Source organism: Anopheles ziemanni, chromosome 2 (assembly GCF_943734765.1).
Source record: "Anopheles ziemanni chromosome 2, idAnoZiCoDA_A2_x.2, whole genome shotgun sequence".
Classification (NCBI taxonomy): domain Eukaryota; kingdom Metazoa; phylum Arthropoda; class Insecta; order Diptera; family Culicidae; genus Anopheles; species Anopheles ziemanni.
The window spans coordinates 81,100,439-81,239,961 of NC_080705.1; the positions used below are offsets into that span (position 1 = coordinate 81,100,439).

General features: G+C 44.6%; 17 protein-coding genes across 22 annotated transcripts; 8 read left to right on the forward strand and 9 right to left on the reverse strand.

Moving 5' to 3' along the window:
- Positions 1–1,138: 1,138 nt before the first annotated feature.
- Positions 1,139–16,161, reverse strand: LOC131294519 (uncharacterized). Its single transcript, XM_058322566.1, has 8 exons — positions 15,285–16,161; positions 12,945–14,753; positions 12,575–12,715; positions 11,669–11,729; positions 4,886–5,696; positions 2,509–4,349; positions 2,187–2,415; positions 1,139–2,057 (listed from the first exon to the last, which is right to left on the reverse strand). Exons 1-8 carry the CDS (start codon positions 15,852–15,854, stop codon positions 1,289–1,291), a joined length of 6,231 nt encoding a protein of 2,076 aa, XP_058178549.1. The 5' UTR covers positions 15,855–16,161; the 3' UTR covers positions 1,139–1,288.
- An 11,838-nt stretch (positions 16,162–27,999) lies between these two features.
- Positions 28,000–28,489, forward strand: LOC131282160 (uncharacterized). Its single transcript, XM_058311565.1, has 2 exons — positions 28,000–28,211; positions 28,363–28,489. The coding sequence occupies exons 1-2, from the start codon at positions 28,000–28,002 to the stop codon at positions 28,487–28,489; spliced, it is 339 nt and encodes a 112-aa protein (XP_058167548.1).
- A 1,301-nt stretch (positions 28,490–29,790) lies between these two features.
- Positions 29,791–33,078, reverse strand: LOC131288783 (type 1 phosphatidylinositol 4,5-bisphosphate 4-phosphatase). The gene is made up of 5 exons (XM_058317996.1): positions 32,420–33,078; positions 31,544–31,710; positions 30,727–30,936; positions 30,495–30,659; positions 29,791–30,407 (listed from the first exon to the last, which is right to left on the reverse strand). The coding sequence occupies exons 1-5, from the start codon at positions 32,499–32,501 to the stop codon at positions 30,276–30,278; spliced, it is 756 nt and encodes a 251-aa protein (XP_058173979.1). The 5' UTR covers positions 32,502–33,078; the 3' UTR covers positions 29,791–30,275.
- Positions 33,079–34,283: 1,205 nt separating this feature from the next.
- Positions 34,284–38,314, forward strand: LOC131282563 (choline transporter-like 1). Of its 2 annotated transcripts, none has more exons than XM_058312064.1 (6): positions 34,284–34,467; positions 35,247–36,324; positions 36,406–36,673; positions 36,753–36,915; positions 36,995–37,216; positions 37,287–38,314. In XM_058312064.1, exons 1-6 carry the CDS (start codon positions 34,360–34,362, stop codon positions 37,503–37,505), a joined length of 2,058 nt encoding a protein of 685 aa, XP_058168047.1. In that variant the 5' UTR covers positions 34,284–34,359; the 3' UTR covers positions 37,506–38,314. The 2 variants fall into 2 exon arrangements, with proteins under 2 accessions (XP_058168047.1, XP_058168048.1); XM_058312065.1 differs by having other exon boundaries at positions 35,247–36,296; positions 36,402–36,673.
- Positions 38,315–38,368: 54 nt separating this feature from the next.
- LOC131282565 (zinc finger matrin-type protein 2) lies at positions 38,369–39,564 on the reverse strand. The gene is made up of 2 exons (XM_058312066.1): positions 39,334–39,564; positions 38,369–39,268 (listed from the first exon to the last, which is right to left on the reverse strand). Exons 1-2 carry the CDS (start codon positions 39,437–39,439, stop codon positions 38,790–38,792), a joined length of 585 nt encoding a protein of 194 aa, XP_058168049.1. The 5' UTR covers positions 39,440–39,564; the 3' UTR covers positions 38,369–38,789.
- A 529-nt stretch (positions 39,565–40,093) lies between these two features.
- Positions 40,094–42,062, reverse strand: LOC131282769 (peflin). The gene is made up of 3 exons (XM_058312313.1): positions 41,864–42,062; positions 41,381–41,648; positions 40,094–41,295 (listed from the first exon to the last, which is right to left on the reverse strand). The coding sequence occupies exons 1-3, from the start codon at positions 41,873–41,875 to the stop codon at positions 40,925–40,927; spliced, it is 651 nt and encodes a 216-aa protein (XP_058168296.1). The 5' UTR covers positions 41,876–42,062; the 3' UTR covers positions 40,094–40,924.
- Positions 42,063–42,498: 436 nt separating this feature from the next.
- LOC131294964 (survival of motor neuron-related-splicing factor 30) lies at positions 42,499–44,061 on the forward strand. The gene is made up of 4 exons (XM_058323020.1): positions 42,499–42,629; positions 42,710–43,113; positions 43,179–43,560; positions 43,935–44,061. Exons 1-3 carry the CDS (start codon positions 42,588–42,590, stop codon positions 43,447–43,449), a joined length of 717 nt encoding a protein of 238 aa, XP_058179003.1. The 5' UTR covers positions 42,499–42,587; the 3' UTR covers positions 43,450–43,560; positions 43,935–44,061.
- A 351-nt stretch (positions 44,062–44,412) lies between these two features.
- On the forward strand, positions 44,413–45,070 carry LOC131281293 (mediator of RNA polymerase II transcription subunit 10). The gene has a single exon (XM_058310569.1). It carries the CDS (start codon positions 44,474–44,476, stop codon positions 44,864–44,866), a length of 393 nt encoding a protein of 130 aa, XP_058166552.1. The 5' UTR covers positions 44,413–44,473; the 3' UTR covers positions 44,867–45,070.
- Positions 45,071–45,186: 116 nt separating this feature from the next.
- LOC131281874 (solute carrier family 12 member 8) lies at positions 45,187–49,017 on the reverse strand. Of its 3 annotated transcripts, XM_058311245.1 has the most exons (6): positions 48,533–49,017; positions 46,984–48,466; positions 46,611–46,916; positions 46,371–46,549; positions 46,081–46,273; positions 45,187–45,996 (listed from the first exon to the last, which is right to left on the reverse strand). In XM_058311245.1, exons 1-5 carry the CDS (start codon positions 48,562–48,564, stop codon positions 46,114–46,116), a joined length of 2,160 nt encoding a protein of 719 aa, XP_058167228.1. In that variant the 5' UTR covers positions 48,565–49,017; the 3' UTR covers positions 45,187–45,996; positions 46,081–46,113. The 3 variants fall into 3 exon arrangements, with proteins under 3 accessions (XP_058167228.1, XP_058167220.1, XP_058167236.1); XM_058311237.1 differs by having other exon boundaries at positions 45,187–46,273; XM_058311253.1 differs by lacking the exons at positions 45,187–45,996; positions 46,081–46,273 and having other exon boundaries at positions 46,385–46,549; positions 46,613–46,916.
- A 380-nt stretch (positions 49,018–49,397) lies between these two features.
- On the forward strand, positions 49,398–51,081 carry LOC131287977 (selenocysteine-specific elongation factor). Its single transcript, XM_058317075.1, has one exon. The coding sequence runs from the start codon at positions 49,398–49,400 to the stop codon at positions 50,976–50,978; it is 1,581 nt and encodes a 526-aa protein (XP_058173058.1). The 3' UTR covers positions 50,979–51,081.
- An 839-nt stretch (positions 51,082–51,920) lies between these two features.
- LOC131288266 (syntaxin-6) lies at positions 51,921–56,739 on the reverse strand. Of its 3 annotated transcripts, none has more exons than XM_058317423.1 (5): positions 56,656–56,739; positions 53,443–53,612; positions 52,702–53,335; positions 52,538–52,632; positions 51,921–52,469 (listed from the first exon to the last, which is right to left on the reverse strand). In XM_058317423.1, exons 1-5 carry the CDS (start codon positions 56,736–56,738, stop codon positions 52,393–52,395), a joined length of 1,059 nt encoding a protein of 352 aa, XP_058173406.1. In that variant the 5' UTR covers position 56,739; the 3' UTR covers positions 51,921–52,392. The 3 variants fall into 3 exon arrangements, with proteins under 3 accessions (XP_058173406.1, XP_058173558.1, XP_058173483.1); XM_058317575.1 differs by lacking the exon at positions 56,656–56,739 and adding an exon at positions 56,425–56,546; XM_058317500.1 differs by lacking the exon at positions 56,656–56,739 and adding an exon at positions 56,076–56,412.
- Positions 56,740–58,226: 1,487 nt separating this feature from the next.
- Positions 58,227–74,875, reverse strand: LOC131281263 (UDP-N-acetylglucosamine--peptide N-acetylglucosaminyltransferase 110 kDa subunit). Its single transcript, XM_058310536.1, has 8 exons — positions 74,402–74,875; positions 73,506–73,692; positions 72,683–72,893; positions 72,365–72,548; positions 72,211–72,279; positions 67,256–67,452; positions 58,586–60,688; positions 58,227–58,515 (listed from the first exon to the last, which is right to left on the reverse strand). Exons 1-8 carry the CDS (start codon positions 74,525–74,527, stop codon positions 58,251–58,253), a joined length of 3,342 nt encoding a protein of 1,113 aa, XP_058166519.1. The 5' UTR covers positions 74,528–74,875; the 3' UTR covers positions 58,227–58,250.
- Positions 74,876–75,223: 348 nt separating this feature from the next.
- LOC131283020 (nucleoside diphosphate kinase) lies at positions 75,224–75,993 on the forward strand. Its single transcript, XM_058312577.1, has 2 exons — positions 75,224–75,439; positions 75,564–75,993. Exons 1-2 carry the CDS (start codon positions 75,266–75,268, stop codon positions 75,894–75,896), a joined length of 507 nt encoding a protein of 168 aa, XP_058168560.1. The 5' UTR covers positions 75,224–75,265; the 3' UTR covers positions 75,897–75,993.
- Positions 75,994–78,093: 2,100 nt separating this feature from the next.
- On the forward strand, positions 78,094–79,527 carry LOC131294837 (uncharacterized). Its single transcript, XM_058322885.1, has one exon. The coding sequence runs from the start codon at positions 78,112–78,114 to the stop codon at positions 79,219–79,221; it is 1,110 nt and encodes a 369-aa protein (XP_058178868.1). The 5' UTR covers positions 78,094–78,111; the 3' UTR covers positions 79,222–79,527.
- Positions 79,528–82,118: 2,591 nt separating this feature from the next.
- LOC131281423 (cadherin EGF LAG seven-pass G-type receptor 3) lies at positions 82,119–97,683 on the reverse strand. Its single transcript, XM_058310754.1, is given in 8 exon segments — positions 82,119–82,230; positions 82,343–83,772; positions 84,097–84,338; positions 84,418–85,787; positions 86,894–87,477; positions 87,479–88,884; positions 89,815–89,958; positions 97,482–97,683. Coding segments are annotated over 8 exon segments (5,490 nt in total).
- A 4,984-nt stretch (positions 97,684–102,667) lies between these two features.
- LOC131294520 (mucin-2-like) lies at positions 102,668–108,089 on the reverse strand. The gene is made up of 2 exons (XM_058322567.1): positions 108,081–108,089; positions 102,668–103,756 (listed from the first exon to the last, which is right to left on the reverse strand). The coding sequence occupies exons 1-2, from the start codon at positions 108,087–108,089 to the stop codon at positions 102,668–102,670; spliced, it is 1,098 nt and encodes a 365-aa protein (XP_058178550.1).
- Positions 108,090–114,470: 6,381 nt separating this feature from the next.
- Positions 114,471–115,313, forward strand: LOC131294521 (uncharacterized). Its single transcript, XM_058322568.1, has 2 exons — positions 114,471–114,476; positions 114,546–115,313. The coding sequence occupies exons 1-2, from the start codon at positions 114,471–114,473 to the stop codon at positions 115,311–115,313; spliced, it is 774 nt and encodes a 257-aa protein (XP_058178551.1).
- Positions 115,314–139,523: the final 24,210 nt, after the last annotated feature.

Consider the following 139,523-nt stretch of genomic DNA (forward strand, 5'->3'; position numbering starts at 1 on the left):
GGTAAATAAACATTTCAGATCACATTTTGCTCATTCCCACAAACAGCTCCGGCTGTGGTGCTCTGTTTGTGTATATAATGGGGTGCCGCCTTTTCCCGGAGAAAGCGCTGTCCATCGTTTTATTTTAAATCCTATTTTTCATATTTTTTACTGGGCATTATCCACTTATCGAGTACGGTGTGTGACAGAACGCACTTTACCGTAACAGTTTCATTATGTTGGACTGGATGAACATTTCGACTGGACAGGGGGGAACATAGTTTCACTCCTTTCATCCTTACGCCTATGCGCCCTCATGTATTCCATATGTATCGAGTTACATTTATATCTTTACACGAGAGTGGGACAAACAAGGAAACATTGTCAAACGATTCGCTAAACGCCTAATCATAACAGTACATTAAAAAATAAAACGTAACAAGATAAATACTTTCTTCTTTTACCGAATACCCGCCGTGACTGTTTCGATCGTTCTCTTTTTGTGTGTTCCGATCTTCGTTACGTACATTTTAGTACACTGTACACACTCCACAGGATGTCCTCCCGTCCGGCTGACCGGTCGGTCGGTCCTTGGCACTGAACCAGGTTATAGTTTCCGTTATATGTATCGTCAAGATAGAATGGTGGTTTGCTTCCCGGCTGTGCTAACACAAAAGCTTAACACAAATAACACGTTCAACATCAAAACTGTGTATGTGTGTTTGTTGTTCCTATTCTAGGAGTAAAATGGTTCTCTTTGTAGCATCTAGTTGTTTCCTCCGCAACCTTCCGGCACCATCAACCTGCGCAGGAGGTGATGGCGGAAGCCATTGCGAAGAAGAACTTTGTGAGAAAGTAGTTTAGCGAAAAATTGCTCTACGGTGTTGTTTTTTTCTTGTCCTCTACATATAAATAGTAGTAATCGTAATAGTAATAGTTGTAGTAGTAGTGCGCGCGGTCGAGCGTTTGAAAAGTTAATTCTGAACAGTTACTACACAAAAACAACAATTCTCTTCACGATCGTGTGTGTCGTCTCGCTCGGAGAAATACACACACCCGTCGAAAAAAGTACACATATGGTCCACCGTCCTCGCGCGACCATCGTAACACAGGGGGTAGACAATTCTATACCCCCACCCTCTCTTCTCCCACGTCGCTTTATCGGGGCCGCAGTAGCGGCGCGTCGTTCCATTGTTCGTACTTAAAATCTACATCCTTCCTTAACATACCATATACGCCTGCCTGCTGCCTGTCTATATCACGCATTCGGATACCCTTTTCCAGGGGTGTGTGTGTGTCTCTCTCTCAATTAGTTAATCGCTTGCTCCGTCATTTGCCGGCAGAGAAACTCGAGCCGGGAGTTTATATCGACAATGCTGCTGTTATGGCTATTGCCGCTGTTGTTGTTGTTGCTGCTGCTAGTGCTGCTGTTGCTGGTGCTGCTGCTATTGCTTTGGCCTGGCCGCAGAACGATCTCGTTGGCTACGCCTACACCGCAATCTCCACCGACGCCACCACTACCGCCGTTACCTTTTTCCGCATTCATCCCGGCTGGACCGCAGCTATCGGTTGGCAGCGGGCCAAGGTTCGTCATAAAAATGGGAGGCGGTGGTACCAGGGGGCCAGAGGTGGCCGGATTGTGGTGCGTAATGCTGCTCAGCGAGTGCCGATGGAACATGAAGTTGGGATGCTGCATGGCCGCCGGTGGTGGTGGCTGCTGCAGCGAGGGAGGTGGAACTTGGGTGGAGTGGGATTGCGGATGGCTCTGATGGGATTGCTGTTGTTGAATGGACGGGTTGTTCGTGTTCGTGCTCGGTTTCATTCCGCTCCCATTGTGCAGCGTGGATGCAAAACTGGGATAAGAGGAGCTCTTGTTGTAGTTGGCGGTCCCATTGCCGTTGTTATTGCCATGGTGGAAGTACTGATGAGCCATTGCTTGCATTAAGGTCTGCGATTGTGGCTGACAAATGGAGTTCCCGTGCCCGGGCGGAACAAAGTACGGCACCGAGCTCTTACGGTGCGGTTTCGATTGGGATTCGTTCAGGTTAGCTGGCTTGTGTTTGTTGTTCACCGACCATCTGTTGAAAGAAAAATATCAAATTAACAGCAATTCAATGAAGGTAAATATTGAATTTGAGAATTTTCTTAAGTAGCAAGTGTTTGTACATATGCCAAGAAAAAAACAAAACTATAGAATGTGCTTTTACCTGGGTTTATTGATGCCGGGACCGGCGACGTTCGTGTTTTTGGCAAAGTGTCCCTTCGGCGTCAGCTGCATCTTGATCTTCGACACCTTAAACTTGTGTTCCTTCATCGGACCCGAGTGCGCTAGGAACGCGTCGTTATGCAAGGCGCGCTCCACAATCCACATGAAAATGTTCAGGTACTCTTCGTCCTGCTGACTACAAACCGGTCGCATAAGGATGATCGAACCAACTAAATGAGGGGAATATATAAACATAATATGGATTGTTTAAAAACTATCGAGCAGAAGCTGACCAAATGGTCATTGAACAGTATTTAACCTACCCAGATCTAGCACCTTCACGAACTGGCCAGCAATGTCCTCCTGTTGGTCCATCCCGATAGGTTTCATTGGCGTAAGCACGATGTTCGTCAGCTCCTCCAGCACCGTCCCGAGATGCGCCTTCTGCCCGGCAATCAGGTCCTTCTCCAGCTGCAGCAGCGTACCGTAGCGTTCGTTCAGCTTCTGGATGCAGATGGCCAGCTTGTGGCGGGCACCCTTCGTGACGCCCAGACTTTGCAGATACTCCTCCGTGATGGAGAGCATCTTGTCGTACGTGAGATTGGAGAACAGCCATACGTACTTGTGCAACCGCAGGCTCTTTAGCCAGTGCGCGATGCTCGACATGCCCACGTTCGGTGGCCCACCGCCGTAAAGCTTCATCAGGCTGCTACTACCCTGCTTGTAGTCATCCAGCTGCGTGTCGGAACCGCTCGAAGCGAGCGACGAGCGGGGGCTTTCCATCGTGAGCGAAAAGCTGCGCGGTTTGTTCTGCAGCAGCTGCAAGTTGGTAAGGTTCTCCGCCGATAGACATTCGTTGTTTTGTTTCTGCTGCGGATGCAGCAGGTCGCCGACACCGCCCAGCGCGGACAGAGTCGTTGGCGTCGTGAGGCTGTTCGAGCGACGCGTCTTCATGAGTGTGCCGTCTATGTCTAGATCGAGCAACCCTCCACCATCGCCAGCACCGTGAGAAAGATGTTGCTGGTGTTGGTGGTGATGATGATGGCCGTAGCTGGGCAGAGGCGGTACGCGCAAGAAATCACTCACGTTGCTGTCGAACGAAACTAGCTTCTTGCCACCGCCGCTTACTCCGGAACCAGCCGAAGCAGCGTGCGGCACGGCGGTGGACGATGCTGCCCGGATGGCTGCCGCGTTACGTGTCAAGAAGTTAAACTCGTCCTCGTTCTCAAAATCACAATCATAGTCGAATATTTCCGTCCCATTCTTGCTGAACGAAATGTGATGGTCGTCGGTGGAGTCGTAGAGCAGCGATTCCGTCGCGGCCATGAGATCATGATGCGCCTCACTTTCGGTGTTGGACGCAGCAACAGTTGCTGCCGATGAGGATGAGGTCGTCGTCGAAGTAGGCCTTTGCTGCTGATTGTTGTGTAACAACAATCTGGGAAGCGAAACTCCATTGCTTGCGTTGCCATTGACAACGTTACCTCCTCCTCCCGGCAACGCTTGACTAGATGCGATCAAATTTTGCCCGATCGTCTTGCTGAACTCGTTCGACGACTTTATGTCTTCCCGTGCTCCGGCGATGGTCCAATCCGAGTGCTGTCGTGGCGAAGACGCACACTTGAGCAACTGCGAGGCGCCACTATCCAGACAGGAGCTGGAACTGGTAGTCGAGCTAGAGCTCGAACTGGAGCTACTACTACTGTTGATGTTACTACTGCTAGTATTGCTATTCCCGCCTGCTTGTGCGACGGTCGTCTGGTTTAGGCTCTGTTGCGATTTGGACAGTGCCGATTGGCCATTCTGTTGTACGGGAGGAAGCGCAGGTGGTGCATGGTGATGATGCTGGTGATGCGGCGGACCGGTCAACAACGGAGGTTGATTCAACGGCACCGACGTAACGCCCGGGTGAAGGTTTGCGTTCCAGGAGCTCAACCCCAGTCCGCCACCAGATGCGGTAGATGTGGTTAGGAATTGTTGTGCGGGTGTGTTTCCGACCGCAGGGAAAGCACTACCGTTGTTACTACCATTGCTGCCAGCATTTGCATTGGTCTGTTGTAGGTTGAAGAAATTGCGATTCTTGGTAATCGTTGCTGCGGACGATGGGGGAAGGTAGGACGTCGAGATGAAATCCTCCAAGTACCGCAGCCAGTGGCTGAGTACACTGCAATGGTAGCGATAGGTAAACAAAAGTTTGTTAGATTAATTAAAATAAACAGAAACAGAACGACGCAATACACAATTCTGTATTTTATAGTACCAGTGGAACCACCAATGGCAACTTTCTTCGAACACTATCACGCTGGATGAACCTCAACTCAGCACTCGTAAACACAAAATACCATGGCAACGTGAAATGTATCATCAGTGTGATTTTGTGTCAACGTTATTCACATAAAAGCTAATTGTTTTTATCGTATATCGTATTCATAATAAGATGGTTTTGCCATCTCATTATAATTGATTATATTGATAGACTTTTGGAGTTGAATTAAAATGAATGGTTAAAAAACTATGATGCCTTTGTGTTAAGTGTTAAGAAACGGTACGGTCAAGCAACCAAGAACATGATTGATAGTTATCATTCGTTGAAAGTTATTACCATTGATTGCTTTACGGGTTCTATCATCCGTTCAGCAAAACACTGCAAAAGTATTACTATGTACGTTATTTGTTAATAAATGTATTTCTTCGCCTTACCGTCGATCGTCGTTCGTTATCGCTGGATGAATAAGCAGATAGGACAGTGTCTGCTGCACGATCTCCGTCGGTACGAGCTGGCGACAGGCGTCATCAACCGCAGCCGGAATCAGCGACATGTACATGCTCTTCGCCTCGTCATTGCCCGGAGCCAACAACGGCAGGTACATGAGAATATCTTTCAGGATGTCTTCCATCGTTTCCGGTTCCCGCTGCTGCTGCTGCTGCTGCTGTGGTTCGTGACCGACGCTTCCGGTGGTACCATTCTTAACCGGCACGCTGCTGGCTGTTACCGTAATCGTAGCCGTGGTCCCAACGGAGGCCGACACCGAGCGCGACGACGACGAAGCGGACGACGGAGATTCATCGGTGCTGGCTGGCAGCGGGACACCCTCGGATTTCTTTAGCAGATCGTACAGCGAAGAAGATTCGTTTGTTGCTTTGAGATTGTTGTTCACACTGTGCGTGTTGTTGTTGTTGTTATTCAGATGAGGCCCACCGATGAGCAGCGACGCGGAGGCATTGGTGTGGCCGCTCAATCGATAGTACTTCTGTACCAGCTTGCTCAGCAGCGCCGTGCTGTTGGCTTTCGTTTCCAGCTGCAGCAGCTTCGACTGCGTGCTGTAGTTCTGTGCGAGATTATAATCGATCGATACCTGCAGAAACTTAAGGTTGGCGAACGGGACGCGCTTCAGGAGCGCGTACAGGACGACGGTGCGCTCGCAGTCGTTCCACTGCTCGAACAGGGACGTCACGGTGCCCACCTGCTCGCAGAACATTGTGGATGGATTGCCGCCAGGATATTTCATCGCTAGTTACCGTTCGCACCGTTTACACCGGCTCCACGTGTGTTATGGTGCTTCTGAAGCTTTATAAAGGTTGTCGATTCTTTTATTTCTCTGCCGATGTGGTGTACGGGAGGTAACGATGAATTTAACTTATTAACTATTTTAAACTGCCTTTAATGCAGACAGTTACGTCAGTTTTTGTATGATCACGTCATTCAGCAACATTTAATATCTGCAAAGGAAAACAAAATAATTAATGAACAGATCATCAATCACATGATTCTCATTTATGCACCAAATTAAATTCCCAAGGCAAACAATGGACCCTTTACTTGTAAAAACACCCACAAAACAGTTTGTTCCGTTGCAGGGAGGCCTGTCCGGACCACATTGGGAGGTATGGGACAATCGATGCTAGGCATATTCTTAACCTCTCTGACTGACGCGTTTTCCAACGCCTACTTACAAATCTACCGGTAAAAAGTTTCATTTTCCCTCTCTCAATCGGTGAGAGAGGAAACCGTGAAAAGTTGTTGTTATTTTGTGATTGTGCGTTTTGCGTAAAATTCCCAAATTAGACATAAATCAGGTCACAGTGGTGGACGGCATTCGCGTCAGCACACACCCACCGCGCTGCCGGTCAGGTTTCATAATCTTCTCAAAAAGCCCCCTTCCTTCCTCTCTTCCTTGCGGGTGGGGTTGTGTGGCAGGGGACAGGGGAAAGGTAATAAAACAAAACAAAAAAGAATCCCAGGGTGTAGACAATCTTTCGGTCATCGTGCGGCCGCTAAACAAAGACCACGCCGTTTACACACTTTTGGGTTACTCGCAACGTGTCCTGCGCGGCGCCGCGTCCTCTAAAGTGCCTGATCAACAATATCTCGACATGTTTGACGGTCACCATCATCTCTCGGGCATCGAGTCACACATCGTGTTGTCGAAGGAATTGGGGAGGCGTTGATGTGGGGCCCGAACGCGATTTACGTCGTCTTGTTCGCAGCAGGAAAATGTGACGCCGGCAAAGAAGTCGATCTACCTTGTAGGTTTTGCTAAATCTGCGTCCTCCAATTTTAAAGCGCTCAGCCCTACCTGGTTTACATCCGTTGCTGAACCGCTTTTTGTGCGACTTTCGCCCTGGCTCGGCGAGTCCTTATCACTTCACAATCTATTCTTATCGCTACAGAAGACAGCACACGTCTTGTGCTATGTTTTGCTGTTTCTTGGACCGGGAGGAAGATCCTCTCCCCGCATTCCTTCCTGGACAGTTTACCTCTTGCTTCGAAAACAAACAAACAAATCCTACCCCCTTCGAGCGGACGGGCGGCCTTAGGAGGTTAACGAGGATTTCGAATCGACGTGTCGTGTGAGTGTGTGTTTAGTGATGTTGCGATCCGACCGTTTCGCAAAAGGTCGAAACTAGCTCGCCCACCCCGCTCTCTCGCTTTCTCCACCTGTTCCGCTACCACGACGGGTCGTACGATTGGGAAAAAATTTTCCTTTCACGTCAGCACGAACGTGACCGACGTAGTACACGCGTCGTCGAAACGATCGAAACTGTTGCGGCTGCTGATGGTAGAACTTACTTTCGCGGAATGCTTTATTTAGGAAGCGGATTTATTATGACGCCGGATGCGTCATGTCGATTCGCAACGTTCGTGTTGTCGATCGCAGGAGGTTCTGAAAAAAAACCCGCCGACTTCGACACATCGATTTACACTTTGCCCACTTTAGCTTTCATCGATCACGATATGTCCCAGACCCCTAGGTGAAGTAGTGATGCAATTCGGCGTTTCGCTTACGATGCTTCCGAAAATCGATAGTGCAGCAGACATTTAATGTGTGCGCCATTTTCCTTCAGTCCTTTAAAAAAAAGCAAAAACAAAATGGATTTCGTTACAACGCTGCCACCATCGCCAGCCATCCAACTAAAAGGTCATTGCCCATCGATATTCCATTTTGGCGGTTTCCTCCTTCGTCCTCATCACTACTAAGAAAGCCGCCATCATCCCCACGCACCATCCGGTGTACCGGTTGTTCCTATCGTCGCATGGCTTTCTCGTATCACCTGTGCGTCTGGCGGCATCTTTCCCTCAGAGTCTACGGTGGGAGATTTTTCACGGAGCATCCAGCTAGCAAACCACGCTATATCGAAAAGGAAAGAGGCACATCATGCGTGTGAAGCGAGTCCGCCACCTGGGACGAGTGCAAAAAGTGTGGTTAACCTGCAACGCCGTGTTGGCACACAAGGGAATGTTTAGGAGCTGGATGTTTGGCGATTTGTTTGCGCGCGCGGGAAAGAAGATGGCCAAAAACACTTCGGTAATGAAAATCTCCCGCGGCGCGGGGTTATGGCGCCATGGTACGCGATGGCGGATGCCGACGATGCTTGTAGTCGTGTAGTGGCGGGCGATAATATATCGTTCTACATAACATTTGGCAGCGCGTTGTTTCGGCTTTTCCGGCTTGTGGGACACACACAAGACACACACATTCACTTCAGGCGAAAATCGTGGAAAAACCCGTTCATTTAACCACGAAAATCTTTTAATTTAGTGTCATACAAGGGCATACCAAACACGTTCCCCCACATACACACAACCCTCCCCTGGTCTTACCTTTTCCCTAGCGTACGTTGCGCAGCGGTTCGAACGCCGCCTTTAGCCGCAATACTTCCGCCGTTCGAAGGAAAACGCGCTCTTCTTCCACGCGCGCACTGGCGGCAGCTGTCCCACCTCCCGCGAGGTTAACCCTGAAGCGCGCGGGCCTACGCCACTGCGTTGTGCGTTCCGATTTGCCGATTTGACGTTCTCGGGCAATGTGGTGTTGGCGTTGTTCGGCGAGGCGGGGTTGAAGAATTTCACCAACGCGCTCGGACCAGCTTCCGACCAACCACCGTCCGTGCGGTGGTATGCGAATCGATCCCAGACCGCGAGTCACTCGATAAGGAGCGTGACGTGCGCCAGGAAACGAAAGGACACGACAAAGGTTTTCATATACACAAACGCGCGCGCACAAACACACAGTCATACACACGACACTACGGAAAAGAAAATGAAGCGACTCTGGAGGTGAAACGCCCGTGCAGTTCACATTTGCGGCAGCGAGCGCCACTTTTCTCCACCGTTTTACTGTTTCACGGAAAGGGGAGGTGAAGACAGAAACGGACGAAAAAGAAAACACTCCTTTTTTAACACACGATGCCAGCAGCGCTTTTCGCATGGACAGACGGATGGATCGGAGGGACCACACGGTGTTGCTGACGCTGCTGCTGCTGCAATAACGGCTGCACCGCTGCACACCCTACCGGACTTGCCGACGGAAAGTTTCCGTTTTCTTCTCCTCCCGGAAAACGGGAAGGCTTTTCAGGGTGTTTCTTCTCCGTCGTCGTTCGTCGTTCTTGCTGTTAATGCTGCTACTGAAATGCTACTCGAACGAGTAGTGTTGGCAGAATCGGATTTTGGCAGATTTGAAGATTCGATCCCTAGACGAATTCTAATGATTCGAATCCCGTATGACGGATTCCAAAGATTCGAATTCCATTTGACGGATTCTAAAGATTTGATTTGATTGGGATTCCTAAAAATCCGATAAACATTCATGAACCTATTTTTCACTAAGAAATACATCATCGATTATCTGAGGGGTTCTACCATAACATTTAGCCCATGGAGTGACAATGATTCAGAACAGGACCTGATATACATTTTTACCGAATCACTGTGCACGATTTTCAATGCCTGCGAAGAACATCGTTTCCATACGTTAGTTGATTTTCAAGATCAACAGAATTACTTGCCGCGGTGAACCTCACATCAAAAATGTGTGGCATGTTTTTATTACGGAAAAAGCGAGTTATCAGTTGTGATTTGATGAGGATTCAGATTAGGATAAACGATTTTTAGACCCACATTGATTGGTTTACATCATCTCGCGAATTTTGCGCATCTCAGAATGGATTTGAATCGAAAGATTTGAATCCCTGTAGAGATTCAGTTTCCTCATCACTAGTTAGTGGAAAGAAGTAACACCTGTTTCCAGCTACCTTGGTGCATCTATGATAGCTGAAGTTGACAGCAGTGAAAAACCAAAACATTGATACTACGATCAAGGTAGGTTGATTAATACTTCGATAACAATTTGAAAGAATTGCTGAAATAACAAATTTATTAATAACTTTTAGATGTTCAGATTGATTTCAACATTAAACCCCCCAAAAATGAATACAGCTTTAAATAACAAAGTTTTTGCGGTACTACATAATTTTTGAAGATTAAAAATGCATGGAGAAAGAGGTACAAGAACCTTGGTGCGAAGAAGCGTGTAAATTGAATAATAAGCAAATAATAGAATATGAATCCGTTATGAATGTACGCTTTATATTTTTATTAGGCAATTCTTGTTCACCATATGCTTTTGAATGCTAAATTTCATCATTAAAGAGCTTTTTGAATTTCTGCCGTAGTTTGTGAGCGTGGGTCATGCTTTACCAGTATCGTGGTGCATTTCGGTTGCATATTCAATGAACCAATTTCTTCCGGAGGGCTTCGTGAGCATTCATCTACCAATTGATTTTCGCGAGTTGCTCTTATTTTGTTTTCCAATGCCAGCAAGCCTCGGTCTATCAAACTGTCCAGGTGATAGTACTGACGGTGGGCAATGAAATCTTTAACCGAATAAACCACATTACCAAGTAGATGGAAAACGTGCGTTAGTCTCTCCTTCAGCCGCAAATCAATCGCAATGTCCGCAGCACGTTGTTGAGCAAAATTTACATTCATCCACACCTTCGTTGTTGCTCGTCCGAGGGTTGAGTTGGCCAGATTAAACTGCGGAGCTATTCCAGACTGGACACTATCGAGTACCTGCTTGCAGAGCCATTTCTTTTCTGGTGGAGCCGTCGGGCGCCAACAGTATGCCTTGGAGTGGCTTTTGACCGGTCCGACAGTGCGTTGCCACTGGACCGATGTTTGGGCGGCCGCGACTGCAGAGTTTCCTAATAATTTGGACATCCTGAACCGATGAAATTTAATGATTTGGCAAACAATGTAGAACTTTGCGAAACTGTAACGTTTATGGTTACTTTGATCGGAACGGAAAAATTTCTTTATGACGCTGAAAAGTTTACAAAAAAAAATTCATTGTTGTATGTTTTACAAAATAGTTAAGTGAACTCTTTATTGTTCAGTATATTTTGCTTTTTAGTTGTTTTTTTGTTTTCATTCTCCAATTATTGCCTGCTACATAGTTCCCAAAAGCATAAAAGTAAAAAACTCATCAAAACGGAAACAAAATCAAAATTATTTGAACTCTTCAATCTAGCAAAATTTGTTATCCTACTTAAAACCTAATATAGAAAGATGGTGTTCGCTTAAGCCGTTGCGCTTGTTTGATAGAAAACCATCACCCTTCGGCATGGCGAAAGCTAGAGGCGCACTTTAGAAAATTCTAAAATTAATTCGACGGATTCCAGCATAAGTTGTATGGAGAGCATATGCGATCTTCTAAATGCATTGCTGGCCGCGATCAACATACTAATCCGGTGGACCGGAATGTGGAAGATGAATGTGGGCACGTTTTTGGCAAAGTTTTATTCGATCGCATAAGTTGAGCGTGTTATGTACAGATGTGAAAATGCGTTAAGTGGGTGCTGTGTGTTTTGAAAAGCTATCTCCTTGTGTGTGGGAGCGGTTTAACAACTAAAGATCCATTAGGGCATTGGTGATTTATGTACTTTCTAAGTACTGATTTTCCAGACTTACATTTGCTTTGAACATTGTTTATAGAAACTAAGGGGCAATATCTACAAATAATTAAAAACAAGTCTCACACCTGATGTTAGGACTACATAATAAAAGAAAATTGTGGCTATTGTTGCAGGAGAAAAAAACAAAACGGTTAAAACGACAAAAATTCCCAGAGTGTGGGCTGCTGATCGATGTGGGTGTGCTGGACCGTTTTGTTCTCTTTCACTTAGAACTATGACATTCGGTAATACTTTTCGCGTTATTAATCTTCTGAGCACTGCGAAGGAGGATTACGTATTGGAATACTACTGTCTACGGGGATTTTGGAAAAAAGAAAAGACTGTTTCGACCTAGCTTATAATTGAAAGTAAAATATGCAGATGGAAAATAGTTGTAAACTGTTTGATGCGCATTCAAATTGTTCCCAATAATTCATTACTGCATCTAGATAGGTCCTGTTGATCATTCAACAAACGTATGTAGCGTGTGAAGCGTAGGAGAAGATTTGCTTTTTTACTTTTTTCTCTCGTTTCTCGAAAGCACTGTACAGTGTCTCAGCTCCGGCTTTTTTGGTTAGAAGATTTTTAATTTTGGTTTTGCCTAATTCATCGCAACGACGATCACATCATTCAATGCGCAAGAAGCAACGCACTTCTCTTCAGCTCTTGGGTTGTGTTTATCTATGTTGTTCCGGTTTTCTGCTACCTTTTACTGACATTATTATCCTTCTCAAATGTGCTCTTTTAGACCAGATATGAGTACATAAGATAGCGAAATTTCGATTGCGCCGCGTGTGCCATTATCAAACTGTACATCGAAGATATCGGGTATGAAGAGTGTATTTTGGATGTAGGAGGAGAAAAAACTGACTGATCTTAACATTTAATTCTGCTTAACGTAGTAATTCAAAATCACCACCAGTTGACACACTATATAGCCCATGGTGCGTGGGGAGAAGGGCCGACGCCTAGCGTCGACCCGAGTGCAGCGAGGAACTGAGATGATGACGGGAAGGAGGGGATTTCCCTGCTTATGCCTACGGACCAACGAACGGAACCAAAACAAGTGAAGCACAATTCCGACGAATTGTGTGCTCTCAATTCCGTCGCCGGCGACTTCCGGGGCCCCGCATGATCGAATCGAATTGCTCAATCGACAAACATTTCCATCAAATCGTGTTCGTACATGGCGATGACCATCATGATGCTGAAGCCAAGCGTTAGGCCAAGAAACTGCAACAAAAACTCGGATGTCTTACAGCGCTCTTCCGCCCCGTGGGATGACGTTAACTCGGGGATCTGTTGCGGGAAGAAAATAAGAAAAAAAATTTAAACTCAATTCGTTTGGTCAAATAAGGCAAACTACTATTGTTGATTGTTAATATGACTGATTTTAATTTTCCTTGCTAACATTCACATTACTGATATCTTTCGCTTAAGGAATAAATTGAAATCTTTAAATTTTATTACAAGGATGAATCACCAACAATAGTTTTGAATAATTTAAGAAAAGCATAACTTCACTCACCATGTCTACCATCGCAATGTACAGGAACATTCCAGCAGCCAGGGCAAAGATCCAGGATGATGCTTCCGGTTGATGGCCAACGATGATGCCAACAACCATACCGAGCAGGCTGAGCAGCGAAGACAACAGATTATAGTACACCGCCTCCTTCGCCGACATGCCCGCCTTCAGCAGTACCGCAAAGTCCCCCAGTTCGTGCGGTAGCTCGTGGCAAAACACTGCAATGGCAGTCGAGAACCCGCCGGCAATGTTGTTTGCAAATGCCGCCCCAATCGTCATGCCGTCGGTGAAATTGTGCAATCCATCCCCCATGATCACCATCCAGGCAACGGCCGACAGCGATCCCGGTGGCGAATGGACGTGACCGTGCGTGTGCGAGTGTCCGTGGTGCTTCGTTTCATGCTCACGCAGAATAATCGTGTAGTTTTCTTGGCGCACTTTTCCACCGCCGCCGGCAGCGTCCACTTTGCCATGTGAGCTGGCGTTATGATTCTGTGCCTGCTCACTCTCGATTGATCCATCGTCCAGATTTGTGGACACCGTATTGTTATCCGCGTTGGTAACTTCCTCCCCCGAGTGATGATGATGATGATGATGGTTGTGGTTCAGTACTGTATACTCGGTGACGTTTTGATCGGTCGCCGTTGAGGCATGCGCACCCCCGCCGGTGTGGTGATTGTTGGCGCACTTTGCCAGTGCATTGTTGTGGTTTTCGTTCGTCCGGTTGTGCTCGTGATGGTCGTCCTTCGTGTCCATGGCAATCTCATCGTAACAGTATGGGTAGGAGCTGTACTTGTGCTTGCACTGCTTCTCACCAGCGCTCGACGCGTGCAGCGAGGCCGATTCCGGGTCACGCATAACACGAACCCTCGACGATGGTTTGCCCTTCTTTTCCCGATTCTTGTACCACTCCGCGATCACCGTCAGGAAACGTTCCATGAAGTAGAAAAACACTATCCCCAGGACCGCCGCCAAACCCTTGTACATCATGGCATCGTGCGCACTGGCGCTTGAGGACGAGCTCATCATGGCGTGTGGTAGCAGATGCAGCAGTGCATCACCACACAGCGTACCGACGGCCAGGGCAACCAGAAACTGCAGTGCATGATGGTAGAAGTGTTTGTCCATGCAGGGAATCACCACGACTCCGAGCAGTCCACATAAACTCACGCCAAGGATGGCAATGGACGAGTAGATCCACACGGCAGCATCGGTCGACTCCCCATTGTGATGGTGATGATGGTGATGATCGTGGTGTAAGCTGGTCACTTGTACTGCTGGTATACTATCCGCATCAATACATCCTGCCCGCTCGAGCGGCACAGGCGACAGCAGTTGGGCAAGCAACAACGGGCATACGTTGTAAAGATCGCGTTCACCAAACATAATAGTCGATTGTACCACCGGCACATGTTCCGGAATCGAACTGCTGCTACTATTGCTTACCCTACTACTACTACTACTACTCCTGTTAGTATTACTAGTACTGCTACTACTCACAAGCGCCTCCTGTTGTGGTACTCGCATCTCAAAACTGAACCCTTCCGTTGAACTACTCACATTGTTGGAGCTACTACCATCACTGGTTGTGTTTTCTATCCTCCTATCGCTGCTGGCAATCGGAGTAGAACTACTATCCTTGCTACTGCCACTACTAGTGCTGGAATCAGTAGTGGTGTTGCTATTGCTGCCTTCTTCCGTCGCACGGTAATTAAGCTTATCACTTGAAGCTGCCGTCTCCTCTTCCCACTCCTGCGATCGTATCCTTGGTGGTGTGATGCGCCGGAGAAAATCACTACTGTTTATACACTAGAGGTACGAAGGAAAGAAACAATAAAAGAAACATAGACGTAAATATTTAGGATATATCATCGTGTTCTTTTTGTTTCTGAGTAATCGAGACATACAAAATAGATAATAGAAGGTTTCGGGATGTGAAATATTTCATTCTTTTCAGAAGCAAAAAGCAGATTCAGCCATTTTTATCATACTAACAGAAATCAAATTTGATGTGGTGAACACAGCAGGCTTAGTTAGTAAAACACATTGTTGTAAATGGTTTGTTACGAGGGTAAATTTTGTTGGCAAGTGGATCGCGGCACCAAATTATAAAAAGAATTATTGTTGAAATTTATTGAAACGGATGGTAAACTGTTTAGCAGTCATGATTAATGGAGAGCCAGGCAAGTATCTTAGCACCTTCTGCGCATGTGCACTCACTTAAGATGAGGGATACTTTCGATTGACCAAAGTAAGCGCGTACCAATCATGCGCCGGTAACCAGGAGTAAATAACAGGAGAAGTACTTTATATTCATTACAAATTCTTCTTTGTTCTTACCTTAAAAGAATCTGCCTGTTGCGCTTGCCCATTCTGGCCACTGATTAGGTTTAAGCTCGTACTTGAGCCAACTCGACTTTTTTCAGACCCTTCCTCAGCTCCACCGTCCGAAACCAATCGATACATATCCAACTTCTGCATCATACTCTCGAATCCTTTCACGGTCATGGTCATACTTTCCGGGTTGCCAAACTCGGTGAAAATTTTCTTCACGAACTGATCCACCTTCGCCTTCAGTAGCCGATTGAATTCAGTCTCCTGTTTGTCGTGTTCACCGTGCTCATGCTCCTCGTCGTCGTGCCCATGGTGATGTTGGTGACGTTTTACTATCCGATGTTCATCCTGCTGTTGACGATACCCCGGAACACTGTCGAAGGCGGACGCTAGCTGACGCTGATGATCGGTTAGCAGCTGATCGTGTCCAGCCTTCTCAAGGACTGTGTACGTCCCGCTGGGCGATCCTCTGCCTGCTTCCCTTCCGGAGGGTTCATCGCCAAAGTGTTGCTTGCATGGGACATGGTCTGCACACAGCAAACACACGACACAAACCGCCATTATATGGCGTGCCATTGTGAGCCTGGCCGTCGATCTAGCTGCCACCCCGGCGCTCGTTAAGGCTGTCTCCAACGTGTCAATGGGGTAAAATAGTTCAAGAACGGCTTCGACTCGTAGAAAACTACTGCTTTTCGTTCTCTCCCCCCCGCAAGCGGCTTATCAATCGCCTTCTTCTGTGCCGTGTTTGGTCCTTCCTTTAGCTTATTTTTTGCAACTTAAGCCCCCTTGCAAATCTCACTTCCGTTCTCCCAACAAGCATCCACTCCGTAGCCTCCGAATATGATTGTTCGATCCTCTCAATTCCATTTATGCTTACCTGCGTTGGCAAAGGATGCTTTGGATGCTACAATCTGTACAGAAAATAGGAAGAAAGGTATAAATACTGGCTGTAATAAAAGTCTAAGGAAATAGTTCATTTCAATCGATAAGGAAGATCTAGAATTTGAATCACGGCAGTTCGTACAATGTTTCTAGAGAATATTGCTGCGGCGACATCAGTAAGTGACCATAATTATTGATGAGACAACTATAATAAATGATCATCACGATAGAAGAACACGCAGCTGGCACGAGAAGGATTGGGCCGGTGCCTCACACAGTCGGCAAAGGATTGCACCATCATAAGCATAAAAAACATACTAATAATGTAAACCTGAATGACCCGTTTCACAACCGAGCGTGGACGATAAATTCCTTATCAACTGCTTCATTAGCACTGCTCCATTTACAACCGTTTCACGTGACAAATTCTGCCATCAACGTGGTTTTCTGTTGTGTAAAAACCGTTTTTCCTTGCTTCAAATGGGTTGCAATTGTAGGTAGTTTTTGTTGCTATGCTTAATTTGATTTCCTAATCACAACTTCACATTCGCACCACCAATTGCCAAATGGTAAACACACCTCGTGCATAACGTACCGACTGGATTTACCATCAACCACAGACACACACACCCTGCGAGGGACTTGCACTGCCACGACGGCAGACCAAGTGCCGCCGCCTCACACCGCAAACCACGTTGGACCACCAAAATTCATTATTTGGACCCCATGCCTCCCCCCTTCTCTCGTACGGAACAGTTCCATAATAACCTTGGCACTGGCACCGGGACCATGTAGCGGGACTGGTGAGTGGAAAGCATGGATGACTGGGCTCGCATTCGCGAAAGCTAATGAGAATCCGGCCAGAATTCCTTTGTCCCCTTTGCCCTTTCTACCTTCTTCTAGAGAAAATCCTTTGCCCTTTCTACCTCCGTGACAAACTGCGAAGGCAAAGGGGGGAGGTTGTATAGATTGCGAATGTGGGAAGGAAATTTGCCAAGGGTGGAGGAGACCGTGAGATGGATGGAGAAATTTGTTTGATCAAACTTCCCCTAACTACTGTTTATCGTGCATCAACCCATTGGTGAGCTTACGCCGTAAGCACGATTGCCGGATTATTGGCCAAAGGTTCGTTCTATGTGACCCTGAAGCAAACAGCTTTCTTTATGAAAAAGGATTCGTTGCTTCTCACGGGAAGAAATCGATTGAATAAAGCGTATTTCTTATGCTAAGCCGGTGTGCTGTTGCACGTGTGTAGGACGATTCTTTCAGAACATGACGGTTAACATTTTGAAAGCGTGTAAGAGAAATGGATAAGATTACCCTTTGCTGGTATCTAAAGCACTTTTACTTAACATAACACTGATATTATTGATAGTGTTTTTGAACATAATTTTTTTTTACCCAACAAGCTCTAGTGCAGCTTGGAATATTCTTTTTGTTAAAACATATTTTTCAAATTGCTTAAATTAAAATTAAAAAAAATTACCTAACTTTAACACTTATATTTGCCAACACGTTCTATGGTAGAAATACACAACTAGTAATACTTTAGAGCTCGGTCACATTTTAGAACAGAATCCGTTTCCGTTGGTTCTATATACACAGCCAGCACTGTACTGATGAAATAACGCCAGCCGTTGCTACCTTTTATAACCACGCCATGGGGCACCCGCCCGGCAACACTGGATGGATTCCGTAGCTCCAACACTGACGCCGCTAAAATTCGCCGCTTAACGACATTGCGCACCAAAACGGAACGAAACGGCGAGCCAGCAGCTTTGCGCAGGCCAGACTAAAAAGAAAATAAAGAAAAGAAACAACCCACAACCGAGCCCCAACGTGGGCTCAATTAACGGTGGGACAAATTTCGTTGAATCTGACGTCTGGATTCTTGGCACAAAACGAACCGCAGACAAAAGTTGCGCCCGCTGCGATTCACCCTGCCACTCGTACCTTCTTTTCTACGTTTTTGCCAACTGAAAACATACGATAAAATGTTGTCCAATCAGCACAACGTATGCGCACACCGTGCCGCAGGAGCAAACGGGACATGGAAATGAAATACCCTCCAACACCCAACACACATGGGATGACGCTCGGTGCGAAAGCATGAAAAAAACGTTTCCCAAACGGAGCAATCCGTTTCTCGTTCGCCATCATCTTTACAGCCCAAAAAAATACAGCACTAGAACTACAAAGGGTACAGGGTTGTGATAGAAGGTTTGCACAATAGTCCAAATACGCGTTTTAGGGTCCAAAAGTAGACATGCTTCATTGGCAGTATTGTTCTTGGAGAACATAGTTAAGATTTGTACATTTCTGGAAATACCATTTGGTAATCCTTTTGTTTGGACCATAGCTGGATCCAGTTATCCATGAGTAGAACCTAACTAGATTTGTAGCAGGCAGTGTAGAATAGGTAGTCCACCATGTCATAAATTGTACATTGAAAAGAATCTAGTAGTGATTCTACTTTCATAAAACCAAAAACGACCATTCGTTAAATAAAACTACCCTCGGATACGAGCGCATAGAATGATTAACCTCGAGAAGATGAAAAAGCCAACCGGACAAAATACGGATTACCAGAACAGCGCCGGGATTTATTGCCTCCCTTACTTGGACGCAGTTGGGAAGAAGATACTAATAAGAAATCGCCCAAAAATCATCTTTGCGCCAAAAAAACCTGTTAGGCCGGCCCTTTGATCCAAAGTCCATTGCAAACCGAGACGCAAAATGAACGATACTCAAGAACGGTAGGGTTATGAACGATTATTGAATCCGTTGGCAGCTTCTTGGTGCGCGTGCACCATTGTTATCGTTTCCATGGGGTTATGAGTGAAACAGGAATTGTAATGCCGCAGCCAATGATATGATCGATGCCGAAATTCCTTTCGCATAACATGCTGCAGCAAGGCATCCCTGGGGGGTCCAGTATCCTGCTGAGTTGCGCCAAACTGCACGCTGCGTTCCGCGCAGGCGAATGCATGTAAGCATAGAACATTCTACGGAGTGGTGTATCGTGTGAAGCTGATGAAACGTAAAACCTGTGGAGATTTCGCATCTAAAACAAAATTAAAATCTAATCTGGAGACATACATATGCACATAAAACGTAAGTAAACCCTTCATAACATGGATAGAGATTTCGGTCGTCCTTAACGACGTTTTCCCGCATAAAATGCATAGGAAACGTTTCTCAAGCTCGACAGCGAAATATTTCACCGGAGCTTTTGTTAAGCAAACCCTTCCCTCGTCGTTCTCATCCACACCCTTCAAAAAACCGTTCGTCATCAGAAAATAACAGCTGCTCACTGCTTCCGAAGCAAAAATAATCAAATCGATTATCGATTTCAAATACTGATTGCGCTGCTTTGAGTCACGAAAAAAAATGGTAGGGAATGTTGACAGTAAACGACTGTAATCCCACCCTTCTTAAGATTTATTGTTTACTATGTGCGCCTGCCTGCTGCGTTGCAAGATAAGCCCAGACCACGTCGTAAAACAATATCGGATAGCTTAACTGCTGAGATGTGTGTAAATCGTATGTGCGCCAATTGGTGGTGGGGGTTCGCTTGCAGGTTCCCCATGGGTTTTTTTAAATGTGTGACTATCGGGCAACATAAAAATCCAGTAGCAAAAAAATGAAGCAACGCGTTTACTCACTGTGTTGCTCAAGCGGTTGTGTAATAACCATATGTGTTGAATTATTATAAACCGATTACGATTACCGACTAGGCATAACCTTGCCGGGGCGCACACGATGCAAATCTTTCACCACAGCCAAACTACGCTAAACGTGAAGTACTCAATATGCAGGAGGTCTCGTCCTATCAGACGCCGATACTCCAAGTAATAGAGGTCAGGTTTCTTCGTGGAGTCCGCTGGTTCGGGAGAGCTTCCATCCTCGGGTTCCTCCTTTTGTATACTGTGAGTGTGTATTGAAGTTGTTTTTCATCGTGCTACTAAATAAGCTCACTGGTTCAGTAGTGCGCGTTGTCGAGCCAGCATCGTCGTCGTCATCATTAAACATCACATCCTCGCCATCACTGCTCGGTTGTGCATGGCAAACTCGGATGCTTGAAAATGGGAACTCCAAACGCAAACAGTAAGATAGTGCCTTTCCTGCGCGCTCTCTCGAACAGAACCCTAATTTCCTGCCAGCAGCTGATAACCGTGTACCACTCTACCGTAAGTGGGGATGTGGATGCTGGCCTTATCGATGAAATGACCTTTTTGTTTCTAGCTATATTGCATGTGTCACCTCTACACACCACAACAACCTGCTGCTACTTCTGATCATTCAAGATGAACTGGTTGAAACTGGCTGCTTGGATGCATTGTTCCTGGCGCCACCGAATACTACGTATTGGCGCATTATGCCACGAAATGGAAAACGTGGAAGCATAAAGTGATACAATGCATACACACACACGCACAAACTGGCGATGGTGGTGTGGAATTGTGGTGTCGATGTAAAGTGCCACACAGGTTGATTGTATAGCCATCGTATAACCACAACCATTATGAAGATAACCTCCTGCACACCTCCATCAGCAACCTATTGTGTGGCTGGCACGTGTCATGTAACGTGCCACCGGAAGGTGGTTGAGGAACAATTTCTAGTTTTGATTTTTCGCTGACAAATGGGATACAACAAATTCTGCTCCGGTGGAAACACCCATTTTTAACGCTACCGTAAAGAATAATCAATTGAAAATGAAAATTAAATCCCGCTCGCCATTAGAATATGGTTGATGGGAAGGTAGTTCTGTCCGGTGCCAGTCAATCATCAACCCACGTTCGTAAGGGGGAGGGGCGTGGAAGATGTATACCGGAGGGGAGCAGATGTCGTTTGGGGCAATGAAGTACCCCGAGGGCCAGCTAAATAAGGATCGATCAGAGCTGAACGAATGAACGTACGAAATTACACCGCACCGTTAATGACGCACATGCATTGAAATTAGACTGTTGCCCGGTTTAAAATGGTCAGCTTATCAAACATCAGAGATTTTTTGCGCGTAGTAAATCCAACTCCCAATCGGTGAAGGTGTCAGAGCACACGGGCCTAAAATGGCCACGCCGCGGTCAAAAAGCCCAGAACTGCGGAGGACTTAAACTAGATCCGGTGGTTCGCTGTAAATGGACACCCCATCCCCCCTCCTCTCCGGACACTCGTCAGACCTCTAGGGCCGGGTATGTACGACTTGGCACGCTTTTGCATGCCACTCTCCAAAGAGTCATGCAAATTTGTCACACGATCATCGTACACACGGTTGGGATGGAAATTGAGCACAATTTAAGCCAATGATAGACAACTAATAACTGCTAACTATCGGTGCCCTTGGGCACATTCCAGTCTACTCAATCTGCAGAGTTCAAGGGATCACGTGACGAAACTGGCGGGAAAAATGCCACGATCAGAGACGTTCGAATCAGGAATTGAATGCTCCTACGATCTTAATGCTACGTGTCCCGATGGACGAATAAGAACAAGTATGTTAATTTTTTAACAATTAGAACCATCAAACCGGGGCCAGTAGTGTTTTATTGATCCATCATATCTTTGAACATCACCAGGGTCTAGCTTGACTTAGAGCGTACTGTGGGTCGTTGACTGTCTACGGTATTCTTTTTTTCTTTTGTCTTGTATTTCTCTTAATGAAGTCAAGGACTTTGGCGCCCATGGTAAGAAGGATTGCTGGGGACATTTTACCCGCTCAATTAATATCAACAAGTCTTAATTCGATCGCGTACGGAGCCAGAACACTTCGCAGAACCTCTTTTATCAATTCATGGACAACCGCTGGTCGTCACGACCCGAAAACTATCAGACACGGTCATGGGAACTAGCGGCAGGTTCCGCGGGGTGGTGGCGTGCGTTTTGTTCTAACAGGTTATTTCCGAACACGTCAGCAGTATATCGATTACATTGTAACAACGCGAAGCCGGGTAAAACTTCCACCGGTTCTATGCGGATCCCTTACCTTACCCAAAGTTGGACAAGCGAACAAGTGCGTGCTATCTTTGTTACTTTCTCTGTTAAATCAATCAACGATAGAAAATGTTTGAACACAATTGCATATGTTTGAATTCTAAGATTATGTTACACAAAATTCCTTTAACTTTTAACCATACCAAATATTTGTCGTTCAAGGTTGTTGACTACATCTAGTATAATTTTCTACATTTAATTCTGTTTCACACAAACACAAATTATTTTAAAGAATTCTAGACGAAAGAATTTTAAAAATTTAAGGGTTTCGATCCATATAATGGAATGTTTCAATAGGAAGAGAGAACATTTCAAAAGCATAGGGGATATTTTCAATCGGTTGAGAGAACTTTGCAATCATATAGGGGAATGTTTCAGACTGTTAGAGGAATCGTGCAAATTCACCGGGGACCTTTGCAACCTAAAATCCGGTGGTAAAATAATATGCTTACTTTGCATCCACCATAACTACATTGAGAGAATACAATTTTCGATACCATTAACCTAAGATGAGTTATTTTAATAGCTAATAGCACGCCAGTCGGACCTTGTTAAATTTGAAATATTTCAGATTATTTTTTTGTTATTTTTGAGATACTAAATACAGTGCCGCGATTTTGGCCTCTTTTTCATCATCTAGCTCTTTTCAGGAAATGTGTGCCAACCCCTGTTCTATATCAAAGAACTCCAAACAACATCGGAATCCAGCGTGTTTAAGTATTCCCCGGTACAACTTCCTCATCGCCCCTTTCCCAATGCGGTTATTTTTACCAACGCGCTTCGAAAATCGTAATCTTCCCAATAATATCGCGATAAAACACGCAATGTCAAGAACATTAGGTCAGAACCGGCATGTTGGAAAGGGAAAACGATTGCCCCTAAACCATCCTAGATCGTTGGTCTGAAAGCAACAGCGTAGAAAAGACGACATCGATTGAATGTAATTGCTGCCCTGCCGGGGCAGGACACGCGCGTGTTCTACAACCCTTACGGGGGTTCGTTCTCGAGGGGCAAGGTCATCCCGCCAACGCACTTCCGAAAAAAAAAACAAATTGTTGTTTGGGTAGGCAACAGAATGACCCGGTGCCTGCGCCGTTGCCTCGTGAGTTGTTCGTTCTGTGTAGTGTGGGTTTGTTGATACACATTGTTTGATCGAATCTCCAAAGCTAAAATCGTGGATGCAAATGTTATACGTTGTAGGTCGTTGGTTCATAACGCAAACCTTCGCCAAATCCGCGTTGGAAACGGCAACAACAAACTGCTAGAAAAAAAAAACAAAAATAAAATATCATAAAACGTTATCAACAAATGTGTTTTCTCGAACGGATGTCAAACGGGACTACAACAACACAGCCACAACAGCCCACCGACGTTCGAGGATCGCCTCGAAGAGAAAAATGCACACAAAAAAAGAGATTGGAGGGCACGTGCTTTGGCCAGTTTGTTTGCGCATGAACTTGACAAAATCAACTGAATGGCAATGTGACCGAATTTGCAGCGTCACTCCGATCGAGTAAATCGATAAATGTGCAATGCAGCCGCGGCAATGTTTGTAGTACAGCGGGAGAGCGGAAGGTCTCCCTTTAGTGCATCGTTTATCGGTCATGGCTTTTGAAGTCGACTCGGTAGCGAAAAAAAAAAGAACAGTTCACCATAAAAACGCCAAGATCATCCACCCACGAACCATCAAACAAGCCCGTCATTGATCACGACAGTATGATCAGGTCGGGCCCTCGCCAGTTAGCTGACAGGACGAACAGTCGGGCGATTGGTTTTGGCCAAAACGAGGTATCTTTACGACCCACGCCAACAGCGACATCATCATGCTCACCCAAGCTTTCAGCGGACTGGTAAGGGAGGAAGGAGAAAGAGCTCAAGGCAAACACCATCGCCAAAAACCAAACCAATAATCCATCAGGTGGCATCGACGGCGCAAACGTGCCATGACCATCAACAAAGTGAAGTATAAACCATCCGACAATGCCAATGATGCTTTACACCGACTGCAAATGTACTCGTTGGACAAAGGATAATGTGAGGGAAACGAGCCTCCAGTGTCCCTTTCCACCAACCTCTGGAAGTGCATGCCAAGCGACATGGAAGACGCAAGACGGTTTGATGCTAGGAATAAGAAATTGAGGCATTGACCCACAAATAGTGCAACAAGCTGAAGATTATTAAACATCAGTCCACAGTGGATATTTTCGTTAGGGTTTTCAATTAAATTTAACCAATACCCCTTTGGTAGTAGAGGAGAAAGTAACTAACAACCCTGTCTTCTGGGTTAGCTTGTGAGCAGAATACACAAACATGAAAAAAAAACTCCAGATAGCGAAAGTAGTGTAAAACGCCGCACGCACCCGTACCGTAGCGGTCAACTTCGCGTGTCCAGTGAATTTTGAAAAAGAAAAAACAGGTGGTTCCGGTTGTACGTAACGATCGATCAGCTACCACCGAAGCCGGGAAGTGCGCATATTATTTGTCTAACTTTTCCAACCGTGACAGAGTAGGCGCGTTTGTGAAGCGGAAAACTATTCCTCTATTTACTCCTTCTTTTGCTTCTAGCTGTGAAGTAATTGATAATGTGGAAATGGTGCATTTAACACTTATTAAGTAACTGCTTATGGCAACAATTTGCTTGTTTTAACCGATGAAATAAACAAAACCGTGTGCAAGGAACATCAGGTCGAATGTCCGACCAACAAAATCGATCGTTTGAAATAGATATATTTTGAAGAATGATAAAGGTATCAGCAAAGTTTTACCAAGGTGGTTTATTCTGCTCAAGTAAGGGTGCACACGAACCGTATACAAACGGGAAAAACCATTAAAATTTTGTACAAGGTTGTTTTATATGTTCTACACTGTTAGTGGACCGTGATGGTATATTTGGTCTTATTTAGATTCTCACCCCAATTAACACTAGAAACCATTTAGTTCATTTGAACCATTCCCGAATGCTCCTGAGCGGACAGTTTGAAGATTCATGTGTGTAATTTTGTCTTATTTAAATCCCAGATCTTTGTACGACTTGGCGTTAAAGGATCTGATGTGCTGTTAGGTGCAAAACAAAATTATCATAGCAAAAACCCTGATTTACTAAGCACAGGCGAAATATGATTTAAAAACACGCTAGCTTGTTTACGATGTTCGCGACTTAAAAGCAATGTGTTTCGGACACAAAAACTATGTTCCAACATTAGAAGTGTGGTAGGCACCAATTGGATCGTTCTTCTGCACCAAATCCATCCCGCCGAGTACCATCCCCATCACAAGGGGATGCATTTTCCAGCTGGAGGTATACGAAAATAGGTTCCAACTATGCACGGGAAACCCACACGAACGTTTGAGCGAGCACGGCCCACAACAGGGTAGACACCAATGAGGTGGTAGTTGCACCAGCCGAGAACGACCCGAGATCGCCAGCTGCCAGAGATCGAAAATAGAGTGACACGGATTTGCCAGCATCGGCTTCCGTTCCTGCAAATAGAAGCAAACCACCATCCCACGGACCGTGGAAACGCACACCACAAGCAGGACCGTGTTCCACTAGGAAAACGGGCCAAACCATCACGGGACGGCAACTCATGTTTAACATTCTTCCTTCATTTGCCTAATTTTCACAAGCTATCTAATTGATGGACAACATTCGTGACGTAGCTTTATCTTCTTGGGATGGGGGGGGCAGCTGACTGCTTCCGGAGGTGGCGATGTTGTGTGCAGGGCGCAAGCAATAACATTTATCCTTTTATGGTGTCCCGCAATATGGTATCCCGTCCATCAGAGCAAGCAAGGCACGGCACGGTGGTGTGGCTGGAAGCTTTCACTTTCCGCTTCGATCACAACAAACCCAACCGCGCAAAAACCTGCTTCTCTGCCATCGCATCGTAGACGGCTTTGAGCCTTGCGAGACAAGCCGGCGTAGTTATGCACTTTTGCACTGTTTTCTTCGTAGGTCTTTCCATAATGTTGCCCATCTCTTTTGCGCACATTGTCACTTTCAATCTTCCCGACCACCGGGCAACCAAAAAGGAAAAACGAAGCACACTATTTGACAGCAGTCGGTGGATTGTTCTTGCGTGGGTCGGAAAATGAAAATTGAGCCGAAAAACGAACGCACGAATGAAAAAGATACAGTTCAACTAGACACCATACTTCTTAGTTGATCGAGTAGTATAAGCTAAAACACCTGTATCGGAAAATTGATTGCATTTTTTCACACTGGCACCACAATGGTGGTCCTGTACTCCATCTTTTTTTTTCTTTGGGAACACATTCGACGCTGGAAGACGCTTAATGCATCTGAAACCGAAATGGCGCGATCGTACGCAACATAGAGCGATGACGATTATTTCGACCTCGCCGGGTCCCAGCAGCATGAACACGTCAGATGCTTATGCTGTTCTAAACACCATAACGTGGTTTTTCTTCGGCAGAACGACACACCAAGCGTAACGTCGCTCCTCGAGCGTAACTTAACTTTTCTACACCATCTTCACTAGTAATTGCACGAAATCGTGCTCAAATTGAAAGCCGGAATTTCGACGGTACCTTTTGCGATTATGGGGCGATTTACATTTGATGAAAATTCTTTCACGGTAGCACCTGGTCTGGCGGTGGGGTGGTGCGGTTGCGGTATCACACGGAAAGCACGTTGCGGGAAAACTACTACAACATGTACTTTGTTCTCATTCCCGTTGCACTCGTTGAATATAGGTACACGGCGCATGCATTTCTAGCATGGAAAACACTTTTGTAGAAGACTGCCGGATCCACGAGCCACCACGATTATCACGACCGATGGTCGGAAGAAAATTGCTATCCGCTCTCTACACCTAGTGTTGGCGGTATAGGATCCTCGGAAGATCCAAAGACTGGATCGCTTTGACGAATTCTATCGGACTACATCCGATTGAACGGGTTCGATTTGATTCGTTTGGGACTGGATTTGTTTCGATTCTGACGCGATGTGATTCACTTCAGTTTAATCGATTCGAACGCAGGAAGGCTTCATGAATTGAGATTTCTGATCGATTCAACGTAAAATTCGAGTAGAAGTTTCTCGCCTAACATTTACAACATGATTTGGAATTCATGGTTCCAGATCCAGACCATCTTTGATAAAAAAAAAGAATGCTACAGGGATTCGGGTTTCCCACCACTAGATTTGATTTTCCCATCACTACTAGTGACAGCTGCTCTGATTATTGATGGAAGAAGAGGGGTTTTGATTTAAATCGTTTATAACACATAGTTCCATGCTTTCATCAGCCAAACTATTTGTGAAACACGCGCACGACCTGCCAATCTCTGGTTGCGCAAAGTACATTTTTAGTAAATTCATATATTTGAGAATGTAATCGCATAACTAGTCAGTTTCATTAGAATTTTTAGAAAAACTGTATAGAAGAACCGTGCGATGATAGAGCAGCTTTGGGTAAACACATCCGTTTATAACAATGGGTCAAAGTGTATGATTTCACGTGCCGCTGTAAAAAGAAAATTTTGAATTATTTTGAAATAAAATAATTAGTTAACAATATTTCTAGAAAGTCGTTTTCAACAGTCTCTGCAAAGTGATGTTGGTATACAAAATACTTTTCAATGCCCAAACAAAAGGATATTAAATAAAAACGAGTGATGTGTAGCTATTCTGGAAAACAAATCTTCATACTTTCTCTTGAGGACATCGGTTTGTACTAACCACAACCAAAACCATATTACCAAAGTACCCTGGGCGAACCTAGCAACGGCTTTCGTTGCCATCAAATCAAACTGTGACGTCAGCGGCAGTATATTGTTCGGTGTTTCTCCCATTCCAAATTGTTTCGTGTGTAACAAATCAATGTCCACTGCTCAAACTAAACCGAAACCTGTGCCAACGCTAGCCTCCATGTTTGCACTGTTCGCAAAGTATCGGCCGACGCTGAACTCGTTCCAAGGAGATGGGAAACGCATTCTCCTTTCACAAAGCGACTGCTGGATGCAACAGGCAGACCTAATTGGATCCAAGTACTTCTCCCTCACCCAGACTGGGCTAACGTTTTTCGAGTTTAGGTAAGGTCATGGTTCTACCGAAGGTGCATCGCGTGATTACATGCTTCACAACAACCCTTTTCCGGCCAACATGATATATGGAGCAATGTAGTATGTTAACTCGCTTGGTACTGTTGTTCACATTTGTTTTATTTATTTCCCCCATCAACAGAAAATCCTCGCTAGATTATGAAGAATACATGCAGTTCCTGGCTATGCTATGCACGGACAAGTCGGTAGATCTAGAAGAAGTGAAAGCTAAATTGACCAACTGTGGCCCGCCGGGGATTAATACCTGACAGTTTGGAACCTACACGGTGATGTCCTACCTCAACAGTATACTCGAAGAGCATGAAAGCTCTCCGGAACATGAGCGCAACACAAGACGATAGGTTCTGGTATAATTTGGAAACATTGTAAAATTAAGGTTTAACATAATTGAAGGTACCTTACTCTGATTCCTTGACGCAACGGCTCTAATAAAGATCAGTGTTTCACTCCATTTTGAGGTTATCGTTACGAGTTTTTTCGGTTTAAATACGCTATGTTGCGGTAAGTAAAAATGACGTGGTTTGATGTATCCAAATTGTATTTATTATGTTTGACTGTATCCCCCATAATTTCTTTACACATACACCTTTCGGTACAGCGCTGGCTGCAAAAGTCGTTGCCTACAAGGACCTGAAGGGTAAAGCGTTATTTTAACTATGGTTTAGGTTTTAAGTGTATCATCCGTGACGTAGCACTCTCTATTCCAACAAAGGATGTCCACCATACGAATCAAGGATGTGTAACCTTCGTTATGCATATTTGCCAGCATATGTTCCAATTGTTTTCCTCTCCCTCTTTTTACGACTCTTTATCCATAGTTGTTAGGTTATACAAATAATAATATCATGTATAGAACAATAAGGGGGAAAGATAAGGTTTCCCAAGAATAACATCGGTTGGGACAAGATTTATGTAGTTTGCGGTATGTAGTTTAGTTGTTGTGGTAAAACATTAGCTAACTGTTACGAATATTATTCTTGTGGCTGCCCAGTGGAGATGCAGCACTGAAAAGGTGGTCAATCTTTTTCGTCGCACGAATGGGATGGGATAAAAATGTCTGTTCCCATCCCCTTCGGGAACCCTTTTTATTTATGCTTATATATCCGTTTATAGTGTATGTATATATTTATATGTGTGAAAAGATGTTTCCCCTTGGCGATAAATGATGCTTCCGAACCGAACGCAACGAAGAAAAACAAACACAGTATGGCTTTGCATTCCCTCGCCAGTGTTCTTTCATCTAAAGAGATCCTTAACCTAGTATGCTGCGCTTCACTCCTTCTGCGCTTTTCGTGCACGTTCCAGCGTACCATGCTGACTCCTTTACTACTGCCTTGTCCGTTAGGCGGATTGCCCGGTCAACAATACGTTTTCCATAGGGTACGAAGTGTAAAGAAGCATTCCATATGCCGCTTTAGTGTATTAACTCATTTTATACAATAATTGTTGTTAGAACATGATATACTAAGTGCGATAATTTAAAAAATCAAAACTGTAGAAATGTAAAAAAAACGGCACATTACAGGATAATAGCCTATTACACAAGCAGTAACATAAAGCACAATTTGCATTTAATTCATACACAAAGCTCCGTTTTAGAAGTAGAAGAAACCCAACAAGCGGTGTACAGTTTGTTCACTTTTTGCCTCGTTGAACCTAATTTGCTAGATTGTTTTACTTTAGTGCTGACAGTCCGAGGAGAACGGTTGACGAGATTTCATCGACCGATCGCCATATGCTAGGCTGAATAATTTTGATTAATCGTTTGCATTTTTACTTTTACTCACTAGGATGTGTGACGTGAACTATTCGATTTTCCATACTCGTTTCTTTGCCCCACGCCCCCGGTTTACTATTGCGTACTTCTGTTTCGTTCTCGCTTCTGCTCCACTTTACGTTGAAAATGTCTTTCCATCCTTTCATGCTTGATCCACATCGGTTTGTCTACCGTTATCACTTGCATGCCTTGCATCTATAATCGCCCCCTCAACTCGGTCTGCGGTTTTAGGAATGTGTTTTCGTTTGAAATTTTCTTTATGACGCCACGTTTGTAAAGGGCCCATCAATGTTACTAATCTTCAGCGAGCAGTAGTAGAGGGTTTTTGCAAACAGTAGTAGCGAGATGAGATACAAGCTTATGTATGCCACAAAAATTCCACTGTAATCCTGCAAAAAGAGGAAAAAGAAATATTATTGTTTGTTCAATGCGTTCGATACCATTATGCAGATCACTCATTGTGAAGGAATGCTTACCCTTACATAGGTGTAGGTAGCAAATGTAACACCGATACCGATCGCCAAAAAGATGATTCCTCCCAGGAAGAGTAAATTACGACGCTTACGACAAAAATCAGCCCCAACCGAAGACACCTTGCGACAGTGTGGACATCTTGCCAGATTGTTCTTCAACGTGTCGAACTATGCAGGGAAAGTAAAATATGCGTATTGTAAAACCAAGCAGTGAGAAGAGCTCGTTACTACTTACCAAAAACGTATCATGGCAATGGCCGCACGTCACTCGGCACATACCGGGCATTGGTAGCAACGGTGGCGTTACCGGGCTCGGTGCCAAGTTGATGATGCGTTTGCAGTTGGGCCGCGGGCAGGCAACCCGCTGAGACGAGCTCTTGCAGATGAGCAAGCAGTTGCACGGGCACCGCACGTACTTCTTTCCAGCAGGTGCATTTCGAATAGGCTGCGTAGGGGAGAGGAGCGTAGGGTAGTAAGCGAACAAGATAGGTTAATAATCGGACCACTAATAGTGTACAAATAGATATCGTTCGTCGCAAAGGGTTTCTTATTCTACGAATGTAACTATACGTAGGTTTTGAGTTGCACTGTGGTTCGATTTCAGTTTTGTGTTTTGAAGGTTTTGTCACTTTTAAGGTTTGGCGGCGGTCTAGAAGTCTTTCACTTTAAGAAAGCAATATACTCCACAGCCCGTAAGGTACGTTTTTCAAGCTTTGCTGAAGCATGCCCAATCGTTGCAACCCAACAATGCTATCTCGTTCTTTTACCACCACAAAGTGTGCTGTGAGTTGAGCTAGTGTACACAAGAGCGCGTCGACGTCGGCTGGGTGGATTAAACGGATCAAGTTTCATAGAGCCACGCATGTGAGCAGCGTGACAAGATTCTGGTAGAATAACAAGTAGTTTACCGGAACTCTGGATAAGATACCTTCGTTTTAAGTAAAACAAAATCCTTAAATGATGTCGGTCCATTTTACACCCCAAAAGCAGCGCGCTTCGTGCGATCGGGTAGACCTGTTTCGATTGGATACCGGTTGTGCGGTTCAACGTACCGTTGCTTCGTTGCACTGCAAACACTTGACGACATGCTGTTCCTTTTTCCAGGAGATGTCGATCAGTGCCTGGCAGACGCGGCACGTTACGATAATACTATTTTGCTGCTCCTGCTGATACGACGGTGGCACCTCATCGGGTCCAATTGGGGATGCATTGACAATTGCTGTAAAGCGAGAAAAAATGGTTAGTGATCGTAAGTTACCTTTATGTAAAATATCTATCGATTCTTAAGAGAGGTCAAGAACTGAAAACCTATTTACATCGGTTGGGAGAAACCAAAAATATTGGACTGATTAACTTAATCTTCCGGTCATAATTGGTTCAGAAACACATTCCAATGAATGGAAAATAAACATCGAGCATACAAAACGGCTGATTGGGGAAGAGAACATTACAGTTTGCTTCATTTTCCGCTATCAAAGTATGCGAGATGCCGCTCTTACCACATCATCAGGACCTTGCCTAGAACGTCTTTTCACTGTTCAGGCAGTACAATCTCTCGACTGCCGCTGATAAGCTAGCGAATGTAAAATAAAAACAAAAGACCCTGATTGCTACGAGCATCCCGAGAACAGTACGACTGAATTAGCCGGTCATTTTTCATTTGTCAAGCCTGTGCGCTGTACCCCTCCTACCCTTTGAGAGCAAGCGGGACAACAACTGGCAAGGCTGACTCATCACATAACCGCAGCTCTTTGCGGTACCGAAAAACTACAACTCCTTCAGAATTTGCGGTTTGCTCGATGTAATTGTATGGTTGTTTTATATTCTTTCATACAAGAAAATGATAACACTATCTTCAACTAATCTGCACCTTGGCGAGGAAAAAGATTGTTGCCTAAGTAAGCTCTTCCGGAACTGCCCATACTTACGTTGCACTGATCCTGAATCTTGCGATTGTTGCTGTTGCTGTGATTGCTTCAAGAGGGGTTGCTTCTCCGATTCACTATCCATTGTTGCTTCCGGCTGCACCGTACGTGCGCTTAGCTGCTGTGGGCCGTAGGTTGGACGTATCAGTGCTTTTTAACCGAGTCGAGTTCACAATTGATGCGTTTTACGACGACAGTTACACACCCCGCCCGCCCTGTGTAACGAGGGAACAAAGAGGATTGCTGCCTCCGAAGGAAGAAGTTGCGCCTCGTTCAGATGAATGCAGCGGAGGAAGATTCAGCATAGAATCTAACCTTTTTGCGTATCACTTGCGTGTCGAACGACGCACTTGTCCGTGTGCTATCGCAAAGCAAAGCCAATCGTACAAAATTTGATACTTTGGTTGCCTCACTTTGACATTTGCCTTTTTTTTTTCTCTTCCGCTTCGCTACCAAGTGAATTTCTATTGCTTCATTCCCTTCGGCTGCTTGAGGTCACTTCTGCAACGCACGGTCTGGGGGCAACGCGGCTCCTTCTTTCACAATTCATCAATTACAGTGCACTAACCCCGCCCGTACTGAAAACTGTTGTTTCTACAGCGTAGCAATGAACCACCATATTAAAGCCCGAGGCTGCACAACGGAGTATCGACGAGCACCGTCTGACGAGCAAATACCGAATGAAAATAAAAAAAAGCGACTTATGTTGACAGATTTTCTGTGTCGAGCTGGTTTTATCGTCCTGCACAGCCCTGACGGTAAATCTGCAGGATCGAATCACAGATGTCGAGCAGTTTTCGAACAACTGTGACAGCCCTGAAACCCAAGGCAGAATTTTGGTCGAATTCTCTCTTGGTCTTGGAATGCCGGCGAATTTCCGTGCTTGGTGATTGAATGCTGTGATTGGTCCAATTTGAGAAACTCAAACTTGGGCAAGTGTAATATAAATGATGCTGTATGCATCAAAGAATCAATATTCCTTCTCGGCTCAAAACATGTATTTCAAACATACACCTCGGATAATGTCGTTCTGTAATTGAATTCAGTACTAACCCCTTCACAGTTTTGCCCTCTAAGCCTATATCGGACAGTTTTTTGTCTCACGTTTTGTTTCTACTTTCATTATGCGTCGTTAATTTAGAGTGCATCTGCTTTGAACACTCGTTCTTATGTGTTTGGAAATTTTTAGTCATGTTTTCTGATCATAAGGAAAATATAAAATTTTCTTCAGCTTTAGAACAAAAACTGTACAAAAATGTAACAAACTAGTGTGACAATTTTTCGAGTCATTTACTCAACAACACAGCAGGACTGTGAAGGGGTTAAAAATCTTCTTCTTCTTGGTGTAACGACCTTGTTGGTCATGCCTTGTTGGGCTTACGAGAGTTTTACCCTATGTGTATGTGGATAGTCAGTTCTCTCATACAGTGGAGGGCTCAGTCTCGGTTGGGATTCGAACCCCCACCGTTGAGGTGGTGAGAGCCCCAACGCTCATGGGCCGATGTTCTAACTGGCACTACCGCTCGGTAGATGTAGGCTCATTTAGTTTTATCTTATCAATGGTAAATCGCGTGAAGAACATAATACATTCATTGCTTCTACGTCGACTCATATCGTGACTATTTGGACTACGAATTCAAGCAAACTCTGAAGGCTGATCAAATCGAGTCCAAGCGAATCAACACTGATTCGAGTCCATCAAATGGGAACCAATCCTTCCGAATCCGATGGAGTCTTCGAATCTTCCAAATTCGTGTTCGCACAACACAACAATAAACAGCCGCGACGCTTATTTTAGTCCGCCGCATCGCGTCATCTCGGTGGAATGTTTTGAGCGAAGTGCAATTAGCATCTTGGAGTTGAGACACATAAAACTACTTTTGATATCGCCGGGCCGCAAGTTAGAAACTGTGTGTGTGGTTTAACCAAAAAGACTTTTCAAAATGGGTTGCTTCGAAAGTAAACCCAATCAACAGGCTCAACCGCTCGCCGTGAGGGGACATACGGATATATTTTGGCTCATTCTTTATATCGTATTTTGGGTTGGACTGGTAAGTAAGGCTGGTGTCATTGCTTTACCGCACGATGTTTTGTCGGACGACAGGTCCGCCAATTTTTCTGTAATTTTTTAAATTCGAAGACGATTAAATGAATTTTATTATTTTTCTTAGATGAAAGGCACAACTCCGAGTTTATAAAGTCCAACTTTGTTGACAGATAAAATCGGATGCGTCCATCCGATAAAATCAAATGATTTTGATTTTGTCGTGCGGAGAAATCGTGCGAACCTTGCAGCTGTCAAATCCCATACATTTTCGCCTGTCAAAAGATCGTGCGGTAAAGCACTGACACCAGCCTAAGGCAGCGTGGAAAATGAACGATTTCGAAGTTATACTATATCTTATCTGCAAGAACTGAACAGCGGGTGTATCTTTTTACGATAACCATCTTTTGTTATCATGCGCATCCCAAAACGACCCGAAGTCAAACACACAAGGGCATTGTGCGTGCAGCTAATTACCGTGTAGCGGTGTTCCCCCGGTGGCACCGACACCGCCCCTATGTTAGTCATGCTTCTGAATAAAACGTAACCCTTTTATTTGAACCAGCAACATAACAGATGGGCTTTGACTTCTATTCCCTGACCTTGTTCAACATATCCTGTAAGGGGAGGTAATGTAATGCCTTTCTTTAAAGCTACCTTATTTTAGCTGCCCGGGTAGAGCATGCGCCAAGGTCAAAGTTAATGAAGCACATCGAACCTGCACCACTTCCTCACCCAGCGTCACGTTTGGTTACCACTTGCGTTGTTTTTTTCTATTTATTTTAGATCGTGATCGCAATATTCTCCTTTATTTATGGAAACCCGCTTCGCATCATCAATGGGTATGACTCGTTTGGAAATACTTGCGGTGTCCGTAGCAACGACAAGTACTCCAACTTTCCCCTGTCCGGCATGAACACGGAAGATAAGCCGTATCTGTTCTTCCTGGACGTAAAGGAACTTCGGCATACTCTTAAAATTTGCGTCAAAGAATGTCCCACGCGTGAGATCGTCAGTGCAGCCGAGTTGTACCGCTACTATGACGAGCGGAACACCAAGTACTGCCGGTATGATTTCAACATGAGCATCCTCCAGACGCAGGACTCGAACGCTCCGAAGTATTTCGACTTCAATGGCCCCTGCCCGCCGTTTCCGGTGTACCAGTCGGCCCCGGTTCTGCATCGCTGCATTCCGACCGGTGTCAACGCCCCACTGCAGCAGGTGAAGAAAATGTACGCTCTGATCAATTCCTGGGAGGCCACACAGCAAGTGTTTAGCGATCTGTACAAGGCCTGGCCAACGATCGTGCTAGTCTGTGCACTAAGCTTGGTATTTTCGATCGTCATGATTGCCCTGCTACACTGGCTGGCAACGATCGTGTCCTGGCTAATCTGCATCATCGTCGTGGTGGCCAGTATCGGTATCACCGGAGTGCTCTGGTGGAGCTACTACAAGACAAAGCACACGCTCGATACGGACCAGCAGTTGTCCTACCTGGAGGAGCTGGTGCGCAATGAAACGACCATCTACGTGCTCGCAATCGCAGCAACCTGCATCATGATTATCCTGCTCGTCATCGTTTACTATCTGCGCGAAAAGCTTACCGGTCTGGCGGCCCTGTTCGAGGAGGCGGGCAAGTGTATGTTGCAGCTGCCGGGACTCTCCGGGCCACCATTGCTAGCGTTCCTTGCACTGTCCGTTTTTCTCGCCTTTTGGGTGACGGTTGTGATATGTATGGCCACCGCAAACTATCCCGGCGTGAAGCCACTGCTCCCATTGACGCAGCTCGAGGAAAGTGCCTCACTTGCGAACGACACGAAACTACGGCCTGAGCTGGCGGGACAGAACGACACTAGCTTCAAATGTAAGTAGGCTTATTTCCGTTCTATGACACCACGCTTACTATGACGCGTTGTTTTGTTTTTACCTTCAGCCTTTAAGCTAGTAGAGTACCACAACGCCAACATCCTACGCCACATGCTGTGGATCTACATCATTGGGCTCATCTGGACCAGCGAGTTCATCTTCGCCTGCCAGCAGCTGGCAATCGCCGGTGCCGTAGCATTCTGGTACTTCCGCAAACCGACCGATTCGCCCGTTCTGCATTCCATTGCCAAGCTGGTCAAGTATCATCTGGGTTCGGTGGCGAAGGGATCGCTAATTATTACGATTTTCAAGATTCCACGCCTTATCTTAACCTATCTTTATGCCAAGTAAGTTCCCTTTCTGGTCGTGTTTTGCTTTTTACATTTTGAAGATTTGTTCACCGCTTTGGTTCATCCTCAATCACAGATTGAAACGCCACCAACAGGAAGGTTCGGAGTGTGCCAGTTGCTGTCTGCGGTGCTGTATTTGTAGTTTCTGGTTGCTGGAAAAGTTCATTCGCTACCTCAACCACAACGCGTACACGGTCATTGCTATTGAGGGTGTAAATTTCTGTCCCGCTGCTAAGATTGTAAGTGACTCGTTCAATAGAGGGTTTTATTTCTTCGCTCGTGTTTTGCACCATTTTGTTCGTATTCCCTTCTGGCCAGGCTTGGAATGCACTCGTGACGAACGCGCTACAGGTCGCCACCATCAACGGAATTGGCGATTTTGTACTGTTCCTCGGTAAACTGGCCGTGGCGGCGCTCTGCGGGCTGGTAAGCATCCTCCTGCTGCGCGACAATCCGGACTTGCACTTCTACATGGCTCCGGTGATTATTATCACCGTGTTTGCGTTCTTCATTGCTCACATTATCCTCTCGCTGTACGAGGTACGTAGAGTTAGGCGTATTCCCAGGCGCCAAAGTGTGCATAATCATAATAAAAATGTTCTCCCTGCAGATGGTTGTGGACACGCTGTTCCTGTGTGTGTGCGAAGATCGCACCATTAACGGTAACAGTGGACGCTGGAAGGATAGCAACCTCGCTCGCTTGCTGGGCGAAGCGCCGGAACCGGACGCGGTCGAAGCTCCGATGCAGGAGGTCCAACTGACACCGATTACCAAGCAACCATTTTCCGCCCAGTTCCTTCAAGCGGAGATGGAAAACAGCAAGGCTTAAGGCTGAATGGTAATTCACCAGAAAGTAAAGATAATCAATGGTTTGCCTATTGACCAATTACACAATGCGTTAAGAAATAGGCTTCAAAATTAAATGTCGAGTATGAATCATTAATAATTTATCAGTAAATTATACTGTATGCTATCGTTAATCATTTGGAAAGAGCGTGACGTCACACAATCGTGTTTTCATCGTCAAATAATATCGATAATAATAACATTTAAAAATCACATTAGAAAGCCGATCATATTCGTCTCATGCTATTATCGGCGTGTCATAAATCTCAACTTCTCAAATCGCACAACTCCGTACTAAAAACGAACATCTTTAGCACGGTGATGATGCAAAACACGCTGTATCGTTCAACAATACCGATTAGTTCGTGCTAAACTTATTTAAAAAATGTATTTTTAAGCTAAAAGGTAAACATCAATTTCGGACACACATTAAACATAACCCGCCAACGCCAACTGATTCGCTCAAGATGTCCAACTAAACAGCAAACGATAGTACGTAAAGCATAAACTATGCTTGGCAAACAGACGGTGTTCTTCCAAACAAACAGAAAAGCGCTTACGATAAACTCTGCCAGGGAATAATAGTTTTTCAACAACATTCAAAAGCGATAATGTATTTACACGTTGCTAATATGCGAACCAATAACGACTGTTGATTGTTTTTTTTTACACGAATTAGAGTTTTGTATTACAGTTTTTGGAGGCCTACTCAGATGAACTATACATCACAGAATGTAACGGGCCTGCCATTCTGCTATTATTGAACTAAAATGCTAAAGAAATAAAGATGTGCACTTACTGAAGACAGCCTTGATTAATTTCGTGAACAGATTTGAAGTCATGTGCAAAAATGATATTGGGGGGTTGGTTTAAATATAATTTATTCCAATGTACATTCCATCAACTGCAGTTCGGCAAATACAGAAGGATCGAGGTTTGTATTTTACGTTTATCCGCGAATACGGAAGGTCTGGACAATGGCTGATTGAACTTGAGAGGTTTAATATATCAGTATGTTTGCTCTTTCAATGAAGCACGTCTGTTTACTTCGACCGTTTTAAGTCGTAAGAGTGTGTACGGTAATATATTAGTATCGGTGAGCTGGAACCATGCTTCGAAACCGGTAACGACCGCACCCGGAAGGGCCTGAGCAGTTTCTAGCTTGCAGGCTTTCAGGATGCCAGTAGATAAGGTGCATGGTGTTAACCTTCCTGAGCGACATCCCATACCCAGGGCCCAGGGCGGTCTGGGCTTGGACGGAATGGTTTCAATTTTTCTTCGACCCACCAAACCCAGCAAAGCCCATAATTGCGGCCATTTCCGAACCACCAGCGTCCAGGTCGAGATCGTCATCATCCGCCTTTCGCTTGCGTTCTTTCCTCTTCTCGCGTTTGTACTCGCGGTAGCGATCTTCTTCCTCCTTGGCTTCCCGGACGCGCGACTCCAACTCATAGTCTTTTTTCTTCTCCTCGGTTTTTTTCTTGTTAATTTTGAACCGTTCCTTCACCTGGTCCAGGGAGCTACGTTCGACCTTCATCGACATGCCCAGATTTCGCTGATGCTTCTTCCCGTTGATGTGGTCCAGGAAATTGATCGAGTCCTTAACGACACAGTCGCAAACATTGCAGTAGTAGCCGCCGGACTGCGACGAGGGGGTACTCTTGTTGATGACCATGCTCTTGCCCAGCTTGCTGTCCAGGTCCACTTTGTACTCGCGCTGCTTGAGCAGCTCCTTGGTAACGGGTTCTGGAACCAAACAGCGGCGGTTAATACCCTATTCTAGCACTCAAGACCACCTGTAACCAACGTACCTTCATCTTCGGGGCCTTTATCCTTCGCCAGGATTCGCTCGTGCGCCAACCGTTCATACTCCTTCCGGTCCCACTTCCTACGATGATCATCCGGTCTCATCGACATCCTGCTGCTGCTATCGTTTAGCCTATTCACTATCACTTGGAGTGCGATTTGTTTCAATTTCTTTTCCAGACAAATGGCTTATTTCGATTGGAAAAAACTACGACTGAAACAGCCCAGATTACCAACTGTTTGGATCGAGTTTCACAAGACAACAAAAATTTGACAGATGTTTTGTTTATAAACTCTTCAGGGAAGCTTCCACTCAGGCGTAGGTCTTTTGTAAATAAATTCAGTTTAACTAATCTGCTAATATTGACAATTTTTCCATTTTTGTGTAAATAAATACTCCAATGTTAGTGCTTTATATTATTAACCATTTATTCTTTTCTTCATAACATCCCGCAGCTGCATAGACACTAGTGAAACTACAGTAGGTAACAAAAAAAAGTACAGACGCGTTTTTGGCACATACGTAAACATAGATACAAACAAAAACCGATTTGAGCACGAAAATGGTTCAATTTATTTTAAGAACAATAATATAAATACAAAAATTTATAAATTGAATTATACAGCTGTATTGGTTTAATTTTTGCTCGCATGACCGAACGTTTAAAAGAATTTAAAAAAGCAATGCCACGAAAACTATACATAAACACGGGTGCATCGAAAATGTTCGGTTTAACAAGATAGACAACGAACAATTTGGAACGATTTAGCTTTTCTCTCTTTTTTAATATTGCAAACATGGAGTAGATAATAGTACATTTATTTCTGATAGTTAAAATAGAATGCAGTTCTCGGCATGCCACGTATCTTGACGATAACGAAACTCTTATTACCATATAAGACGATAGCTCCAATGCGCAGAAACCATTGCCAATCAACTCAAAGATACAATTCCGGCACCGTACGAACCGAACCTTATGCTAGAAATGCGTGTATGTATGTACTGCTGCCCGCTTCGCCTCTGAGCATGTTCCACAGCATCCTTCCCCGTGCCGGTTTATTGAGAGAACTGAAATTATATGTGTAGCATATACTTGTGTCGCGATTCTGAACAGTGGTATTGTGGTCGTTTTAGCTTTCGTTCGCCGTTTGAAATGCTTTTCAACTGGATTAACTTGAGATGAGATGCGTTTGGTGTTTTGGTATGGAGTAAGTTATGATGTTAACGGTTACTTTCGGCATTTAGTTACGTTGATTGTTTCTGTGTTATTACAATAATAGGATCGATCTACGCCGTTCTTCCTCCGTTTATGGTAATGGTTCATTTGAATGCACTATTTTGATTCTTTCTCACAAAAGCGTATTTCATTTAACTGAATAAGGCTTTTCATCATTATCATCATCAACATTCTTTCCATGCTTGCATAATTGGATCTGTGTACTTGTGAGAATACTAAACGTATCATCTCGAGTGTGCCTAAACGTTCAAAGAAGATCGATTACCCATGTTGGTTGCATGTTACATTTGTTCAACAATTTCGTTGCGATCAGAGCGTCGAATCAGCTTCGCCTTCTAGTCCGACGGTACGCACACTTTTAGGAACACATCGAAAGAGCAATGCCGAGAAAGTCCTCAAATCCGATCGTAATGACGCCCTTCTGCTCAGTATCGCGCACACGGAACGCATCGGTGAAGCGCTGTATCTGGATGCAGGTCACAATGAACTGATCGACCGATATTTCCTTTCGATTGACCGGGTCGTTCTTCGTGATTAGGTACTGGATGAACTGCGGCGAAAAGCGGAAGCCCATCTGGGTGAGGGCTTGAGTGAGCTCGGACTCCTCGATATGACCAGACGCGTCGCGGTCAAAGTTTTTAAACACCTGCAGCCACTGGTTGATGTAGTTGTACAGCTTCTCAAAGTCGTAGATGTCCACCGTGCCAACCTTGTTCCGATCGAACATGCCTAAGAGAATTAAAAATAAATACACATACAGTTACCATGTACCATCTTAATTGGTGCGTACGCACCAACGAAATATAATACTCACTGATCATCAAGTTGCAAGCCGTGTCGGAGAAGTGATCACCGCGACCGTTGATAAGCGCCTGCTGGAGCTCCCGGTTGTTGATTCGGCCGGTGTTGTCCTTGTCGATGTTGCGGAAAATATTCTGAATCTCTGGGTTCACCGCAGGTTGTTGGGGCGGAGGCGCATAAGCGCCATAGCCCGCTGCAGTTCCCGGATGCTGCCCATAGCCCGCAGCTGCTGCTGGGTGCTGCCCATAGCCTCCTCCGTACTGCGGTTGCGGATAACCTCCCTGGGTAGAAGCAGATAACGAAGCACCCGGTTAATACGATCAGATCACCATTGCACATTTGTGAATCACTCTTGGGACAGCATCGTTTTCTGATTCATCGGCCAGCTTAGGCACGAAAACAGCGTAAATAAATCACCACAGTAACGAAGGTCAGGTGAACGAGGCAGCCGAAAAAACACGTCACAACATCAACAAACCGGTAGGCCACATCTTACCTGATAAGCCATTTGTGGTATTTAATTGTTTTCTTCGTTTGCACAAGAAATGAGGAACTGGATAATAATTTGGTCACGATTAGATAAAAAGAATGCAGGACACACCAGGCAATATCCCAGACGCGATTGCACTAGCTAACGTAGCTAAAATACTTTTGACAATTGTCTGGGAAGTTGTCAAATGCGAAATTATTCGATTTTTTTTTCTTGTTGTTCATGAAATACAGGCAATTGTTTGATTGTAAAATAGAAGAAATGAAACTTAAAATTACAATATCAACCATTCTGAAATATTAATGCAGTGGCAATAAAGTTTAATAAACACATTTCACGAATTTTTCTGGCGACATACTCTTTGCGACGATACGTATAGCCGAGTGGACAAAAGCACATAAACAATGTTTTACATTGGAAAACTGCACAAAACCTAAAATTATGTTTACGACAATATTTAAGGAATCAAATTAATGAAACAAATGCTTTCCATAAATTTATAGAACCGTTTCAAAGGTTATTTTACTTCATTATTCTACTGCAAATCGAAAAAGGTTTGGAAGTTTTAGAGCCTGTACTGTAAACAAAGAGGTTGTTTGACAATTCCACGATTGAGCGAAGGTAGTTTTTTTTGGCTCGCACAAGATCAGATCGTTTTGCTGAAAATTGAAAACATTTGAGCAAGTTGGTTGTAGCTGTTTGTTGTGTTCTTAACAAAAGGCGGCGTAAAATGGCGGACGACTTACAGAACTATAAGCTTCAGCTGCAGCAGGTATCTGTTTTGTTTTGGAAGATTTTAAATGATATGTATTTTGCTAACGAAGGACTGCATCTTCTGTTGTTGCTTTATAGGTAGAGGCTGCACTGTTGACTGATCCGGAAAATGCTGAGCTGTTGAAACTAAAACAAGATCTGGAAGAAGTGATCGAGCTAACGAAGGACCTGATAAAGGCGCAGCAGGAACCGGAGCAAAAGAAATCTGCATACATCGAGCCAACGACGAGCAGCTATCTTGACGGCGTCTCGGGGGCAGACAAAAAACAAGCGAAACCAGCAAAGGTATGGAAGGTGGGTGATAAATGTTCTGCTAAGTGGATTGAAGACGGACAGTACTATGATGCTACCATAGAGTCGATTTCGGAGACCGGAGAGGTGAGCATCGTATTCGAAGCGTACCAGAACCGAAGTACTACCACCATCAGTGAGCTGAAGGAACGGAAGACCAGGAACGAGGTGTTCCCGGCCAACAGTAATAAGTATGCAAATCCCTTCAAGTAACATAACAATGCGAAGGTAACTGATTTCAAATCTCGCGTTTCAGGCGAATGCGGCACAATCAGAAAGAATATCTGAAGAAAAAGAAGATGAAAAAGGTTCAGCGATTCAAGGAGCTCGAAGAGGAACGGGAGTGCGAGAAGAACAAATGGCTACAGTTTACTGCAAAGTCCTCGAAGAAGGCCGGCGTGAAGCCGAAAAGTATTTTCGCGTCTCCGGAAAATGTAAACGGTCGGGTCGGAATAGGTACCTGCGGCGTGTCCGGAAAACCGATGACAGAATTCTCACACGGAGAAAAGTACCGAAAAGGAGTTTAAACTTTCCTTATATCTTTGCGAAAATATTATCAATCTATCATCATAATGTTTGTTTTATTGTGGATTGCTCCTGGAGAAGACCTGGGTGTTGATTTTACGACAAATTTCGCTATACAGTCTGTTCTCGAGTTACGCGGTTCTCGACTTACGCGGATTCGGAGATACGCGGTTTTCAAAGTTTGACAGTAGATTGGGTTTATTACATCGATTTAAATTCCTGAGATGTACAACCACACGAATAAATATGTAAATTACACATATGCATAACTTACGCTTTTTATTTCGTTTGCTGCAATTTATGTTGTTTGAATACGCTTGCATTGCATTCATATTAATGAACAAAGAAATTTTTTGAATATTCTATGATGCATGTACACAAGAGCTCGATCTCTTAACTCCTAGTATAAACTATGTGTCAAGCAATATTCGAGATACGCGGATTTCTCTGGTCCCCATAATCCGCGTAACTCGGGAACAGACTGTACATATATACTAGTGCCCTGAAGCTCCATACTATAAGTCCATGAATTAAAACCGTGAAAACCTTTTAAAGCCCTTGATATTTCTTATCACAGGCAAACAGTCGCATTAATCCTTATTCGGATGATTTTTACATTGATAACAATTATTAAGTTAAGAAAATGCTTACTGATTTGAAGGAGAAATAAAAAAAGCTAAACTAGTAATCAGTTCTTTTATTTGCAAACCCTTCTGTATCTCTTCGAGATGTTAGAGCGTGTCAGCGTTTTGAAATGAAACTTTCTAGGTTCTGCTAAAAACTAATTATCAATTATTCTAGCAGCGGAGGATTTATTCATGAGTACGATGCCGTGATGAAAGTCTACCACAGTGTGAGGTAACCAGAAACGAGTTGGAGCACTGAAACTACGTTATAAACAGCCATGGGTAAGCATCCGTAGTTTGACGTTCAAGATTTCTGAATCAAAACAACTCACACTGATCGCTAGGGTCGCAAGAACATCGCAGTTTGTTCAGAAGGTCTACATTTTACGAGTTTCACGAAATGACCTCACCGCTGGAAAACCTGGAAAACCATCTGGAGATGTTCATTGAGAACGTACGCCAGATACGCATCATCGTCAGTGACTTCCAGCCCCAGGGGCAGAATGTGCTCAATCAAAAGATCCAATCGCTCGTCACCGGACTGCAGGAGATCGACAAGCTGAAGCACCAGATCGACGTGAACGTACCGCTGGAAGTGTTCGACTACATCGACCAGGGCCGGAACCCGCAGCTCTACACGAAGGACTGCATCGATAAGGCGCTAACGAAGAACGAAGAGGTGAAGGGCAAGATAGATTCGTACCGCAAGTTTAAGAGCAACCTAATGAAGGAGCTAAGCGAAACATTCCCCGTGGAAATCAGCAAGTACAAGGCGATCCGGGGTGACGAATAGTAACGGGAAGCAATGTGCACGGTCGGGCGATGGAGGCCGGATGGCAACCCGTACTGCATGTGACGCGAAACCCTTGCCGTTGGGTGTATCGATATGTGCGTACTAGAAGTATCTTTTTTAATATAGATAAGACATGCTTCAGTGTGTTTGATAACATGTGTTTTATTTATTTTACAACATTGAATAAATTCTGTCCTAATCCTAGGCTCCGCACTGTTTTTACATTTACCAGGAAGAGAAAGTACAGTTTCCCAAAATCAAACAAGAATCTTCATTAGATTTTGGTTTTTTATCTTATTTATTCATTTGATTTACACGGCATTACACGATACTAGCGGTAAGTTTGATTTAGCTTGAATTGCTCATCTAAACAGTAAAAATAATCACGTACACTTTTTTTGTTTATTGTTCCCTCGTTCTCCGAAGTGGTATATTAGTAAACGATACAAAGTAGTATTCTGTGTCTGCTCCTTTCAGCTTCAATATATGCGCAAGGTATTGGATTTATTAGAACGAATAGCAGATTATTTCATAAAGCAAAAAGAGGAAAAAGTAGCACTGAACAATGAAACGTGCCGTTGCATTGCTTGTATGAAGAATATCTGTTCCGATATCGATATAATCTCAACACAATTAACATAAGTATCACTTAAAACAGCATCAATTATCAGTGTGCATTATGGTAAGTTGCCAAAAGTAGCATAGTAGTTGTTAATAAATAAGCCTAAAATGATTATATCTATATGCAGGAAACAATAAGTTTACACATCTGGCTCCAGCTTGAAGTAAAGACAATAAGAAGGTAACCTTCGTATGTACATTTTTTTTATCCTATGCTAACAATTTTGTGTGTTCATGGTCGGAAATTTTTCTTCTTCCTGGATTTCTGCTTCAACACTAAACAGTAATTATTTGATGTGTGCTGCTCGATATTGCTTGTTCCGATCTGTTTCCACCGTTTTGTTTCTTTTTTTTTACATCTGCCGCATTTCTCGCGCCCATTCACAAATACTTATATTTTGGAATTTTGTTAATATAAATTGTTACCGTGTTACATGCTTATTGGTTATGTAGCACACATTTAGCAGTCAGACTCTCACTTTGGCGATCGGTCAAACGGCGGGTTACAACTAAAGGGGCGAGGAAACACTCGTTCAATATAGGAATGAATCCTTCTCTGGCTAGTCGATTTGTTACGTTAAACTCCCGCTTACCGTCGAACGTTCACCGGGGTGTTTTTCCACCCTTCACACCTCGTCCACGTACCGCCCTTGCACAACCGCTGTCTGGTGGTACCGACGCCGGGATGCAAAGTCTTCGTTTTCCTCGTTCAATTGAGCTGCCGCCAGGTTCACGTTGGGACAGGTTTGTGTGACAACAACCTGCTCGTAATCATGAACACGTTTTCTGCAAAAACAACGGTAAAACATAAGTCCAGTAAAACAAAAAGGGTCGATGGGTTTTTTTTCCCTCCCCTGAATACGCAAGAGAATCTGTTAATTACCCAAAACACCGGAAAACTACATTCTTCAACCAAACGAAGAAACGAAACTCGTGCGCGAGGCCTGGTTTAACGGCCGGATTTGCCGTTCCGACGTACAGCCAGACGATGAAAACGGTTCCGATGCATATCAGGGCGTACACCCAGCTTACAAGCAGCATTACGAGTATTTTGATGCCAGCCTAAAAGTGGTAAAACGTTAGCTCCTGTGGCCACTGGTTGACACACAATAAATTTACTTACACCTAGAAGAGAGGCCCAGCGGTTACAAAATCCTGAGTACCAATTCTTCGTTTTCGAATGGATTGGTGGTCGAATCGGGGCGATCGGTTCATCATCCGCTTCGCCGATCGAGCTGGTGTTGTTGACGCTGTTCGTGCCATCCCGGAAAATAACTTCGGAATCGCCGCTTGTTATCGATGCACTATGAGGTATTCCGTTAGCCACCGGAGTCGGGTGGGATTGGATTGCTCGAGAGCTCGATTCCTGACCGCGCCCCGAGCTGGTTACGGCATTTGAAGGCACATGCTGGGGTGAGTTTGAGGGTGTCTAAGGGAAGAACAACGATCACATTGAAAAACTGCCTCCTCACGGCCATTTCGACGGGAAAACTCACCCCAAGATTTTTATGCCGCGTCCGCTCCGGGAACAGCTGATCGAGATCGTTACTTTCGTGGTAATCGCCGGTTGTGCCATAATTTCTCGTTTCGTACAGTGGGCTTTGCGCCTGTATCCGGAACCGTTCTTCGCGACTATTCTGAATGTCGAACGTTTGTGCGAGGGCAAAGTACGAATAATCGATGCAGGCGTACGTTAGTAGAAAGGGCATCGTGACGATCGGTGCCAGCGTGTTTATGTCCCCGATGATGATGAACGTCGTCGTAACGCCCGCCACGACGGCCATCGCATACAGTGGAACCTTATTTGGACCGCGCCCCTTGCCCAGTTTGCCGATACCGGGAATGACATTCTCGTTGGCAATACTCTGAAGCACGCGGGGCGTTCCGTACATGGCACCGAGACATGAGGACATACTGGACACGTAGATTCCGGCTAGCAGAAGAAACTCCACCGCCGACACTTTCACAGCAATCTGATAGTCCGTCAGCAGATGGCTCCGCTGGCAGGTGGCTCCGAGGAACAGGGTGAATACCATATAGAGGAACGTGGACGTACTGAGGGCAGCTAGCGTTCCGTTGGGAATGTCAGTCGATGGTGCCCGGAGATCACCGCTCATGTTGATTCCCGAAAGGATTCCCGTTATGGTGGGAAAGAACACTCCGAATACTGTGAACCACGACGTACCTTCCGAGTAAGCCGACCACAGGTTCAACCCCATGTTACCCGTACCCCAACCATCAAACCCGTGCTCGGGTGCTTCGCCGACGAAACTACCGACCATAAAGTCCAACGCTGACATAAGGATGATGATCAGTAGGGCAAACTGCAGCTTCACAACCCACTTCACACCGGCCACATTGATTACACCGAGCAGGAGGACAGCGGCAATGGCGAAACCACGAATGGCCCACTGATTACCCTCCAGTCCGACGAGGCCGGCTATGGATTCACCAAAACCGAGCACGTTTAACGCACAGCCTACGGCCTGTCCGAAGCAATACAGCAGACCGAGCGATCCACCGAAGCGCGAGCCGAGTGTGTGTGCGATGAGAAAATATACGCCACCACTTTCCACCCGACACCGCTCGCAGATGCCAACCGCCGAAAGGACGGACACCAGCGCGATCCCGACGGCACAGAAGATGATAAGTATCGCATGCATGATGCCCGCCTCGGCAACGATCCATCCGGAGCGCAGGAACACGATTACACCGAAGATGTTTATCAAGCAGGATGTAAACACGCCATCCCACGTGCCAAACAGGACCGGTTGGGAGATGAAAAAGTTGCTCCTCCACCACGGCTTGTCGCCCTGATCTTCGGCGAAGATTTCATCGCGCCCCGACGCGTGGTGACCTCCGGCCCCATAGTCATACTCGTTGCCAAGATCCACAAAACCGCTACTGCCGCCACCGGTCCGACTGTGGGCACCGCGGCTCCGCTCGGTCGGTGATGAATCATCACCCCCAAGTCCATATCTGCAATGAAAACAACAAATTAATCCACTCCAGCCAGCGAGTACACTTTTACCATCGCCATCGTACCTGGACCAATCTACATTCGTCCGGTTGGGCATTCCTCAGGCCCGTCGGTTGATATGGCCACGTCACGAAACTTGCACACACTGGACACGGTTGCGATCTAGCGTACCTCCTGGAACCGAGCAATGGATGGGCAAAACACCACACAATTTCAAGTGTGCGTAAACACACACGCAATCGAAAAGTGACTCTCTCGTGGACACTTTCTTCTTTCCCCTCCTTCCGTTTCCTGTTTTGTCCACCGACACGGCCTTTTAAAGGCGTCAATCGTCGTCACCGAAGTGCGTAGTCTTTGGTGCAAGTGATGTCATGTTTTTTCCAGCCACCCCCAGCGGCCGAGCAGTGTTGCAATTTCTTTCCACAAATAGAAACCGCGCCTATCCGCGTTGGGCGGTTCACGATCGAGACACAGTTGTTAGACACAGGGTGAAATACTTTCACCACCCTCGCGCAAGTAAATATTGCTCAAACAAACCGTCACAAGTGGATCGTGATCAAAACAAGGGAAGAAACGGGAAAATTTGCCACTTTGTTGCTTCAGAAACAGGTTGCCCGGTGAAAATGTTATGAGAGAGAGCTGTCAAACTACCGGCGAATTGTTATGCTGATAATTACACCATTCACACAATTTCTATTTCCTTTTAAATTTTAAAACCATCTAAAAAGATATTTCGGATTAATTGATTTTATTCCTAAAATAATATAGAATTTTATTAAAAAAATACAGATACGATAGCTATTGCAATTGTGGTCAAATGCGGTGTAATTAAATTATAAACAGAAAGGTGCAATTACACTATAAACAATCATTCGTCTAATCGCCGGTTTTGTTCGTACCATTCCTTTGGTGTTTGAAATCCAAATCAGAATGTACCTTAATTTGAATATCGGTATTTTGGGTCATGTGGATTCTGGCAAGACAACCCTAGCGCGAACCCTGAGCGCAATCGCCAGCACGGCAGCGTTCGACAAAAACCCACAGTCTCAGGAGCGTGGCATTACGCTGGATCTGGGATTTAGCGCACTGCAGGTTGACCTGCCGGACCACCTGAGGGAGCAGTGTGTGGCGCACGGATTCGAAAAGCTGCAGTACACCTTCGTTGACTGTCCCGGACATGCCAGTCTTATTCGTACGATCATCGGTGGTGCCCAGATCATCGACATGATGCTGCTGGTGATTGACTCGGAAAAGGGCATACAGCCGCAAACGGCCGAATGTCTCCTCATAGGCGAGTTGACGTGCAAGAAACTCATCGTGGTTTTGAATAAAATCGACACACTGGTTGATCCGCAGCAGCGGAAGAAAACGTTGGACAAGCTGAGGAAGGGAATTTCAAACGTCCTCTCGAAGATGGCATTTGACGAGTCGCCGATTGTGGCCATTTCTGCCGGAACGGGCGAAAACATCCAGTTGCTCGTTGAAACACTAGCAGAAAAATCTTTTCTCCCACGCCGAAGCACCGATCTTCCGTTTATGTTCGCTGTCGATCATTGCTTCGCAATCAAAGGCCAGGGCACCGTTTGCACTGGGACGGTGCTACAGGGAAAACTCGGTGTGAATGATGACGTCGAAATTCCAAAACTAAAGCTTCACCGGAAGGTCAAATCTATACAAATGTTCCGTAAAAGCTGCCAAACCATTCGGCAAGGGGATCGTGCTGGAATCTGCATCACACAGTTTGATCCCAAAACGTTGGAACGTGGCATCGTTTGTGCCACCAATTATGCCCATTATGTCCACGCGTGCATCACAAAACTTACCCGCGTGAAGTACTTTAAACGGCCGATCCGGTCGAAGGCAAAATTTCACGTAACATGCGGCTACGAAACAGTCTTGGCCACCGTGCTTCTTTTCACGGGTAAAAGTGAAACATTTTCCTACGATGAACAGTACGAGTACTTGGAGGAATTATCGGACACTTCGAACGCCACCGATGACCACGTGTTTACGCTCTTGGAATTCGAAAAGCCAATACTTGCCTTTCCGAACGCGCTCATAATTGGGTCCAGGTTGGACAGCGACATTCATGCGGTCGACTGTCGGTTGGCTTTTTCCGGCCGGCTTACACACATCATACGGGATGTAAAGTATCACGAAACGGTGCTGCCCGGGTTACAGATTTTTAAGCAGAAAACCAAAACCGGTACAATTCAACGGGTGGTGAACGAGAGAGAGTTGATTGCGACGGGACTGTTTAAAAAATCTGGCAACAGTCGGCAAGCGTTCGTGGGGCTGGGAATCAGCTTATCGAGCGGCGAGAGAGGCATCATCGAGGACACATTCGGTGCAAGCGGCAAGGTTAAGTTACGCTTCGCAGAACCGATTGCAGCTCATGTTTTAGAACGAATAGGAAACAAAGCCAGCCAGCAAGAGGACATTAAAGTGGAACTTTCGTTTAAGAAATTTCTATTTCGTAAAGATGATAAGAATAAAAAGGTTGTACAGTAAAAAATAAAACAGAAAGCGTCTCAAGCGATTTTTCCGCTTTTTAATGTTTCATCAACATGTGATATTTCACCATCTTGCGAAGAAAAATTAAATTATTTTGGAAATCGAAAGAACAAGTTTTACTTTTTTCTGTTCCTATGTGTTTTATCATCATGAATTCTACGCGACAAAAATATTATTTGGAATTTCGAAACATGACCACACTATATTAGCGCTACCCGGCTACAACGAACGTTCAAGTGCCGGTTGTTGTATGTAAGTTTTCGATCGGTCCTTACAATGTTAAGAAGGAAGACGCTCCCCGTGCTTCCGTTCTTTTGTTTGTGTGTATCGCTGCAATCCATTACTGCTTCTATCACACCCTCCCGGCTTTTTACTCTGCTATATCTGATATCCCCCTACGGTCTTGAGTATGTGATTCAAAATATAGGAAAATTTGGCTGCTTTAAAAGAGTAGTACAATTAAGTTATTCCATTACATTCCAAGAAAATATACACATATATAGATACCGTATCCGTACGTTTTCCCCTGTGGTTCTACTATTTGGATTGTTATTAATCTGTGATTCTTTATACTTTTGTAAACATAAGCACTCCATAGAAACATGTAGATGCGCAGAAAAAAGTTACATGTACTGTTTTGGAGAAACAGTATCCAGCAACACGAACCCATTATATATTTCTGACTCCCAGCGGCCAGTAGGATTTTTGTGATCCATTTATAAATCACAAAATGACTAGAACAGATCCCTGTAAAATGAAATTGATATTTACGTAAATCGTCCACCCTTGAATATACTGCCATTACATTGCTCACTTGTGACATGTTTGAAAGTAAAAAAAAAAAACTTAGACCGCTGCATTCCCTATCACACCTGAGCCCTTAGAACGAAAAGGGAATAGTATTTACAATGTCTTTTTAACTGCTATAACTTTTTACGCGTTGTAGCATGCATAGAAACGTTAGGAAATATGATAAAATTATCGTTATTGTAGAAGTGATTCGCTGCACAAAAAATCTACCAAAGTTTATAAACTAACTAAATATTTCGACTATCAAAAATGGGTTGAATAGAGAAAAACCAACTTATCTATCCCTTACTATTACGACGTTTCTGAGTAAAAAAGGTTTAAAATAATTGCAATCTCTTTTTTTTGGTAAGGAATGAGTTGTTTTTCCGGATAACTGCCATGGCGTAAGGAAAGGTTTTTAAAACATACTTGATTTCAGATGCCGTAGCAGATTCCTCGTGAATAGAACATGGCTTTGTATTTTCTAATAGCCTCCTCCTTCCGGTTTTTGTACGTTTCATATCTGGACAATATGATAAACGTACTATACCTATACCTTTTCTCATAATCTAAGATGTTATGTTATTATATAATAATTTCGTTAGATACAGTTTGTTGTAGATTAAAGAATAATATAAATAATTATCACAACTAAAAGCGCCAGGGATAAGACCACGATCGCCATCCACTGTCGCCGATCTGCAAGAGATGGAATTAATTATAGTGGTACATCCAAGGGGCTTAGAAGTTTAAAAAATTCTACTCACCGTTGGTCATATGTAGCACTTTAGCAACCTTTTTCATAGTAGCATCGAGCTTGGAATCGGTTTGCTCCAGTTCATTGCCAAATTCGTCCAGCATCCTAGGGATAGGAGAGTAAAAGAAACGTAATGTTTATCTATGTTTGTTATCACATTGATGCTTTGCTTACACTGCCTGCTCGTCCAGCTCAATCCCTATTTGGCGGGAGACGGTTTTAAGTGTACCGATGGAATCACTTATTATGTCCAGTTGCTCATCCTGCCCAACCAAAATCCGGTGCTGTGTTGCCAGCGTGTCTTCTACGAAACGGCTCGAGTTGGCATCGAGCACCGCGTTTGACGACGACGACGGCACATAGTGGCTCGGGCTGTCGTCGAGGTTGTTCTCGAGCTTGGAGTACTTGGCCCCACTGTGCCTGGAGGCCATCGCTGCGCCGGCTGAGCTGATCAGATGCTTGCCGGTTTCGGCTAGATTCAGATTGTTCACCTGACTGTTGTTGTTCAAATTGCAACTGAGCGAGTTATTGTTGAGTATGCCACCACCGATGGGTGTACCGGAGCTGACGGCAATCCCGTTTGATATGATGCAATTATTGTTGATGTAATTCTTGTTGCACGGCGAAGACGACTCGGCGTTGTCCAGCAGGGGCTGACGGGCGGTTATATCCTGGTCGCGATTTCGACTAATGCTCATGCGATCTTTCATCGACTTTACTTCATCCCGGGTCGCGTCGATGAAATGGCGCCGGCTGGAAAGCTCCCGGTTGTCGATCTTAAATTTACCCGGATTTTTCTCTACAATACGTGTCTACGAAAAACGAATCGTTTGTTAAGGAAAATACACGACAGTTCTAAACCAACCACAACAAAAGATGCCCCCATGCACATGATATCGATTAGTAAAAGGATATTAATTGTGTCCTCAAGGTCCTCCAAGTCCCACTCAATGCTGCGGAGTGAGTTTTTTAGTTCAGTTGTCGTCCAGTCGGCTTCTGCTGTAGATCCACCCGAATGTGCATCGTTCAGCTCACGCCAACGAATATAAAGTCCACGCGTTTTATTCAATGCTTTGAATACTTCGCTGTAATTGTAAAAAGAAACGGAAAAGTGAGTAGATGAAAATATAATTTCAATAAATTATACCTTAAACATAAATTCAATCGTTATACATTTCATTTTAATCATTCTAGAAGAAATTCAAGATGTTGTACAGTTCTATTTATCCACGATTTATTTATTTTTGTAGGCCAGAACATAGGCCAGAAGACGCATAAGCATTCATAAGGGAACCACGATTTTGTTTCCATCATATTTTCTCATCTGTGTCATCGCTCTCATTTTGGTGTGTTTAACAGAACCCACCACATGACGAAACTATCGGAGCAATTGAGACATAACGATATTTTCCAATGTTTCGTAAGTGCATCTGCATCATAGGAACGCGTGTGCATACCCACTATAAAACATGTGTGCCATGGCCAAAATACTCCAGTACGCCGGATACACCGGTTGTTGTCTTAGTTCGATAGTTGGAAAGCAAAGCAAGCAAGACAAGAAAATGTGGGCTCGTTGCCTTTTTATTGTGGCTCTTGCTGCTGTTACGCTGGTCATCGCGTACAGCCAAGGTATGGTAGTAGCTTAGGATGGCTGCAGCGCTAGTCATGATCAGCGGAAGCATAATGAAATCGAATTCTCATCCTCAGATTGCACCGGACCACATGAGGAATATTTCAACTGTACCTCGGCATGCCAGAGAAACTGTAGCAATCTCAACGAAATCGTGGAGAGCTGCCGCGAGCCGTGCGTTTCGGGATGCTTCTGCGTGGCCGGATACTTCCGCCAAGAAGGCACCCTGGAATGCGTTCGACCTTGGACTTGCACGAAAGGTGCTTCGAAGCGAAAGCGGACGCCATTATCGAGGAAAAAGCTAGAGTCATCATAAGTGAAGGCATAAGAAAATCTATAGCAAATAAACTGAACATCGTCTTTCTTAAAAACACTGATTCGTGTCACGTTGCAGCTCGATCAGCCGTGTGCCGAATATATCAGACGCAAACTGTTCAAACAGTGTTTCTTAAGCGTCTTTTTTCATATATCAGACGATGGTCTGTGTCAGCGTAAATCCCCACAATTTTAGACGCATGTTGTTTGGATGAAACGAATATATGGCAATGATTAGTTGCTGTTCTATTAACATTGTACCCAGATAGTGTGAGTCATGAAACTTTTCGGTCGCTTCAAGAGTTTCTATGAATCGTTTTTACATAAAACGTAAAATGCAAACAATGTTTAAATAAAAAAAAATTAAACATTGATCCTGCTAGCCGTAGGTAAGATGAAATGGACTCCACCACTCTGTAGCGTATTTTCTATGGGGTTTACGAGTCGGACAATTTAATTTAACCTTACTGCAAGGCAATGGAAGGCAAAAGGTACCATGAAACAAAGACACCTACGATTAAACGGCATTTTGTGAGATTGAAAATTTCAAAATGCCACGTTCTAGAAGATGAACTGCGTATTCGCCCTCCCAAGGCTTCTTCGGCGGTGGGCCAATTGTTCAAATATTGCCACCGATGCGGAGAACGATATAAGGCAGGCCACGAGATCGTCCTCGAACCTAGTTCATTTCGGTTGGTAGACAGCAACCTAGCATCATCGCAAAATGCGCGCCATCTACGCTATTCTCTTCCTTGCGATTTTCGTACTCGTTGGCGTACAGTCTGGTAAGTTGTGGATTCAGTACTAAATTAATTCAAAGTACCTAATAACCTGTTTGCTCATTTCCTCCAGCTGAAGACAAGAGCAAAAAATGTGGTGAAAATGAGACATATCAGCGTTGCGGAACCGCATGCGAACGTCGTTGCGATAACAGTGACGCCTGGAACGTACCGTGCGAGGAGCCCTGCATCGACAAGTGCTTCTGCGATGATGGATACTTGCGTGATAAGGATTCCAATAAGTGCATCCGTGCCTGGCGTTGCGGAGTTATTGACGACTGAATCTTGAGGGAAGATTTGTGAGATAGTTTGTCGAGATGGAAACATGTTTGCGCTATCGTCGTCTACACGCGGGTAACAGTCAATTTGAGCTGGTGAAATAAAATGTAACTAGCATTGCAAGCACATACCCATCGGTTTGGTTGCTCTTTTCCTTTCTTGCGTCATCGGTAAATAATAAAATCTTCCAAGCAAACGTTGTACCTTGCTTTCGTTGGGAAATTTTCGTTTCGCATCGACCTTCACAGCCATACGGTTTTGGAGTATCGTGGCATAATTCAAAGTATAGCTTGATACCACGTATGCTTCATGAGCGGAAAGCATTCAACGTTGTTGAATCGACAAATTTCCCATATTTTCAGCAGTTATAGCATCAGCGCACATATTGGATAACTTTACGGTGGCTTCGTACGGCGCCCCACACTCTTCAATCAATATACTCTCGTTGATGAAGATGATGAGTCAATTCATGGACAACAAGCAAAATTTAAGGATACCTTGGACACCTTCTCTTCGGCTGTACCACCACAAGTTGGAAAACTTACTCTTTCACCACGAAAAATGGGTCTTCCATCCTAGGATTTTGGTTCGAAGTCAACACAATTTTTTTCTTTTCATCAATGCATCAAACGAAGGCGCTTGGATGCTTCGTTTTCTCTGGTACCATCAACAAAACCAATAGCGTTGTACAGTGTAACCATTGAGGTTTGGTTATTTTTTAACTGACTCTAGTTATTGTTGTCTGCTATTGTGATGGTCAATTTTTCTAGCAGCGTATATTAACTTTCACAAAATGCACACAGAAGAATCACGCAAAGCACAAGCGAAGGAATATGCGAAGCGTACAAAGCAGAGTATATCGCACTTTTTTGCAACACCTCCATGCTACTATACCGCTGCCATCATGGAAAAACTGCTGCCTACTCGCCGAACGTATGCGTTTTTGTGTGAGAGAATTTTCATCGTATCCTTCGCATACCGTGGGGAGCAGGGAAAATCGTCGCAAGTGCCTGTGTATGTCCATTTTCTCTGCCGCTTACTCTCGCGTCCCTTCTTTCTCGCTCATCTTCTGTTACGTTTGATTTTCCTCTCGTTCCTTCCTGGTGGCCATATCGGCGAACTTACCGAAATACCGAAGCGCACGATTCAGGACACCCCTGGAAAACATATATCCTCCTCTGGGAAATACTGGGCAAGTGACACAACATCAATTTCACTTTTCTTTGCGTGCTGCGATGACAAGAAAACAAAGCGTTGCGTTTATAGCATGTTGTTCAAAGATACGTTGGTTCAAACGGCAAGTTGACCGTGCCACAGTCGGATCTGCATTTGGTGGGCAATGGTGGGAATTTTAAATATTGCGGTGTATTAATATGTAATTATTTTCTACTAAAACTATTGGACAACTGCAGGCAAACGCTCCGACTTGCGTTTGTTGCTTTATGTTGTTATATTGAGTAATGCTAATTTTGTGTGGAAAGAATGCCATCGGCATCCCAACACTTTCATCTCCGTATCGATGGAGTAGTTTGTGAACTTCAACTGAATAAGTTTCATTTATAATTACATATTTTCCATTGCTTTCAACGTTTCTTTACTCCTGCAAGTAAAAGGGATCGAAAAGGATAAGGGTTTACCTCATCAGGTGACCATGAAGTTACGGTATCTAATTGTCATCACTTGTTACAAAAACGAACCCTTGTACTTTTGTTTGAAGTAATTGTAAACTTTTTTTTTCATTTGTAACATACATTCGAAATCCTTAACTAACATATCCGTTTTGCGTCGTTAGAATACAAGTCTACTGCACCCGTTCAGCTGGGTACTTTTCTCCCCATGCGTATAAGTTCGAATAGGCAGCGACAAAATGTACACCAAATATCTATTTACAAACGAAAATAACTAAGAAAGTGAAATGAAATTGATTGTAGTCCTCAATCAAACTTTATCGGATGGAAATTCAAACCCCAACCCCGAATCTATCGAATCTTCCAAGCGTGGTGGTGGCATGTGCTGGGCTTGATTTCTGCTCTTTTGATGCCAGGTTTGATTTTTCATTAGAATACATTAGCACTGTTTCTTTAGGGGAACTCTAATTTTGATAGCAAGACCGCGTGGTCCAAAACGTTACTCTATCTTCGGATCATCGCCATTCGTTTGCCTATGTACAATGATTTCGTATGAACAAAATTTTAGAATCGGAGAAACTGAACCTTTTGTATAACGGGGAAAAATAGTATACATCTTCCCATGCATGTAAAAAAAAACTTGAGCCTAATTAGGCGGCGACTTTCCGAGTGCTTTCGACTACATACAACAAAGGTTAACCTTCATGTTAAATCGATAAACGCACAACGGGTGCATTTGGCTGTGTGTCGTTTATGACACCCGCCTAATCAAACTACTTGCGTATATTTAAATATAACAGTAAGCTTGCCTCTATACCTTTTCAACTAACCGTTCTTTTCTAATAAATCCTAACATAGGAAAAAAGTCCTTAAATAAATAACAACAAAAAACCCTTCCTAACACACCACACACACTCTCACATGTACACCCAGATATGACGCGTACGCTAAGCTTCCGCTCGCTGACGCCGCCGGATGTGGGTGAAATGCATTATAAGACAAGTTAAATGAAAAATGGAAAATCAATCAGGAAATTTAAACAATATTGTCGGGCCTAGCTTTCCTCCCACGTAAAGCGTCGTGAAGAACTCTCTACTTTTCCTTGGCGGAAATGTGATCGGGTCGTTCACCGCGTGCGAACCGCTCCCACATCTTGTAGAACAGCGTCTCTAGACCCTGCGCGTACTGTTTGCAGTCGAAGAGGGGGCTCTCGCACCGGGCGACCCAAACCTTGGCACGCATCGCCTTTAAGTACTCCCGATCAGTGCCGAGCTTGACGGCGATATCCTGGTACTCTTGGCGCGATTTTGCTATCAGTTCCGGGCATCCAAGCGTTGCCAGTTGTGACGCTGCAACTCTAAATAAATAAAAAAAAAAAAAAACATTAAAATCGGACTTACAACATTTGCAATTGTTTCTGGATTTACCTCGATGCAAGGGTCTCCGCTGGGAGCGTCACGACCGGCGTTCCAGTCCACAGTACATCCATCGATGTCGTATGGCCGTTGCACAGGGGCGTATCGAGGCATACGTCGGCCAGCTGCCCACGGCGCACGTGTTCCTCCTTGGCGGCGACGTTTGAGAAGATGATTCTGCCCGCAGAAATGCCCAGCTGTTGTGCAGTGGCCTGAATATTCGCTTCACCGACGGCCGGGAAGCGAAGCAACCACAGCACCGAGTTCGGTACGTGCTTTAGAATGTACACCCACGAGTGCAATGTTAGGGGGTCGATTTTGTAGAGCTGGTTAAAGTTGCAGTACACGATCGCGTCATCTGGCAAACCGTACTGCTGCCGCGTTGTGACGACAATGTTCTGCGGTACCTCCTCTCCTGTGGCCGCCTTGTTGTTAGTTTGCGTCGTTGCCAGCCCGTTCTGCACAACCACTCCGTTGAGGGACGTCTGCACCTGGCCGGAAGCGATCATCGTTTCGATCGGGGTCGTAGTCGGGAGTTCCGCCACTTTGTGCTGAATTTCGACCGGCTTGTTAGCCAGGACCACCTCGCGGACGGTCTTGACGTCGGTACTTTCGACGAGCGGCGACAGGTCGGTTGCGTTGATCACGGCCACGTTGTCCGCCAGCCCATTGTTCTGCGTTCGGTTACTCACGATCACGCGCTCCTTCAGGTGAGGGAACATCTGCCGATGGTCACCGATAAAGTACGTGTGTGGCATGTAGGCCAGTTTTTCACTGTACTGTGATTCCAGCGAGAGCGGCGATGTGACAGCGTCCGTCACGATGTAGTCCATGAACGAGGCACCGCTTGTACCCGGGTAACCCAACCACATCACCTGCACCGGAGCCGGCCGTAGCGCAAATATTTCATTCCGTGCTCCCTTCGTGTAGCCATTCATGTTCACCAGAATGTGTATACCGTCGGCGTGGATCCGGTCGGCCGCCTTCCCGTTACACGGGATCTGCGAGAGATCGATGAAGTGCTCCGCCTCGCGACTAATCTTTCCACGGAACGTTGTCCCATCGTCCGGGCTAAGGGCATAGCAGAAAATCTCGACCCGAGAGCGATCGTGCAGCCCCGGTACCGACTGCATCAGGTGTGACGTCGGGTGATTGCCGAAATCGCTGCTCACGTACCCGATGCGTAGCCGACCGACGAACTCGCGCGTGAACTTGTACGGTGGTTTGTGCAGGACGTTGATTTTCTCCAGGCACAGGTTCGCGTGCCGCGCTGCGATCGTTTTGCGGAACTCGTGCGACAGTGGGTAAAGCATCGAATGGTGCGGGTGCACCGACGGGAGCCGGTTTTTGTCCAGCTGATCCGCAACGATCGCTACCAGCTTCTTCATACGTGCTTCGTAGTCCGTCCAGTCGCACACGATCTGCAGACAGTGGGCCAGGTTGCAGTATGCATCCGGGAAGTCCGGCTTTAGCTTCAGCGCCGTCCGGTAGGACTGAATCGCCTCGGGGATGTTGCCCGAGTCCTTATGAATGCTGGCCAGATTGCTGTGAGCATCGGCGAACGCCGGGTTGATCTGGATGGCACGCGTGTAGCACTGCAGTGCGCCGGCCACATCCTGCATTTCCTTCAGCGTGTTGCCCATATTCGAGTACGCATCAGCGAACGTCGGCTGGATGCGGATCGCTTCCTTGTAATGCAGCAGCGCCTCGTTCAGCTTACCTTGCTGCTGCAGAACCGAGGCCAGATTCGAGTGGGCCGCCGCAAACTCGGGAAACACTTCCAGCGCTTTAAGATACAGCCTGGTGGCCTCCTCGATGTACCCCTGCTCACGCTTGATATTCGCCAGGTTGTTGAGCGAATCGGCATGGTTCGGGCAGAGGCGTAGCGCGATATTATAGCACTCTTCGGCCTCCTTTACCTGACCCTTCTCTTTCAGCGCATTGGCCAGATTGCAATAGGCGTCTGGGAAGTTGGGCTGCAAATCGATCGCCCGCCGGTACGTGTCGATAGCCAGATCGATCAGCCCTTGCTCGTAGTACACACAGGCCAGATTACCGTGCACCACCGCATTGTTCGGCGATAGATTGAGCGCTCTCAGATATGCTGCAACAGCTCTGAAAAACACAACAAGACAGAGAAAAGAATTTTTAATTAAAATTGAATTTGATGAAAAATTTACTGGAACCGGACTGGAAAATAGTGTTTGTTGAAACAAGAATCATCGGTAAAATAAAGTAATAAGTTGATTTAAAAAAAATGTTGAGATTGTTAAACCCTGAAATCAATTTTTAACCGAGCGCAATTGTCCCTCATGCGTGTAAGCTCTAGTTTGGTCAATTCTATTCGTTTCGAGAAAAATAATTCTCTAAGGTTTTCAAATAATGATGCAAAATAATAATTAATTTTTAATTAAGCATTTTATCTGTTCTCAAACCAAATCAAATATGCGTTTGTCGCAACATCAAATGTATTTGCAAAATTGGCTATGTATCATTAAAAAAGAACCAAAAATGATTCACTTAGTGCCTTCGGTGGTACCACGATGGAAATTAATTTAACATTTAACCCGTTCGTCGTTCGGAAACGGAACACAACTCTCTAAATCAAATTTGTTCTCGACCGTCACTTTCAAGCGTTTCCGAAACATAGGTAAAGGTGAAATAAATTGGAAACGACTTGTGCAAACTCTTTCGGTTTTAAAGGGATTAGGAGGGCTAAATGCCAACCGCCACTCGTTTCACGGAGGGCGGCGGTTCATACGACGGGGGACAAGGCACGGAACGCAGGTCGCATTTGCAAACGCTAAGAATCAGTGTTCATATCTGCCCCCATCGCTCTAACGGAAGCCGCCTCCAGTGTAAGATATGGAAACTGATGACGACGATGAGCGAGTGGAGATTTATCCGTTCATCCATTCGTTCGTTGTCTTCGTCCGTTTGCTTTCCTCGACCTGGTTGACACGGTCAGGGAGCTTTTCGAGAGGAATCAACTGTCGGTCGGGCTTGGTCGGGGTGGCGCTGCTACAGGAAGTTTAATAAATTCCATTACATCAATAAGATTATTTTTAGAAAGCGCGATTCCACTTCTACATGGGTGAAGCACCTTCTACATCGAAACCGGGTCGAGAGCCTTTACTATGGCAACGACATATACTTTTTTTTTACCTTGGGTTATCAAAACCCGATTAGCACTGTAAAATATCGTACATAAGGACGCCATTTGGGATTGAACAACTTTTTCAACAGATTTATGAAGGTTCACTTGGAGAAAAGGAGACTTAAAAAAACTCGTTACCAACGAACGTTATTGAATAAACATAAATTAGGAAAAAAAAAGTATACGAAAAATATCATTTTGCATGCGTTGTTTTTTCCCTCTATATTTCCTAATTGACTGTCGGGTGGGTGTTCAGAATTGCGTATAGAAAGGTACTACTTCAGACTCGTATTGTGCGTGCCTATCGCGAACCATGGGACGTTTCAACACCAGCCGGCATCATGCCTCTTCAGCCGTGGGAGGCAATTGAAAAGCTTGTTCAAACTCTTCCTTTTAAAACGCATCCTTGCGTCCACAAGAACGTGCCACAAACAAACCCAGGCGGGTTGATTTTGATGGAAAGGGAAGAAAAGAAAAAGGACCCCAGACACTACCCATTCCTACAAAAATGAACATAATTGGAGATTTCAAAGCACTTCTCTACGCGATATGATCTACGAAGTAGCGAACAAAAAAAAGAGACAGCCAAATAATGTTTAAGAATGCCGCCCCCGTTTACTTCCATCGTGTGGTGGAAAACTTTTCCTGGCAAAATGTTCCGAAAGCATGCTTTACACAAAGTGGATTTTAGTCTCAATTTTAGACCAAACAATGATAAAAGTGAAAATGACGCGTACAAAAGTATGCCCAAGTGAGATAGCGCTCGTAGCTGCTCAATCAACCTCAATCAATCCCCCGGCGATTGGCAAGAAGATACCCAACCCGTTTGTTGGTGGAACCATAACACCATGCCTGTAATTTAATTTCATCCCATTTGCTCTGCAATACCGGTTCGTGCGCTAACCTTTTAATGTAAAACTTAATCCAATCCAAACAGCCCTCCTGGCTTGCCTTCAGCTCCGAGAGCGAGTTGTACGGATGGTACGGCGTGATGCGCACGATCGTATAAATCACAATACACTGATAGTCCATCTCCGTGGCGCATTGCCTATTTCACACCACAGAGCACGGAAGAAGGTTCGATTCTGGTGACGGCAGGCAAGAACAATAACGGTGGTGTGCCACCGGACGGCTCGGTGTTTGGGAGAAGTACTTCTCTGCGACACGGTAGGGGGTAACACTTGTCGAAAGTTGGCAACACTTGTAACTATGTTGTTATTCTTGTACGGTATCGTTGGTGACAAATGCAATTTGGCAGCTGTGTCCTCTCCGCTAAACTACCCGAATAGGATGTACACCATGATTTTTACACTTTATGAGCCAAATGGTTATTTTCATCTTATTATTTGCACGCACTACTCGAGCATGGCAGGGATTCGCTGTTAATTAGAACAATTTGGCAGGTCACTTGGAATGCGACGTTATAGTTGGCAAACTGATTCCAGTCGAATCCACCTTGCGGTAGGGGGTCTTGAAACACCCAACTAAAACTTTGCCACGTCCGAGTTCAATCCAAACACATTGCAAATCCTCTTGTGTTGTCGTCTAGCACACACATCGTTGGCAATACAGGACAAACCCTCTCCGCAGTTCAAATAACACGCAAAATGTCAAGGCGGACCACAAACTAATTTCCCGGAGGACCAAACCTCCGGCGAACTAACTACACGACCGAGTTTTGCCAGCCACTACTACCACTACCAGCTTTCCCTTGTGTCCTTACAACAAATATAAGTTAAATATACATTCGTTGTCCTAAGAGGTTCACTTTACATTCCTTTTTTCTTCCCTTAACTACGTGTACCTATGCTTAGTTTGGGTCGGAGTTACCGTCGAAACCAAGATCCGATTTATTTCCTTTTATTAAAAACGGTCAAAATTGGGTTCCGTCTAAAATAAAAAAAACAACGAATTCCACTGAAATTGAAATACTTCTGACTAAAACATATTTTTGAAAGTATTTCTTAAATCAGAACATAGCAATGTTGATGGAGTAATACTTCTCCCGTGTCTTGCGCTTTCTCGATCCCCGAACGGCAAGTACCAAACGGATGAGCTTTAGCAGGGAATGCAATTAAATTAGCCGACGGAACACCTGCTCTCTCCATGATGATCTAATAAGGAAAGGGAATGTGCTATTATGCGACCCTACCTCAAAAAACCGTGTCCTTTCATTGCTTATACCATTGATACACAAATACCATTAGTATAGGCTGTAATATCTAATGTAAAACACGTAAAAATCAACTTGCTCTAGTGAATTCTTTTCATTGCCAAATACTCTGTTTGTAGAAGGGCCGAGTGTTGTCACTGAAGGCATTAACGGATACTTAGTGGTATGATCACACGCTTGGAGCAATCTGTTTGCTTAACAGCCGCAAACACTGATCACCTTGCGACAACGCTCACCTTGCCACGTGCAATGGGACGTACTCTCGGGTTCGGGTTTGATCGGAGACGTTCGACTGAAAACCTGGCCCTATCTTTTACGTCAGCCCCTTGCTGCTTCCGTTAGGTTTGGTAGATGCGTGAGTGTCTGTTTGTCAAGAAAAGTTAAAATTAGGAGGTAATACCATGAGACCTTACTTGTTCTCATATATGTATTTGCACATATGTTTGTTTCGGTTAAGGAGAGCAGACCGGTAGACGGGCGTGACACGTCTCAACCACAGGGGGTGGTGTCTGTGTCGCACGCAAGAGGAAATGCATCTGAAGTATAATTAGAACGCGAAAAGACCAGCCTACGATGCATGCGATTTCAAAATTATGTCAAAACGGTAATTAATTAACCGACTACCATTTGGCAGCGAACGGCCCCCCATAATAAAAAGGAGAGAATATTGTTGCTCAATAGAACCTCAAACGGTGTATCCGCTTTTCTAATAAATCTTTCCAGCCTGGAGCTTCATTTTTTACTATGAACTTTGGAACAGCTTAAAATTACAAAAGTATGAGCGGAGGGTGGAGCTGCGTTGGTGGAATTCAAAGGATCAGATTTGAACCATTTCTGCCACAAGGTTGTGTAATTTTGTCCTCTGTATGTTTTGCACTTGTTCCCACATAAATCTGAAATTGATTTTCCAACTTAGAAGCTATCGTCTCAAGGAGCATGGTAACAAAATACATTGAACATCATGATTCAAAGTAAGACGCCAGTCTTGTATCTATTTCATTTGACCTTATCAAGGATTTCTAGCATTTTCGCCAGAATTAGAATTTTTAGAATTCTTTCTTCAAACTTGGCTAATTTTTTTCAATGGCATAATTTTAAACATGCTCTTATCATGTTTAAACATTATTGATTCTGCGATGAAGTGTCGTTTTTATGCCGTTATCATTTTACTATCACATCACATTATTCACACATTCCAGGTTACATTTTAAAATTTAAAATCAACTAAAAAGAATGGAGTCATTGGCGAGCCATGGATTATTCCATAAAAAAAACTCGTATGCTTTGCAGAATTTAAGACACCATACACAAACGATCTACAAACTATCGCAGCGCACGTGAAATTTTCCGACCCACCGGATTGGGGGGAACCGAATTTAAAAATCAACCGTTTTCTAGGTTGTCTGAACCGATACTGCCACTGGCTGCGTTCTCAGCAGGAATCTTCGCAAGGACATGGTTTTCTCTCGATACCATGGTTCCATGTTGCTTACATATCTCCGCGTTTTCTCCCGCTATCCTTCACAGTTACTCTCATCATTTTACGTGCGTTTACTTTTTCTCTTTTCGCAGCTCTCGTGATTCTACCACTGTACGGTGCAACCTCTTGTGGAATTTGAAATTTGTACCGGTAAAAATGCGTCGGAGTGTACCCGTGTCGAAACGGTGTGTACATGACCAGAAAATTGTAAAAAAAAGGGAAGTTGAGTACCTTTCAAATACACCGCCATTCAAATATCCCACTCCCCGAGACTGTGCTGCGCTGTTGTACCTCTGGCTGCCAATGAGGGAAAATCAGCAGCAGTGGAAATTTATTTGAAGCCAGCCGTACGACTCTTGAAAATCCACAACCAATGTCCTTCGCGCAGAAGAACCGCGGCGTCACCACCATCGGGAACAGAAGTGCTCCAACAACCGTCACAAAAACTCAACTCTTCAGAAACCATTGGGACAAACCATTATAGAGCAGTACGCTGAAGAACCACCCAATCGAATGGATGTAAAGGAAAGAATTTTTGTTACACTGCGTGAGTGGTACTTGAAGTGGATCGACGAAGCGAAATGGATTTACACGGAGTAACAACCTTTTAACAAGTCTACTCCCCTACAAAAATTGCTACACTAACCGTAATTGCCGACATAGAAATTACTACTAAAAGGATTGCCGCGAAATAGGAAGAATTTAGTCGTAACATTTACATAACATTTTGGACAAAAGCTCGACAAATTGAACTTCGTAGAAAGCCGTTTGTTGATCGTATCATTCAACAACCACCGTGTGCCTGAGTTTTATCATCGAACCATGTGGTATGTGCCATACGTTCGTTCATAATTAATTGTTCACAAATGGAGATGGCGAACACTGTCACGCAAGCTTCGACTGTCGGAGCGACGGCAGTCGTTCATATGCTCGATCTATGAGCGATGTAAAAAAAATGTTAAAAGAAAGTAAATATTACATTACCTTCCATAAGCTGACTTAACATGGCTAAATTTAACGCTTAGATTGTTCTAACATATAAATTCATATTTGGTAAGATTATGCCTTTTACACGATAAAACGCAAATAATGTCCGAAAATACATTAGTTAGTCAGTGTTCACGTTATACCTTGTAGAGTTGAAGACGCGTCACAGAGCAAAGACCTGTCTATCATCCCTGAAGCAAAAACACGGCCTCGGAAATGATACGTTCCAAATACTCATTTTCAACCAGGTATTATATCGTACAGAATATCGCGTAACATTGACATTATTGAACCACAGACAGATAACAGATATCTACCCTGTGGAGCAGTATCTTCCATTTATTATCTTTTTTATTTAGGGAGTATTCGACCGAACGTGAAGGGATACTGTCGTGGTTTGACCTAAACTCCATCCACCCAGTACTGACTGATCGTCAGTGTGTCACCACATCAAAGCGAAATGTAACAACCTCTCGCTCGACGGAACGTAACGTCTATAGTACCACGGGTAGGACGATTTTACACGCACGGGAAATGTTTCAGGGCTTTTTATTTTTAAACCTCTTCGTTACCACCCACGCCTGCACCATCATCCTACGCATGGTTACCCTCATTTTACAACATATAACAACTGATATGCTTGGACGCATGTCAAGCCAATTGAAACTCTATCCCATTTATCGGTGAGCGATAGGATAGTGCTGGGGTGGGGAAGGGAGGAGGGGGGTTGGGGGAGTGAGGATTTTCGATAGATACACCTAGACGTCCGTTACTACAGAGACTAACGAGGTTGACATAGTGCACTCCGTGGCTTACGGAAATCCTTACGTTACAGAGAAAAATATATAGTAGTACGCATATAACAAAAAAAACAACTGGACTCACCGGTCAAAGATACGGGCTTCCTTCAGCACGTTGCCCAGGTTGATGTAGGCATCCAGAAAGTTCGGGTCAAGCGCGACCGCCTTCTCGAAATGGTGTATCGCCAGCCATATTTCGCCCTGTGCGTTGAACACGCACCCCAGGTTGCTCCAAGCGACCGCAAAGTCGGGTCTCGTTTCGATGGCCTTCAGGTAGCATGCCTATATGAATCCCAACACGGTAGAGGTTTCGATAGAAGCAAGTTTTCGCAACAGCATGCAGAACGCGATGCGTTGTTCGGTTTCGATTGGTTGTGGTGGTTAAGAAAGGGGGAAAAAAATTTAATTTTTCGATAGGAACCAGAAGGAACGAGGAAGGGAATGAGAGGTTCGAACATATGCATTTGAACATAATTTGTTTTCAATTATTTTAGTAAAAAAGGAACACCGGGAAAAGAGAAGAGATAAGAAAATGAATTAGTATTGCACACACGGCTCCGAACTGCATCATTTAGGGATTGTGTATTGAATTGAATTTATGCATGGACTGCAATATCCACCGTAGGCCTCGTGTACATATGAAAATGAATTATAACTGTGTGTTCGATTGCACTTCTTTTTTTTTGGCTATGAACTAGTTCAAATGATGGACTGAAAACAATGACAAATATGTATGTTTTTTGGTAAAGAACAAAAAAAAAAAGAAAACCTAAAAAATCTATTCGATAACTAACACACTTCTTTTAACGCAGTTTGTGGGAAATGTGTGGAATGAGAGAATCAAATGATTGCAACCGCACTTTCCACCGACGATGCCAGAGAATGAACTATGTACTAGCTTTTGCTGTTTTGAAATATTGTCAATTATGCAAAATTCGTTATGATATGGAGGAGAAACATCCTATAGTAATTTAAATCTAAAGTTTAAACCAACATAAACCAGGAACAAAAACAGATATTTTTTTAAATATGAAAGGAAGGCGATAGGACATAAACATGGTACATATCATGCTGAAAGCAGTAGATTGGGCTCGCTAAAAATTACTAGCGTCGCATTTCGCGATCCTCCTCCTTAGCGGTAAAACAAAACAGAGCTAATCTAGCATCGTGATGGCGTCGATTGCAGCCACTTTCAGACTCTCATTCCGTCAGTCACGTTTCCCAAGTGCAATAACGTGCGCTCCAGAGTGTATGCGACCTCCGCGCCGTTACGGAAGTTGGGGCGGCAGGAGAGACCGGTATAGCACTGAATTAGTTCCTTTTTATCCTTCTTTTTTTTTGTCGAGTGTTTATGTGCAAATCCACACGCACGCACAGAGAAATGCCAGTGTGACGCGCAAAGTCACTCGAGAGGAAACAGCATCATCCACCTGGATCGAGAGGGAGGGTTGGGCTGTTGGTTGGTTTTCGGTTGTGGTGTGGTGTACGAATACGGTATTATGCGCCAGGTCGCCAATGCTTTGCTTATCCGCGAGAAGCAACCCTTTTCAGCGAATGAAGTGGTCCGCTCGCTCGCTAACCTTTTCTCTACACTCGTTCCCTGTGAAATTGCGCACACAACCGGGAATAGTGAGGCGTTGGGAGGGGTGGAAAGAAAAAACACATGCTATACAATGCCGGCGACCCATCAGATGGGAAGCGTACGGCATGGGGGGGCCAGTGCATAGATGAAGGATTCGCTGCAAATATCTATCTTTCGTGCTGATGACAGAACGGGTGGAAGAGGAAAGAAGTTGTAGAAAAAACCTTTAAACAGCTATACACAGCAAGCCTAAGAAAATATTGCGTTTGTTTTCTTTTTCTCTTCTCGCTATTCATTCATTTCGTTATTTTGTTTGGCTCTGGAAATTACGCTGATATGGCCGTGTGGTTCCATCGTTCTCGTTTGCAGCCGCAAGGATGGAATGCAGAGATGGTTTTCAAAGGTGAAAATGTCTAGGTATGAATAGATATTAGTTAACTGGCTAGACGAGATCGAGCCAAAGAATATCATCAAGTGTACAGCTGCGCGTGGAAAACGAATGTGTAAACGCTAATGGGGAAGCAGAAATGGTGAAACTGGGTTGCAGTTGATATGTTTGACAGATTTTCTCTGAAAATTGAAGAGCGACGGAAAAACAAAATCATTCCCGCCGCACACATCAAGGAGCATTTAAATGACACTATTTTTAAGAACCTTTACGGATGATACGTAATCATATCGAAGAAAAAGTAGCAAGAGATAGAGAAATCAATCTAGCATAAAGTTCACAGCATACGCAGTGTTCAAATGAAGCCTTCATTTAGACCTGATGCTAAGTATATTAACAAAAATCAGAGATCAGTACTTGAAAGGCCATGTGTGTGAATCAGAAAATGAAAACGATTCAAAATTAACCATCCACTTTGAACAACAAACCGCTATTTAAAAGAACATTTTTCTCTAGTCTTTCGACCTCCCACTAGTTTTGCAAACAAAATATGTGGAAACTATACATTAGAAAGAGTTACGACAAGTACATTTTCGCCGCGTTAACCAGAAATCTCTTTACGCACTGAACATCCGACATCTGGGCATACAATATAGAATATGAATTGTAGTCACTGATATGATCTTGTCGAACAAAGGTTGGATGAACTATGATTGATGAATAAATTCATACATTTAAACATGTGCTGCAAAAATAAATTGTCATGAACGGATTACATAAGAATTATATTCGTCGTATACGATGTATGTGTAGAATCTGCTCATTTATAAACAATTATTTGGTTAGTATAGAAATCTGAAACATGTTTACTCATGGTTGGAAAATTAATCAATTTTGATTCTATTTATCTTATCCATCAAATGAGCAATAAGCAATGTTTCAGCTTCCTGTGTAATACACTTAGCATAAATAGCTGAAAAATTGTATAAAATATGCATTAATATTTATTTACATACAAAGATCAGAGAAAATCTGTCAAACAAAACTCTGTCTCGGCCGGTGTATCCTCGTTTCTGCTATATCATTCGTTGTTGCCACGTTGATTTTGAAGAGTTACTCCAATGTGCTGTATATAACAGTTATAGGAAAGTATGCGATACCTAAAACTAATATTATAGTTGTGTAAAGGTTTTTTCTAGCGACTTCCGTTGAATATTCGTCCATATCAATCACACACAACCTCTGTTTACCTCGAAAGTAGGTTCTATGATGGATTACATTTGTCTAACATTGATGATGACTGAAAATTTTCTATATCAAAATTATTTTAAGGTTATCGTTATAATTGAACAGAGGTGTGACAACTGATACAGTCCGAATAAAAAGTATTAATATAGAAATAAACATATTAAAAGAAATAAAAGAAAGGGATGTTGATGATCGATACTGCAGAAGGTAGATAATAGAGCTGACGCAGAAACCCGCATTCGTAGACCGCACCATACACGGAAAAATGAGCTGCTTTGCGGCGTGTGGATTAACATGTACTGAATGAAAATGTTGCTCAAGCTATTTAGTTCGGTGAAAGTTAGTTCCATTTTTTATGAATAGCTTTTCGTAACATTTTCCTTCAATTCAAACGTAACAACGTGTCATGGAATTGCTCTTGATAAGAATGCTATTTTTTGTTTGCATCTTCAGAAATGCCATGAAACTCGTTACGATCTGATTATTTCTAAATCAAATAAATTAAACCAAACAGTATGGATTCGGTGTATTTTAAACACCGATCAGGCAAGAACCAGGCTTTACGATACTTTCTTCCATTTGACTATTCCTAAGTGGATAGTAAAATGGAACATCTTTCTAGCGACAACCGTTCTACCAGATAGAACCAGGTTGTTGCATGATCGAAAGTCCTAAAGCAGTTCGTGCCCTTTGAAAATCCAACAAATTACGTTACCTGTCGCTATTTGTTTGATCCGGAAAGACACTTAAAAATTATCATATTGAATTGCTTCCAACGCGAACGCGACGCTAGCTCTCCATGCAGACGGCACCACAAACCAACCAACTCGTCATTCTTGGCTCGGCTGTTCCGCCACCTCAGATAATGGAAGTGACCACCGTACACTGGCAGTCGCGGGATGCTGCTCCTATGAACCGTTGCTGACGACTATCATCACCAACCTCGAACCGCACATGGCGCCCAATCATCAATTCGTTCAATTGACACAAACAAAAAATACCGTGCAACGTTTCAATCGAACGTGAGCAACGATGATATTTGCGCGTCTGACACTTTCAACATTCGAGTTTCGATCGATTGAAACGTTCACGTCATGCAATAAAACAAACAGAAGACATTCTTTTGCGGCAGCCGAATGTGCTGAAATGGTTTGGGGCAAGAATCGCATATGATCAATCAGGTTGGGTTTAACAATAGTGGCTTTCTTTTCCTCCGCCATGAAGAAACATCGATTGTTTTTCGTACTTGCTCCAATACCGATATCTTATCATTGGACTGCAGTAAGCTAATGTGGCTTAAATGAAGAAATTTGCGAATTTATGACGGTGGCTCAAACGATAAATGATGAATGCGAATACTGTGCGTACGATGACTGGCTTTTTGTCTTACTTTGCTGAAAGACTTTCAAAATATGCAATTGTCTTTTAAAATGCTTTGCAAACACGTGATTAAGCATCAACCGAACAGACTCAATTAACTAGTTCACGTTGACAAAAGTAATATTTACATTTCACAACATAAAGCTCGACTCACCGCATCTCATAGTAAGCGATTCAACGATTAATATTACGTTAACTTCCTGGCACTACTTTGTCGATTTTTGATTTTTGAAAACAAAAACCATCAATTCACTAACACACTTCATTGAAGGCAATTGCATATAATGATTATACAGGCTTAATTTTTTATTTGCATATGGATCCTGTATCCTATTGCTTTCAACTGGACTCTCATAATCAAAGCCACACCATACGAACTTAATGATACGAGTAATGATCTGTGAACGGACTACAGCCACCTTGTTTGTATTAAATCACTTACCTTGGCCTCGTCAAGCCGTCCCAGGGCTTTTAAAAGATTTCCCAAATCGCTTCTCACGCAGTACAGATCCTGGATGCGTAACAGACAATAAAGAAGAACATTAATCTTTTGTAATTTTGTGCGCTCAACGTAACTATTTGGCAGATCAATTTACCGGGTTATACTGGAGAGCGGTGACATATGCTTGCACCGCCTGTTCCATGTCACGAGCTGCAACTAAAGCAGCAGCCAAGTTGATGTATCCGTCAATAAAATCGGGCTTCAGTCGCACGGCATGTCGGTAGTTTTCTAGGGCTTCCTGGAGTTGCCCACGTTCCTTGTACACATTACCGAGATTGCTACGACCAAGCACGAAGAACGAGGAAAAAGGTATAATTAGTCTTGGAACAGGTATACCATGCGTACCCAGGACATGGTGAAGTAATGGGCAACAATGTTGGGTCTGACTGCTTGACAGGCCACATTCTCTTACCTGTACGCTTCGGCAAGCAGAGGATTCTGCTTAATAGCCAGCGTGGAAAACTGTGCCGATTTATCCAAACGCCGGCATTGGAAGTGAATCGAAGACAGCAGTAAAAGTACCCCCGTGTTGTTATTCTCCTGTCGCCAGAGCTGCATGCAGTGACGTTCAGCGTTTTCATAGTCGACGGCCTGATATTCGCGATGAGCAAGTTCCAGCAGACCTAAAAAAGGAATGACAAATTTTTGATCATCCTGCATGAAAAAGGGTAGCCACTGTTTCGCGTATTAGTATGCTGTGAGACTTGTTACAATGAATACATTGTAAAAAAAATTAGTGTTATGAAATGAAGCAGTGGCTGTTGAAACTGCAACGGCGTGGTTGCAGCTATCGCTGAGCGGCAGTCACGTTGCAGCGAGAAAACTGCAGTAGTCAAGAATGAGTACGCTAGCGTGAAAGAGAGCGTCTCGAAAGCGCGTGACCGCGGTCAATGGAGGAAGAAAATCAATATGCGCGTCGTCGTAAGACGTGCTGCCCTTGGAGAGGAATGGCAAAGTGCATTTTTATAAATTTTCAATCTTTAAAAGACGACAATTCAAAGCAACCATACGCCAATCGCCTAAATTGTCTTATGCTAGAGCAAAGGCGTAAGGAAGTACCGTTGTCCAGGAAATAAATGCGAATTAATCATGGGTCTGTAAAATAAAACTATTTCCATGACGACATAGCACGAAAGATCAATTATCTCGTCATCTGATTGGCCCGATAGGCTGAATATTTTTTCTCGTACAGTTTCTAGAACGTTAGAATAAAGAATCCAGTATTTTTTGCTCACCTGCGGAAGACAGCTGACTCGCGGGGTCCATTTTAACCGAGATGTTCTGTTGTTGCTGCTGTGCCGCGGCGGCAGCTTGTGGAGAGCCGCCTTGAGCCTGTACCGCGCCCGCCACTTGACCCTGCATTTTGATAGCTTCTATTTTCCGACGCTTCCGCGTGAGGTCAGTGTCCACTGTTGTAGTAATCTATTGGTTTCAATTGCGGTACGCCGAGCACATTCCAATCCAGCGATGACCACAATGCAAGAGAATGTAATTTTTGTCGTTTAAACTGCTGTTATGTAAAGTGTCACTCGGGAGTCACAGTTTCTGCACTGATTATCGGATAGTACTGTGCTGGATTAGCCCCAAGAAAACACCCTTTAACCTTCACACGCTGCAATCTTTTCCTATTATCGCGGAGCGCGTTCGATCAGCACCTAATCGCCATCTTTTTCCAAGCCATTGTCATACGACTTTCAGCTGGCGCTTGTGATAGCTATCCTTTCTTCGCTTTATTCTGTCTCGCTCTTGCCCACATTTTCAGATACGGCGTAGATGACAGAAACCTCTCAATGAGTGGTTGGTACGTTTTTTTGTGTACAAAAAAAAAAGATGTGTTTATAACCAAGACTTCAAGTGGGTAGAGCGAGAAAAAAATTAATTGTCGCTTCCCTTCAAAAATTGTTCTAGAATGTTTTATAAAACCAGGAGGTTCATCCTTTCGCTATCTTTGCCTATATTTTGATTTGAAATTATCCCGTTGTATCCTCTACAATATGGAAATTATACTCGCTGTGAAGGTTTAACCCCCTCCACCAAAGCAGTGTAGGGTATTGCGTGTCGTTGGCCCCCAATTAGGATTGGTCAATTGATCGATCCACCATCTTGCCACCGATGTTAATTAAACACTTACCGTCTGCAAATTTTCCACGGGTTCCGCTTCAATTTCTGCGCTGGTGTTGTTGGTGATGATATAGTACACCGTCTGATAAGAATGGTATTTTCCTACACCGTTTTCGGCATTTTCAATTGAGGACATTGTTCCCCACCAGAGAGAACTTGGATGTGTCGAAGGACAGACACTTGGCTTTTCACCATCAACCAACACCTAAATTCCACTTGATTTGATGCAATTGGTCGTATTTCAGACAATGAGTTTGTTGGAAACTAAAAAATCACCTTATGGTTGGTTCGGATGTTAATAGGGTCACTAGAAAACCTGCCTTTTTACCACTGTTGCAGTTCAAAGCTTTTTTTAATTCGCTTTCCAAATCTTTGTTTCAATCTTGAATAAACTAAAATCGTCTGCAAGCGCTGATGAATTGTTAGCGCAGACTTCGACGATACAGCACCAAAGTTACGTAGCAACTGAATTACATTCGCTTATCGATGGTGCACTTCTAAAAACACTTGAGCATCAATTCGAGGTATCGCAGCGGCAGCTGATTTTATTCGTGGCCGACACCGATTTGACAGGATGTAGTATCGCTTCTGACGAATAGATGGCGCAAAAGACAAAGTTTATCGAAAATGTTTAAATAGTTTTATAAAACCATTGATTTTAGGGATGTTTAGTGTGCCAAACTATTAGTTCGATTTTTAAAGATTTTTTGACACCACTCGAAAGGATTTCAAGCTTAGTTGACATTAAAAATTGTTGAATGGTGAAGTTTGCTCGCACAAGGCACTCACAAAGTGTCAAGTGGCACTCAACCAATTTTTGCACTGCCGGGACTTCGTAAAAAATCGTACGACCATTCCGTATCGAGCATTTTGTATGATCGGATCGCTTCTTGCATTTTTCTCATTAATTTCCTCCGCGATGGCCGGCAACAAGGAACGTACCTTCATCATGGTTAAGCCGGACGGTGTCCAGCGTGGACTCGTCGGCCAAATCCTCCAGCGCTTCGAAGCTAAAGGCTTCAAGCTGGTTGCCATGAAGTTCATGTGGGTAAGTAAATCCTGTTCGTGTAGATGGCCGAGCTGCCAAGTGTCATAACCTTAAAAAGTTGACCGAAAAACGTGCTCTCTGACCCGAGATGGCGATCTAATGGCAAACATGATCTCTTTTTCAGGCATCGAAGGATCTTCTTGAGAAGCACTACGCCGATCTGTCCGCGCGTCCGTTCTTCCCCGGTCTCGTCACGTACATGAGCTCCGGCCCGGTCGTGCCGATGGTGTTCGAAGGACTGAATGCCGTCAAGACTGGCCGCAAGATGTTGGGTGCCACCAACCCGGCTGACTCCGAGCCCGGAACCATCCGCGGTGACCTGTGCGTGCAGGTTGGTCGCAACATCATCCACGGATCGGACGCAGTCGAATCGGCCAACAAGGAGATCGCTCTTTGGTTCAAGGATGAGGAGCTGGTTTCCTATACTCCGGCTGTCGAAACATGGGTATACGAGTAAGCAGACGAGAGACGTATTCCATTTATGTTTAAAGTTTTAAGTCCATGCTTTTATGTGCTTCTCAAGAAGAGGAAATAAATTATTAAATGCAAGAGTAGCTGCAAACTTGTGACATCTCTTTAACCTTGAGAAATATTTGACTAAAAACAAAGAGGCTGAGGTGAAAGTAGTGGCAGGGCAATCACTATAAAGCAATAAGTGTTAAGCATCACGCGATGCAGTTGCTTACGTGGGCCTGCACTTATCGCAACCTTTTGTTATTGATTCATCGTTATTGGTAGCAATTTAATTGATAGCGAAGAGACCTACACTAACCAAACACAGATAATCTCGTAGAAACTTAAAGATAGTGTTTAACCATACACTGTCAACTATTCCAAAAGGAAATAGCGAATAGCGTCGTGTTTATTTAACTAACGATCATATCGGTGCTGGCCAATGCCGGGTTTTGTGTTAATCAATCATCTGATAGTTGTTTTTTTCTTTCGTGTATGCACTTTGAAGGGCATCGAAGTTCACAACTATGGTATTAGTTTTATTTGTAAATTAAAGAATGGTCCTTTTCTCTTTCTTTTTTGTAGTCGTTTCTAGTTATTGTTTAACATTTGAGTTGAGCTTGGTCATCAAATAGCAACAGGCGGTCTTTAATTATCAACTCCTTAACATAAACTGTAAACGCTGCTTTTATAAAAAGTTTATCATTTAGCAAACCATCGGTATCAAATAAAAATAGGGTTTTGTTAAAATGTGTGTAAATTTCTTTTTGACCCTAAAATTAAGCAATGAAAACCCAAGGTACATTCGATAGTTTAATACACCTTGGTACCAATCGATGAATACGAACTGTCATCGTTGTTCGTCGATTCTAAATTCGTTCTATTTTTGATGAATCACTCGATTTCTGTATTCGACGATGTGCGCGCTTCTGTACTGTTTGTTTTCATCACAAAAGTTTCCACTGCATACAACGCTCTATTTGGTATTGGCGCTATAGGAGTTTATATTTTGAAGCATTTTGAGGCAATTGCAGTGATTGGAAGGTGAGTGAATGTTTTAAATCAATAGCGTTTGTAGCATTGCGACAGGAAAGTTTGAGTTCACCTTCAGTGAAAACTGTGCAGCCCCGTGCGTTTTCGTTCGCTGACGAAATCTCAATTGCAATTGTGTCGCAGTATGTGGACAGTCGATCAAAGTGCGCGCAACCAGTTTTGATTGATAGTTTTACTCGGTTTTGCAAAATATTTAGCTGAATCTATGGAATTGCCTACTGTTCATTGCACTCTTAAAACCAAATATCCATTTCGCATAATGGCAAAACATTCTTCAATGTGTTAGAAAAGTGGGGTACAAGGAGTAGAGAAGCAAATCAAAACAAGTAAAAAAAATGGAAGGTCTTCCTGCTTGACGTCACGTAACTTGACATTTGGCCTTTTTTTCGTGGATTGTGTTGGACTAGACAAAACATTGTTGTTTTTTTTAAAGCCCATGCTTAAATTAGTCAAAACGAATTCTTTCCAGCAGTTTGTTTACCACTTGCAGCAGTAACCTTGCATGACAAATTAGACTCCTTCAGGCGCCAGTGCTTCCGTAAAACACTTCCTGTCTTGTCGCTCTGATCCTTTTCTGGAAATTTCTACTTCCTTCTTTTGTGGAAAATGGAATGCGCAAAAGCTAGACTACTATAGTTTTGTGTTTGATATAATAGCACCGAAGCGTGCAGTCGGCGGTTTGCACAATTTGTAAATAAATAATTCATTAAATACCAACAAATCGCTGGCCTCCTTTTTGAAGTTTTTTTTTTTATTGTTGTGGCAATTGTGCCATCCTTTACAAACTTTTCATATTTGTTCAAATATTGAAATTGGGACACCCTGCTGGTGAAGCAACATTGATTCGAAGCATAAATATCAAAACCTCGCATTAGTTTATTTTTCCCAAGATGGATTTGTACGGTTTAATGGGAGAATTAAAGTGAGCTATCCTAAAAATATATATTCATTTTTACAGAAACATCCTGGCGAGTTGCAAAAGGAAAGATTTGCTAAGAACGAAGACTATTTTAAAACTATTATTATTGGTCTCTAATGTAATGTGAGTATGCTGATGATTGCTGAACATTTGCTTCAAAATACATAATACAAGACATTACAAATGAATTGACCATATTTTTTTCCTTATTTAACATTTTCAGTGTTCAATAAACAATTGTATCACAATGGCCACGGAAATAGACGAAGAACTAAAGCTAGAGGATACCGTGAAAACATTCGAGCTACTGTACGCTGGTGCTAAAAGTTCGTCCGGTGGCGCTGGAAAGAACCCTTTCCGTACCGAGCTGGATTGTTCCAGCAGCACACGTCAGAAGGACCGCCAGCTGGTTCGTAAAATTTTCGGATCTCGCTGCGAATGTGGTGCTGAGCGTGCTCCCTTCACACCGACCACAAGCATACAATTGGCCACCGTTAATAAAATGGCTCACGGTAAACATAGTGCTTCGCTGCACCTGGAACACAGCATTCGTAATCAACCTACCTTCAAGCACAAGAATCGCACGGAACGCAAAGCGATCGTGCGCGATTCCATGCTGCGGAACATCGGTAAATGTGTACATCAAACGTTGCGAAAGCTGCATGAGGCAAAAGCAACGACGGTTACGCCAGCGGCTGCATGTGGCGCACCACTGAAGCCATCCCTCTCGGAGACAAATCTCACCAAATGCTTTGCCAATGAGGCTAGCGACGATTTGCTCGACTTTAGGTTACTGATAACGCAGTGCAACGAGCTATCGCTTGGCCAGGCCGGTTTGTACGGGCTGCGGCAGTTCGAGGAGGGCCCCAACTTTTCACACACCAGTTTCCGTGCCTTGCGCCCGTCAGATGTAACGTGGCAGCAGCTGAGCCGCTCAACGGTCAACGCGCGACGGAACCGCAGACGGCAGCTGAAGAAATCTAACAGTACCTCATCGCTCGACAGTGACGGAAGCAGTGTGGACGCAAACTATAAGGCCAGCAGCGGGCTGAGCGGACCCTGCCCGGGATCGCTAGGAAGCGTTGTGGCAGATGGTGATGGATTGAACTCCGGTCCACCACTGTTCCCCGCGTTTTCCTCGGGCAGCAGTAGTTCCTCCTCGGCGAACCAATCTGCGGTTGGCAGCAATGGCCTTGCCGTCTCCACCAATACGGCTGCTTCGGCATCATGTTCGCAACAGGCGCGCCTGAACGCAATGCCCTGCGATGTGACGATCGATGAAATGGCCAGCTACTTCGAAACGCTCGTGTACATCCCTAAGAAGATGTCCACCATGGCCGAAATGATGTACATCTAAGCGAAGGTCGTCCCGAGCTATACGTTACCACTAGTGAGGCGTTTTTAATTTCCGTTCAATCATGGTTCATAGGTTGTGCGATTGTCGAGCGAGTATTTCTGTCCCAGTAGTCCGGACAAAGTAGTGTCATTAGGTTGAGGGACTGATGTGGTAGCATCGGTATTTTATGATTTGGTGTCTCTTTTCAAAACTCAGTTGCAGTTCCTTCACTTAAACTAGCGTCCTATATGTTACTTTTTAGTCCTTGAAATTATTCTGCATCAACAATTCACACCCGTCATATAAGCGTCGGGAAATTGATTAATACGTAACAAATTCATTTCCTTTTCGAACGTAAACGGTCCTATCCTCCTCCTTCCTATTACAGCAAATGGAATGCAGTGGAGGAGCTGGATACTGAAAGCAATAGAAAAATGATCATGTTATGAAAAATTTGTCGTAAGCGATTCAGTGCTAAGTTTCAACTGGTTGGCGAAAATAAGAGATGTCTCCAAATTATTTAGATTATTGTTTGACTGATTAACAAGATCAATTTAGGTAAAGAGCACTGTAAACAAATACACAGAAAAAGGCAGTATGGAAATCAGATTTCGATACGAGTAGGCTCATCCGCCATTTTCACTTAACTGTACCCCTCCGTATTCCCTGTTCGTCGTTCAAGTGCGTTGTAGATAAATGTGTTTCGTGCTTTTTCAATCGAGCAAACCCAACTGAATAATTTTAGCTTACCAAATGTATGTGTCCTCGGTGCAAAGTAAAAGCTAGCCTGTAGTGAAATATTGAGCACCTAGTAACCCTCTATCTCTGTACACCATGTCTAGAAGCCAAAAGCTACGACGCGGAATATTGTCGACCTCCGGGGATGTGGGCCCGGTGCGCGCACTAACCGTCTCAACATAATTTCTAACCCGTCTGTACGATCGTGAGATCCAAAGTCTAGTGAATTGCATTCTTCTCGGTACAACCAACGTTTGTGGAATGTTTTAGGAAAAGAAAGGAGAAGTTTCTTACATAAACAAAATAAAAAAAAAAGAAACAGAAATTAAATGTTTCCAACTACGACCCTTCCACATTGTATAAATCACACCGGTCAGGAATATCCCGTAGTTAATGTATAATGTCTCAATTCACGGCTGGAGTTTCCCGGTATCGTTAATGATAGAAGCGTAGGGTGAATCTATTCATCGCTCATCAATTTGTAACATTTGATTTAACAATAAATAAAGGAACGAACTAGTTCCATAAACATAAAATTTATTATTTTTAATCTTGTAACATATATCAATGTTTTTTTTTATTACTTTACAAAGTACGCAGAACGAGGTTGAAGTTGATGGAAAGCTTGATGTGTGAAATTGGTTATGGCAGAACCGTACCAAATGATCGAGAAAAACCCATGATGATGGAGTTACTATTAGCTGTCGTACCATTCGGATCGTATGTAGATAATATCAATGATGAAACTCGCGCGTTTGGCGTGAGTTGTGTCAGTGATCTTGAGCGGGCTCGGAAGCAGGTCAGTACGATATTTTTCCTGCACAAAAATAACATTCATATACATGTTATATATTCGTACGTTGCCAATGAATGTCTAAGTTCATTAGATATAATCGAGACAAGGATCTTAACAATATGTTTAAAAATTGTTGATGAGGTTTTGATTCCTTGCAGCGGGAGTAGAAATTTTCCACGTTAACATCTTTGGTTCATTCTTTGCAAGAAATATAATCTAGCATAGAACGCTAACTCGTCTTTTATGTACATGTCTGAATCTTGTATCATTGTGGTATAGTGTCGGACAAAAGTTCTACAATTTTTAATATTTAAGTTTCTTGAAGTTCATGTAGTTCGGTAGGATCCGCCGGACGGTAGCATCGGTTCGAAAATCGGTCCATCAGTGCAAGGGCTCACCACCTCGACGTCTGTGTTAGAATCCCAACCGAGATTGGAGGATCTCCCCTGTCTGAGAATTCTGATTATGTCCATGTCCACAAAGGGAACAAGTCTAGTAAGCCATTAACGGGCAAATTGTAGAGCTTTTTTCGGACACTGCAACCCATTATCTAAAGTTCTCATTATATAAAGGAGGCTTTTGTAACGAACCTGTTGGACAACCATTACCGAGTCTTATGGAAGCTACATATTTTTTTAAGTTATTTCCAAATTAAAATACTTTATCCTTGTAAACTGTTGTTACCATAGAATTAAATATAGACGTTTAAAAAAATGTAGTTTATTACATTTTCACCGTATCCTGGAACATGCTTTCCACGTTACATGTAGCATATTTCGGATGATAAAGTTCAAGCTGATTTCATCGTTTCAAACTGATTTTTTTTAAAACCTGGCAGTTTGTATATTTTTCTTTCTTCCAAACGTTTCAATTCATTTCTAACTATTTATTTACATCATACATTAAAGGCAGCGCGCGCTCTTGGACTCAGCAGGGTAAGAGGATTCCTTGCGAACGCCCGAAAACAAAACAGTCCACTCGGTTTGGCACGTGGTGGTGCGGAGCGAAAGAGGTAAACTACTGCGTACCGAACCTCTGCCGGTGCGATTGTTTCTCCTTTCTGTCGTTTGTTGTTTAAAAAACTAAACGCAGGCAAAGCCTACAATAACAAAGTTCCTTTAGAAGTAAAATAAATATGACCGACTCCCGTTTTCGCAGTACTGCTTTGGGTCTTCGAGCCGTTGCCGAGAATAATATGATATCACCAGCATGTAAAAAAGCCCCAGCGTCACCTAATGCGGTCTCACATCGAAGTAGATACGACAGAAAACGAGTTTATGCTATGACTTGACTTTGTACAGATTTCTCATCGTTTTGGGCGGTCGGTTCGTCCGTGAGGTTAAATGGTCCCGTTTGGTTGTCACGCTCAACGTGTGCCAGTCCTTCACAGCGCGCCGTAGATCGGTTCCGTGTAGAGGACTGGGGTGGCACTACCGTAAATGTCGGATCCAACGATTCGCTGCGAGTTGATCGTTGATCGCACTTGACTTTTGTATCTAAAATTAAAAGCGTTAGCAAACATTACTAGCTGATCGTGAGCTGTTAAATTTAATGACTGTAGGCAGAAGAAGAAGAATTAACCGAGAGCGGATCGGCACGATGGCTTACCTTTTCGCCAAACAGCACGCGGTCATGGTGGACGCGAATGCAGCGAACCCGATCAGCCCGGCCAGTATGACGAGCCACGTGCCGGAAGAAGCGATTAATGCCCCGGAAGGTACCTTCTTTCCAACGGCGCACGAGTCGATCCGTTGCACCGAATACTGCTGGTAGACCTCGGCCAGTGCATCCTTCAGCTCGGCACTGTCCATGAGCCGCATCATTTCCGTCGGAGCTAGTGCTGACCCATGGCGCGTCAGCTGGAAGCAAGATCCGGTCGAGCTAAAGTCCAGACTGTGGTCCGCATGGCTGAGGACCTGCGCGTCGAACACCGACAGTTCCAAGTTCGCATCCGCCAGCCGGTGCTGCATTTCGGCAGCGAACCGGTCCAACACGGCGCTGATCTCGGTCGGGGGCTTCGCAAACACAAACCGCAGCAATGACTTGTCCCGGATCACGAAGATCTTCATCTGCGTCTCGCTGATACCTGCCGGACGGTCTGAGTTTGTCGCTCGGACGGCGAGCTGGAAGAACCCATCGACGAAGTTGGACATGGCTCGGGCCGTCCTGATCTCACCAGTGTCGACATTGAGTCGAAACACGCTGGTGTAGTCCTCGGTATGGTTATCCCGACGGTAGAACTGTGGCACAAAGTTGATGCTCTCGATCGAGTACCGGATCGGGCGAGCATCGGGGTCCTCATCCAGTGCGCGACTGCTTGCGATCGGAGTGTCGATGGGCACGTTGTGTCGGATGCCGATCGTTTGATTTTCGCGCTCGAAACGTGGCGCGTGATCGTCAATATCGACCACTCGCGCCACAAGCTGCCGCTGAGACCGGTCGAATCGGTTGTACGCTTCGATGCCAGTGAGCTGGTCGGTGGATCCAAGCTTAAAACATCGCACCGTCAACCGGACCAACTCCAACGATTCGCGGTCGAGTGGCTTGGTGGTACTAAGGATCGCCCGGTTGTCTTCCGTGCGTGTCAACGCAAACAGTCCCAGTTCGTTGCCTTCAACGATCACGTAGTCGATTGCACCGTTCGCACCGGTGTCCTCGTCCACTGCCGCGATGGTGCCCACCACCGTACCGGCCGGCTGTTCCTCTAGCACCGACAACTCCAGCGGTTGCGCCTCCGCCTCACGTTCGAAGCGTGGCGCATGGTCGTCAATGTCCAGGACGTTGATGCGGAGTACTACGGTTGCGGCCTGTGGCGGCTCGCCCATGTCGCTAACTTCAACGATGACGTTATAGGCAGCCTTCGTCTCACGATCGAGCGTGCGCGTCGTCGTGATGAGTCCCGTCTTGGAGTTGATGCTGAACGACTTGGCATCCTCGATGTCCGCCTGGATGCGGTAACGCAGGGTTCCACTTGGAGTTGCTGGACTGTCCGGATCGCTTGCGATCACTTGGAACACAGGCGCTCCGATCGTAGCGTTCTGTTATGGTAGAGAACATAATGTTACGATTTAGCCTACGACTTCATTTTTAAATGTTTTAGCTGGTGATTAAAAAAAATGGCAATAAGGGACAAACCTAATGGACCTTGATTTAAAATTAATGATCAAAGTTCAACAACAAGTTTTGACAAGAAAGTGTTGTTAAATCAGTCTTGAGGTTTCGGTTTTGTGTTTTGTAATTTTGCATCGCCTTCCATGAAACAGAAAACATATTATTCTAGGAAGATGTGAGGCCAACCCTCTCGATTAATGCATCTCCGGAGCGCGTTCACTTTCCGGATAGAAGTTTTCGTCCAAACTCACCTCAGAAACGTTAGCTGTTTGACCGACTTGTGGCGCAATAAAGAAGGGAATGCCGTCGTTCGCACTGATATCACCGATGTACAGCGTAAAGGAGACGTCATTGTACAGTGAGCTTTGCTTCGGCAGCTGGCTTCCGCTGTCCTGCGCCCTCACCACCAGCTCGTACGGCTCCGAACGTCCCTTGCCGGTCAGCATCGCCTTCGTTTTGATTTCACCCGTTTTCGCGTTGATTTGTAGAAGCCCTGGAAAGGAAACAAACGCTACGGGTTAACGAGTTTGTTTGTTGGTGGAGGGAAATCGTGGGTTGGGAAGGACCGTTACCGTTTGCTTCACCCTCGTTGAGGAGATCGTAGCGCACCTCACCACCCAAACCCTCGTCGGGGTCGTGCGCGGTAATGGCGATCACGAACGTGTCCACCAGCACGTTCTCCGGGATGACGGCCGTGTAGGAGCGTTGGCCGAAAATGGGTGCGTTATCGTTCACGTCCAGCACGTCAATCACCAGCTCCATGGTGGCCTTGCGTGACTCTTGTGGCCGGCCGGGTGCATCCTCAGCAACCACCACCAGCTTCAGCACGGATTGCTTCTCGCGGTCGAGTGACTGTCTAGGTGCGATCCGGATTTCGCCCGTCACGTTGTTGATCGTGAAGAGATTCGAGTGTGATCCAAACAGACTGTAGCGCACCTCGCTGTACCCGAGGAGGGTGTCGCGGTCGGTGCGGACGGCGTCCCGATCGGTGGCGCGAACGGTGGCCACAACGTGCGGGAACCGGTCGGACTCGAGCACCGTCGCCCGTTGGTTGCCTTCCGGCTCGAACACGGGTGAGTTGTCGTTTACGTTCTCGATCGTCACGTTGACGTACGCCAGGGAGTGCCGCTTCCGGTTGCTAGTGACCGCCTTTACGACGAAGTCGATCGTCGTCTTGCTGTAGGTCTCGTAGTCTAAGCGTCGGCGAAGTGTGATCTCGCCAGTTCGCTCGTTGAGCGCAAAGAACTCGTCGACGTCGGGCATCATGAGCTCAAAGTCGGTGATCGGAACGTCGGCCACCGGGTCGTCGGCCTCGATGCGAAACACGACCGAACCGACCTGCGACTCTTCCTTCACCTTCACCTCGATCTTCGGACGCACCGTCGACCAGCCCTTGTTGCGGAACAGTGGGTTCGTGTCCTTAAACGACTGGATGTACAGTGTTACCTCAGCCCGGTCGCGTTGGCTCTCCGGGGCCACCTGCGCCGCCATGTCGGTCGCTTCCACCGTGAGCGTTATAACGGCCGCGTAGTTGTAATCGAGCGTACTGTTGACGAAAAGTGTACCATCCTGCGGATCGATCCGGAACGCCTGTCGGTAGTCGTAGGAAGACGTCGTTAGCAGCGGAATGCCACCCTTGGTGACGGCCGTGATCGGTTCGACGATGGCGTACGAGAGCCGTGCGTCCAGGTCCGTGTCTTTGGCAACAACGCGTAACACTTCCGCACCGACTGGGCTACGCTCGGACACGTAAGCCGTGTACGATTGCTGCGTGAATCGCGGTGGCTTGTCGTTGATGTCCTGAATTTTCACATGCACCGTCGTGGTGGCCGTCTCCGGGATGGGAAAACCGGCGTCGATTGCGTTCACCACGATCGTGTAGCTCTCCGGATTGGTATCCCGGTCGAGCCGGGCGTCACGCGTAACGGTGATGAGTCCCGTACTGCAAAAGGGAAGTGTTTTTGTGAGCTGGAGGAAGCTTTTCTGAGATGGAATGTTCTATTTTTGATGAGTCTTGTACAGAACATTAATTTATATATTGCAACCTAATGAAGGGTTAAGGGTGCAACCTCTTTGATGGCCTCAAACATAAACGATGGAAGCTTAGATCTACTCGAAGTAATATTACGCTATCGATTTGAATCATTTATGATTTTATGTGAGACAGAACAGTTCTATTTTTTGTCTATGCAGATAAGATTAAGGCCAAATTTAAAACTCATAAAGTATATTTACATAAAGCTTTCCTAAAACAAGTTTAGAACCATTTATCTTCCATTTCCAAAAACAAGGAAAACATGGAAGCTTACATTAAACGATCAGGTTTGTGAAGCGATTGGGCAAAACTTCAAAAGGCAATACGAAAGATAAATTGAAGGCCAGATATGCTAAAAACATAGCAGGAAAATTACCAATGTCCTTTCTTCTTCTTCTTCTTCTTGGCGTAACGACCTTGTTGGTCATGCCAGCCCGTTAAGGGCTTACGAGACTTTTTACCCTATGTGTACGTGGATAGTCAAGTCCTCTCGTACAGGGGAGGGTCCGGTCTCGGTTGGGATTCGAACCCACGCCGTCGAGGTTGTGAGCCCCGGCGCTCATGGGCCGATTTTCTAACCGGCGCTACCGCTCGGTTGACGCGGACCCCCCCCTTTAGTCCTTGTCCTTTAGAAGAATAATTGTTTGGCTAAGAGAATCATGAGTCATTTAAATGAAATCCATTCTCTTCCAAAATTTTCCACAATCTTCTTGAGGCAACGGCTAATTGTCGTGTAGATCACAGAAGGTGATATTTGCAGGCTTAGAGTTCTGAGACCATCATCAAAGGACATACACATTCGGGAATCTTCCTTATCCCGAATCATCTTCTCGTTTGGTATCTATGCCCTATGGTGGTGAACCCTGATTCCTCTTTCGTGGCACAGCGACCGTTTTTGGTCATACCAATCTATAAAGAGAGTACTAGATATTTTTCCTACAGATAAGTATACGGTCTCGGAAGGGAACGATCCCTATATCCGAGCCGTTGAGAATGTTAGAACCAATACTCACTGATCATCGATGACGAAGTTATCACTGGCACCGACAATCTTGTACCTCAGCAGATCGTCCAGCCCATCCGGATCGGTCGCCGAGACTTGCGTCACATTGGTGCCGGCCGGGGCGTTCTCCGGGATTGTCGCCCGGTACGACGGTGGTCCGGGAATGTCGCGCCCGGCGACCGAGTGTCCCTGGAAGATGGGCCGCTGGTTGCCGGAGATGCCGACGCGCACCAGGACGCGCGTGTCGTTCTTTAGAGGCGGCACACCGTGATCGGTAGCGACTACCAGCAGCTCATACTGTCCCCGGTCGGTGTCCATCGAGTTGACGGGGCGCGTTATCCGGATCTCGCCCGACTCCCGGTCAACCGTGAACACGTGCCCGCTGATGCTGTTTTCCGACTCGATGGTATAACTGACCCGTCCTCCACCCTGCTGCGGCCCGTCGGCGTCGGTGGCGCGGACAAAGAACTGCGGCTCGAACTCGGTGGCCCCCTCGCGAATGGTGCGCGTGTACTCCAGCGCCTCGAACGCCGGATAGTTGTCGTTCTCGTCGAGCACGTCGACAAACACGTTCGCGTTCGTTTCTCGCCCCCCCGCCATCGGTGGCCACCAGCGCCAGGCTGTAGCTCTTCTGCTCCTCGTAGTCCAGCGGCCGCTCGACGTACAGGCCGCCCTCGGTCGGATGTGTACGGAACAGTTCCGCGCCGAAACCTTTCACCACGTACCGCAGCTGCCCGAACATGCCCGCATCGTGGTCGGTGGCGCTGATGTTGGCTATCAGGAAGCCGCGCGGGGCGTTCTCGCTAACGGTCAGCGAGTAGCTCGGTTGCGGGAAGGCCGGCGAGTTGTCGTTGGCGTCCTGCAGGTGCACCGTCACCGTCGCACTCGACCGTTCCTCTCCATCGACGGACGCGACCAGCTCGAAGGTGAACGTCTTGTCGTCCACGTTCGGCACGTCGTAGTCAAGGCGGGAGGCGTTCAGTACCTTCACCACCACCGGCGTGCGGCCCTCGCCGTGCGTCGGGGCCACCGCGAACACTCCGGCCGAGTTGCGCACGTCCCGGAGGGCCAGCGAGTAGCGGCTGTTCGGGCCGAGATCGCGGTCCGTCACGACGATGGCGAGGCCCGGCAGTGGCGTGTCCGGCTCGAGATTCTCCGGGATCGACACCTCGTACGTGGGCTGGTTGAACTCTGGCCGATGGTCGTCGACGTCGGTCAGCACGATCGTGATCGGTGAGCTGGCACTGTCTCCCGGTAGCTCGCCGTTGATCAACTCCGTCGCGCGAACAGTGAACGTGTAGGCGCCACCGTTCTGTGCCACCGTCGGGTCCTCACGGTCGAGCGGTTTTCCGGTCGTCACCAGCTCCGCTACTCCCGATCGGGGATGGCCGATGTAGTGCAACCGGAAGTGGCCCATCGTTTCGCCCTCCAGCATCAGCATCAGCGGGTTCGGGCTGCCGGTGTCGCCGTCGGTCGCGTTGATTGTTAGGACGCGCGTGCCCTCGACCGTGTTCTCCGGGATGGTGGCCGAATAGGGTGCGTTGATGAAGACAGGCGGCTGGTCCTGCACGTCCACGATCGTCACCGCCACCGTTGCGTACGCCTTCAGTGCGTTCGTGGGCGATCCGTCGCGAGCCTGGATCGTCAGGACGTAGGACGGCCGGGTCTCGAAGTCGAGCGGTCGCCGGAGCTCGATCCAGGCACCGAACTTGCCCTGCGCCATCTTTTCCGTGTGCACCGTGAACACCTCGCAGATGTCGTCCGCTCCTTTGGCTGGGTCTTGGTAGCAGCTGAACGTTAGCTCGGCGTTCATGCCTTCGTCCTGATCGGTGGCCACGATTTCCGGAACTACCGTTACGTTGCTGCCTGGCTTCGTCGATTCGCTCATCGTCGCACTGTAAGGGCGGCCCACGAACACCGGTGGGTTGTCGTTGTAGTCCCGTATCGGAATCTCCCGCCGCAGGGACACCGTGTTTGGCTCCGTGCCAAGGATACCCTCATCTAAGGAGGACGAACGACAAACACCAATCAGGTGATCAGTACTTATTTATGTTTACGGCTCTCAATTGTGAAAAAATATTGTTTTTTGCATGAATTTTGCTTATGAAATGAGTTCCGTTGTCATGCACTCGTTATTCAATGGTGAAAATATCAAATTTTATATGCGTGGCGAATTGTAATGTTTGGCATAAGATAAAAGTTGAATTCCAGACGTGAAATTGTGTTTTCATGCCTAAAGTGACATTTCCGATATTTATGATATCATCCATCCGGGTTGGTTTTTTATTTCAAAAGATTAACAGTTCATACTTATTAATCATTAGCCCGACACAAGAGACTTCATACTAATCGAAAGTATGTCGAATGCATAACATTATTTTCGCTATTACGTATAAAATGTCACAACGTTATCAATCAACGCAAAATCAGTTCCGCTCCTGGAAGTCTTAACGTCCTGGAATAAATTAAGTTCTTGCACGTCGGAAAACATTGTTTTCAACGTTAATTTTTTTAAATTTTACCTCTTACGTCTGCGACCAGCATTTCCTTGTATGTGATTAATTTCGTATGGAAAGAATTTTATGCATAAACTTGTGTAACATTGGTTCTTTTCTGATTTTAATAATAATACTGTAATGTACCTTAGTTTCAGTTTTCGGGGTGCCTTGAGTATCTGAACCGAATTTATAGAATTTAAAAGTCCAAAATTCACCCCCTTCACCTTCTATACACAATTCATAACATACCTGGGGTTGTTGGCCGTAGACAAAATTGAAAACGTGTTAAAATACAAAATTGTTTTTTCCAAAGTATTTTTGGTGTATCTTTCAGATAAGGTTATAACGTTCCTTCGCTTAAGTTTGAAGGTAATGTCGTCAAGTTCCTGAACGATGTTTTGTTAGAGTTTTCTGGACCTCAACCACGACTTACCGGTAAGACTGATGATCACCTCCACCGTGTCCTGCTGCTCGCGGTCCAGCGATTGCCGCAACCGAACGACGCCGCTGTCCCGATCGACGCTAAAAACCGGACCGGAGATACTGAAGCGTAACTTACTTCCCTCGGGGTCAGTACCTGCGGACGAACGGGAAGAGAGAAAAATTAGAACTCATAAAAACGAAACGTTTGTCCATCGGTGTAACGGATTCTGGCGCTCGATTATACTTTCTATATGCGCTGTTTGTTTGGTTGGCGGCCCGTTTAGCACGAGCAGAGATTGACGCAAGATATTCGCCAGCGTTTTACGGTCGACCGGGTTGTACCGGTGGGGACCAATGGCACACCCTCAGAACGCACGGTCCATAAAACCTGATGGCTTCGGGGCGGATGTTGTGGTTCGAAGAAATGAGATCGACACAGCAACGTGAAGAACGGTTCAGTGGTGCGCGAAAAAACGTGCGAAGAATACCGAGCAAAACCTGTTCTGACCACATTGGTCCGTTTTAGGGTTTCCATCGGTTGTCGAACTTACGAATCTTCTCCCTTATGCGTTTACGTTTCTTAAAACAACAGATTAGAGAGTCGAAAGTTAGCTTCCACCCCTTTCAAGTACTCTGATGGGGGGAAAATTCATTCGCATGGATGCGAGTTGTGCTGAATTTTGATGTGCATTTTTTCACGTAACTTCTGTTTTGTTTTTGCACCACTCGGTACCGTTTGGCGCATGAGAAGTGGCACAAAATGTGTTGAGGTCGCATGCGGGGATGGGTTGTTTATCGCAGCTTGGTTTGCACAGCGATTTGGTGGCATAGTGCGTTTCCGATTCGCTTATGCTGGTGCAGTGTTGTAATGTGTGCTAGAAATGCTGAGTATGCTTTTAAATATGTTACAAAGTTGTGGTTCAAGTCTAGAAGATAGCAAAACCACATGTTGAAGTCATTTCTCCAAAGGCAAAAAATTATTAAACAGTGAAAATGTATAATTGTATTTTGATTTGCTTTCGTTCTTTTCTTTATCATAAATGCTCAGATTCACGTATACCTACATTCACAAATTTGTAAGTTGTTACTTAATTGCCGATAAGGTTAAAGGTTTCATATTGATTTTAATTTAAATGAAGCAAATAAATTATTCTGATTTTGATTATGATCGTTGATGGTTGCTCTGCCTTAAACTCGCAATGAAAAATGCATATGAGATCTCTTTAATTTTATTTGACTCAACACATTTGATGCTACGTTTGGCTTACCAATGACGAATTCGAAAGACGAAGTTTGAATGTCATAACTCAAGCGTAAATACCACCCATCACGAATGTAATAAAACGGTTAATTTTGATCCTCTTCATGCATGCATAAGAAACAACCCAACACCACATCGGCCAATCCATAACCAACTACTCAGCCATCCACAACCCCTACCCGAAAAACACGTGACGGGACAAAGTGTGAAGTGCCTTTAGTCGGGCTGTCGTCTGCTCGATGGCACGTGACTAATCGTGTGTATTGTTTTCAGTGAAGTGTGCCGCCGCCGAGCGAACGCGCAACGAACTCGGTCGACAAGAAAAGAAATGCAACGTGCGTAAAATGGTGGGAAGTTGGTTGAAAGATGCGTTTTTGATTCGTGACGGAAGATAGCCAAGGATTTTCTATCACGAGTGGTACAATTCCAACGTCGCAATATGGGAGGTTTCCCGCTTCACGCCAGCGCAAGTCTTTCGAATAAGGAAGTTGCGTGCCACAGAGATCGAGCCGTCACAGTGCCTAGTTCGGCTGAATGGATCGTGGGAACTCGAGGGTAAAGCTAGACGTTCGTAATCGTTTTTCTTTTCCCTCAACTGCATAAATAAGTCAGCAAAAGGTATTCCAGAGCGACGTGTGTTTGCAGACCGTGCATGAGCAGCCCATGGTTTAGTTTCGTCTGCAAAGGTGTGTCAGGTGTGACTCCCTTCGAGGCCGGGTTGGGAAAGGCCGAGGACTCCGTCGTCTGCGAGAGATAAAATGAACTTTTTTTTTGCCCGACCTTGACTGAGTTCAATGAGAAGGAAAATGGTTGCACCCGCGAAACTCAGCTCGCCACTCGCGGTAATGGTACGTTGTGTAACGATCTAAATTCCCAAAAAAGGAATGTCAATTTAACCTTCGCTCATGTGCATGGAGCTAGAATTCGTGTCAGGTTTGTTTACGAGTTCTTGCTCGCAAGACTTAAAACGCTCCACTTTATCAAGGTTTGACCGTCGGTTACCGGGTGACTGGGACCTGCCTTCCAGGCTGACCATAAGCTCAAGTGAACCGCAAGCCCTTAGAATGTAGCGCGCGTTCCAGTTGGAAGAACAAACCACGTTGAAGGCCACACACAGGCATAACAAGTGGTGAAGCATAAGAAAGGGGGTTTCGTAGCGAACCAACAGCAAGACTGCTATGGCTATCCAAGCGACTAACCTTTAAGTCTAAGCGTTCACCGCATGGCAAATCGGTTCAGCTCCGGGCAACTTTGGACCCGAGCAGTCCAGCCGCCGTTCGGACGAGGTGAGTTCATGGTAAACAAAACGGGGTGAAAACATGGACGGTTTGTATCGCGCGTTTCATCATCCCCATCATCACTCATCACCGGGCACACACTTTCGGTTTTTCTCTTCGGTTTTCGGCGACTGCGAGACGAATTGGCTGCGAATTTTCCGTCCGCCAGTCCGAGGCGAGATTCACCAAGCGGGAAGTGTTTTCAAGATGCCTAATGGATGACGCTGTAAACAACCCGAGCAACGGCGATCGCATGATGAGCAATTTGTGCGAACTTACCCTCGCTCATAACGCTGAAGATGGTAGCTTCGGCAGAAACTCACGGGAGTTCATGCGCTGAGGGCTGATTAATTAATGCCCAATCTTCATCTCAATTCTTTATGGCTTTGAAGTCAAACATGTTCGAGCTGGGATGTCCGAATGGCAAAACTAATGTACTGGAATGGGAAAGTGGTAGGTTTACAAAACCTACCGATGGTTTTCAGTTGCACAACTTAACCCTTAGCGGAACAATGTTGTTTCAAAATATTATACCAGGACCTGTACCATTGATTTGGAGGTTTGGGCTATAGGACGTTGCAGTTTGAATTCAAACGAATAATATTGTATATTTACGCACAAGGGATGATGTTGTAAAAGGTGTTGGTACAAATTTCTAGATATTAGCACAAGTTGCAAAATTTAAAAAAAAAGGAAACATAACCGGATTGGAATTGAAACAGATTTTCTAAATTTCAATTTGATTCAATTGCCATGAAAGTGGTCACGAGGGTTAGAGCATCGGTTTTTTAACAAGTGAGTTTTGGATGAAAAATTTCAAAATTTAAAGAAAAATTAGACGTCTATGTATGTTCTACATATAGAATATGTAAAAGAAAATATATTACAAAAATATTACAAAAAAAGAACGTTGGAAACAAATTCCTCGAAAATGCTTCTGTGGAACACAATGATGATTTTATTCTCGAAAAAATAAGGAACTTGATTTATGCTACCAAACTTAAGCTAAATTAATTGACGCGTTTCCTTTTCGAACGAATATTTTTCATGCTATACCTTATGTATTTTATTTTGTTTCAATTTTGCATATTTTTCATAAAAAAACAATTGCTCATGAGTAAAACATTTACAACGTACACTTTTCGGGCCAATGCAAATTTTATGCCGTATATATGGTACAGATTAACTTTCTATTTTTTGTTTATAAATCTCGTATATATCATACTCTATTCCAAACAGTCACTACTTAGCCGACTACAAGTCCGGTTTGACAATTTCAGAGTCTGCTTAGCATTACAGTAGAGTATTTATTTCGCATCATTAAACACACTCCATTGTGTCTCTTGCCATCCCCGCACCAGAGGCCAAACTTTTCCCGCTCCAGCAGCTTTCAAAAAGTAAAGAAAAACACCTAAACCTCCTCGCGTTTGACTAGACTCGCTGGTGTTGCAGCTACAAGACATAGGAACGGGGGAACTCCATTGGCGCGAACCCTCAAACCGAAGATGAAGTAGATCCGAAACAAAAGATTTCTCCGGGTGGCATTCCTTCCGTGGTCGGGAATTTCGGAACGCTTTTTCGTTTCCCTCGTCACTTCCCCGATTCACAACACCGCAAGTGAAAGCATGGCCCATCGTGACCGCCCCCTCCTCCCCTTGACCACCCCCGTTTCGGGTTTCATCCCGTAATTGTGTCTCTTCCGTCAGCGACGCTGAAATAAAAAAGAAGAAACAATTTCCACCTCTTTCCGAGATCGTCCGACTGGCCGTGAACGAACCTCGCGCGCCCAGACCCGACAAGGGCGACAGGCAAATCGCTTCCCAAACCCCCTTGCCGTCGAATTTTCATTATCAATCGCTTCCCGTCTCGTGCCTGTCTGCGTGTTGTGGCCCACTTTTCGCCCACGGTGTGACTCTTGGTTTTCCTCTCTCGCGCAATGTCGATGGCGTTCCCTTTCTTATTTTCGACTTGACAGACACTTTCCTGCGACGGGGAGGCTGGTCGAGTTTCATACTGTGGTGCATTTCACGTGATAGCGTTCGAAATAACTCCCAATGGTGGAGGCATCCGATACGTTTTGGACACCGATTGCTGTTCACCCAAATGTTGGCAGGCTGTTGTGTTCATCTCATCAACCCAGTCGCAGCGGATCGTTTCTCATTCCAGTTTCTAACGGTGGCGACGATCACGTGCTGCCCTCCTGGGGCGAGTTGCAAACCGGTTTTCCCTTATGCTGTTTTTTTCTCTCTCCTTCCGCTTATTATTTTCCTCCTGTTTTCAATAAACTTTCTTCACGCCGTCGTGCTGTTTGTTTGATCCGTTATTCGATTTAGGATTTAATTTTTCATTTTCCATACCATCCTTAGCTTCCCTGCAGTTCGTCTGATCCCTTGCCAGCTGCCTTCAGCGCAGTGGTCCAACGGAGTGTGCAGCTTTTGTCGCAAATCATTTCTTTCGTAGAGAGTCCGTTAATACATTATTACTTACGAACACAAGCCATATCCAACGAGCGGCTTAAGGAGGTATTCCTAATTAAGCTGATGAAACAAACAGCGGTGGCAGGGTTTTCGCTATGCCCTATTTTCCCTGTGATGAAGATATTTTCATACAGTTGATGACGAGGCGCGATCGAATGGAAACCACAATTGAAGTAACGGCAGAAGTTTTATGAGAATTTTTCGACCCAACGGCATTCTTTTAATCCACCCTTTCATTTTAATCCGACAAAAATGCAGCTATGTTGGATTAAGGTAACCGTCGATCGATTGGTTTTTAATCTGCGCATCACTGCGATTGGATAATTTACGGTGAGCTGTAATTGGGAAAATGTGTGGCCCTCCGCTTGAACCTTTCCTTTATAACGTTACCGCAAATCAAACAACATTCCGAATTACTCGGACAGTGTAAGATCTCTTTTCTGTTTCGTTGCGATCTTTTCCTTTCCTCTCGTGAGCCACAAACACCCTTTCCAGTGGTGATGGACCGGCCATGCAAAGGGAAGGAGTGTAGATCGTGTAATTGCATTAACACTTCGTTTGGTGGAGCAATTTTCCATTTCCTAATCAACGCCAACACCACTAACCTACCAGACGGCTAGCAGTGTACAACCCGAGCCAGGCCAGATGCAGGGCAAATGGTGTGGCAAATGATGAAAATGCTTCCAATTTCATGCTCGAAAACGGACCCACTTCGGAGATGCCACCGACACGGAGAGTGAATGCTCCGTTTGGCAGCGCATATATATGTATGAATGTTTTGTTTTGGCGCTTATGCAACGGCTTCCTTTCGTTTTCAAGCTCATTTCACGGAACGGGTGAGGTGGGAAAGTGCCCGAGGGAGAAGATGAAGCTGGTAGAGGCGGAGGATTTTTCTTTTCAACCTCGTTCTGATGGGCTAATGAGCGCGGAACCCAGTGGATTTTCTGGAACCGATCGCGTATCGTAATGCGGTTCGCTCCGATCGTTAGGGGCGCCTGTTTGATCAATCCGTACCATTTTCCCTGTTTATCGATCTAACTGGTTTCAATCGATCGGGCAATTATCATAATTATTCCGGTTGATTATTTCCAAACTGCTTTACATTGGCGCTCGGTGTACGCGGGCTTGAGGGGTGGGAGCGCTTTCTGTTTCACTCTCACCGTTCGATCACGGGGTTGAAGTCAGCTCCGGTATCGGTTTCATCGGTGGAATCAATTTCCGCAGGATGTTGCAACGAAACAGGTTTTTTTTTTCTGCGCATAAAATCATAAAATATCATGATACTGATCACATTCAACCCGTTTCGACTGAGGGTGCAGGCAAGCAGTGTTTCATTAAGCCTGTTTTTTTTCTTCCATAATTTACGACTTTAACCTTTCGACCGAACAACAAGAAAACGGGAAAAGAAGGCACACATTTTCCTCTCCATAATCAAAACATTCGGCCGGCAAACTCGGCGTGGAAAATTGTGTAACGAATGTGTACACGTGTTGTACATGTGTGTGGCACGGCAGCGGCAATTTTAATTACCTTTTTTGCAGTCGGTCGAACGGTACGTTTCGTTTACGAGTCGGAGTGAATTATTTACGATCTTACCACGTCCTAGTTAATCTGAAGATGCGGGCGCTCAATGTCGTGTAGTGTTTGCATTCTCCCCTCTCAAAATAGTCTTAAATAAAGGTTGACAAAACAAACCGTAGCGGATCAAAAGAAATCTTCATTTTGAGAGAAATAGCCAATCTTCGAGAGTCTGTCAATGTTTTCTCTAATCCCTGAGAAGCAACCTGCCAAAAAAGCCGTACTAATGATATGATTTTGTATTTTTCTGAGGGAATTATTCTACAATGTCTCTGTCGATGGAAAATGAAGTAAGGATAATAGGATAAAACAGTAATATTGCATAGTAAAATTGTTTTTAAAATATATCCTTAACGAGTTTTGCATTATGAATTATCTTAACCAGTGTAAGCCTTTTCAGTTAAAATTGTTATGTTATATTGTTGTGATACTTAAAAAGCCATTTTATTGTTAAACAATGCCATCGGAAAGCAATGGATGACCATGAATTGTAGACTGCTGGAGACGCAGCGGAGACTGGGAGTGAAAATTTTCCCAACTGCCGTAAAACAAAAACTCTCCCACTTCCGTTCTCTTTTAGGCCGGGCTTTCGAAAGACCCGGAGAAAAGCGGAAGAAGCCAACGTAGTTACTGCGAAGGTAGTAAAGAAATATATCATTGTTTTCCGACCAGTTGGGGCTGTTAAGGCTGTCAATTTCGCCGAGAACCACCCATCGAGTGCGTCAGCGAACCGTGACCGTCCGTCGGCGAGTTACTCTTAAAAGGAGGGACGTGGGAGATACTCTTAAAAGGAGGGTTGAAGTGAATGGAGCCACAAACTGGATCCACTTGGGTCCAGAAGACCTGTGTCTCTTAAATGTCATCTTGCCGTCGTCGTCGAAAAGTGAAATGAAGCTGTGCGGAACACCTTGAAAGTGGCCGGCCGGTTTGTGGGCGCTCCAACTGGAACTCGCTGACGGAACTCTGGAGCGCACCGAACCGGAATCGGACTGCCTCTTGCAGTGCAGTGGCTGCGTAATGCAACGAAATTAAAAGTGCAACGAGGGCTGCTTATTAGGATGGAGTTGAATCATCTGGAACGTACCTCGCAACTGGTAGACCACGCTTCCAACGGGGGTATTTTCGGCCAGGCTGAACCGAGACATGTCCCCACTGCCCGGGATGAAGTGCGGCGTCCTGTTGATGGTTTGCGCCCGGGCCAGACCCGCCAGGCAAAGCATGACGGCTAAAACCAGTTTAACGCCACCAGGGGTCAGTTGCATTCTGCTGCTCGTATGAACCACCATGATGGCACCTCTCTGCTGAAGAGCTGCGGTGGACTGCAATGGAACCTCCGCTTGCTGGGAACTTGCTAAAGTGGGCGATCTCCGCTGCAAACACACGCACACACTCTATCTCGCTTCTGCGCAGGTGCTTGGCACCATCACACGCAAAAGGGTACGCCTTCCGGAACTCTTTCGTCTTGACACTTGATCCCCTTCGGTGGTAGCTTTCCGTGTAACCGCGAATGCTTCGTGTGAGAAACGGGGTTGGAGTTATGGTGACCAAATAGGACAAAAAGAAGGTTCCAACCGACGTGCCTGCCGTCGCGACACAACTCCACTTTATTACACCACACACCAGAGCTCCAGTTTTTCCTGCTCTATCTAGCTCCGAAGAGGTGAACGTGCCCCAGCTGGCACGAAACCTACCACAATGGTTGGTTCGCGATGTGTTGGAACGATTTTTTTTCCGTATAAGTTTTGCTCTTTACCTCAATTTGACCTCCATGAATTTGCCCCCTTGGTGTGTCATTGCCGATCGTAAAATTTCTCTCGAAACACTTTGCGCCGACCTTTTCCGAGCACTTGTTTATCACCTCGCGTACGAGTTTCGCGAGGTAGTTAGGAAATTGATCACAAACAGCCGTTTTCACCTGACATTGGGCGATCGCTGCACTGAACGACACTCTCGCCTGAATATGTTGTATGTTGCTTCAGTATTCGTTCAATCTGGCCGCAAAGTGATTGCACATAAATTTGTGGCTGCGATCGATAATTACATGACCGAGTGACCGGCAAAGACTCGGTATGATTTTTCCAACGTAGAAGGGCTGGCGAATACCCAGCGTCAAACAACTTTCGTTACACTTTTCACGTCACTTCTCGGAATGCGATGGGGGTTTTTTTAGCTCCACTTTTCTCTAAGATCGTCGTTCGATCTTTCACTTCACGAGAGCCGTTGCTCCGTACAACACACCATCGATTGCCGTTGACTCATTTCCATTCGCAAAGATCATTCACCACACAACCACCATCGTCAACCTTTCGTGCAGCAGCTTGGCCTCAGCTTCGGTCAGCGTCGAGCTGTGTTTGACCGCCGCTGGACTCGAGCGTCGGATGCCTTTCGCTCTTACCACACCACCGCCACACACCGTCGGAAGATTGGCTTGCAAAAGGCACGGAGGAACACGGAAGAAAGGTAAAACAGGCACCGCACGATCTTCGTCTTCGGATCGGCGTGTGACTCACTCCCGCGGGCTACCGCTGGCAAAGGGCCGCGGATGAGAAGTTTCTCCGGTCGCTTCGCTGAAACCGGTTGTGTTGGATGCTGTGCAGCTCGAGAATATTTGGGCCACCACCGGAACGTCCCATAGGATTGTTAACACCGTGTCGTCGGCGTGATGTGGGTTTTCGTTAGGGTGAGCACAATTTTATCTCGATTCGATCCGCGTGTCACAAATGTGCTAATAGGATAGTGTTTTCTTTTTTTTTTGTTGTCCCGACAGATGCCTCAGGTAGCAACGGACACTTTTCACTGACACAAACACATACACACACAGGATCCTGGCGGTGCAGGTGGGACGAGAATGACGGGTCTATAAGTAAAAGACGCGTCTGCTTCGGTCGAACGTCACTCACTGACTGAGTGAAACCAGGCGGATCGTGGCTTTTCTCGTCTTGGTCCTCTCACGACGTATGCGCGATCTGCTGGATCGCGATCTTTGCGCGTGAGACGGTCAACTTCCGAACGAGTAAACAAAATGCTCACAGCGCAAGAATTTCCCAACGGCAGCCAGCGTTGAGTTCCCCGGGTTTGTTGTTGTTATGGTCGCGTTCGCGGCAGTCGTTCGTGCTTCGCCGAAGAAAAACAGTTCGGTGCGTGCCCGGTGAAGGGTTGTCAACTTGCCTGCACCCCTACAGCTAAAACGTGAAATTCAAGCAAGGTGTTTTAATTGTTTATCTTCGCGTTCGTGAACCTTTGCCAAAAATAATGCACTACACATAAATATGTACGGTTTTGCACACGCACGTTGTGACCGTTATTTACACTCTTTCGCTGTTGGTTTGCTTCCTAAAAGTAGGTGACAATTTATGATTTTGTCATGTTCGGTAGTACTACAACAGCTGGATGCTGTTGTTTCTGGTACGTGATTGGAAAGCGATACCCAAACTTCCCGAAATTCATAAAACCATGTATGTACGGCTGGGAAAAAATACTGATTAACAGGGCTTGTTATGAGTTGCCCAGTGCTTATTGCATTTCTAAAAGGAAACAGCTTTCTTTGTTTTTATTGGAAGCAGGTTTTTGTGAACACATGAAAATGTTATATTCATGCACGCATGTATTTACTATGATTAATGAATGAATTAAAGCTAAAGCAGGATCGGTCTCATTCCGATTTTTAAAAAGAAAAAAAAACTGTTAATAGCGACAGCATTGAATAATGCGCATAAGATTTTAATTTTCTATTTAATAATACAAATAACCAATAGTAATAAAAAGGTTCGTCGCTGCAGGTCACGTTGTAGTCTATCGTATTTCCGCTAGCTGATGGGAACCCTTTTCGTACCGGTACCGGTAAATAACCGATTCAATGTCTCCAAGGTCAATTTCCCGTTTCACCAAATGCTCTGGTTCAAGGTCGTGAGCGTCGACTTGGGAGAGGATTTGCGATTTCGAGAGAGGATTTTCTCAAAATGTGAGAGATCTTCTAAGAAGATCAAATTGTCCACTATAATGTTCAGAAAGTTTTGTGTAGTATTATGTTGTATTAAAGTCTCTTATCGAATCAAAATACATATGTTCTATGAATTTTTTTTAACGATAGTTTTATTGTTTTAAATCTAAATAATATATTTCCGGGTTGTTTTGTTCTTATTGTTAGAAAATATGTTCAACCATGTGAATATACTTCACATTATTATTTAAATTTCTGGTATACTTTTCGAAAAGCTTAATAATTAACGTTTTTCCTACTTTGAAAGTGTTATTTCCTCTAACAAACAATAATCGAATGAATATTACTATAACATATTGACAATTCAAAATGCAACCAACGTATATTACTCACTTCAAAAACGACTTCGATATTCTTGTTTTTCAATCTGTGTCTAATGCTTGAATCACGTTTTCTTCGAAACAGTTTCAAAGAACACCTGCGTCCCTTTTTCGGCCCTATCGCATTCCACCAAGATGTAAGGGCTGTTGTCACTTTCCTTAACATTTAAGAAATTAGCATAAATTTCATTTATTTATTTTTAGATTGTCATTATGTATGCAGTGCGAAACTATCTTCGTTTCGTCTGAACATAACATTTGTTCTTGGTTTCAAAAGGCTATGACAAGAAAATATGGTGGAGCAGATAAAATGATAATGCGTGGTTCAGGAAGAAATCAAAACGAATATGTCCTTTATAACGCCGATTTTACCATTTTTAGTTTCTTTATCATTAGATTAAAATTTGATCAACAAGTTTTTCTGCATTCCTGAATTTGTATTAGATCATTTTATATCAATTTTAATGTAACATCCTGAAAAGCTACGGACGTTTACCGGATATCCGTGACAACGAATAATGACTAAATTCAACATTAAAAAGCTTTTTCTTGTTGTTCCTCTCCTGAATGTAAAGCACACTGCGCAGAATACCAAATTTTTCCATGTATGGCGGCATAAATCCTACATTCAAAGCAGTATCCGTGTTGTTAATTTTGCAATGTAATTCAATAGTCATCATAACAATTTGGGTTAAACGAATAGGCTTCATTCCATTAATTTTTTAAAATTTATATATTTTTCGGAAAAGATTTTCAATCAACAAAACCTTACACCATTAAAATCTAAAACAAACGAAACTTAGGGAAGGCTTTCTTGAATCTCTTTCGTACATCCGTGACCACATTCGATTTCTTTCTGTGTTTAACTCGGTTTCAAATGGTATATTGCAGTTAATTGTAAATAGACAACCAAAGCCGATCGTGTGACAAAAAGCATCTCAATTTGGGGCATCTTTCCTACGTTAAACCTTTTAACAGAAGCAAGTAATGTGGGGAGCTAGCGACCAATGATAATTTTTCGCGTTGAAACCATTGTGGAAATCCAAAGGCGGTGCCAATAATGGTACCCGGCCAACACCAGAAGGACGGCCGAACAATGGCTAGGGGCGGACTAACTAGATCTCTAGGGGAGGCCATGCATATTCCCACTCGTTTCGATGCGCACATTTGAGTCGATTTGCCAATGACTGAAATACGAGACGATTGCCGGATCGTCACTTATGATTTGCCGAGTCAGGTTACCAGTTTGGCTGGTAACACATTGTGAAATTCTCCGTTGACTGAAAAACAAACCAAAACAAACAGGATCAACCAGCCAGGCAACTCAAGCGCGATGGAGGAAAACTGTACACTGGTCGTGCGAGGTTGACAAATGGGAAAAAATGTATCGAAAAGCGCCCCCGAAGAAAATGCGAAAAAAACAAACACAAATGGCGGCACGGTAGTGTCGTAGGTTCACAAGACGGCGTGTATTTTGTTTGTCTCTCGTTTCGTTCTATTTAAAAAAATGCATCCTCAAGGTCGCGGTCCGGCGGCCGCGTGCGCTACGTTGATTAGCATTTCGGCGCCACAACCTGACCGAAACGTCAGCGGCCGATGGTGGCCGTGTGGTTTTGTATGGCATTGTTTTGGAGGCTTTCTCGGAGGTCACCTCGGTCTGCGAGGTAACTGAGAGAACGTGGCAAAACACAATCGAAATACGAAAAAGATGGAAAAACATAATCGAAACCAAAGAATAAACATAAAAATAAAACACTTTTCCTAAATGGATCCGTTCGTGTTCGATGATGAAGCGTGAAAAGCGTGATTGCCTGGCAGTTATGTGAGCAGGTTCGTCGCTTAGCAAACCGCAAACCGGTGGTTCGGCGACTTACATCTCTTTAGCTATCGTTTTGGGGCGGAAAGGCTGCCAAGGGTACGAAGTGGCGTTTCGATGGCGCTCCGTCCGTCCTAGAAGAGTCCGTTCGTGTAACGGCGCTGCTGTTGGTAGGTGGCCAGGGTGTTCTGGGGCGGCAGGTACGTCGGGGCGCAGAACGTCTTGGTGACGGCGGGCAGCGTGACGGTGCTCGTCTTGTAGACCGTCTGATACTGTAGCTCGTCGCGCTGCACCTGCGTTTCGGTGACGTAGACCGTCTGCACGCCACCGGGCTGCGTGTACACGGAGCTGACGGTGCGCGTTACGGCCGGAAGCGTAACGGTGCTGTAGATGGTCTGGGGAGGCAGTGGAACGGCCGGGAGCGTGACGGTGCGCGTATCGGTGACCGTCTGGTAGACCGGGGTGGCCGTGGTGTACACGGATGTGCTGGTGCGCGTGACCGGTGGCAGCTGGACGGTGGAGTAGATGGTCTGAGCAGGAAGCGTTACCGGAGGGAGCGTTACGGTATCGCGCACTGTGCTAACGGCAGTGCTGGTGCGCGTTACGACGTTCGTTTCAGTGCGCGTTACTGGAGGCAGCTGGACGGTGGAGTAGATGGTCTGCGCCGGGAGGGTCACTGGGGGCAGCGTGACGGTGCGGTAGTCCTGGACCGTCTGGATGACGGGTGTGGTCGTGGTGTAGACGGAGGTTTCGGTGCGTGTGACCGGTGGCAGCTGGACGGTCGAGTAGATGACTTGCGGAGGAAGCGTTACCGGGGGCTGTGTAACGGTACGCGTGTCCGTAACGGTCTGGTAGACGGGCGTTGCCGTTACTACGGTGCTAGTGTACGTCGACACTACCGGCGGAAGCGTGACCGTGTTGTACACCGTGCTGGGTGGCAGCAGCGGTGGTGTTACGGTGTAGGTGGCCGTACTGGTAAGCGTCTGGTAGACGGGTACGGTAGCTGTGTAGGTGGACGTGATGTAGACCGACGACACAACCGTCTGTTCATCGCCGTACACCGGCGCTGTAACGGTTTCCGTGTAACGCTGGTAGTCGGTTTCCGTCTGGGTGACGTAGACCGTCGAGGGGAGGGCACAGTCCGGCTTCGGGTAGAAGTATCCATTGAACTGCTCGGCCCGAGCACAGGCCAACACGGCCAGCAGAAGAAGACACACTTTCTGCTGCAAAAGAAACAGAAAATAGACATGAAGCAACCCACAAGGACATTAGTCATCGGATAAGAAAGTAGCACAGAATCTATAATATTGAGATTCCGAAAAATTCAGAAAAGCAAAAAGCAGGTTAGGCTGTCTGCCTGCAATCCTTTTATTGGTCAAAACAAAAAATCGGCACCGTCTGCAATAGAAGACGTCACCGAACGAGTCACGGCATCCGAAGGAAAAGGTGTAGCATCTATTAGCATAATAGTGTTGCAATATTAAGGCGAGCGTTATTTTATCAATAGTCACGATGCGGCTGCGTTCGCCTCGTTAGGCTTCGAGATGAATCGCTGAATGTGCGGACGGATTGAACTGCTTGGAAAATGCCACCAAACGGCAAAATGGACTGATATCAATAAATCATTTCCTACGCGATTCTGTTGAAAGCAAGTCTCATCTTCATAAACAGCGCCAATACCGATTAACACCGACTTCTCCCGCGACCTTGGCCGTGGATTATCAGCAGGCAGGGGCATAGTTCGGTAGCGATACACTTTCGAAGCTGAAGCGGTCTATAACGAGCGCCCTTTTTTTTTTTTTTGGTGGCAAACGCAGGTGTCCCTAGGAGTATTGACCAAGACGAATATTCAAATGATGCTTGCTGGTGCCTCTCAGGCATTCGGTTGGATGCCTTGGGGCGTAATCGAAAAGCCAAAGGTACTTTCATCAATGATGAGGATGATCACCATCATCATCATTAGTCAAATCGAAAGCGGAACGGATGGAAATAAAGGTTAATGGTTTCGAAAAGTTTGTTTCAACATTTCTTATGAATGAAAAAATGCGACTAGATTTCGAGAAATGTAAACCAAGTTAAGGTTACGATGTAATCGATCAAGTTAGGGGCACAATAAAAGAAAAAAAAAACATGATCATTGGTAAAACCGGATATAAACGCCTTATTGTAATATGGTAACAATTCCAAGTTTGACTATTTATGAAATTTCTAAAATTTGCTGGCAATGTTGTTCGTTTTCAATTTTAAAGCACATTTTTCATTTAAAATTGTACGTTTCATCAAAAAGTTATGTTTGTTTGAAAATTGTAAGCCTGTTTTTCTTCGATAGTTGTTTGTCTTTCGAAAGAAGGCCGTATCGTATTAAAATCACAATTCAATTTAGGGTCACTTCACTTAATACAAAATTGATTATTACGACCTTTTCACCACATCGCATTGGTTTCACTTTCTGTTGGTGCTTTATGACATATGGTTGGGAAATCAAACCATCCTTGGTATTCGATTACTTCTCCAATCCTGCCCGAAAACGATACCTTATGCAACCAACCCCCGTGAGGTCACTGTATCACCACGCTCGGGAACTTTTGAAAATTTGCAACTTCACTTCGAAAACCGTTCCGTTCACAGCACCGCTCGAATAAGTCGTGCAAACAACGTCGTCCACGGGGCTTCGACGACTTCGACTCACCATTATCGGGCAGATATGATTGCTTAATCCAAGCGACTCCAAATCTCAAAACTGTCAGTACACAAGCGCTGGTTGGAAAACTCTCCGGTATGTTCGTAGAGCTTCCCGGATCCGGCTCACTTTCGGTAGGCTACACTTTCGGTTTCGATACGCCGCGGGTATCCTTTTGATTTTGGATCCTTTGATCGATTTTCGGTTCGAGGCACAGCTAGCCAGGCCGAACGTAAGACTGATCGCCCCCGGTCTACCGGTCGATCTTTTTATATGATGAGAGTTTGCAGAGATGAAGATCGACGTCGACGACGCCGACGACGAACGGATGACGACGTCAACGATCGGTGGCTTTTCGTCGTGGTCCACGCGCGCACGCGCAGAGTGCGAATCTAGCTGTATTCTTCGTTTCGGTTGCTTCTTATTTCCCTCATCTCACGCGGCGTGCTTTTTTCGGGGGAAGCCCGTGGTCGGGTTGGGTCGGCGCCCAGAGAAGAAGTGTCGCGAGAGTGGAACATCATCCGCAGGACGCAGGTGGGGTGCTTTTGGGCTGTCCAAACAGTAGACTTTGGGCAAGAAATGTTGGTTCTTTTTTGTCGGAAAAGAAGTGATCGCCGAATCTCGTCCCATCTCGGTCACGCACCCCTGCGCACCCCATACCAAGTGGACATCGGTTGTGACGCTTCTGGATGTCTTGGGCATTATTATAATCTAGCTTTTTTCTTCAATCGGATCCACCTGGCAGCGACAGGGTTGGCCACGAAAACGGTAGAGGATGCGGCCCTGTCCGAAAAGGGGGGGTGATGGTTTTTATGTGGGAATATTTCGTTCTTTACGGACTTCTTTCGTTTAAAACTGCTGTGTGCATTTTTCATCATAACCGTTTTCGCTCATTCGGCTTCGCAGCCGTCTCGTCTGCTCGTAAACAGTTTTCATCATCGTCCTCAGTGAAATAATCGAAAGACACACGTCACGGAATCGTGCCCCGGAGATGATCCGTTTAGCGCGCCTGGTATCCTACAACCTTTACAACCTGAACTCGCGACCCTGATTCGCATCTGACGGGCACCGAGAGTTTGGCGCGAGAAGAAATTAGCTCACACTCCTTAGCCGCACTCTGTGCGACAATGATTTGTGCATCATCTTTTTCTTCTTTTGTTTTGACCGAGGGGCAGAAGCGCGAAATGGTGAGAATACGCGGTTTCTGCGGTTGACAAATGGAGAAAGATTGTGCCCAGTAAAACGGTCAAACGGGTTCGATAACATAACTAAAGAGCTGACAAAAGTGTTCTGTTTAAGATGCAGAAGACAATTGGTTGTTAACAGTAGCACACGTTGTTCTCTTATCGCTGATCTATTGTTTCAGCAAATGAGTTTGTTGATTTGTTCATTTAAAAAATATGTTTTCCTACACTCCGAACTAGCGGAGTGATGAAGAGCTACATTCGAAAATAAAATTCATAAAAAAATAGTAATAAAATGTACTAAAAAGTAAAATAACATACTACTAAACATGTACCAAACATATCAGAAAAACGGTCGAAGTTACAGATTTTTAATGAAGAAGTTGTCAAATTGATCACTCCAAAGAATTTGGCTGTAGTTCCGTTTTTTTGATTCGATAATATCCCTTGTTTTTGCTTGACGTTATATTCAAACGTTATCTAGATATTTGAGAACGAAATTTAAAACCGTTAAACTGATCATCCGTTGGGTCCGAAACAGTGTAAAAAAAAACAACTCTAAAATAGTATGTCTTTGAAAAATACTTTCATTTTAGAAACAAAATTGCAACTTAACGGTAAAATACGGAATTGATTTCAGGTACAGGTATATGACAGGAATGATCGTTCTCTTCATGAGAATATTTGTTGATCGGTATTGAGAGGCCTTTCAATTTTTCGGTTACTCTTCGGTTTGCTTTTGATGTTATCACCTTCTTTTTTACTCGAATATACACCCATATTGAGATATGTTTGCCTTTAGCTTCCAGCATGATCATGTCAGAAATTTTCTGTCCTTCATCGTCAGTTATTTTATGCAATGTTGATATTTGTTCGACCAGTTGTGCGACAGGCTTGCTTGAATCAAGCCTTTTATCATTCAAATGAGAAATAAAGCGAAGCGAATGAACGACTCCAATGTTGAGCAAATATTTCAGTTTAACTTTTGCGTGGAAAGCTGTTTTCCAAAATGACCGCAACGACTGTCAAGTGGCTTCGGTCAAAAGCGCCAAAATACCCTTGATGAAAATTTAAAACAATGGGTAACTTTAAGGCAACTTTCGGTCTGATTTATCAGGCTGGGAACGATCTGCGAGCACGAGGCAGTCAGGCCGGTCCCTGACGCTAACTCTGCATTTGCGTTCGTGGTGGCATTTTCCCTACCATACTTAAAGGCGAGCGATGAGCCCTTTGGTCAGCCGAAGGAAAAACCTTCAAACCCTCCACGGTGTATCAATTATATCTTCATCAAGGCAAACCCAAGCGGTAAGCGGAGGGCAGCCTCGGTCGGGGCATCTTCCGAGCTGCAGCAGACGGTGCAGATTTTCACGGTATGGCAATTGAAAGGGCGACAGGGGCGGAGGTTCCCTCGACCACACAGTGGGTGAACCGCATGTGTATGGGAGGTCAATAGTGTTATGTGATGGATTTAACTTTCATTACACTTGTTTGTTGTTGAACGGGAGACTTACCAATTGAATAGAGTTTTCAAGAAAAGGTTTCACTGAACATTGGTTTTTCTTAATATAAAAAAAAAAATTAATTAATACTTGGTGCAGACGGTTATAGAAATCAGTTAATACGACTAAAAATAAAAGTTCATAATTTACAAAACTGTTAAAATAATCTTTACTTACTCCTTACCTTCACCATCTTGAGTTGAATTAAAAACCATACATTTCGTGATAAACTACACGTTACTATAGCAATCCGATCATGTAACGCCAATCTATTTAATAAGGGCTGCACTGCATAACATGTACTCCCCTTAATCATCTTATAAAAATACGGCTAGAGTTCGTGAATGCACCTTCTTCAGCGAACATTCTACAGAATTCCCACGAAAATTTGAGAAATGGTTTTTCCACTCATATCCGCATTGTGTTCGCACAGTGGATCACCGGGGAACCACCGAAACCGATGCTATGGACTCATCGTTTCGAGAGCGAGAAGGCACACGAGTGAAACGGAGCTAGTTAGGATACCGTAAAAAATCATGTTAAACTAAACTATGGCATATATGCCACCACTCCTCGATCGTATGCCGCGCCGATGGAGATGGCATGCTGGCTTGGAGGACCATTAGCGATTATAATTAGTTTGCCATACAAACATGGGGCGAGCGTAGCGCGCGTGCGACCACAAATCTCCACACTGGCGACAAGGCTGGCCGGTAGTCATCGCTCTTCGGCCTCCTCCCGATGGCGTCCATCGTTCGAGTCGATGATAATGGGAAACTAATTTTCATGGCCTACGTGGACGGGCGGGGAAGCTTCCAGTGGTGTGTGAGGATGACTCGGTAGTAGAAACCGTGGACTACTAGATACTGACCGCTTAGTTCCTAACTAGTAGCTCTATTTTCAATAAAAGTCTGATTAGTTAACGTTGCGCAAGGATGTTTTCGTGCGAGGGATTAGGTTAATGTTTGGCAGCCAATATAGACCGTAAGGATGTTACAGGACGCTAAAGCTGTTGGAATCGGGGTGACAGATTACTGAACATTTAGATTATTCCTCGCGTGCCAAAGGGTGTCTGCTACGTGCCTGCCATTTGAACCTGTTCATAAGTTGGAATGTTCCATGAACTCAGGAAGCCTGAAGAGCTGCTGCTTGTGGACGCACGAGGTGACGGATGGGGCTTTTGGTTAGCTGCGCATGACCTTTAGGCCGAGATGCATGAGGCAGCAACCCGCGGAAGACGCTGCCGAGGTCGAGGCAACTGAAGACTGCAGGCTTATCTGCCCACAGCGATCATCAGCACTCAACATTTGGTTCACCCGAAATCTTCGGCAAACGCTTGTTTGATCACCTGAAGTGTTTAAAAAGCCCTGGCGATTAAGTGGGACGTTGGCGTTCGACGGGGTTTTATCTTTTTTTCTACTCAACGCCGCGTGGCGGTTAGTTTGTGTAGCTTCCTCCTCCTAAGTACGTCTTATGCAAGGCGGTAGCTGCATTAGTAATTGAAGATCGTCAAACCCCTCCGCTATCACCTGCGGATGACTTTGCAGATGCGTCGAGCCACGAGCGGCACATTCTGGATTGAAAAGCGAAACATTGTAAACCGCCCGAGTGCGGTCCTTCCTCATCCGTTAAACGATACCCGTTACGGTGCGTTACGCTATTTCTAGCGTTCTCCCCTCCCCTGACCGATGCTAATGAAAGTCAAGGTCGGGATCATTATTATGCGATAATTTTTTGGCATGAATACATCTTCGCGCGCAAATATTGACCCGCGTCCACGTACGGTGTATTCCGCGTCGGAGTGGCTAAGAGAAGCGAAAGGCAGCGCAGTTGAGGCACCTTTACCGGTACGGTAGCGATTGGACTGGGCAAATAAATCGACATCGCGATGGTAAGCAAGATGGTTCGGTTTTTCTTGGAATTTACCTACCGCGGCATCTCCGAACGCGTTTCGGACTGGATGGATGGGGGGATCTTGGGGAATCGGCCACACGCTCATCTGTTGATCCGCTGACCTCGGGGACCTTGAGCTGAAGTTAGCACCGGTTGCAAGCGAGTTGCAAATTGAGCATATCCTTGTTACCGTTCCTGTACCTGATATTGCAGCCCACTGCGGCCTATGGCTGTGGGCTTGGCCTCCACAATACTTAACACCAAACGTCATCTAAATGACGTACCAAAGCAGTAGTGTGAGTTTATGTTTAGCTATTTTCGCTGTGGCCTGTGATAGGAAAGGATTGCAACAATGTTGCTCTTTCCCGATCATCCCGGATGTAGTCCCAGGGTGAGTTTTATCATGCTTGTTCGATGTAGAACACAATTTTTCACTCAATTTTTTCATACAGTCGTTAGAAGAAGTGGAAGATTTAAGGAGACAGCTTCGGGGCGACCCTTTGATCGCCTCCGAAAACAACATCAATCATCAAGTTAGTACCCATCTTAACTTTCAGTCTGAATCGATCCCGTTAAGTCTTCCCTACCGTCCTTCGGTTACGTTTTCTCCCTACCCTTGTGGTTGAAGCGCACACGGAATCACTGTCGAGTCGCTCAAGGAACTTCAAAACCAGATAGAAAAACGAAACAAGCAATACTGGCGATGTATAAAAGGGCGTTCGGATTGTTGAAAATTCCCTCAATCAATTCCCTCCCCGGGGGCCAACCGCAATGTCTTCATGCTGGTGGCACTTGTGAACAAGTACACCGCGTGTGACCTTTAGACGAAAATTAGTAATTTCATTAGGCGTTCAGGCGTTTTGGGGCTACAAGTACAATCAATCACACAGGTCCACAGCGGTCGAACTGGAAGGCCAAGGAAGGCACCAGGTGCAACGTTCTCGTTCAATGTTTGTCTAGGTGTCGAGGCGTCGCATAGAGAATAGGTTAGGTATGGTGTTTTTTTTCGTTTTAGGAAATCTGGTTTCTTCTTCACCCGCCCATATAAAATTACCCACTACAAGGGCAAATTACTTTGACATTTCGATTTCCCCACCATCGGTGCGCCGGGGTGTTTGCGCATCATCTGAGGCGTTAAGATTTTAAGAATGATTTATTTAATATTTGCAAACCACAAACAAGGACGCGCGCGCGCCCGCATTCTGCAGGCACTTTTCATTAGCTTTTCAGCTTGTAATCCCTGGAACAGCTTCGAGCCAGTGGGTTGACAAAGTTGGCGAATTATAATGCAAAAGAATATTCATAATTCATATCGAAATCCGGGAAGCATCCGGCTATCTCTTTGATGGGCGTCATCCGGATGAATGCCCGTCAATTCATTCGTTGAATCCGCGCAAGTCCTCAGTCTTTCGAGTTTCGGCTGAAGGGTTTCGGAGGTGTTAAAACATGCATGTATAACCCTTACGCTTCTGATCAAAAGTTGTATCAATGTATTCAATTTATTTTTTAGCATGCATCTGAAGTTTTTGAGAACATACATTATTAACTGCTAAAATGGTTAAATTTTTGATGTCATCAACACTAAAGATGAAGAAGCATACAAATATTTTCACGATTATACGAGTATTCTGTTCTAACCATTAACTTTTTGTTAAGATGATGTTTAATTAAAAAAATAACATGCTCTAAATTGAATGTAAATAAATACTGAATTAAATCAGCATTTGGTCACAAAATAAAAAGGAAGGAAACGTATACAGTAAATAGTAAGGGGTAAATGAATAAAGTAAATAATCATTCAAACTGTATACAGTATAGATTGACTATAGTCAATATTTACGCTGCAAAAATTAATCGATCTTCTTGATCTTATTTTCTTTTCAAACTTTAGTTATATTTACCATAAGAAATATTTTTATTTATGTTTTGACTTTTTCATATTGCTCTATTACTATGCTTTTAAGAAAACATTTTAGTATAACAAGTGACGAGTGTGCTTAGGAAGGTATCTACTCTCGTGGAGGTTTTTAATTAATATTGAATTTAAATGATTCAATGCGTGCATGCGTGAACCGTCGCAAACATAAGGGTTAACGTTGAAGTTGGCAATGGCGTCCATCCTGAACGACGTGTGGATTTTTCGCGGAAAACCCATTGTGCAGAAATTCCCCTCCCCAAGAAGTAACCGGAAGCCGAATAGAGGCGAGAAGCAGAGTGCAAACAAACGATCAATCCGCACCCGGCGATGCCGACTTCTTTGCGGGTCTACTCGATCTACTCTCTTGACATTTTGGGGAATGATTACCTATGTGCGTGTGTGTGTGTTTGGTAAGAAGAATTTGAACGCTCGTATCCGTGACGAACGGGGCATGACATTTTGATACGTGGTTTCGGCGCTGGGAGGATGCAGGCAAACGGATTTCAAAATGGGATTTGCACTGCCTCATCCTTGGTGCTCTTCGGTGACGAACCGTGACGCATACGGCGATCGGAAATAACTAGGAAGCCAGGGGTTCGGACTGGGGGATCAAAGGTGTTCTGTCTTCTCCTCGGTCCTTTGTTATTCATACAAACCGCGAATAAGTGGTAAAACGACCAAAAATGGAATACAACGAAATTTAGCAGAGCGCACAAGAACACTAGACTGGATGCTTACCGTGCGGATCGCGTTTGAATCCGGGTTGCTCATTTGCAGGAATATTTAGCAAACCGGATCCCAGCGCCAATTTTTCAGAGCGAACGCGAAAACTCACCCTCGCAAAGAAGCACGAGTGGACTGAAAAATGAAGACATTTGTGCGACTGTCTGTCGTTTGAAGCGACGTTCGAAGGGAGGCCGGGCACTGGTTTCCTTCTTACGTACGCCCAAGGCCGTCCCACTGTCATCGATGTGTGTCTATTTATTTGGGTTGCATTTTGTGTGCGCTTCTTCAAACGAGCAAAGCAAAGAAAGGCGGAGTGAGGCTGCAGACGGTGCGCTTCGGGGATAAACGTATGGAATGAGATTGCCATCATCATAGACGTTCCTTTGGTCCTGGAGCGCCGTTTACGTTTATCTTTTTAATAAAAACGTTTTGTTATCTATTGCCAATGTATGCTTGAGAAAAGGCTTGCCATTAGCGTTAGGTTTTGTGAACATTGCTTTGAAGTTATTGAGTAAAGAATAAAATCATCTAAAGTAGGTTTCCTAGCATTTTCCAATATGTCAACTCCTCTAGTGAAGAAGATTTTTCATTTTGCTAAACTGATTTGTACAATGATTTTTTGTTTACTTTTTGCTCACTGAGACTCATTTCGTGGATTATAAAAGACAAGATATTTCGTAATATAATAAATTTAATTCATCAACCTTTGTACGGGATGATAATGCATATATCGAATGAAGTACAAAAGAAAACAACAGTAGATTAGATATGTTACAAACTTAACTGACTGTGCTCATTCATGAACTAAAAAGGGGTTGCTATACACGCTAAAATACGGTAAACTCGAAACAGTTCATTTGACAATTTATTTAGTGGTCGAGAAAAGAGTTATGCGTACAAGATTCGAAAGAACATTTATTTAATCCCAATAAAACATGCTATACCACAGAAGAAGAAGACCACAGAATTTAGGTAGTCACACATTCAAGCAAGAAACAATTTCAATAGTCCTATCTCCTATTATCATATCATCTTAACTCTTTTCACCATTCTTGCTATGAAACATCATATAGAAGCTGGATGTTTTGATCAGAATGATACTTCATCATAAAATATAACTTTTCTAACTTACAATCCAAATAAAATAAAAATAAAAATATTAAAGGTACAACAGGACTCTGTAAAATAAATCAGTCCCACAAGTTCAGCTGCAATTGGACTAGATTGAATGATAGTCTTTTTCGAAAAAATCTTGTTGGTTCGCATGCATAATGGAGGCTGCATCATGTTGTATTGTTCTTTTATAGCTATGATGTTTGAATTTCGCAGGATTTCAGATGCGCCACATTCGTTCCGTGTATAAATGCATCAAACATTTGATTTCTGCCATTATCACCGATCCTTTGGCAAACTGTTTAACAACTGTTTAGGAAATGTGATCAAGGCGACCGCCTTTTTGTGCTGGGAATGTCCTACTTTCGCCTCCAACACTCGGTCGCACTCTTCGCTTGTTCTTACCCCGTGGTCGCCCTACCCCAGGCTGGTCTGTGTTACGTAGTGTTTGGCAGATTGGGACACCGGTCCATTGCGATCGGAAAGGAATTGCCCAAAAACATACAACGTTTGGCTGAACATCACTCGAAGAGGGCCAGCTTGTTTGTGCAGCTAATTGTCACTTCGGGGTAGGTTTCGACCAACCGTGTCTCCCGGTGGCCGGGAAGTGGCAGTGGCCACTTGCGGGCGATGCGTCCGGCGCGGCCGTATATAAAGTCTAACGGTATATCAGGGCCCGGTATCACATCCGAACGGACCTCAAGTCGAAGACGAGTCCGAGTACGTGTTGCCGAGCGTTCGTCTGTGGCTAGAGCGTGTTCGTATATCCGACGTAAATCGTGCAGGTCCGGTTCCGTCGCCAAGCCCGCGAAGCTACGTATATCCGGAAGGTGCTAATTTGGCCGCTAATTGTGCCGTAATCGGTTGAAAAGCGAAATTGAATACGTAATCAGGCGCGTACGAGCTGTTATCGCAAGCCGTATGATGGTGGTAAGTGGTGTGTTCTTGGCGCCCGGGCGACGTTCTACAAAGGATCGGTCTGTTTGTGTTCTGTTTCAGCGTAACGCCGTGTGGTTGGTGCTGCTTGTGGTCGGTGCGGCGGTGGCCGAGCCGCAGGAAGGTTACTTTTACCCGCGTCCGACGCCTCAGTGCCTGCCGCAGGTGTTCACCGAGACGGTGACGGACTACGCCACCGAAACGCTGAACCACTTCTTCACGGACGTCAACACGGTGTACCTGACGGACTATCTGACCTCGACCGTGGTCAATCCGGTCCTCATCACCTCGACCGAGTACTCCGTGTCGACGTTGCTGGTGCCGCAGGTTGAGTACATCACCGAAACGACCACCCTCGTCCTCCAGCCGAGCCCGGTCGTGCAGTACGTGACGGAAACCTTCGTCTCCACCGTGTTCGCCCAGAGTGACTTCAGCGGAGCCGTACAGCCGGTCCCGGTGGGTAACACCTACCTGCCACCGTCGGGTCCTCCCGAGCCGAACCCGGTGCTGATTAACCATGGCATCAACCAGCTCCAGCAGCCGCCACCATTTATTCCGCCACCACGCGTATCGCTGCCCCCGGTGCTGGACCATCCCGTAACGCACGAACCGTTCCTTCCGCTCGACGTGAGCTCCGGTGGCCAACGCACGCTCGGAGAGCCGGTCGAAGAGCACGCGTTCGGAAGCGGAGTTTATTCACTGCCCAACGTTGGGGCCGTGCCGCCTGCATTCGATAACGGTGGCTATCGCTACAAGCGAAAGCTTAACCTGCAAGCTTCGGAAGGACCGTCTTCGACGACGGTTGCTACGAAAACGGACAAATCGGTGTGAGGTGTTAAATGTTGTCCACCTTGCCTACCTTAAGGCGCTTTTCCCACTGAAATTGATCTAAGCCCGTTAGATGTTTAAGACGTTTGAGCTCGTTAGATGTTGGTTCGCGTAGGCTATGTTTTTGTAAGTAAAACTCGTTCGCAATAAATACTCAACTCAGATTGTACCAATTGAGTGACAACTGTTTTAGAAAAATACCTTCCACACGCATAAGTGGTGAAAAATGTCGAATTTTATCTCTGTTTCATTTATGCAACATGATTTTGTCTAGTTCGCGAATGCTCAGGTGCGATCAAACTGACCGCTAACTCTCCAATGTTATGTTTTATACACTCGTTGACTTATTTAAGATATTTTTTGTCTTTCGAAACACATCCCCATGTTTTAGATACTTCTTCTTCTTCTTCTTATGTGGCGCTACAACCCCTGAGCGGTCTTGGCCTAACGAAGCTCCATCCGAAATCGCTCACGGTCGTTCGCCACTCTGGTCCAATTCCGTATCCCGGCTTTATTGGCGGCTTCGTCTACGCCATCCTTCCACATCAATTCAGGCCTACCACGCTTCCTCTGTCCTTAGGGACAGCCTAAAAGGACTTTATGGTCTGTGTCGTCCGGTGCCATTCTCATGACATGATCAACCCACCGGAGCCTGGCGAGTCTAAATCGCTGTACGACAGTGAGGTCTCCATACGGCTCGTCATTATATAACCTCCTCCATTGTCCCTCCTCACATACGGGGCCAAAAGTCCTTCTTAGCTACTTCACTGATTGAAAAAACATGACTAATTTAATAATTGTATTTCAACGAAAAACTATATTTTTACATTCCACAGTTCCTAGTTCCAAACATTCCATATCCATGCTCTGTTCGATCATTACTCATTGCGTTATGCTGTTCCATTACGTTATGCCGTAAGCATTGCGAAGAATTATTTTAAAGGTGCACTTTTTAATCGTCGTATAGAGACATCAATTTTCTTTACCCAAATATTAAAATATTTTAGATGTATTCCAACTTTCGGTTTCTTCGTACGGAACCATACAGTGTAAGTTTTTCTATGCAAGAAACTTACATATTTCTCAAAACGATTTCAAACGTGATATTATGTGGGAGTGTAAATTCAGTACTTCTGACGTTGAGTTATTTAAAAATACAATTTGATAAAGTATTTCAAACTAGGCTTAGTAGGCAGCGCACGAGCGCATGGATAATTTTCCTAAAAGTGAAATCACATTTTTCAATTGTTCTTCTTTGAAGATAAAATCGTTTTATTCGTGAAATCATAATGCACATCACACGCACACACTCACACACATACACATATAAACATGCTAAAGTGATACACAACCATTGCTGGTACTACGTTAGTCTGCGCTTTCGTGCAGCCGAATGGTAAGTGTCAGTCTAAGCGTTTGTTTTGTATAAATTGTTCTTCGATTTCCCGCATCGGGTGGGGGCAGGGGACGGAAACATTCCCCGGCGGAGAGGGGTTGAAACAATTCCATTGATCAAGCTTCTTCTCTAGGGGCTTCTTATGTACATTAACGGTTTGGGCCTACGAACTAATCACTGGCCAGGTGAGCGTTACGGAACTACTACTAGGAGTGCTTATAACGCATCACCTCACCACCGTGAGGGACGGACGTATGAGTATTTGTTATCATTTGTTGTTCTCTACTTCGGGGAGTCGACAAAGTCGACATCGCATCGGTTACCGGTCCTTAGGCGTTCCAGTCCAGATCGTTACGTTCTTGAGCCTGCGGTGGGAGCACAAATCTTTTCAGCTCGGGGACGTTGGCGTACGCGGGAGAAAACGAATTGGCGGCCACGGTCTGCTGTACGGGTAGGTAGAGCCCGGTGGGCGTGCAAAGGATCTTAGTGTGGACGTACAATTCCGTTTTCGTAACGGTCTTCGCCGGCGTGTCTGTAACCGGAAGGTAGACAGTAGGCGGTCGGCAATAGGACGTGCTAACGGTGGTGTAACTGGTCGCCGGAGGATCTAGCGGTGGCGTAATTGTGACGGTTTTAGTAGTTGTTTTGGTGCTGGTGATACTTTCCGAGGGTGGCGGTCTAAACGTTTGCGTGACCGTTGAGGTGATTGTAGCAGTTTCCGTGCTGACAACGAAGGGCTTGGAAGTTCGGGTGACGTTTATCGTCGCTGCCGTTTCCTTGAAGACATTCCTTGGTGTAACAGTACTGTGAGAGAAAAGAAAAGTGAGAACAGTTTTAATACCGTTACGTGAGTTTCTTGTATTTTTTGATGCACCACCAACCTCTTTACGGTTACGGTAGTATTGGCCGTCAGCTTTACTAGATAGGTTGGCGTAATGGTGCGCCTTTGCGTTAGAGTACTGTTCAGCGTTACAAGGACGATAGAAGTCGGTGTAACCGTCCGACTGGTGGTGACTGTATCAGCATAGATCAGTTGAGTAGAGGTCGACGTAAGGTTTGTGGTGGTATGTTGAGTATCGTAGTAAATGGAAGAGGTGTAGGTAGGTGTTACAGTGCGATTCGTTGTCGTCTCAGGGAAATAGTTCGTGTTGACGAACGTCGGTGTTACGTTTCGAGAGATCGTGACCGTAGGGTGGTAGATGTAGCTCACAGACGTCGGTGTAACGGTTCGATTGACTGTAGTCGTTGGTGCGTAGAAGAGATTAGTGGACGTCGGTGTGAATGGTGTGGTTGTGGTTACAGGTGATTCGGTAATGATAGAAGTTGAAGTTGGCGTTACGGTGACATTGGTCGTCTTTAGAGGTAACGTCGACAGGATTGTAGAAATTGGTGTGATTGTCCTGCTGACCGTCACTGTAGTGCTAATGGTGGAATAGTATATGTATGTCGGCGTTATGTTTCGACTGGTTGTCGAGTAGGGCGTTAGGGTGCTGATGATGGTCGTCGTTGGTGTTGTCGATGTAGTGATCGTAACGGGTGGTACACGGGAGGTGCTGATGGTTGTCGTTGCAGGCAGCGTCGTGGTAATCGTCTCCGCTGGTGGCGTGAAAGTGCAGGTATGTGTTTCTGAAATCACCGGCAGGTAGAAGTTTGGCGGCATGTTGGTCGGTTCACACACGGATTCCGTCTCCGTAACGGTGATGGTATTATACACCGTTTTTGTGATCTTTTTTTCTCCACCGGGCCACGGGCAGGGAGGCTTTACAGACGGGTAGCCACACACTTCCGGACCACCGACGCACGGCTTAGGCGTGGGAGGGCCTGGAGGCGGGTAGCCACACACTTCCGCACCACCGACGCATGGTTTTGGTGGTTCCTGCACATATCCTTGCGACAGCCTTTCGGTGGGAAAAACCAGTGGTTGGTTTGGATTCCATTCAGGCGCTAGTTGGTAACCGTTGATGGTGCATACTGCCAGAGCAAGCAGCGGCAGTAGTATGCGTACCTTAAAACAGTAGAAAGAAATTTTGTTATCAATAAACTGAACGGCATGATTGACATCTGTGCGTAATGAAGAATAAAAAAAAAGTTGACCAAGAAAGTAAGACGCAACAAGATTTTAAATCGAAAGCCATTGGTAAGCGCATGATTTCTATTTTGGCCCGTATTTTATACGGCATTCCTACACGTCAAAAGGTTTATCGCATACTTCTGTTTTGCATAACGATCGCCTGGACCACCGTCTTCCTGTTATGCAAAGTTTTTTAAATGATGTTAAATGAATGATGAAATGATGATGAAATGTTAAATTAAATGATTTCATTGACATATCCCCGCTGCGTGTCACCTATCAACTCACTTTTATTTAATGTTTGTCAAGAAAACTTTCTCGAGCCTAAACACTGTCGACTAAACATCAAGATAAATGACTACAGCTGCATCCACGGCAAACGTAACGCATGCTATACTGTTTTACATAACACGAGAATTCACAAATTCACGAAATTAATTCAGAGGTTTATCAGCATCGTGGAAACGACATGGTCAATAATTTATTTTAAAACAAGAAAAGACGGATTGACGAAAATAATTGAACAAATACAATAAAATCAAAAGAGGTATCACTTTCCATCAAAGAAACACGTTATCCTTCAGAGTTACTTTCCATGTTGTATGCTCCAACTAAACCCCTTCTTTGATAGACACTTCTCCTAAACATCCGACAGGCTCGTTCCCTTTGCGGGTCCCTCCATCCCTCTCGGTGTTGAGTTGAGGTTGGGTTGGTTTGATGCTTGACCAATATTTATCCGCCCTGGTCCGCGGATCGACCTCAAACACCGGTTGGAGGTGGTTTTCCTTCCGAAAGTCGCCACTAACTGAAATGCGGGTCGCGGTCGCCGAAAGGTTAACGCTGTTTGCTACCGTTGGCGGGTAGTTTTGCAGGAGGCGAGTAATTTATCTACCAATTAGAGCCACGTGATGCGCAAATGCGTGAGAATGCGTTCGTAAAATAAACACCACGAGGTAGGCAAGCTTTGCAAAAACTTGTGAGTCATCTTATTTTGCAATGGCAGTTAGTGGACTTGTCGATAGATTTTAGCATTAAATACAAAGTAAGAAGGGAAACAGCTCTGCAGACTGCAGGTCAGTTCTCCATTGATATTAATTCGCTTCTTATTACCATAAATCAAGTAAAAAAGATGTAAATACGTTACATCTTCAACGTTTGCTAAACTCCAAACTCATAGATCATTCGGTTGATGCAGAATCGACGGGTTTTGGAAAAGAATACGATCAGGGACGGCATTAGGTAAACATTCACAAGTTTTCGTGTGAAGACGCAATCAGTCTTCGGCTTGCCCGCGTGCGCAATTCTGACCAACCTTTTATGTTGCAGCTCATCTCTTGATAGAGATCTCATCGTACAATGTTTACTGCACTAAGTGTGCACAGTTTCGGTTTGCTGTGATTCACGTAAGCGGCAGATGCAGTCGAGTGGTGTGAAGGATGCACTTGCAATCCAACACGCCGACTAGCGCCGGATGGATGACGGATCTACGCATGCAAATGGGAGGCCGTTTAGTAGTAATTCCCGCGGTTTCCCCCTCCCCTTAGGCTGATGTTATTTGATTTCAGCTGACCAATGGGCAATGAATGTGAAATAGGGGAGTCATGTAGCGGCTTGCACGGCTCGATGCCGATACGCGCCCGTCCACGACGGATTCGCTCATCTTCGCCGGCCTGCGTCGAGATGTGAATGAAAGAATCCGGCCTGCACCGTACCGGATCGTAGTGACTTATCCGGTTTTTGTGTGGCGTCGGCTGGTTCGTTTGCAATTCGCTTTTTATAACTAAATTAACCATCGAGGTCGCCATCGGTGGCCGGGACTTGGCTTTCCCTGGGCGTTGGACTGTGGCAAGTGATTTGTAGTTTGATTAAGCACCTGGGCAACCTTGGCTGCATCCTTTCTCGATTATGAAATTCGCAAACAAGGAAGATGTACGAGGGGAAGATCACTTGGCTTTAAGGTGGCTATGCAGATGAGTTTGTAGGCAATGTGATTTGATTGAAATCAATTCGATGCTGGAATGTTGCTTTCAATTCGGTAACTCGATAGCGATATTAATAAGCCACGTGGGTTATTCAAAACGGTGGAATACATTGTAGTTCACCTTAAAACCTCTTTCCAAACAAACCAAAGTAGCTTGAAAATCCGAAAGAACTTATCTTAATGTTGTTTCCCCTTCCAAAAATCAAATCAGTTAGTAATTTGTCAATATGTTGAAAAAAATAAGGAAATAAAATCCTACATATGTACGACGCAAAGGGTGGTTCGCCTTTGGAAGCAAAATAATTAATTTCAAACGCTAAATTAAGCGACACCCCGAAAAACAAAACATCATATCAGTCCTAAAAATAAGTCTCCCAAAGCCCCGAACGACGAAAAAGTCCAATGAACTGACAAACACAACCAATTCGCCGCTCGAAGCACGTACCTGTGGAGATACTAACCTTCGAAGCGGCCGGTTGTTAGAAGATGCCAATGTCAAGGTGTCGTTACCATTGGCACGACCCACCTGCGTCTTGGAAGCGCGATTTCGGAACGTTTTCGTGCGATTGATCCTTCGGCAGAGCTTCGAGCTTCGACAGCAATCCCTATGAGGTACGGAAAGCATGTGTTTACTAACCGGTTTTCTCTATATTTTAAGTCCTCATATCGTTTCTCGATTTTTTCCTTGCCTGATGAGCATCTCTATCTTCAGAATCGAACAGTTTTTTTTCGCAACACCATGCGGACGTTTCATCCAATGTGGGTTGATGGCAAAATTAGCATTTTGTTATCACAAAAATAGCCAATCGATAGAAGTACAAATTTGAAAATATGCGCAGATCTCAGAAAGGTAGAAAATTCAAAATTAGCTCCGAAGAATAAGAGTCGAAGAAGAATATGTCTTCCGTTCAATATGCAAATGGCGTTTCCTCCTCATTCGCATGTTAATGTTTTCCTAAATCAGATAGCCTATAATTCACCATCGTATGGCATTGGCGTTCTGTTACCTAGCGTTGCTTAGATAGCTTTGACTTTGAGGAAAATTGAAGCGTGATTTATCTGGGAAAATCCCACTTGTGCACGGGATCTTCCCTGGAATTTTCATCGAACCCTGATAGGAACAAAATGGAAGTTTTCGCCTCATTGAAGTCGATTGACAATGTGTTTCATCAGTTGTCCATCATCTTCAGATAGATTTATTGTAATGAGCTGCGGAAGCTTACCAAGAAGTAATGTTGAAGGTCAAGTTCGTAGAGCTGAGAGAGTTCATAGGGAAGGAAGAACAGACAAGTTGTGTGTTGGGAGTTTGTTTGCTAATATTCCACATTGGTTCAAACATTGGTTCTTCTGGACCAACATTTTATAAAAAAAAACTAAAAAAAAAACCCCTCAAGTGATGCCAAGCAACGCAATGTACACAAAATGTAAAGTAAACAAAAATAAATTAAAATGCCGAAACATGGGCCGGATAGCCAAAAGTGCGATGGCATTTCTACACCAGGGTGGCGCAAATCATCCCTCGAACAAGTGTTCCATTCGCCGCAAATGGATGTCTCCTTTGACGTTTAAAATAATTATTGCACATTAATCACGGCTTGCAATTTTCGCATCGATGAGACAACAATCTGCATATAGGATTCAGGTGGACACGGTCCGGAGGCATGAACATTGTAATTTACTGTTGACCGAGGCTCTGGAGATCACTATCGGTACTATCAGGCTTTAGTTTGCAACGCTGATTCAAACTAATTATGAAGCTGGAAATCGACAGTCGCCTCATGGCGTGGTTTTTTAGTTGAGGTGGGGATCAAAATGATGATGACGATCGTCTCTATCGGATGCGTTACGTTACTTGAGCGTGTGTAAGATGGCGACGAGGACCCAGAACTTCCTTATCTGTGTGTATGTATCAACTTTGACCTAAAGCTGAAACGTGGAACGTGCGTATTTCGCTTGATTACTTCCTGTTATGTGGAGTTTTTGAAACGATTGTTAAGCAAAATAATTCCATTGACTGATGCCCACTGTGTGTCAACTATCAACAACATTATTGGATGATATTAATTTTCGAGATTCGCACGGATGGAGTTTAAATTTAAGATTTTTCTTAATGAGCTAAAGGTAATTTAACTTCAAGCTAAACTAAATGTCAACAAAATAATACTATTCGTTTGAAGTATGGTATCATCAATTGATAACCTGTTAGCATAAACTATTTATAGCTACAATTTTTAAAAATGGTGGCCAACATATAGTATTAGCTGAATAAAAAAGAATGTTCAGCAGAAAAATAAGCTGGACGGCTAATCCGTAAAACAGGATCTACTAGTTTTTTTTATATTTTCAAGTTCGGTGCCACTGAAATATGCCAATAATAAACATATTATCATCTATTAGCCGGTTCCATATTTCAACGGTTTAGACTTCAAAAGGATATGTGTATTTCGAAAATATATTAATAATCACGAATATTAAAATAACGATCGATCTCTAAGCGTATCGGACCCTAGTTTTTCTTCCGCCATCACTTTCGATTATTGTTCAATCCTATTTGTCGCAAAAAGTTGTTAGTTTGTCCGATAAAGGTTCGTCTCGCGCAACCCAACCCGAACCCCGAAGAAGAAGGAAAGAACCCTTTTTCCAACGTAAGCTCTTAGTATCGACGTTTGCCTGTCACTGTTACTAAGAAGAATACTGAGATGACACGTTGACATTGAGCGTTTTGGGCTCAAATCGGTTGAATAAATAAGCGAACCAGGAATCAACGGTCGGTCATCGCCGGCGCAAGGTTCGTCGGTGTTGCGCGTGCGGCCACAGCCCCGCGCAAGCATGCGGCCTTGAAGATGTCTCACCTGCCCACGAATCTGCCGCCGTGAACCAAGAAAACGGCCCAATGGAAAACCTGTTTCTCTACGGACTTCATATTTTGCTGTCGATCGCGGCTGTCGATTGTGTGTTCTTTAGATAATAAAAATGGTATGGTGGGGTGTGCTTCACCTCTTCTGATCATTTTGTTTGATTTTGGGCGTTCTTGGAGAAACTTGAAAAATATTCCCAGCACGCCTTAAGACAGAAAATTCATATTATTGCAAAAAGAAAACGAGCGGTATTTGTACTATAAAATGGCGTCATGTTTATGGCGGGAAAATTCGTTGCATTAGCGCCGAAATTCGTGATGCCATAAAATATTTAACAGTCGTATCTTAGATTGTTTTGTTGGCAAGCGACTATTTTTCACATGATTTTTTGTGTTTGTCGAATAATTTAAAAACAAACAGGTGACTCATCCAGGATGCAAGGATTTGGCCGTCAATGATGCATGGATGTTTGATAACTCGCCGTAATTAATATCCAAAAAGCTAATGGATCGAAAGGAACAACATATACTCCCGCAGCCGAATGGGGAATGCAAAACGGCATCGCATGCAGCTCATTAGCATCGCAATCAATTTTCCTCCCGACATCCGCGTGCTGAGACGATACACATGCTGACCAATGATAAATCAATTCCCGCGTCGGTGGATTGCTCAAAATGAGTTTCCATTACCAATCTAACCTCATAAGTTGACACCCACGGGGTTTGTTTTTTTGTCGGGGACACTCATGAGTTTTTTTGTCGGGGACACTTTTGTTTTTGTCGTTCAGATTTGTCTGTGTGCAATGTGAGCTTGATTTAGACAAATTGTTCTTGATGATATTTCCATGATAAATAAACATAATCTGGCAAAAAGTATTTCTATGATAAATGAACATAATCTGGCAAACAGTATTTGCCATCTCGCCCGATATTCGATAGTTTGAGCGATGAAATGACGTTTCTTTGACTTTAGTTGAGCATAATGGAGGACCCTTGCTCTGTGATTTGTCTCGAAAGCAGACGGTTTCCCTTTCGACCTAATTTTATTCCCAAATCAGTCGAATTGATCATCACCGTTTTGGGTTTGCGATAAACTTCTCTGATAAAAGACAAACGATGTGACAGGGTATGCAGGAATGCTATAAATGTTTCCACTAGCGTACACCTTCTACCTACATCTGCGACAATCATCGTTCTCGTCATGATTTTGGCAAATTTCCCACCCATCCACGCCACGGGCGGCTCGTTACCGGTTCGTACGTGTGTGCTGGTGATGGATGGAATGGATTTATCATCACCCGACAAAGGCTTGGTGTATACAAATTGGCGATTTTTGCTTTTGTTTGTTCACGGTGTCTGAACCCGACATGTGCATCTGAAGAGGTTCGTCACTTGTTCGCGCGTTACAGTCTTTCTCCGCCGAGAACCGGGTTTCGGTGTCCAGCGTGGCCGAACCCGTACGTACGTGACCCTCGGTGGTTGTGTGTCAATGTGCGTTTATCGTATGATGGCGGTTGGGATAAAAATGTCCCGTAGGTCAAAGAATACACAAAAAGACAAATAAGTCAAAAGCAACAGAAGCAAAACCACGGAACCTGTTGAACTTGGGAACTGTGCACTTTAATTTACGGAGATCTTTTTTCTCGCCAAACTGCTCACTCGGTGATCATCTGTGTACCATTTTAATGTCTGCCAGGGGATCCCTAGAGGGGCACCCATTTAGGCTGGTACGAACGGCTGGAATGAATGCTATGGACGTAAATCGATCGGAGTTCCCTGTGCGATCTGTGTAGCAGCGATATCTCCAACAAAGAAAACAGTCAATATCGTCTCTTTGAGAGGTCGATTTCACAGCAGGTTCCTCGGGGTGGAGCTTCGAGGGGAGCAATTTCGGACGATAAGCTCCACGTCACGAAGGTCGCCGGTTCATATAAGCCTGCGTTCCGAAAAGGAGCCACTTGAAGGGGTCCGTCCTTAAATGTGATTTGTGAAAAACGGCGCTATATTTTATTTTATTTCATATCATCCGCACCTATCGAGCCGTCCTCTTGAGTCTCCTCGCGAAGTATGACCCTGAAGGAAGCAAGCGTGACAAACCCACTCCGCCACCAAGTCGGTCTGATGGCAAAGATACGCGGTTTACGAGCAAACGACCGATGTGAAAATGCAGTGAATTAATATGTATGACGCAGTATTTCGGGGCACCGGTCCTGGGCCCATCACCATTGTGACCCCTTCGCTCGGGTAGAGTATGATTTACGCAAAACACCGCCGGCACGCTGTATGGTATCGTGAGAATGGCGCACTGGACACGCTTTGGAAGCTACCAGGCGGGACTCGAGATCGTTTCCGACATGGTTTTCTTGTGTTTGTAAAGGGCCTGATCGTGCCCAAGTGCAGAAAAGAGCCCATGATGGCGCTAATTTAAGGTAACGGTTGTCGTCCGGTAAGTAGGAACGTCGTTGAGGCCAAAAATTGTATTCGTTACAGCTGCCGTACTGCTGGGACGTGCCAATTATGGATGCATCTTGGGTGTGTGAAGTTGTCAGTGCTCGGGTGGTTAAGAAGAGATGAACATTAACCACAATCGAAACGATGTATTTATTTACTTTAGGAGTTTGTTTCAATATTTACCCAAATGACGAGATGGATTGTACTAATTGGGAATTATTTATTACCGGCTTGTTGTGAGTCTTGAGTGCTTATTTCAAACCATTATTATCAAACCATTTCTTATGAAAGGCGTTTCTTTTCTCATTCGATAAATGAAGAACTATACATAAACGTATATGAAACACAACCAAATGAAATCTGCAAAATAGGGATACATATTTTTCTCCAGCAAAACAATACTGGCTGCCCGAAATGGAGCTTTCATGGTTATTGGAATGGGGATGTTAGGCTCAAATCAACAAATTGTTGTTTTATGATAACAAGCATACAAATGACGATCACAACGATAAGGTTGTGATAATTTGCAGAAAAGATAAATACCTTGAACGAAACATCATTTGCTAAGCATGATATTTGTATGCTCACGAATGTAATAAAACACACTTAGAAAAGGATGCAAAACTGGAAATGATAATACTGAGCATCAGAAAACCGATGTCCCCGCCCAAGGATGCTCGTAAAACTTCTACTCCAACCAGCAGCATAAACGATGCGAGCGCGCGCGATCCGTGAACATTTAGCGATGCGAAAAATCGATGCGGTCACACCTTCCGGCGTAGCTCCAGATTAAAGTTTGCTAAAAGCCAAACGTGATGGCCTTCTTCCGAACCGGGGGAGAGAGGCCTTGCAAGGGGCATTAAATTAGCGAAATTAGCATCCCACGTAGCGATCGAAGGCAACGGGACTGAACGCTGTCAATTGTCACCAGAGAACGTCAACGATTCTTCGGGTTATGGTTGGACGGATATTTTCTAACTGGTTGCGAAATGGGAAGCGCTGAGGTGAAAACACAAAAAATCACACGGCTTGAGCATTTTTTGCCATATTCGTGCTCGAACAAATGCATGCACATGCAGACAGCTTGTCGCATTGAAAATCACCGCTGAGCCGTTGAAAACCATCGTTTTATCGACGGGATGTGCAGATACAATCATTATCTTACGATATTGCTAGTTTTAGTGAAACGAATAGCTGGGGTCAAAGTTTTCATATAATTCAAGTTTAACTTTTTTACAAATGGATAAGAATGCAAAACAGTTTCAAACAATTTGAATCAGTATAACAAATCCTTGAAAACGTAAGTTAATTTTTTATGTGGTAGAATTTCTCCATCAATGTTGCTCAATTTATTAAAGACTCTTAACTATGCAGGTGAAAACAATATTTTGAAGTGATTAAATCGTACACTTAAAGTTTCACAACAGCATCAGTTTTATTGGATGAAATGCATTCAAACCCGTCTCATAAGAAGTAAACTGCATGAGAATTGATAGTTTGTTCTATTAGTCAACTCTGAGTTTCTAATTTGTGCACTAAAGCATCATATCGACACCATCACCACAGCACATGCGTCAGCAATAACTTCACAGAACCGTGACACAGTATCGCAGGTGGGAGTTTGGCCCTGTATTGTGACGCTCCCTGTTTGTCCACACGATGAAGCACTTCTATTAGCTAGTCAAGGCGGTGCTAAATAGCCACCAGCAGCTGATGATGGCCTCCCTATTGGGTTTGTCCAATATTTTTCCCTCGCGTCATGAGCACTTGACATTGCACATTGAATGCAACAGACGCCAAAGATGTGTTGGCTTTAATTAATCAAATTTGACACATGAAATGAAGTGTATATGCCAGGAGGCAGAACCACTTTGGACATCCTTACGAAGGTGAACTTGCTGACGGTTGACATTTGAACTGGTCAACTCGAGAAGGATGAGACGAATTGCGATCTCACTCACCATGATGCACTGCGACTGCTGTACTACCACTTGCTCGCGCGTGCCTTTCCTTTGGTATCCTTTCGAAACTTGTCAAACGGTTGGTTGACCACAATGTTCTTCAAACTGCGCACAAGCTCTACGAGTAGAAAAGTACGTTCGGGCGTTAAACGACGGTGACTACGACGGACCGTGGAACCGGGGCCAAAGCACGCGGTACTGACCAGTGTCCGATCGCCTGTTTGCGCGTCCCGAACCAATCGGCTCAGAACGGATCGGCACGCGGTTGTGCTGTCGCTTGCCGAAAAGTGAGAAACGAACTGAAATTTCTCCATCGGTGCGGGATGCTTTTATAGGCGCGTCCGAGCTGCCCGGTGAGATGTTAGGGGCGAGTCTCGCGCGGATCTTCACGCTTCACGCTCATCCTCACTCGATACTCCCGATGATAGTGCTCACAAGTAGTGGCAGGGAGACCGGGGTTCTCACGAGCTACTAGAAAGAACATTTGACGGAAATTCATCGGGAAGGTGGCTGGTAAGATTAGTAAAAAAATCAAGAAAGATTTATCAGTTTTAGGTAGTGTAGTATCCACGGAGGGAGATAAGTAAATCCACGTCTGTTCTGCTCGCTATCCACAGTGCTACTGCCGTTTATTCTCTTAATTCACTCAGTACCGGCCACGAGTTCTCGTGAGAGCTATCTCACGATACTACATCACTTTTCCTTTTTTCTTTTTTTTTCTTTTTTTTCTTTTCCTTTTTTTTTTTTGTTTATACATAATTTTGTAGATGCGTTGGGTGTCGTATAGTCCTCTTGGTCCTTGGTTCGGAATCTGCTCCTAATTTATTTGGCTGATTTAATTGCCGTTGGGAGCCACTGTCAATCAATCCATCATCGATACGTTGCAGGTGGGAAACGTGTCTTCGATACTTCAGCCCTGAATTTTCGGAGACCACCATAACGTCTCCCCCCTTCCTTTTAACTACTTTAAACCGCTCCGTGTCGAAGTTCGGCGACAGTTTATTGGTCTTCAACATTTTCCGAACCAGTACTATATCTCCTTCAGCGATGGGGTTCGGCTTTGCATTACGTCGCTCATCGGCGTATGTTTTGCCTTTAGCTTTCTTCTCCTTATCCCTATCCATTACTTCCTCATCAACTTCCTTTGGCTGGCTGATCGATGGTAATCTATCTCGGATGTTGAAACCAAGAAGCATTTCCGATGGCGATTTTCCGGTTGTTGAGTGTGGTGTAGATCGGTACATTATGAGGTACTTATTTAAATCCTCCTTCCAATCTGAGTCAGTTGCCTGACTTATCGTGAGCCTTTTTAAAATTGACCGGTTTTGACGCTCTACTTCACCGTTTTGTTGCGGCCAATATGGTGTAGTGTGAATCAGTTTTATGTTATTTGAATCGCAGTAGTCTTGAAACTCGCTGCTGATGAACTGCCGCCCGTTATCTGCTGTAATAGAAAGGGGGAAACCGAACCTTGCAAATATAGGAGTCAACCGTTTGATGGTTTCTGTGGAGTCCGTTTTCATCGTGATTTCAATTTCAATGAAACGACTGAAATAGTCGACCACCACAAGTAGCTGGTGACCTGTAGGGAGTGGGCCAAGATAGTCGATTGCCAGGTGTTGCCAAGGCGCTGATGGAAGTTCTCGTCGTTTCATCGGTTCTGGAGCGGCAGGAGCTGCCACTAGTATACATCCTCGGCAGTTTTTAATATATTTTTCGACTTGCGCATCTAGCTTCGGCCACCATACCTTTGCTCGTAGCCGCTGTTTCATCAATGAGATGCCAGGGTGGCCTTCGTGTGCCAACTCTAGTGTTCGCTTTCTTAAGGTCTCTGGTATGACCATCCGCGTTCCTCGTAGAAGTAACTTCCCGACGAAACAAAGCTCGGTCTCAAACGCCTTAAACGGAACTGCCTCTTCACCCCATTTGCCTTCATCCAGTGCAATTCTGACTGATTGTATTTCCTTGTCTTTTTCTGACTCTTTTTCGATCTCAGTCATTCTTAAAGCGACTGGAGCTGCATTCAAGGCTACCCATTGTACGTAATTTTCTGTATAATCCTCGAACGGCTTGCCGTCCATCGCAGAAGTAATAGCCAACCGTGACAAAGGATCCGCGATGTTAGATTTCCCGGGTCTATAAATAACTTTTCCTTTATATGCCTGTAGTCGAACTACCCATCTTTCAATTCTCGCCGACGGTTTTGATCTTGGTCCGAAGATTGTTTCCAATGGCTTATGATCTGTAATTAATTCAAATGACCGGCCATACAGATAGTAGTGAAATCGCTCCACGGCCCAAACTAATGCAAGCGCTTCTTTTTCTATTTGAGCGTAACGTTTCTCCACGTTCGTGAGGCTTCGGCTCGCATATGAAATGATTCGTGGGCCGAGACTGTTGATCTGGATGAGGACAGCTCCGAGACCGACTGGACTTGCATCGGCGATTACTTGCGTCCGATCGTTTACATTAAAATATCCTAGTGTTGCCGGATTTATCATTGCTTGCTTTAACTTCTCGAAAGCCTTTTGGTGTTCTAGGTTCCACACAAACTTTTGTTGTTTTTGTAACCGTCGAAGAGGTTCCGTCTGGGTCGCTAGATCCGGAATAAACTTGCCTACATAATTCACCAGGCCCAAAAAGCTTCGAATTTCTTCTTTCGAACATGGCTCTCGAAAGTTGCGTATAGATTCCAACTTATCCTCATCCGGTTTTATTCCCGTAGCAGACAATATATGCCCCAGAAATTTTAATTCTGATACGCCGTATACGCATTTCTCATTTTTAAGCTTAATGTTGCTTTCCTGTAGCTTAAATTGCACCTTTTCCAAGCGCGTGTCGTGCTCCTGTTGACTTGACCCGTAAACCACTATGTCGTCAATAAAGTTTACGCAGCCTTCGCACCCGCTCAGGATTTGTTCCATGATTTTTTGGAACAGCTCAGGCGCGCAGTTGATGCCAAACATCAAGCGCGTGTATCTATAAAGACCTCTCCGAGTGATAAACGTCGTTATCTCTCTGGATCGCTGAGATATCTCTACCTGGTGGAAGGCATTTTCTACATCCAGTCTGGAGAAAACTTTTGCATTCGCAAAAGCTGGGAGAAAATCTTCGATGGTGGGTAATGGATGGTTTTCCCTTTCTACTGCCTCATTTGCCCGTCGCATGTCGATACATATGCGCACATCGTTACCTTTAGGGACAACGACTACCGGGGACACCCATTTAGAAGGTTTATTCACCTTTTCAATTACTCCTTTCTTCAACAGGATGTCAAGCTTTTCCTCCACTAGTTTCTCCAATGCAGCTGGAATACGACGGTACGGCTGAATAACCGGTACTACATCTTCCTTAATCGGGATGTCAATTACAATATCCTTGATAGTTCCTAGGGGGTCATGCGCATTGACGTTGTTGACGCTTATTTTTAAAACTCCCATTTCTGTCGCCGTATCGCGACCAATCAGGACTTTTCCCTCTCCTCCGATCACGTAGAAATCCGAATCCAGGGTGTTTTGCCCTACCGTGAGGGTTGCATTAAATACCCCGATGGTTGAAAGTTCCTTTCCACCGTAGGCTTTGAATACTTTGCCAGTATATTGTTTTTGATATTTTACTACGACTTTCCTTGCCTTCAACTTCTCCCATACTGACTCACTCAGGAGATTATATTTCGACCCAGAGTCGATCACGGCGGATGTTTTTACTCCTCCGATTTCGCAGCTGACATCGCCGTCCTTGTCAGCGGTTGTCAAGTGAAATACATACTCGCATTCACGATTATCCACTTGGTTGACCGTATCGGAAGGGTTTCGGTGGTTTCCCTTGTCAGTAATTTTGAAGTTTCTCTTGGAAGATTGCATCGGGAGCTTACGTTTGCGGCATTTTCTCGCAAAGTGGTCCATCCCTTGGCATTTGTTACATGCCTTTCCTTTCGCGGGGCACCTCTCATCTCTCGCCATATGACCAAAAAACCCGCAACGATGGCATTCAATATTCCGCGCTTCTCTCTGGCCTCCATGGGACGGTCTCATGTCTATTTTGTTTACCTCGCTAACTTGAGGTTTGGGGATTTCATTTGAGAAGGATTTCTCTTGTACCGCTACAGTTTCGAAAATTTGTGCCACTCGTAATATTTCGGTGAGGTCCGCGTCACCCCGCTTCAAAAGTTCCCTACGTAGGGCTGGCGATTGGCAATTTCCTATGACTTGATCCTTGACGTTTTCCTCCATCTTGTCACCGAATCCGCACCGCTCTGCTTGGATTCGCAGACGCACCGTAAACGCGCCTACTGTTTCGCCTGCCCCTTGCTTCATCTGACGAAGCAAATGCCGCTCGTAAGTGGCATTTCCTTTTGGAAGGAAAAATGCATTCAATTTGCTCATGGCCTCTTCGTACGGGGTCATGCATGGTGTATATGTCTCCACGTTAGCCATTGGCCCCCGCATGTCAGTGCCCGGCAGATCTGGCAACGACTCGAATAGTTGCTGAACATTTGAGCCAGCATAATGGAGTAGCAAATCCTTCTTCCACTCCTCGTCAGTGACGCGGGCTGCTCGCACCATCGTCTCGAAGGCCTTGAGCCATTTGCGCCACTCGTCTCCTACATTCCCATTACTCGTGTAGTAGTTAAATGGTTGCAACTGCAATCCGAGAGTGCGAACCATATCTGAAAGGGAGAAAGATATGTGTGTATATATATATACTTTTTTTTTTTTTTAAGATCGCACTGCTTTATTCAAAAGGCTCAGAACGCAATGTTTCGATGCCTAAGACCAATTCTTTCATCCACCACCACTCCACCACATCACATTCACCACAAAGTTCTATCACACATCGCCTTTGTGAGCCACAACCAACTATCACACTTTCTTCTTCCCGTCCTCTTTTAACTAACAGAAGGTACCGCAGTCACGACGAATCGGTCGTTAATCATCACTGCTGTGATGCTGTGCACTCCCTCTCTTTTCTATTTGCACGGTAGTTTAGCCACGTTGCCAAATTTGCCTTCCAACACCTGCCTTCTCGAAACCACGTTTAATCGACTGATACTCAGATTGATAAAAAATTTTTTTCTTCCATCACCTGCATTTTAAGCAACAGATCCGTTGGATCGGACTTTCCTTTCTTTTCATCCGCATTCAAGCGACAGATCCCTTGGATCAGACTTTCTTATTCTTTTCATCCGCATTTAAGCGACAGATCCCCTGGATCTGACTTTCTTATTCTTTTCATCCGCATTTAAGCGACAGATCCCCTGGATCTGACTTTCTTATTCTTTTCATCCGCATTTAAGCGACAGATCCACTATTGGATCAGACTTCAGATTCGTTACATCCGCATTTAAGCGACAGATCCCTTGGACCAGGCTTTCCTTTTTTTCATCCGCATTTAAGCGACAGATCCACCGTTGGATCAGACTTTCTTAATTCTCACACGCTTTACACTATCTGCATTTAAACACCGTTCCACCACCTTTTCCGTACCCATTGAATTCTCCATTTCCTTCTTGCTTCTTCTATCCTCGTCGCCAATTGTAGTATCCACGGAGGGAGATAAGTAAATCCACGTCTGTTCTGCTCGCTATCCACAGTGCTACTGCCGTTTATTCTCTTAATTCACTCAGTACCGGCCACGAGTTCTCGTGAGAGCTATCTCACGATACTACAGGTAGCAATAGGCAATACGTTCATTTTGGGCAAAACCTGAAAACGAAATGACCATAAAAATGTGCATAACCCTTAAATATGCCTAGTATTTGGATTTAGATTATTCAGCATGACTTCACCCGTTTACGGCAGTTAAAGTCATATCTGTTGTTAATGTGTAATTTAATAACTACGTTACATTACAGATCAACAAAAGATTCTTTTTCATTCGCTTTAAAACTTGTTTATATTTGTATTTCAACCTGGCCTAGCGATGGTGATACTGAACAAGCTGATGTAGGCAACCGACTGTCGATATTTTGAATAAAACTTAAACTCCCTCAAAACTACCTCATTTATAACACCGATGCTTAGTTCTTACAGTAGTACAGTAGTTTCATTAAACACAACCTTGGTATTTAGTTTTTTACGGATGTTTTGACGTATTTAAAATACTCACGATATCTACAATCTACAGTTGAAAATACATATTTCCCATCCATAGTTATCAATATGCCAGTCTTGACCATTTGACCCCAAATCTCGTTTCTATGCGGAGGATCTTCTCACCCTGCATGAGAATATATCTTGCTTGAAGATCTCGAGCTCCCCACTGTTGTTTCTCTCAATTTGTTTTTAAACGCACACATTTAAACACCTATTTGAGTCGCTCTCTCGCTCTCGGGGCTTAGATGCTTGATCTTATCTCATATAAGTCCACCGGGGTGGCATCTTTGTCATATGGAGATGAGTACGCTTATTCTTTTAAGACCCTTCCAATGCTTACCTGAGGATGTCATCACATGTGCTTTCATTAGGACATTGCATTTCGTGCTGATAACGAACATTTCCTGGCGAAAATCCTATTCTTAGACATCGGAATATTCTTACCGGAGAAAGAAGGAAAGGCGGAACATACATCCTCCCACTTTATTACGTGATTGCAAACCAACGCACGATGACTCATCCAGCGATGCTGGTGTTCTCTATGTTTGTAACAAGAAATGTAATCTGCCCGATGGTGATCTTGATCTTAAAAGAGGCCGGTAAGCGAGCGAAGCTAACGATGGTCCTAGTTTTTATGGTCCAAAAATAAAGAAAGGAATATTGTGATATGCACCAGGGTTAAACCAGTTTGAATATCAAGGCTGTACGATTGGGACGGAATTTGGCTAGGACTTGCCCACCCGGATGGATGAGCTACACAGCGAAGGTGATTTGACCTCGAAATAGCAAACCTCAATGCTAGACCAGAACGGGTTTGTTCCTATCTCGAAGACTTTTGATAAAGTTTGCATAAAACATAAAATTGAAACAAACTTTCTTCCCGTTGAAAGGGTTGTGAAAAGTAGATAAGCTAGGACGGATTTTCGCAAAGTAGAAAGTTTGCGATTTTTGTGCGTTTATCAGATATATGTTTTGCAAATGTGTTTTTTTTTTGGTTTACTCAACTCGGACAATTTACGACCAATTAAGAAAGGAACTTATTTTTCCTACTATTTTCGCACTATTTCGACGTCCTTGTTGCGTTTTGCTTTTCCGCCCGAATCCGGTTTGAATCAAAGCAGAAAACATAAAGATCGCCAGGCTTGCTAAACCGCCAGTAATTTATTCAAAATGGGATCCGCCTCTACACAGGTTGGACTCCGCGAATCCTGTTTCGACAGATCGTTTCAGCTTGTGCCTAATTTTGAGCCGTTCGCCAAGCGGGTGGAAGAACTCTTGGTGGTCGAATCAAGAATACAAGATGTTGAAATAAAAAACAAGTCTGTGAGGATGATCAAATACAACGCATCGAGTAGAAGATGGTCACCAGATTTTGGTTGACTTCGGGCTTGGGGTATCGACTATTCTTAGAGAGTATTCTTGTTTGGTTGGTTTAAAAATAAGTTCGATGCGCCCAATGTATCTTTGAACCCGTTCTATCGTGACATCGAGAAGAACTGGATCAGGTTCGGCATTACCATTCTTGCTTTAAGATAACGGTAGGCGACCACGAGTTGGCGTGTGAACTATGCAAATGTGGGGAATTTGTTATTAGTTTGCTTGTATTCCGGCTGATGATCTAATCGCTAATTGGGTCATTTTCGGCTGTTTCTAATGAAATGGGAAAATATTTGATTTTGATTGTTCGTGAAATGTATGTTGAGTGTGAGCAAGATAAGAACCAACCGTTTATTCCTACTAGCTTGGCCAACCTAAAAATAAGTTATGACTAAAGATCAAAGTTTATAGCTTCCTGGTGAAGGTCTTTGTCTTTCGCCGGTGGGTTTATATCATATATCATCATCAACACCAAGGAACCGCAGCAAGCCGACGGTAGGAGGTCCTGTTTACGGCAAAGCTTGGGAACCCATGCGAGTTTCTAATTTTTGCGAATCGAGTTGTTCCAGCCATCCGTAAGTGCATATACTAAACGATTAAGTGGAAAAAGAAGATATTCGAATTTATCTTTCGCAAAAAGAAGAAGTTTTAAGTGCACAGCTAGAACCGGTTTAAGTGCAAATCTGGACTACGGTTGCTGACAAAGAAAAATAATGCATAATCCAGATAGTAAGATTCTTCAATGCCGGTTTGTCGTTTTTCTTCCACCCTCTGTGTTGACACCCTGTTCCGACAAACCGATGCCTCTTGCCCAGGAACCGTACCTACTGGAGGTGATAATTTTATGCGAAAATGTTTGATTATTTGTTCGGTTGCTGATGCTATTTGACATCACGCTGAAGACGCCGAACCGGGTGTCCACCGCTTCATGATGGTGCGGTCATGGTGGGTAACTCCAAGAGTTTTGTGTGGTTTTGAAGCTGATTTTTTACGACTGATAGGACCAATCGGAGTGGGTTTTTGGGAATTGGACGTTTTCGATGCGGTTGAACGCCTGAGGGAGAATCGATCGTTTCAAGGTTGACATTTCAGTATTTCATACGAACCCGAACTACACCAAATGTGAATATGAATGCAAATGGTCTTGAGAAGACCGTCAACAATATTCGTTGGAATGGTTGTTTATTTTGCTCTTTGAACCTTTTAAAAATTTTAAGTGAATGCATTTTAAAAATGCAATCTCGACGCGGCATTTATGAATCAAATAGTAAGGGTATCTCATCCGCCTACGAACATGCTCAAGAGAGACGCTCAACGAACTAAGCAGGTTATAACAAAATGCATATCTGTAGAAATTTGGTATGGGAAGTAGTACAAATCAAAACAATTTAAAATGTTTTCAAAATATTTATTGCACCAGTTTAAGATAAAAATAATAATTTACTCTATATCTAGTTGTATGAATGTTACTTGAGCATTTAGTTGTATAATATGTTCCTTGTTGTTTACATTATAAATGATAAACGGAGTCCAAAATCCATCAAATTGGATTGTTGAACGGTTCACGAATTGAATGATCCATTATTAGACATTTTTAGGCGAAATCAATGATGATGTCCATATCTTTATTTCCACGATAAAACTTCGGAATAAAGAATGCCCGCTTGCTAAAAATCGATCGCAAGGGAAGACGACTGAAGGAACGACCTGTATAAGACACTTCAGTATAAGCCTACATTGCAGTTTAAAGTTTGAGTTCCGAGACATGACGAACAATTGCAGTCACAATTGTGGCTTTATAGCAAAGTTGTTATTGATGAACTTTTTTTGAGTATTGCAAGGTGACCGATGACATTTCGGCTTTGGTTACACACTTATGGGAATCCGGAGCACCCACTTGTTGAACATCGTCATCCAGTAGGTGAGGAAAAGGATAAGGACTGTGGAACAAGCGGAAAAGTTTGTCGTCTTTTATTATATTTAATTTATATAATGCTTTTAAAAATGATAAATTGAGTACACAACTAAGGGTTGTATTTCACTTGCTCATAAAATGACTGTAAGTAGTAGCTGGAAAGAAAATAATTAGTTGGAATAGTAATTGAGTTGGAATTGTAGGAAACTCTAGGAATTTGAAAAGTAAAAACTGTAGCCTCGTTGTGCCAAGCTATCGCTATGCACGATGGAGACGCCTAGTAGCTTCGAAGCTGTTACGGAGGCCAAGGAAACTTAAATAACTTTCGAATCCATCGGTAACTACTAGTAGTTACTAACCATCGGCAACTATTTGAAGATTTACACTTGGCCCAGAAGAACTCTAGCACATACACCCAAATAAAACGAAAATTACACATAAAATTCATATATGAACAAAACAGAAGGATAATGAACATAAAAAAACAGTTATGTGTTCATCCGAAAAGATTAGAATCAGGTGTTCAATACTTTGGGTATATCGTATACGGGATGCATTGTACTATTTCAAACGTTGGTATTGGAAACTCCAGAACAGTGCCGGTGTAACTCGACCAAACATTTGATTCATCCTCTCGCGTAAAAATGCATCTAATGCTCCAACGGCTGTTGCGGCACATTTTTATGGTCATGTCATTGGAATGTTGTATTGAGTATGTGATGCTCGTTGGTGAGACCATAACAACAAAACAGAAGTAAATCTACGAGACCTGATCCCATTGGTTTAATAAATAGTTTAAAAACCATGCTCCAAAAATAAGCAAAATTAAAAAACTAACCAATTCAAATGCTATTAATCCCAGCGTTATCTAGTATGACCGCAGCAGAAACGGTGACCGCGTGGTTCGGAAACTCTGGTGTGATGTTGAAAAGCATCAGTTGCCGCACAAGTAATCAAACATTTTCGCATAAAATTATCACCTTTAGCCGGCACCGATCCTATATCGTTTGGTCAGAACAGGGTGAAGTCAACGCCGAGGTTTGGAAGTCAAGTGATGGGCCGATGAATATTCGTCGGCATTGAAGAATCTGATTAGTTGTATTATTTACTATTCTTTTTAGTCGGACCGCAGTCCAGTTTTGCACTCAAACCGGTTCTAGTTGTGCACTTAAAGCTTCTTCTTTTTGCAAAAGATGTGTGCCAATATCTTCTTTTTCCACTTCATTGTTTAGTATATGCACTTACGGATGGCTCAAACAACTTGAGCCGCAAAAATTAGAAACTCGCCTGGGTTCCCAAGCTTGGCCGTAAACAGGACCTCCTACCGTCCGCTAGCTGCGGTTCCTTGTCGTTGATGATGATATATGATATAAACCCACCGCCGAAAGACAAAGACCTTCACCAGGAAGCTATAAACTTTGATCTTTAGTCATAACTTATTTTTAGGTTGACCAAGCAAGTCGGAATAAACGGTTGGTTCTTATCTTACTCACACCCAACATTTTACGAACGATCAAAAACAAATCTTTTCCCATTTCATTAGAAACAGCCGAAAATGACCCAATTAGCGATTAGATATTCTCGACCTCTTCATCATCCGGAATACAAGCAAACAAGCAACAAATTCCCATATTTGCATAGTTCACACGCCAACTCGTGGTCGGCTACCGTTATCTTAAAGCAAGAATGGTAATGCCGAACCTGATCCAGTTCTCGATATCAAGATAGAACGGCTTCAAAGATACATTTGGCGCATCGAGCTTATTTTTAAACCGACCAAACAAGAATACTCTCTAAGAATAGTCGATACCCCAAGCCCGAAGTCAACCAAAATCTGGTGACCATCTTCTACTCGATGCGTTGTATTTGATCATCCTCACAGACTTGTTTCTTATTCCAACATCTTGTATTCTTGATTCGACCACCAAGAGTTCTTCCACCCGCTTGGCGAACGGCACAAAATTAGGCACAAGCTGAAACGATCTGTCGAAACAGGATTCCAACCTGTGTAGAGGCGGATCCCATTTTGAATAAATTACTGGCGGTTTAGCAAGCCTTGCGATCTTTATGTTTTCTGCTTTGATTCAAACCGGATTCAGGCGGAAAAGC

Excerpts from the sequence above, each read along its gene's own strand:
- LOC131294964 (XM_058323020.1), top strand. The coding sequence starts at position 42,588 with ATGGCGGACGACTTACAGAACTATAAGCTTCAGCTGCAGCAG. Across the intron at positions 42,630-42,709 it reads ATAAGCTTCAGCTGCAGCAG|GTAGAGGCTGCACTGTTGAC; the intron begins GTATCTGTTTTG and ends GTTGCTTTATAG. Across the intron at positions 43,114-43,178 it reads TTCCCGGCCAACAGTAATAA|GCGAATGCGGCACAATCAGA; the intron begins GTATGCAAATCC and ends CTCGCGTTTCAG.
- LOC131281263 (XM_058310536.1), bottom strand. The coding sequence starts at position 74,527 with ATGTCCTCAATTGAAAATGCCGAAAACGGTGTAGGAAAATACCATTCT. Across the intron at positions 72,894-73,505 it reads GAGTCAGCTGTCTTCCGCAG|GTCTGCTGGAACTTGCTCAT; the intron begins GTGAGCAAAAAA and ends TTCCTTTTTTAG. Across the intron at positions 67,453-72,210 it reads GACGGCTTGACGAGGCCAAG|GCATGCTACCTGAAGGCCAT; the intron begins GTAAGTGATTTA and ends GGATTCATATAG.
- LOC131288783 (XM_058317996.1), bottom strand. The coding sequence starts at position 32,501 with ATGGATAGTGAATCGGAGAAGCAACCCCTCTTGAAGCAATCACAGCAA. Across the intron at positions 31,711-32,419 it reads AGATTCAGGATCAGTGCAAC|CAATTGTCAATGCATCCCCA; the intron begins GTAAGTATGGGC and ends CTCGCTTTACAG. Across the intron at positions 30,660-30,726 it reads ATTGCCATGATACGTTTTTG|TTCGACACGTTGAAGAACAA; the intron begins GTAAGTAGTAAC and ends TTCCCTGCATAG.
- LOC131282160 (XM_058311565.1), top strand. The coding sequence starts at position 28,000 with ATGTCCACTGCTCAAACTAAACCGAAACCTGTGCCAACGCTAGCCTCC. Across the intron at positions 28,212-28,362 it reads CTAACGTTTTTCGAGTTTAG|AAAATCCTCGCTAGATTATG; the intron begins GTAAGGTCATGG and ends CCCCATCAACAG.
- LOC131294519 (XM_058322566.1), bottom strand. The coding sequence starts at position 15,854 with ATGGCACGCCATATAATGGCGGTTTGTGTCGTGTGTTTGCTGTGTGCA. Across the intron at positions 11,730-12,574 it reads ACGATTTGATGGAAATGTTT|ACAGTAGTATTCCAATACGT; the intron begins GTCGATTGAGCA and ends AAATCCCCGTAG. Across the intron at positions 2,416-2,508 it reads CGTGAAGGTGCTAGATCTGG|TTGGTTCGATCATCCTTATG; the intron begins GTAGGTTAAATA and ends CCCCTCATTTAG.
- LOC131281293 (XM_058310569.1), top strand. The coding sequence starts at position 44,474 with ATGACCTCACCGCTGGAAAACCTGGAAAACCATCTGGAGATGTTCATT.
- LOC131282563 (XM_058312064.1), top strand. The coding sequence starts at position 34,360 with ATGGGTTGCTTCGAAAGTAAACCCAATCAACAGGCTCAACCGCTCGCC. Across the intron at positions 36,916-36,994 it reads TCTGTCCCGCTGCTAAGATT|GCTTGGAATGCACTCGTGAC; the intron begins GTAAGTGACTCG and ends CCTTCTGGCCAG. Across the intron at positions 37,217-37,286 it reads TTATCCTCTCGCTGTACGAG|ATGGTTGTGGACACGCTGTT; the intron begins GTACGTAGAGTT and ends TTCTCCCTGCAG.
- LOC131282769 (XM_058312313.1), bottom strand. Across the intron at positions 41,296-41,380 it reads GGCTTGCAACTTGATGATCA|GCATGTTCGATCGGAACAAG; the intron begins GTGAGTATTATA and ends TAATTCTCTTAG.
- LOC131282565 (XM_058312066.1), bottom strand. The coding sequence starts at position 39,439 with ATGTCGATGAGACCGGATGATCATCGTAGGAAGTGGGACCGGAAGGAG. Across the intron at positions 39,269-39,333 it reads TAAAGGCCCCGAAGATGAAG|AACCCGTTACCAAGGAGCTG; the intron begins GTACGTTGGTTA and ends GTTTGGTTCCAG.
- LOC131287977 (XM_058317075.1), top strand. The coding sequence starts at position 49,398 with ATGTACCTTAATTTGAATATCGGTATTTTGGGTCATGTGGATTCTGGC.
- LOC131281874 (XM_058311245.1), bottom strand. The coding sequence starts at position 48,564 with ATGCCCAACCGGACGAATGTAGATTGGTCCAG. Across the intron at positions 48,467-48,532 it reads ACGAATGTAGATTGGTCCAG|ATATGGACTTGGGGGTGATG; the intron begins GTACGATGGCGA and ends TTTTCATTGCAG. Across the intron at positions 46,274-46,370 it reads GTAGTTTTCCGGTGTTTTGG|AAAACGTGTTCATGATTACG; the intron begins GTAATTAACAGA and ends TTGTTTTTGCAG.
- LOC131294837 (XM_058322885.1), top strand. The coding sequence starts at position 78,112 with ATGGCCACGGAAATAGACGAAGAACTAAAGCTAGAGGATACCGTGAAA.
- LOC131288266 (XM_058317423.1), bottom strand. The coding sequence starts at position 56,738 with ATGTTGTGTCACTTGCCCAGTATTTCCCAGAGGAGGATATATGTTTTC. Across the intron at positions 53,613-56,655 it reads TCGTGCGCTTCGGTATTTCG|CGAAGTATTCAAAGCATTGA; the intron begins GTAAGTTCGCCG and ends TTACAATTACAG. Across the intron at positions 52,470-52,537 it reads AGTGCTACATATGACCAACG|ATCGGCGACAGTGGATGGCG; the intron begins GTGAGTAGAATT and ends CATCTCTTGCAG.
- LOC131283020 (XM_058312577.1), top strand. The coding sequence starts at position 75,266 with ATGATCGGATCGCTTCTTGCATTTTTCTCATTAATTTCCTCCGCGATG. Across the intron at positions 75,440-75,563 it reads TTGCCATGAAGTTCATGTGG|GCATCGAAGGATCTTCTTGA; the intron begins GTAAGTAAATCC and ends TCTCTTTTTCAG.